We start from the raw sequence: 121896 nt of genomic DNA on the forward strand, positions 1-121896 counted from the left end.
TTAACACATAGTCCCGTAAAAGTTTAAAGCAGGAAAAACTTGTTTGGGGATTTGTTTTGCTGAGTGACTGGTCCCCAAAGAGATTTGACTTTGCTTTTGCAAAGTTCAGCCTGATGTTGTGTGAATTTTTCATAGCTGATCATTTTTAGAACTATTTTTGTTTGTTTAGGTGTTCTAAGAATATGAAGCAGAAACTTCTCGTCTTAGAACAGAGTGGTTACAAATAAGCAGCTTCTCTCAAATGCTGGAAATGTAAAATGCTAAGGTAGAATGATACACTCTTCACCTGCGCTATTTCTGGAGACTTAACAGAATCAAAGTCAGTCCTGACAAAGCAAAAAAAATTATAGGAAGTGGGAGGAAGAAGGAGAATAGAGACCAAACGAGGACAAACTATTTAAAAGGCGGAGGAGTCTCTTCAAAAGCTCACAGCACACTCTTGGTGAGGCTGAGGGGAAACATTTACTTTCGTACATTGCTGGTGTGGATGTGAAATGGTACCACCCTGATAGAGAGGAATTTGGCAATATCTAGCAAAACTACACGTTTATTCTTTTTTTTTTTTTTTTGTGAGGAAGATCAGCCCTGAGCTAACATCCGATGCCAATTCTCCTCTTTTTGCTGAGGAAGACTGGCCCTGGGCTAACATCCGTGCTCATCTTCCTCTACTTTATATGGGACGCCGCCACAGCACGGCCTGACAAGCGGTGCGTCAGTGCACGCCCAGGATCTGAACCTGCGAACCCTCAGGCCACGGGGGTGGAGCCCAAGCACTTAGCTGCTGCACCACCGGGCCAGCCCCGACATGCGTTTATTCTTTGACCAAGCAATCCCAGTTCTAGGAATTTGGGGTGACGATATACTCCAACAATATAAAAATATAAGTGCACAAGGTTATTCATTATGGTATAATTTTAATAGTAAAATATTGGGATCAGTCTAAATGAACAAAATAGGAGACATTGAATAAACTATGGTACATCCATACAATTGACTGCTGTTCAATTATGTTGTTAATTTAAAAAAAACAAGGTGCCAAGGAATATATATATAGTCTGCTACCTTTAGTATGAGAAAAGGGAGATAAGATAAATATGTATGCATCTGCTTATTTTGCAATAACAAGTATAAGAAGGATAAATCAGAAACTGATGAAATTGATTATCTCCTGGTGTTATTGGGAATAGGGTGGAAGAGAACGTGGCTTCTCTGAGTGTGTGTCTATATACGGTTTTGACTTTTGAACCATATTCATATTTACGTATTCAAAGATAAAAAATAAACTAACATGAGTAGCCAAAAAAAACCCTAAAATTGAATGCAAACAGAAAATAATTGAACCTAAGAGTATAGATAACATAAACTCAGAGAAGAAAAGAAGAGCCAATCCAAATACCAGTGGAACACAGTACGGTAACTGTACACTCTGTGGATATAGCTTAAGGACAAAAACAATTGCAAAAATATCTTGAACTTCAGCTTGTAGGAATTGATTGGTGGTGACATCAGTGCACCAATCCTGAAGCTATTTTTTGTGTATTATAGGACTGAGTAAATGAGTAAGTATATTGAAGTTATTGGGAACTAAGATTTTCACTGTGGGAGAAGAGAGATATAAATATGGATTTGACAAATGAGAGAAAGAACCTGTGGTGAGGTATCCATAGAAACTCATTATTTTAAAAAGAATATCTCCTAGCTTAGTCCACACACAGGACCTAGATTCAGTGATATCCCAGCATAAATAAGCACACCTATTGCCCAGAACTTGATTTCTAAATACCATTCTCCACTAAAAGGAACAAGGTCTCCTTGGGGAAATGACTGACACCAGGCCTGGGGCAGGTAAGGTAGAAGGTGAGCCTGGAATTTCTTGCTGTGCCAGAAGTAAGTGAGTGCTCAAAAACTTATGGGAATATATCGAAAGGACACATGAGGCAGCTTAAAATAATTCTCACTGGCCAAATTTGAGACAATATGAGCATAAGAAAGAATATTGAAAATGGATTGTAACACTTGGAACAAAAAAGGATCCATGAGCCCCTGGAGGAAGAAGGAAAGGGAAGCTCTTGTTTACACAAGAATAACAAATAATAAATATGAAATGACAGATTAGAAAAAAATTGTTTTGCAAACAATGATATTGTAAAAATCAATTCAGGCAAGTATTATTTTTAAGGCATTTGAATACATATATAAAACTTCTGGTTTTAGAAAAGATAGATCATACTATATGCAAGGTTTTTTTGTTGTTTCTTGGGGGTCTTTTTTGATCAGGAACCTTATTAATATCTCTGTTGATAGATCAGGTCAACCACATTTGAACCTATTGATTGACAACCAGACATTATGTACCTCCTTGATGTGATACAACAGGAAGTACACAGCATTGTGTATGAAGTATCCTTGCCTAAATAGATGAACCTGAATCTAGAACAGGCCTCTAAATCTAACCATAAGTTTATAGGAAATACCATCCCATACTCATTAAAATGGTAAAACTTGGTAATACCGTCTGACCTTAGCAAGCTGATGAAGACGTGGAACATTGCAAAGTCTCACACTCTGCGGGTAGGAGTGTAAATTGGCCCAGGCAGTTTGAATTTGGTAATACTTAAATGATGGAAAAAATCACCTTCTTTCAGGCAACTATTATTAATGACTGTATTGCTGTTGGGAAACAAGTTATTCATACAGTCTCAAGGTATCACCCTACAGATAACTTATTAGTTACAAATGGGAAAAGGTGCCTTTGCTATGGAGAAATCTGACAGACACCACCTTAAACTAGTGATCAAACTTAACATCACCAACAAATCTTCTCTCTCCTAATATGATGCACTGGGTAGGATACAACATCGTCAATGCAGTATTCTTTTGTATTGAGCAGACCACCCACGGTACGGCTTTGTTGCTTACTTTCCAGGGTTGTTGGTTTTAATCCATTTTGAGGATCATAGACTCCTTATTTTCTTGTCAGCTCAGTGATTCATTTAAGAAGATGATTTTTGTATTTTATTCAATATCTTGGTTGTTTTAACTTGGAGGGTCTTGCAAGCTTTCTAACTCATCATATTGCCAGAAATGGAAGACAGCATGGTTTCTTTTGAAAATGTCTAACTCTATACTTACTTGTGTGTGTCACTTAGATTCATACAGCCCTTTTGCCTAGTAATGTGGTACCATGTGGCAAGGGCTATAAAAAGTGTTTATACCCTTTTATTCAATAATATGACTCGAGAATTTATTCTAGGGAAATAATTTAATAGTAACAAAACACTATTAGCACAAAACATAACAATTTGATTTGGGCAACCAAACACTGGAAACAACCTAAATGTCCATGAGGGAAATCATTTACTATGCAACCACGAAAATGCTCATTACAAAGGCTGTGGTAACGTGGAAGACGGTTCTGATGCTAAATTTTAAAAGTTGAACATAAAATTTGTGTACACTCCAATAGCAACTTCTAGAAAAACATGCACACACAAGAATAAGATGATACACAGAAGATAGTTGTGTTAGATTGGTGGAATTGTGGTTGATTTTGCTGTTTTAAGTTTTTTCTTTAACATTTTGATGTATCATTTTAATTTTAAAATGCGAAAGAATTTGCCACTCATCTTTGCCACTTCAAGGGGAAAAGAGATGTTTAACTCTTCTGTTCTTGCTAGAGTCTTGGCGGTTTCCTCATGTGCAAAATGAGGATACTAATTCCAGTTTCAATGAGATAATATTAAAGAATGTAGCCCAGTAACTGGCATATGGCAGATAGTTAATAAGTGGTTATCAACTTTTTTTTCTCGTACCCAAGCATGGTGGGGCAGGGGGTGGGGAGGAATCAATGCCCGCCTAGAGGTCCAGTGTGGAAGTGGCAGCACCAATCCCTGGGAGAGAAGATCTTGGGAAGGACGGTGGTTCCAGAGCAGACAGGGAGGTGAGAAATCAGGAGCAGACACCTTCATAAGAAACAGCTGTTTGTAACTCCTTCTCACCCAAGGTTCCCCTTTCCACTACACTTTGCTTACCCCTTCATAAATGGAGGCAGAGGAAAGGGAGGCAAGTTTGATCTTAGCTATTCACCATGCTGTTTAATCTGCCTTCAGTCTTTCTTGTCAGTTCAAGCTGGAAGGTAGATCTGAGTTTGTCACTGTTCTGCCACTTACAATGTGACCCTGGGCAAGACACTTGTGTTCTCTGAATGTCAGTTTCTTCATTTGTAAAACTGGAATATTAATCCATACCCTACTTGCCTCTCAAGTGTTTTGTAAGATCTATAACCTAAACATAGGCAAGTTGCTCTTATCGTTATGTGGGTAAAGTTACCGAGATATGATAGCAGAACTGCTTGGTTTCACTCCACTGGTGTGTTCCTGGATTGTTTCTGCGGGAGAGTTGGTCTGATAGGAACTAATCCTTCATAACTGGAAGCCTGAAGCCTCTAAATATATCTGGCCATTGAACAGTATTCTTCTTTGGAAAGGATTTTTGGCTACTTCCTGTGTACTTATTTCCTGTTTTTCTCAGCCATATTCTTTCTATTTCCTTACTTCCTATGTGAAATATTTTCCCTATTGGAATATTCAGTGACCGTTATCAAGTGTCCCCCATATTGTTAAATACAATGTCCCCTGTTGTATTTATAAAAATGAAAATATATTGTTGTTTATTATAAACAATGGTACAGTATAGTAAAAAAGTGCTGGTCTTTGTAGCCTGATAATCAAGGTTAGAATCTCAGATTCTCACTTTTTGCTGAATGGCCTTGAGAAACTCATTTAATCTCCACAAATAATAGGTTTCTTGTTTATAGAACAAAAATAATAACACCTATTTTATTGGCTTACTGTGAGGATAAGAGATAGCTAACATAGCCTGGTCTGGTGTCTGGCACAAAACAGGTGTTCAAAAAATAGGAGCACTAGCATTTTTAAAAATAGGCTTTATTTTTAGAGCGGTTTTAGGTTCACAGGAAAATTGAGCAGAAAGTACAGAGAGTTCCTATATAATTCCTTCCCCCAGCCCATGCATAGCCTCCCCCATTATCCACATCCCCTACCAGAGTGGCACATTTGTTATAGTCAATGAACCTACATTGAAACATCATTATCACCCAAAGTCCATAGTTTACTTTAGGGTTCAGTCTTGGTATTGTACAGTCTATGGATTTGGACAAATTTACAATGATATATATCCACCATTGTAGTATCATATGGAATAGTTTCACTGCCCTAAAAAATCCTCTGTGTTTTGCCTATTTATCGCTCCCTCCTCCAAACCCTGGCAATCACTGATCTTTTTACCGTTTCCACAGTTTTGACTTTTCCAGAACGTCATATAGCTGAAATCATACAGAATATAGCATTTGCAGATGGACTTCTTTCACTTAGTAATATTCATTTAAGTTTCCTTCATGTCTTTTCATGGCTTGATAGCTCATTTCTTTTTAGCACTGAATAATATTCTATTGTCTGGATATATCACAGTTTATTTATCGTTTCACCCACTGAAGGACATCTTGATTGTTTCCAAGTTTTGGCAATTATGAATAAAGCTGCTATAAACATCCATGTGCAGGTTTTTATGTGGACATAAGTTTTCAGTTAATTTGGGTAAATACCAAGGAGTATGATTGCTAGATCATATGGTAAAGGTATATTTAGTTTTGTAAGAAACTGCCAAACTGCCTTCCGAGGTGGCTGTCTCATTTTGCATTCCCACCAGCAATGAATGAGAGTTCCTGTTGCTCCACAACCTCACCAGCATTTGGTGTTGTCAGTGTTTGGATATTACATTTTGATGTAATTTTTCCTAGATTTTCTTTTTCAGGGAAGTAAGATAATAGATAACAGAGAAAGGAAATATAATGACGGTGCTGTCTTTTATTTATGGTCCATCAATTAATGAGATGCTCTGGCCACAATTGGTGTTCTTAACTCTGATCCTTCTCTCACACCTCCACCACCACCCTCCCTGCTGCTGACATGTACAAGAAGGAAAGGAAGTTTTCCTGTATCTCTAGCTTGCACTGGTTGTGCCCTTTTCTGGTTCCCTGAGAGCTGAAGCACGACTTTTGTTTTAATTAAGTGAAATATTGCTCTGCATTGTTATCAAACTGCTTGAAGTGCCACATCTCATGAGCTAAACTGTAAGCTTTGTAGGGCAAAACCTGTATTTATGTATGCTAGTATGACACCATGGCACACCTCATAAGCTCTTGTGTATTGTTACATGAATTTATTTTTTCTGAATTAAAGATATCTCCCACAGTAGTACTTCCACATCATTAATTCCTCATTTCATACCCAGCCCCTAATCTGTGAAAAGTGAATCAGATCCACGTGGGAGTTAGAGATGGGTGGCCGTGCACAACTACTAGGGTTGTCTGAGGGTCTCCTCTGTCATCAGTTCCTTCCTAGGCCTCTTCTCCTTGTGGACAGTGTGTGGCTCAAGAGAAAATTCAATAGGTAAATTTGCTCAATGCACAAATTCTTTATCACCTCTCACAGTACACAAGTGAAATAGGAAAGAGCATTCAGTGCCTTGTAAATGTCTGGTATATAGCATGCATTAAGCAAATGTTGAATAAATGAATAAATCAACGAATGAATCCTTACCTTTAGATAATGTAGTAGGCAGAGTAATGGATCCCCCAAAACGCCCAAACTCTAATCCCCAGAACTTGTGAGTATGTTACATTACATAGCAAAAGGGACTTTGCTGATGTGATTATGGGTATAGACCTTGAGATTGTGAGATTGTCCTGGATTACCACATGGGTCCCATCTAATCACATAAGATCTTAAAAGCAGAAAACCCTTCCTGGCTAGGTTATAAAGAGATTAGACAGAGGAAAAAGAGGAAGAGATTTGAAGTAAAAAAATGTGTTTACCCACTATTGTTGGCTTTGAAGAGGGAGGAAGGGGGCCACAAGCTGAGGGTAACCTTGGGGAACAGCAAAATCCCTTAGCTGACAACAAGCAAGAAAGCAGAACCTTAATCCTAAAACCACTGGATTCTGCCAACAACTCAAATGAACAAAGAAATGGATCTTTCCCTAGAGCCTTCAGACAGGAATGCAGCCCTGCAACATCTTGATCTTAGCTAGGTGAGACCTGTGTCAAACTTCTGACCTACAGAACTTTAAGACAATAAATTTGTGTTGTAAGCTGCTAAATTTGTGGCAATTTATTACTGCAGCAATGGAAAGCTAATACAGAAAGAACCAAGAGAGTGAGCTCTTTCCTGAAAATTTTGCAGATATCTGGGCCTATGCTAGACAAGCTTCTCAGAAGATTAGCTGGTTCTCTACCAATCTATTATGTCCAGTCCTCCAGCCTCACTTTCTTAGGCTCACTGTATGTCCAGTATATCCATAGGAGAGTCAAATCTGGACCCCGAGTAGCTGGGAAGATGGTATTGGAAATGAGTTGTGCTCCAAACAAGAAGACAAGTGGTAGGAGGCCGGCTTCTCTTTCATGTATGTTTCAGGCTTCAGTCTTGTGAGGTTTTCCGCTTTGAGGCTGTCATTGACAGTCACAGTAATCTGATGGAACCTGGATCATAATGAAGGATATAACAGTAATAATGGCTCTGACTTCCAAGGACTCCAATGTCCCATAGCACTAGTTGCACAAAGTCGGCTGGAAATTAGCTTCAATGGGGAATTTCCTGAACATATTCCCTATTGTTATAAAGCTGGGTTGGCTTCCTTACCTATGATTATGCCAAGCAGTCACACCATACAATCTCTAGGGACATGCTATTAGTGATTTCTTTCAACATAAGGAACTTCTTAATAGACATTTATACTAAGAGCAAAAGATTCAATGGCTTTTCCAGCAGAAGTGGAATTGGCTACCCAACAGGAAGGGAAGACAGGAAGAGGGTGAGCTCCAGGAAGCCACTAAGTGGATTGGCACCTGACTGCATTGTACATTTCCTTATTTTACTTCTCAGCACTTCTCAGGGCCTTTATTTCAGAATATCAATTTGATGAGTATTAAGTCTTATCTCTGAGAATTTCATCCAAGGATAATTTGTTCCTTGGACCAGGAAGACCTAGTTTGGGGTCTAGAGTCTTGTGGTTGACATACCTAGGTAAGTGTAGTTAGTAACAACAGTGAGAAATGACTCTCAAATTCTATTGAATGTCCAAAGTACTGACCAGGAACAAGTATGTTCTGACCCATCTCACAAAGAACTTGAAAATTTCCTTCAGAAATCTTAAATGTAGACACTTAGGAACTAAGTCACCAAAGCACAATTATTATTAACTAGACTCTTAGGTGACTTTTAGGGACTATTTTACAAATTATTATAACTGATAGTGGGTCCAAGTCAGCAGACTATGCCATATCTGATTGATTGACAGTGTCCACACTGCTAAAATAAGTTGTTCCATAAATACAGTAGAGTTCATTCTACCCAGACCTAAGGCTGGAGCTCTGCCAAGAATAGGTCTGTGTTTTCCAATCTGCTACAAAATTCAGGGATTTGAGTTCACTGGGCAATTTAGAGCTGCTTACATGTGACCAGCTAGTCTATTTCACTTCTCTATGCCTACCAGCTCTAAAATACCCACTCTTAACTTGACAAAAATACCTCAAATTAGGACATTCTTATGTGAATACTGAGATAGTCATAATTTCTGGTGGATGATGATCTGTCTTCTCTCTTTGAGAGAGAGGAGATAAAATGTGCCAAGCAAAGTGATGGATTTAATGTGGGAATAGGTGAGAGAGAGGAATCTAAGTTGGCTCTCAGTGTCTGGTTTGGGTAGTAAATAGTTATACTAGTTGAGACACAAAATAAAGGAGGATTACTGGTGTGTAGGGGAAGATAATGAGCTCAAGTTTTAACAAGCTGAGTTCCAGGCTGTGGGACATCCAGGTCAATTTACCCAATAGGCAATTGGAAGCACAGCTCTGGAGCATAGGAGAGAAACATAACTTTAAGCTGGTGGGACTGTAAAATGGGACAGACACTCTGGAAAACAGTTTGTCAATTTCTTAAACTAAGCATGTACTTACCATGGAACTCAACAATTGAACTCTTGAGTATTTCTCTCAGAGAAGTGAAAAAAGAAGCCTCTGTTTACACACAAAAAATTGTATATGAATGTTTGTAGGAGCTTTATTCATAAATAACTGGAAACAACAAAATGTCCTTTAGTGGGTAAATGGTCAAGCAAATGTAGTATATCCACTCAAGGGAATACTATTCAGCAAGAAAAAGAAATGAATTGTAGTTGTGAACTACAATTCGATTAATACATGCAACAATGTGGATGATCTCAAAGGAATTAAAGCTGAGTGAAAAAAAAAGCCTTTCTCAAAATGATACATACTGCATGATTTTATTTATATAACATTTTAAAATAACAAAATTATAGAACTAGAGAACGAAATTAGTGGTTGCCTATGATTTGGGATGGAGAGTGGGAAAAGGGTGGGTGTAACTATAAAGGGGTAGCAAAACAGAGCCTTGTGGTTGAAGGATTCTGTATCTGGATTTTGATGGTGGTTACATGAGTCTACATGTGTGACAAAATTGCATAGAACTACACACACACACACAAAAGCATAAAAAACTGGTGAGATCTGAATAAGCTCTGTGTATTGTACCAATGTCAATATCCCAGTTTTGATATTAGACTATAGTCATACAAAATCAGTTGACTTTAAGTAAAGGGTATTAACTTCAATAACGTGGGTGAACTTCATCCAACCAGGCGAACGTCTTAAGAGCAAAAAGTATGGTTTCCCAGAGAGGAAGAAATTCTGCTCAAGACTGTAGCATCAAGTCCTGCCTGAGTTTCCAGTCCACTGGCCTGCTCTACAAATTTCAGACTTTCCAGGTCCCATAATCACGAGTCAATTCCTTAAAATAAATCTCTTTGATACAATGCATGACAATACTGACACAATGCATGATTATGGCAGCTTTATTTGTAATAAACTGGAAACAACCCAAACGTTCATCAATAAGTGAATGCATAACCAAAGTGTAGTTATTCTTAAAATGGAATTCTACACAGCAATAAAAAGGGATAAACTATTGGTACACACAACAACGATGGATCTCAAAACAATAATGTCAAATGAACAAAAAAGAATATATACTGTATTATTCCATTTATATGAAATTCTAGAAAATGAAAACTAATCTATAGTGACAAAAAGCAGAAGAGTTGTTGCCTGGTGGGGGTGGGGGTGGAGTGGGGTTTCAGGATTTGTGAGGAGGGAAAGATGGATTAAAAAGGGAGCACAAGAAAACTATTGGGGGTGATGGATGTGTTAATTATCTTGTTATGGTGTGGTTTCATGGGTGTATACATATGTCAAAGTCACCAAATTGTAGACTTTAAATAAAAATGTTCAGGTTATCATACATCTATTATACTTCATAAAGCTGTTGGAAGTAAGGAAAGAAACCCCTAATTTTAAGGATTTTAGAGTCTTGTTTTGGAATTGATGAAGGACATTGAGACTTGTTGCATATAAAGAATATAGGGAGAGGAGTCCACAAAAGACTCCTATATTGTCTACATTACATACGTATAAGACTACATATTGTCACCTCCCTAACGTGTTGCATCACCACCATTGGCTGCTATTCTTCTCCTCTAAATACTCCTTTCCAAGCCACTCGCCTAATCTAAGTCTTCCCTTCACATCTCATGGGAGACTCCAAACTAGTTTCTTTACCTCCAGTTCCTCCTCCTTTCAATACGTCCTGCATTCTATGACATGATAAATTTTCCTTAAATTGAATTTGCAGCATATTACACGTACAATTAAAGATTTTTCATGTTTTCCCATTGTCTATAGGAAAAAGGCTCTGACTCCTTAGCCTGGGCATCAGAGCTCTCCCTAATCAGACTTCAACCGGATTTCATGGCATTAATTCCACTGTAGTACCGGTCCTGTCCTGTGCCTCTTGCCTAAGTCTTCTCTGCTACTGACTATTTCCGGAGTAGTGTCCTCTCTCCATCTTGGTTACTTAAGTGTATCCAACCTCCAAGGCCATGTTCTTGTCCCACTACCTACAAAGCCTCCTTGACTACTTCAGGTCCACAGTAATTTTTACCTATGCTGAACTCCAGGACATTCTTCTGACTCTGTAATTCACATTTTTTTTTTTTGGCGAGGAAGATTAGCCCTAAGCTAACATCCTTGCCCATCTTCCTTTACTTTATATGGAAAGCTGCCACAGCATGGCTTGACAAGTGGTGCGTCAGTGCTCACCCCGGATTGAACCTCCTGGGACGCCGAAGCGGAGTGCACTAACTTAACCGCTACGCCACCAGGCCGGCCCTGTAATTCACGTTTACTCAAAGACGATCTTGTGATATTCCATGTTGACTTATTTACTTTTAATTTTCATTCAGTAACCAATCCATTCAACAAATTCAACAAATATTTATTAAATGCTGACTCAGAATAAGATTATTGCCTTCAAGTAGATTATAGTCATGTTTGAGATTTTATTTGATAACTGACAAGTAGAAAAATAATTATAACGTAGTAAATTTTGTGATAGGAGAAGTATTAGTTCACAGAGCGGGTAAACAATCGAGTGTGGAAGTTCGGGAAAGACTTATAAGATCAGAGTGAACTTGGATATGTGTTGATACTTGCTTGTTTTATCCTCCTCAGTTGTCTGCCCTGAAGAAAGGAATGGCATTTTTTTTTTAATTTTATTTATTTTTTCCCCCAAAGCCCCAGTAGATAGTTGTATGTCATAGCTGCACTTCCTTCTAGTTGCTGTATGCGGGACGCAGCCTCAGCATGGCCGGAGAAGTGGTGCATTCGTGCCCGGGATCTGAACCCCGGCCGCCAGCAGCTGAGCGCGTGCACTTAACCGCTAAGCCATGGGGCCGGTCCAGGAATGGCATTTACAAGTGACAAATTCCCATTCTCAAGTTCAAGGATATTGCCCAGTTTAAATTAATCAGATGTTTGACTTTGAGTTAGAAATATGCTCACGGGATGTGGAAAGAAGGGAACTCTCATACACTGCTGGTGGGAGTGCAAACTGGTGCAGCCACTATGGAAAACAGTATGGAGATTCCTCAAAAAATCAAGGATAGAACTACCATATGATCCAGCTATTCCACTGTTGGGTATTTATCCAAAGAACTTGAAAACACCAATTTGTAAAGGTACATGCACCCCTGTGTTCATTGCAGCGTTATTCACAATAGCCAAGACTTGGAAGCAACCTAAGTGCCCATCAAGGGATGAATGGATAAAGAAGCTGTGGTATATATACACAATGGAATACTACTCAGCCATAAGAAACGATGAAATCCAGCCATTTGTGACAACATGGATGGACATTGAGGGTATAATGCAAAGTGAAATAAGTCAGAGGGAGAAGTCAAATACCATATGATTTCCTTCATTAAGTAGTAGATAATAACAACAATAAACAAACACATAGAGACAGAGATTGGATTGGTGGTTACCAGAGGGGAAGGGGGGAGGGAGGAGGGTGAAAGGGATAATTCGGTACATGTGTTTGGTGATGGGTTGTAATTAGGATTTTGGTGGTGAACATGATGTAATCTATGCAGAAATAGAAGTACAATGATGTACACCTGAAATTTTTACAATGTTATAAACCAATGTTACTGCAATAAACAAAAAATTAAAAAAAAAAATATGCTCACGAAATTTGGTGATTAGAGACAAATTCCCGAACACGATCACTCCTTAGAAAACATGTGGCAGAGAGCTGAGGGGCCCAAGGGCAGAGGGGTAAGGAACCAAAAGCCATCAGTTTGCATAGGAAACACCTTGCTTAACCCAACCTTTTAAATTTTATTACTATATTAGTCACTACAACTATTTTCTGATTGCTATGGTAATAGACTATTTAAAAGAAGCCTTCATTAAGAATTGCCACACCATTGTCTCAGTCAAAACCACCAACATTTTTCTTGTTATTGACCTTTATGGAAACATGCAATTCCAAGAAAACAAGGAGACCTCTGAACTTTCTAAATAAGGACTCCAAGCTCTCTGGTGTGAACAGGAAGCAGTTTGGCAAGATTACCAACCACCACCACAGAGGAAATAGAGTCCAAGCTAAGACTTAAAAAGTAAGTAGAAATGAGCCAGGCAAAGAGGGATACTGAGGGGGAAGAGCATTCAAGGAAAGAGAACAATATATGCAAAAGTCCAGAAATGGTAAACGGTGGCAGTACAAGGTCACAAGTACAAAGCCAACAAGAGTTCAGAAGGGGTCTGTGTAGTGAAAAAAGGGCTAGATAAGGGCCAGCTTGCACACCCTGTGAAGTACCCTGGACATTATCCTAAATGCAATATGGAGCATTCGATGGGTCTTTCACTCATTCATTCAACAAATATTGATTGAGAACCTCATATGTGCAGGGCACTATTTTAAGCACTAAGGATGTAGCAGTGTAAAGGATAGATAAAGTCCCAGATCTCATGGAGCTGACACTGCAGAGAGGGAGAGGGAGACAGTCAATAAGTAAACATGTACTGAACAAGGTGATTTCAGACAATGATATCTATTGTGAAGAAAATAAAACAAGATTATGGACACTGACGAGGCGAGGGAAGGAAGACTACTTAACTTTGGATGGTTAGAAAAGGTCTCTCTGAGAAGGTGACCATATTTGAGCTGAGATCTGAAGGATACCAAGAAGCTAGGTGAGCAAAGATGTGAGGACAGAAGTTTAGAGTGAATTGTAAGTGCAAATGCCCTGAGGTGAGAGCAAGCTTGGCCTGTTCAAGGAACACAAAGGACAGTGTGGGGGCCGGCCCCATGGCATAGTGATTAAGTTCGATGCGCTCCACTTTGGTGGCCCAGGTATGCAAGTTCAGATCCCAAACGTGGACCTACACCACTCATCAGCCATGCTGTGGTGGCCACTCACATATAAAGTGGAGGAAGGTTGGCACAGATGTTAGTTCAGGGCTAATCTTCCTCAGCAAAAAAAAAAAAAAAAAAAAGGACAATGTGCCTATAGTGTAGTGAGCAAGGAGGGAAAAAATGGGATATGCCGAGGTTGGAATTATAAACGAGGCTGGATAAAATAGCCTCACAGGTCACGATGAGGAAACTAGATGTTATTCCAACAGCATTTGGAAACCATTAGAGGTTTTAAGCTAGAGTGGGAGGTTTGATTTATATTTTTAAAAGATCATTATGGAGAATTAATTACGAAGAGGCAGGAATGAAATAAATTAGGGGCTGTTTAGTAGCCCAGACTAGGATTGGACTAAGATTATAGCAGTGGAAATAAATAAAAGTGGCACATATTGAAGATCTATTTTGGAGGTAGCATTAATACAATTTGTTTATGGCTCATATGTGGGAGTAGGGAAAAGGGAGAAATTAGTAATGATTCCTAGGTTTGCGCCTGAGCAACTGAATGAATGGGCGCTAAGAACTGAGATGAGGAGGTTGGGAAGGAAAATAAGAATCACAAGCTTTGTTTTGCCAAGTTAATTTTGAGAGGCCGATTAGGCAAATGGAGATTTCAGGCAGGCGGTTGCATATGAGTGGAGCTCAGTAGAAAGTTAAGGGACAAAAAAAATAATTTGAGAGTTATTGGCGTATGCATGGTATTTAAAGCCATGGGAGTAGATGAGATACTCAGAGTAGGTGAAGATGAAGAGGCTATGCAGGCCTAGAACTCGGGGTGCATTTAGATGGTTATCAGAGAAACAGGGACTGGCAAAGGAGATTAAGACTGAGCAACCAATGGGATGGGGAGGAAAACCAGGAAGGTGTAGCACTATAGAAGGCAAGAGAAGGGAAAGTTTTAACAAGGCAGTCATTAGCTGCTGGGCAATTGAGTAATATAGGGACACAAAAGTGACCATTGGATTTGGAAATATGGAATGATGAGCACTTTGAGTGGAGTGGTGAGACAGAAGCCCAATTAGAACACATTGAGGAAATAATGAAAAGTGAGGAAATGTAACTTGCAAGTAGAGACAATACTTTGAGACGTTTTACAGTAAAAGGGAACAGAGACATAAGGTCTTAGCATGTATTATCTTTCCATGGGAAATGTAAACAGTGAGAGATGAGGGACAGTATTTTATCCTTTTTATACATCTATACTACCTAGCATACAGCTATGCTGTTAAGTATATTCTCAGTTCTTACTGGCTGAATGACCAGGTGGATGGATGGATGGATGGAGGGATGGATGGATGGATGGATGGATGGATGGATGGATGGATGACTTGTGATTTGCCAAGAAGAGGACATTGCCAACAGAAATAAAGAGACATTGGACAAAGGAAACTTTAGATTTTTGTTAACTTTTATGTCAGTGAAACTTGAAAGTAAGACACTAGAAGATAACTGAAAATTGGATGCAATTGTTTGCTTAGAATTTTAAAATGTGATCATTGATGTTGACATGTTTCTAGCGGAAAATGTTTGGTGGTTCATTGCAATATTTTGCAAAGTTGCTTCCTGTTCAGGATAGAAAGCTTGAAGCCCCATTGAGAAGGTTCCAGGGTTCACCAGTGTCCTTAGGATTAATTTTTTCCAAAACTCTGTCAATAATAAGAAAACCGCTAATCTACTTTACTGGTCTAGACAACGGGAAGACAGTTCTCAAAGATTTGTTTTAAGACACTTTCCATAGCAATCAAACAATTCAGTGACTAACATGGTAAGACAAAGGGTATTAGTGTTTTCTTCTTGGCTTGCTGTACCTTATCTCTCCACCCTTTGTTCCTGAAATTGTCAAATTCATAAACTTACCAAGGGCAGACTAGCCTCTGGAGAATAGCTGTACACTCAGCAAACCTACAATGGACAGATTTATAAGCCATGATGATAGCTGACTAATAGGAAATACCCTGAACTAAAAATGAGAGTTTTTCACTTGCAAATGGGTTCCCTTTCTCAGAGCATCTACTGGGGAAAATGTCATGCAAACAAAATTAATCTTTGGAGTACTTCTCTCCCATTTTTTTGTGTCTTCTCCTTCCGTAGACACCAGAATCACGGTCCCTGGGTCTCACCTCCAGAGAAAGAAAAGTGATTTGATAAAATAATTTATATGAAAGTATTAGTATCCTAATGTAATTGTATTTTCAAAGGGATCCCAAGGGGAGAACACTGTTTAACCCAACAGCAGGCTCTCTACTTCATTTCAAATGCTCTGGGCAAAGGATTGGGAAGTATGCATGAACAGGGCATTCCTTGGTCCCTTCCAATCATACCATCTATGCAGCCACCTCCATCACAGTAAGCCTCCCTATTCTTACTCCTGAATTGGTTTACTAGTGACACCAGATTTTAGATAAAAACTTGCTTTGTAATGCTTCATCTAATATTGGATTGCCACCTTATCTTAAAAAATGCAATGGAAAACCACTCAGGTTGACTTTTAGGGGATTATGGCTCTCTGTTGACAATATTTATTCAACAAACATTTATTGAGCGTCTATTATGTGCATCATGCTAGGGATTGGAACTTAGTAAATGTTTAGTACATATTATTTCATTTAATCGTTGCAACAAACCCATGAGGTCAGTTCTATGATTCCCATTTTACAGATGAAGAAACTGATGCTCAGAACCAGTTAACTAACTGGTTCAAGGTCACTTGGTTACTAAGGTACTGAACTAAGAGTCAACGCATGGTTTCAACCCAAAGCTTTTTCTATTTCTCTGCACTGCTTCTCTAGGTGAGATATGAGATATTCCAGGAAAGAGAAGTGTCATAAAGCTGAGGGAAGACAAATTTTCAAGGAAAGGGAAATGTCCAAAATAAACAGCTTTCCAATTTACCAAAAACTACTAGCTTAAAAGTATAATGGGAAAAATCTCATTTACTTTAATAATTTAAAAAAAAAAGTAGAAGATACATGGGAATAAATTAATTTGTAGAACACGTGAAAAAACTAAAAAACATTAATAAAGGCCTTAAGCAAAAAAACCTGAATAAGTGGGGAGATATGCCATGATACTGGATTAGAATATTTAATATTCTAAGTGTTCAAATTCTCACCAAATTAATCTATTCATTCAATATAACCTCAAACAAAATACCAAAGGAATTGTTTACAAATTGTCAGAATGATTATAAAGTTTACCTGGGAAAAAGAAACATATGAATAGTGAATAACACCCCACCCCATACCCCAAAATAAAAAAAATTTGAAAAGGAAAGACCAAGAAAGTCTTGCCTGCCAGACATAAAATTACATTATAAAAATACACTAATTGAAACAGTTTAACACCAGTGCAGAAATAGGGCAAAGCAATGAAACAGAATAGGAAGTCCCGAAGTATACTTAAGTGTGCATAAAAATTTAAAATATGATAAACATGACATTTCAAATCAGAAATGAAAGGAGAGACCTAGACAGAGTTAAGACAACCAGCTACCGTTGGAGGGGACATGGGAGGATAAAATTAGATTCCTATCTCACATCCTACACTAAAATAAATTCAGATGGATTACATTCAAAACTTTTTTTAAAAAGGAGAAACCATAAAATTCTTCAAGAAAATATGGATTATTAGTCATATAATCTTTTTTATTGAAGTATAGTTGATATACAATATTATATTAGTTTCAGGTGTACAGCATAGTTATTCAACATTTATATACGTTACAAAATGATCACCACAGCAAGTCTAGTTACCGTCACCACACAAAGTTATTACAATATTATTGACTATATTCCCCGTGCTGTACATTACATCCCCATGACTTATTTATTTTATAACTAGAAGTTTGTACCTCTTAATCCTCTTCATCTATTTCACCCATCCACCCACCCTCCTCCCCTCTGGCGACCAACAGTTTGTTCTTTGTATCTATGACTTTGTTTCCGTTTTGTTTTGTTTGTTCATTTGTTTTGTTTTTTACATTCCACATATAAGTGAAATTGTACAGTATTTGTCTTTGTCTGACTTATTTCACTTAGTGTAATACCCTCTAAGTCCATCCATGTTGTTGCAAATGGCAAGACTTCATCTGGGCTGAGTAATATTCCATTGTATATATATACCACTTCTTCTCTATCCATTCCTCTATCAATGAACACTTAGGTTGCTTCCATATATTGGCTATTATAAATAATGCTAAAATGAATGTAGGGGTGCATATATCTCTTTGAATTCATGTTTTCATTTTCTTTGGATAATACCCAAAGTGGAATTGCTGGATTATATGATATAGCTACCGCTTTAATTTTTTTTTTTCCTTATGAGGAAGATTAGCCCTGAGCTAACATCGGATGGCAATTCTCCTCATTTTGCTGAGGAAGATGGGCCCTGTGCTAAGATCTGTGCCCATCTTCCTCTACTTTATATGGGACACCACCACAGCATGGCTTGACAGGTGGTGTGTCGGTGCACACCTGAGACCCGAACCCGAGAACCCCAGGCCGCTGCGGCAGAGCAGGTGCACTTAACCACCAGGCCACCGGGTCTGCCCGCTACCTTTTTAATTTTTTGAGGAACCTCCATACTGTTTTCCATAGTGGCTGCACCAATTTACATTTCCATTAACAATGTACCAGGATTCCCTTTTCTCCACATCCTTGTCAATACTTGTTATGTGTTGTCCTTTTTTTTTTTTTTTTGGTGAAGAAGATTGGCCCTGAGCTAATATCTGTTGCCAATCTTCTTCTTTTTGCTTGAGGAAGATTACCCCTGAGCTAACATCTGTGCCAATCTTCTTCAACTTTTTGTTATGGGATGACACCAAAGCGTGGCTTGATGAGCAGTGCGTAGGTCTGTGCCCAGGATCCGAACTCAGGGCCATGAACCCCAGGCAGACGAATTGGAGCAGGCGAATTTAACAACTACACCACTGGGCGCCCCTTGTTGTCCTTTTGATAATAGCCATTCTGACAGGTGTGAGGTGATATCTCATTGTGGTTTTGATTTGCATTTTCCTGATGGTTAGTGATGTTGAGCATCTTTTCATGTGTCTGTTGGCCATCTGTACGTCGTCTTTGGAAAAATATCTGTTGAGGTCCGCTGCCCATTTTTCAATCAGATAGTTTGTTTTTTGCTATTGAGTTGTATGAGTTCTTTGTATATTTTGGATTTTAATCCATTATCGAATACATCATTTGCAAATATATTCAACCACAGTAGGTTGCCTTTTTGTTTTGTTGATGGTTTCCTTCACTGTGCAAAAGCTTTTTAGTTTGATGTAGACTCATTTGTTTATTTTTGCTTTTGTTGCCTTTGCCTGAGGAGACAGATCCATAAAAGTATTGCTAAGAGCAGTGTCAAAGAGCTGACTGCCTATGTTTTCTTCTGAGAGTTTTAATGGTTTCAGGCCTTACATTTAAGTCTTTAAATACATTTTGAGTTTATTATTGTATATGGTATAAGAAAGTGGTCTAGTTTCATTCTTTTGTGCATAACTGTCCAGTTTTCCCAACACCATTTATTGAAGAGACTTTCTCTTCCCTATTGTATATTCTTGTCCTCTTTGTTTAATTGACCATGTATGTGTGGGTTTACTTTTGGGCTCTCTATTCTGTCCATTGATCTGTGTCTGTTTTTGTACCAGTACCATAATGTTTTAATTACTATAGCTTTGTAGTGTAGTTTGAAGTCAGGCAATATGATATCTTCAGCTTTGTTCTTTCTCAATATTGCTTTGGCTATTCAGGATCTGTTGTGTTTCCACACAAATTTTAGGATTATTAGTTCTAGTTCTGTGAAAAATGCCATTGGTATTTTGATAGGGATTGCATTGAATCTGTAGATTACTTTAGAGAGTATGGAATTTTAACAATATTAATTCTTCCAGTCCATGAGCATGGTATATAGTTCCATTTATTTGTGTCATCTTCAATTTGTTTCTTAAATATCTTATAGTTTTTAGAGCACAAGTCTTTGACCTCCTTGGTTAAATTTATTCCTAGGTATTTTATTCTTTTTGATGCAATTATAAATAGGATTGTTTTCTTAATTTCTCTTTCTGATAGTTCATTATTAGTGTATAGAAATGCAACAGATTTCTGTATATTGATTTTTTTATCTTGCAGCTTTACTGAATTCATTGATTAGTTCTAATATTTTTTGGTGGAGTCTTTAGTGTTTTCTATATATAATATCATGTCATCTGCAAATAGTGACAGTTTTACTTCCTCCTTTCCAATTTGGATGCCTTTTATTTCTTTTTCTTGTCTGACTGCTGTGGCTAGGACTTCTATTACTATGTTGAATAAAAGTGACAAGAGTGGGCATTCCTGTCTAGTTCTTGATCTTGAAGGACAATCTTTCAACTCTGTGTTATTGATCTCTCTTGGCTAAACCCCAAAACTGTTTAAATCTCACTCTCTGCCTACTCTGGGTCTCTACCTCTGCAACTGATCATGGTTGGAGAAAAACCACAAAACCTTGCTCACTGGTCTTTCTTTAAATTCATAGTTATGAGCTTCAAGTAGGCCCTGCATTGTCACCTGCTAATCATGCTACATGTCTCACATTCAATTCATTCGCCTGCTCTCCTAGATGTCTGCTTCATACCATTCCCTCTCTCCTCAGACCTCCAGTATCTCTTCTCCTACCCTCAGTCTTAACTGATGACATTGTTTCCTATTTCACTGAAAAAATGAAAGCCATCAGATGAGAATTTCCTCTAATTCCTACTGCTTTATCTACCCCTATACCATATACTGTGCATTTCCTCTTATTACCTTGGATGCACTGTCTATCTGTGCTTGTATCTAAGGCCAACCCTTCCACATAAGCCTTGAATATAATCCGCTCTTGTCAACTCAAGGCCATTGCTCCAGCAATTCTTTTCCCTTTTTCTTTCTCTTCCATCAAGTTCTTGCTCTCTGTGGAATCAGTCTATCGTCACATAAACATCCTGTGTTTTATTTTTTTCCCCAGCTTAAGAAACCCTTCTCCAGATGCCACTTCAACTTCCATCCAACACTTCATTTCTCTACTCCTCAAACTACAGTACTCTCCCCTTATCCATGGGGGATACATTCCAAGACCCCCAGTTGATGCCTGAAACTGGATAGTACCGAACCCTATATATACTATTTTTTTCCTGTACATACCTACCTATGATAAAGTTTAATTTATAAATCAGGCACAATAAGAGATTAACAACAACTTCTCTTTGGCATATCTGAATTGCCAGCATCACTACTCTTGTACTTTGGGGCCATTATTAAGTGAAATAAATGTCAGTTGAACACAAGCATGCAATACCGTGACAGTCGATCTGATAAACGACGGCTAGTAAGTGACTAACGCGTGGGTAGCGTACACAGTGTGGACAGGTTGGACAAAGGGATGAATCACACACCCCAGGCGGGATGGAACGGAACAGCTCAAGATTTCATCACGCTACTCAGAATGGTGCACAATTAAAACTTACGAAATGTTTATTTCTGGAATTTCCCATTTAATATTTTTGGACTTTGGTTGACCACGGGTAACTGAAACCTCAGAAAGCAAAACCACGGATAAGGGGGAACGACCGTATTTCTACATAATTTCTGTCCCCAGTTTCCCTCCTCTCAATTTCTTTTGAACATACTCCATTTTCGCTTTCGTTCTAATCACACCGCCAAATCTGTTCCTATTAACCTCACCATTGACCTCCACGTTGCTAACTCCAATGGCATTCAACTCACTTGGCCAACCTACAGCATTTGACAGTCAGTGTCTCCCTCCATGCCTGTGTCCACCTCCAGGACATCGCACTCTCCTAGTCCCCTCTTACCTCTCTAGCACACTCTTCCAGTTTCAGGCTCCTCTGCGGATGTGGAGGTGTCTTACATTTTGCTACCTAGTGAATGATGACAGGCAATGTCCACTTAAAATATTAAGTGGCCAGTTCCTTTATAAGGATAAAAGTGATTTCCTTTCCGACATAGGGCATATTTTTATTTCCCATGTGATTCTTCTATGTCATCCTTTATATTCTTGGCTGCTTCCTTTACATTGCTTGATCTACTGTAAAGGAAACAGGACATTTGCATTGGTATAACCAAATATTGCTGGACTTTTGGCTCGAGTTTTAGCTGGACCCACCAAAAGACAATTTCTGTGAAGGACTGAGGAGCCCCCTGGGAGCAGGGTTATTAGAATTAGCAAATATAAATACAGGACATACAGTTTAATTTGAATGTCAGATAAACAACAAATACTTTGTTAGTATAAGTACAACCAATGAAATATTTGTATTTTATCTGACAATTCTGCCTGGGACAGGAATAATCCATCCTCAGGAAAGAGCTTGATTCTGTAGTAAATCCTTAGGTGATGGAAAGGAGCTTTGTTTTCTAATTATGGTGTCTTCTTCCAAGTTTTGTATCCTGCCCAAATTTGTAACGAACTAATAACAAAATCCGGAGGGGGTGAAGGTGGGTGCCTTGATGGAGGGAAGAAAAAAATTTTGAATACACCTGAAAAAGCTTTTGCACTAATAGAATGTAATCCAAAAAAGGGAGCAGCAGTTTCTGTCTGCACTTCATATCAGAACAGCTTTGGCATCTTGGAGCTGTGCCCTGTGGAGAAGGGTGGTGCTTGGGAAGAGATAGCAGGACCAGTGGTGCCCACTGGAAGCACTGTCAGTACCCAACAAGAAGAGTGGGGCCTTAAGGGAAGCAATGGTGCCCAACAAGAGGTCACAGTGCCTGGAAAGGGCAGTGCTTCTTTATTTGACTCAGGATAAAATAACAATAAAGGAACATCATGAAGAATAGGCCAGAATGCCTTTGTTTAGAGTTTGGAAATATCTCTTGAGAAATGACAGTGAAAACAGTGTTTAGATGGTCTACCCTAGGCACAACTGACTACTCTGAGGGTCAAAGACCCAGAGGGTAACAAGGCACAGAATCTACATTGACTGCTCTGTACTCCCCTGGAAATACAGCCAGGACAAGAGAGCCCCACATAAAACAAAAAAATCAACAAAAAAATGACGTTTCTACTTATCAGCTTTTCATATCTCTTAGTGCCTGAGAAAAGAGTCAGTGTTTTCTCTATACATATCAGCTCATATCTTTTGCTAACTTTGGAGCAAGATTTGAGAGTAGGATGGCTGTTTGAGGAGTTTTTCTGTGCCATGGTCAATATTTTGTTATTTCTTGTATTAGAGGACTAGTTTTTTCAAATTTGATTTCTTGCATGTAAATATTAATGATGATAGAAATAATGTCTAATCTGGTGATTCTGAACATTTCCACAAATCAATGAAACCATCCATCAATATTTACCAAACTCCCATTATAGATAAAGCATTAGCCAATACAATAATTTAAGATATGTGGTTCTGACTTTGAAGACATTAAACTTTCCCTGGGAGGGTAATAAGCATTATAAACCATGGGCCACCTATCCTGGTTTTCCCAGAGCAGTCCTGTTTTACACCTGATGTCCTGGGAAAAAATATTAAAACTGCTTCATTTCACTCTCAAGTGTCCCAGTTTGGATAATAAATTATATGGCCATGCTGATTGTAAAGCTTTTTATTTAAGTGGTAAGAGTTACACAGACATATTCTAGAGAAGTTCAGAGAAAAGAGCCAACATAGTGGATCAAAGGGTTAGGATAGGCTTCATGGAGGTAGGGCTTAAGGGAGACCTCAACTGAGGAGTAGAAATGTTCAAATCAAAGAGAAAAAGGGAAAATAGTATGGAGATTCCTCAAAAAATTAAAAATAGAACTCCCACATGATCCAACAATTCTACTTCTGGGTATATACCCAAAGGAAATGAAATCGCTATGTCAAAGAGGTATCTGTACCCCCGTATTCATTGCAGAATTATTTACAATAGCCAAGATATGGAAACAACCTAACTGTCCATCAACAGATGAATGGATAAAGAAAATGTGGTATACAGTATACACACACACACACACACACACACAATGGAATACTATGCAGCCATAAAAAGAAAGGAAATTCTGCCATTTGCGACAGCAATGGATGGACCTTGAGGGCATTATGCTGGGTGAAATAAGTCAGACAGAGAAAGACAAATACTGTATCCTCTCACTTATATGTGGAATAAAAAAAAAGCCTCATAGAAAAAGAGATCAGGGCCGGCCCCGTGGCTTAGCGGTTAAGTGCGCGCGCTCCGCTGCTGGCGGCCCGGGTTCGGATCCCGGGCGCGCACCGATGCACCGCTTCTCCGGCCATGCTGAGGCCGCGTCCCCCATACAGCAACTAGAAGGTTGTGCAGCTATGACATACAACTATCTGCTGGGGCTTTGGGGGGAAAAATAAATAAATAAAATCTTTAAAAAAAAAAAAAAAGAAGAAAAGAAAAAGAGATCAGATTTGTGGTTACCAGAGGCAGGGGGTAGGGGGTGGGAGAATTGCAGGAAGGTAGTCAAAAGGTACAAACTTCCAGGTTTAAGATAAATAAGTACCGGGATGTAACATGCAACATGATGACGATAGTTAACACTACTGTATAGTATATTTAAAAGTTGCTAAGAGAGTCAATCCTAAAAATTCTCATCACAAGAGAATTTTCTTCTTTTGTATTATCTATAAGACATGATGGATGTTAACTAAACTGGTGGCAATCATTTTACAATGTATGTAAGTCAAGTCATCATGCTGTACACCTTAAACTTATACAGTGCTATATGTCAACTATATCTCAAAAAAACTTAAAGAAAAAATAAAAGTAAAAAAAAGAAAGAGCAAGAAAGGAAGCCCAGGTAGTCATACGGGGTGAGAAACTCTTGATAATGAAAGATCGCTTTAGGAGGAATAGTTAGAGACAGGATGGAAATTCTGTTTGGGCTGAATTAAGGAAACTCTTGAATGCAGACTAAGAGATCTGAACTCTATCCTTAAGATTATAGAGAGCTACTGAAAATTTTGGGGTAAAGGAGTGATGTGATAAAACACTGACTCTTTTCTCAGGCACTTAGGCCCTTCCCCAGAAGTCTGTTAGAAGCAGGCTGCCCTTGAAATAATCAGTGGTACCACTGCAAGTTCTTCCCAAAATTTCCCCTGGAAAGTCTTTCACGATGACCCCACTCTTACCACTTCTTTATGAAGACGTCAGAGCCCTCCTTACTATAGACATGGTCCTTACTGACCTGAGGTAACATAAATAAAGACAGAGAGGGTTATGTTGGCAGAGTACTAGAAGATTGTAATAACCTCCTGTGTATCTTATGCCATGGGAGATAAATCAAGAATTAATTTTTTCTTATGTATTAGATAAAAAACTGATACAAATTTTCTTTCTGCATTACAATGAGGTGTCTTATATACCCACTTTGGAGACCATGGTCTTTGAAAATGGGAAGATATTAAGGATTTTAATCAGGGAAGAGATGAGATGGACTTGGTGTGCTATGAAAACTATCATCTGGTGGTATGGGTTGAATGGATTAGCATTGGTCAAATTAGCATTAGCTGAACTGGGGGAATCCTTGATTAGAGAGAGATAAAAAAAGGAAGCAATTAACTAAAAAATGGCAGCAGCAGCACTAGAAATGTTCATTTTAGTCAAATATGGGAAAGAAAAGGAAACGTGAATCAAAAACAGTGGTTTTAAATGAGACTAACGTCACTGATTTATATGAAACGTTAATGTATAATACTACATTTGAAACTCATAACTCAGTGGGAATAAACAGAACGAATATCCAACATTTTATTGAAGAGGAAACTATTAGAGAGATCTCAGTCGTTTGACGAAGGGCATGCTCACAGTTACTAATGGCAAGAGTCAGGTGTAGGACTCAGTTCTGTCCGACTTGTATTCCGGTGGCCTTTCCACCACACCTCACTGCCTGCCGCTTTCTTGGATGCTTATCTTTGCTCAATGCTGCTGGTTCTGAGACGTGCTTAGTGATTAAGAAACAACAGAAAGTCACAACACTATGGTGTGAAGATGCCCGCAAGAAATGTTCAGGCTTGTATGGTTTCTAGCACTTTCCCTGGGAGTTTTATAGATGTACCAGCCCCTCAGTCAGCCCGGGTAAAATAAGAATACAGCCTGAGCCTAAGTTGCACTTCAAATACATCAGAGTCACTTCCTTACAAGAAATAAACAAAGGTCACAGATTGATCATCTTGTGCAGTAAGTGAAATCCAAGGGTTTATGCTCAGAGGTCTGTTATGGACTTAACAGATAGGAAGGGTGGCATTTTCCTTGAATCTTGGGTGTGGGTTTTTAAAAAACTGCACTCTTTAAAAAATTCTTTCTTAATAATACAATTTAAAACTAAAGTACTAAACTCTGTTAGATTATCTTGAAAGAATGACAATTTTTAGAAGTGTCCATAGAACATGTAATTTAGATTGGTAAAATGAAGTTTCGAAGAAATTTAATTGTTGGCAATTTTAACAGGAAAAATATTGAATTTGGAAGCTTTTATCAGGCACTGAGCCAGTTTCACATCTGACTGAAGTCGTGTAGCTCCATGATTTACAGTTTCGCTTCTCATGGTGCCATCCATAGTCCAGCAGCACTGGCATCATCTGAAGCTTGTTAGAAATGCACGCTCCTCCCCACCCCAGCACCTAGGAATGTGCTTGGCAGATAGTAGGTGCTCAATAAATATTCAGTGAATTAATGAATTAACATACTCTCAGAGTTCAGTGCTTTTTCACAGACTAGTCCTGCCCATTAGCACTCAGCTCTCTGTCATTCCAACCCCACTCCTCTATCAATCTGAAGAAAATCCACTTACATTTGAGTCTGAGGTCAAGTGTTATCTCTTCTGAGAAGTCTTCCGTCACTGGCCCAAAGGAATTTCTCCTCTATGTTAGCATCGTCTCATCACTGACTGACATTATTGCTAGTCTCCTGTCACATGTTAATTGTCTGCTTGCATATTCACGTAAGGAAACTAATAATTTCCCCTAATAAAATAAAATCCCTGGCCTTTAGGATTGGCAATGGAGGAAGACTCTAATTATGAAGGGGTGGAGAGAAGTGTTCACTCATGCTCACATTCCTTTTACGAGACGTAGGTTACTCATCTTCAGCCTATGGTCCCCCATAGTCTGCCTCCACTTAGCAGAGGCCATCTCCCCTCAGGACTGTCTCAGCTCTTGAAGTTGAGAGTCAAAAGAAGAGAGGCAAGATTTCCTAGCTGTGTGATCAATCTTCCAACTTCTGCTTCTGTCTGAAAATCTACCAAATTACCACCTGACAATTGATAGTGGGCAATATCCACTCATCTTCTCCTTCCACCTTCTCCCTTACACACCCCATTACAGGCATATGGTCTTACTCTATAGCTCAAAGGGACTACCTATCAGAAACCTGCACAGTATGTGTAACAGTCACACAAGAGGTTCACTAGTTGTGTTACTATTTCCACGCTAGATTGGAAGCTCCCTAAGAGCACAGAATGTATCATTTTACCTATATACCCCATTTTCAGGCTCATTGCCTGACATATGATAGGAAGGGAGGCATTTTCCTTGAATCTTGGGTGTAGGTTTTTAAAAGACTGAACTTGGAAGTTAACTAATTTATTGAATGATTTTTTTTTCAATTGTGACTTATTCCACAAAATTATAAGGTTAAGGATACTGCTACAGGATTGGGATAAATAGGCTGAAAATATAATCATCATCCAAATCAGTACACTTTTGAGAGTGCTAGAATGTTAAAGCAGACAGGACGCTGGGACTGTCTCAAGCAAACCGGGATGTATGGTCACTCTAGGTATAAAGCTAGGCAGTATTGCCCCACAAAGCAAAACTCCAACTGGGATGAATTGTGAGGGGTACAGCAAGGTCACTTTGGCTGCCATCAGCTGCTTCTCCTTTGCCTCTCGCCTTAGTCACATACCCTTGTCCCTCAATTGTCTCCTCTGCCATGAGTCACCAGCAATCCCACCTCCAGGCACTAGTTTAAAAATTCAACTATTGTGCAAATTCCAGGCAACCTCTTGACTCTGTGATTGTGCGGTCTTTTTCCTTGGGCTCTACCATTTTATCTTTCCCAGAACTCTTTCTGCTTCTCTAAATTTTAATTAATATAATTCCATATTTGTCTCTCTATCATTCTTCATTTCTCTCCTCCCCTTCTCAGCCCCCCTCGCTGTTTGTTTGCTTGTTTTCATATATCTCTCTTCTTCTTCTGAGGCTTGAGTCCAAAACTACCAGTTATCTATTGTTCTGTTTCCTGTTAGTTACTCTCTGACCCTTCATAAATTAAATCTGACAAAGTCCCTTGATTAACAAAGGAAATGTACAAGTCACAGTAAAAGGGACACACAGAAGGTGACCAAACTTGGGGATTTGTCTGTTGCTCACAGCACTTCTATAAAGACCCAGGAGAAAGGGGTGTAACTGCACGTGTGTTCAGTTACTATACAACACCAGAGTAAACTTTTCTTACAAGTATTACATTTCCTTAACAGAAATTATTAAGGATGGAAATTGTCTTCTCTACACAAAGTAAATACTTGGTGAATTCTTGTTGGAAGGAGAATGTGTTTGGGCTTTACAGTAGGGCAGAATCCTGTTTGATTTGCAAGTATTAGAGAAAACTCAACATGAAGGGACTGGCAGCTAGGAGGTGGCATCTGGGAGGGGCTCAATTCTTCCTATTACTAAAATACTCCTGAGAGAGAGAAAACTTCGTGTGCATATTTATGTATGACCAAATAGTGGGCTTATCCAGAATGTCTCTTTAGACCAATTATGGGTAAAATAATTGACATTTAGGCTCTGACATTTGGCTTTGTCATTTATTTTTAAACAAAGAGATAAAATTTCTATATGTTAATAACAGATAATAGCAAACTAAAATTACTAGAGACATAAACATCTCTAATGATTTTGACTCTAACTGAGGTTATTTCTCTTTATGCCGAATTACAGGATTATAGGAAACAGGGAAGAAGAGCATCTGAAGTATTTGGGGAGAGTTTACAGAATAAGATCTTTTTCCCATTCTCGGAAAATAAAAATCTGTCACAAAGTTAAGAGAGTGGTGGTTTTTGTTTTTTTTTTTTTCTTCTTGTGAGGAAGATCAGCCCTGAGCTTAACACCCATGCCAATCCTCCTCTTTTTGCTGAGGAAGACTGGCCCTGAGCCAATCCTCCTCCTTTTTTTCCCCAAAGCCCCAGTAGATAGTTGTATGTCATAGCTGCACATCCTTCTAGTTGCTGTATGTGGGATGCCACCTCAGCACGGCCGGACAAGCGCTGCGACAGTGCACACCCGGAACCGAACCTGGGCTGCCAGTAGCAGAGCACGTGCACTTAATCGCTAAGCCATGGGGCCGGCCCCTATAGAGTGGTGGTTTAATGTTTACAAGACAGGCTTGAACACATTTCCCATCAGAGGAACTAAAATTCAGAGCACTAAAAGCATCTGTGCCACCTTCCAAGAAAATGTTTCTCTGAGGTATTTTCCTCAGAAGACAGAATCTTTTTGGTTCTTATTGTAAAAATCCTGGAGAAGATTGAAAACAGCAAAGCAAACAGGAAACAGAGTTCAGTTTGTGGGAAGCTCAGGGAAGAAAAGCAAATCACTGAAAATGTGGCTCCCTCTGAAGATTTTTAAACACAGAGGGTGGAAACGCAATAATAAAAAAGCTGGCATAGAGATTGGTTAATGAGAATGTGGTGTGCCAGTGACCGACTAGGGGTGTTTTGAGTTTCTAGGTTTTATTCTAACATTTCACATAAATTCTCCCCTAAAAAATACCCCCCTACCCTGAACACTCTTTTTCATGCTCTTTAAAAAAAGTTCAGAATGAAGTTTATAGAAATTTACCAGAAGTTATTTAGCCTAGAAGAGCAGAGATCTAGACGAATTTTGAGTTCCAGGACATTTTAGACACACATCAATTTGGACAAGCCTTGACCTTTCTTACCTCAGATTTCCATTAACAGAATGAAGATGACATTTTTTTCTGTTTCTCTCTTTGACTAAATAAATTTCTCAGAGTGGGTGTGTTTGTTGTCAGCACACTCTGAGGTATACTGACTTCTCCTCTATAGCCTCAGATCTGAGTGATGAGCAGGCTGGTTGAATGATCAATGTCCATCATATTGGGACCAAGAGTCGAACCTCACGGGTGGGAACTTGTTGGAGATTGCAGAGTAGGCTGAGAAAATGGCTGGAGTGACACTTGTCCTATTGCTAACTGGGTATGTGAGGAGGTTTACAGAATTGTGCTGCTGTTGCTGCTGTGCAGCCAGGACAGCAAAGAACTTCTAAGACTCCTGGATAGGGCGACAGGGACAGGTTTCAGTTGCCATCTGACCTCAGTGCTCACCTTGATAACCTTCCCTGCAGTGTCCAGTGTGCAGTGGGAGGTCACACGGGAATACTTGCCTCTGTGGCTCTAACTCCCAGTTCAAACATTTCCTTTGAGTTCAGCTGCTGCACAATAAGATAACTAAGACCTTTTTCCATCTCACCTTGCTGGTTGTCCCCAACAGAGAGACTGTAAATCGCCTTGAGGAAAAAAGAAGAAAAGAATCGTCTCCTACAGCCTCCTCTTCCTGTATTTGGTGGGTGTCACATGGTTTTCCTGATATTCATCAGTTTATTGCCCACTTTTCTACATCTTATCCATCGGAAAGTTGAGGGAGTTTGTAGGACCAAGCCACAGTGCCACTAAGAAGAGCTGAGGAGACAAATGGAGCTGAAAACAGCCCTGTTCCACGTGCCCCATCGTGTTCTCTAACACGGGGCTGGAGGACAGAGCGTCTTTGTCTTTGCACAAAGGCACGACACAGTCCAGCAGCAGCACGGCTGAGGCATTTGGGGTTCCATGAGGTTGAGTACGTCTGACTCGACTGCAAAGGCTTAAGATCCATACTGCCAAAGGGAAGCCTTCACATCTACTTTTCCGCCACATCAGTATTCACCACGGAAGAGCCACAGCTTCTCTTCATTACATCTTTGAAGATCATAGCTTTATTGGCCACTTATCCCATTCTGCGAGGCGCAAAATGCCCCACCTTCTTTAGCTATAGTTAGGTTACCCAGCTGTTTGTTATTATTGTAATTTATAAATGGTTTATCTCAAATAGAGTATCAATCCTTCTCCAGAAAAAGCACTCCCCTTTGACAACTTCCTCTATAGATGATGAACTTACTTTTAAGGGTTATCTGACTTCACTTTTAATTCCTCAAGAAGACAGAAATTGGAATTCTGAGAGAATATCTAGTGGTGATAAACGTGCTGTGGCTTCCCCACACCGTCCCTGTTGGCTAGAAGCCGCATCCCTGGGCTGCGATAAAGGATTCTTTTACAGCACAGAGCACCTTTTATGCTGGGCTGCCCAAGTTATGGTGGTGATTTTGAATGTGGAATTTACTGAAAGAAAAGCCTGAATGCCAGCAAGCACACTGCCACCATAACACAGTATGACGAGTTCAGGAAATTCTGGCTGAAGTGGAGGTAAAGACTCAAGTTCATGGCGTCACAGTTTCGTTGTTACTCCTCTTTTTCAAACAGCTCTGTATTAAGCACCTCAATAAAACACTATAAGGGTACTGAAAAGTGAAGACATATTTTCTCCTCCCAGAAAGTTTATTCTCCAGCTGAGCAGCAGACCCCATCTCCCCTGAGGACACTACAGGATGTGTCATTGGCAACTGCATTTGACACAGGGAAGTTGTGTCAGCTCCTGGTCAGCCTAGAGACATTTCCCGCCTCCTTGAGTTTCTGAACGAAGGGCAGAAAGCCATCTGTGGGGCCGTGGAACTGGAACTAAGGGTACGTGTCCTTCTGAGAAATGGGAAGTTTGAAGGAAGGTCACAGCATATACGTGAATGAGTTTTTAGAAACAACTTTACAAGAGGCATCCTTCTTCATCCTTAACCATCTGCAATGCCAAAGCATCCAAAAAGCGGGAGAGCTTAGAAACTGTGAGGTGGAGGTGGGGGGAGGGTGTGTGGAAGGAGAGAACGGGGTTGGCACTAAGCAGTGAAAGGTCTGGAATTTACTTGTTTCTCCAAATTCTGAACTAGGATTTGTAAACTGTAAAGGCACAAACACAATTTTTTAACAAAAGCGAATAAGGCTTACTATTTGATTAAGAAAACAGGATAACTAAATATTATGAGAATTCTTGGAAATAATTCTTTTATACATAGGAACCATGTGGAAGGAACCATGATTAAGTGCTTAATATTAACTATTTTCTTTAAAAGAACTGTTAGGGAGATACTATTATAAACCCTGTGTTACAGATGAGGAAACTGAATTTTAACCCAAAGTATTGGACTCCAAAGCTCATTGTATTAACATATACATGCCTCTTTAAACGACTAAGTCAAACTATTTACATGAGAAAGCATACTATGCATCCTTCTCCTAGATTTGCAGCCATATTTGTATCTCAAGTCTCTTTTGCTGACAGCTATCTTGGGTAGGTGTCCCCATCGGGCTGTTACTCCCAGAATTATGTTCAATGCCCAGAATTCTTTAGTTCCCAGAACTGGGCTTCTGCTTTGACTTCTGTTTTGGCTGCACCCCCTCCCTAAGGGCTGAAATTGTGCCCTGAGCCCTGTGTCTCTTCTACTCCTGGACATGCCTCCTGGATGACACCTCATTGTGAGTCTAATTCATCTTGGACAACTGAGAGGTATGTATTTGTCTCCAAATCATTAATACTGACTATTGTCATGGGACTTGATCCAAAGCTTTGTGTCTCCTCAATTAGCCAACCCAGGTGTCAGGGCCTGTTCTATTTTATCTGGTAGGTGTGTCTGGAATTGTAGCTGTGGTGTTTGCAGTAATGGTACCCTAGGTACAAGCATCTGACTGCTATATGTCTTCTCTGTAGCTACACCTGTGCATTTACCCGATGAGACACAAATTTGATTATAAATGACTTTTTTCATATTATAATTTTATATATATGTATATATGAGATATATACGATTATATACACATTAGGGATTTATGTGTAATATATATATAATTTTTAACAATGTGTGTAAATAAATTTCTTTAACTATGACTTTCACTTCAGATAATAAGAGGGTGCTAAGAGATATTTGTGATGAAAACAGGCATTGGTAAGGTTAAGACCACTGGGGCAAAAAGAGTGAAGCCTTTAAAGAGACTTCAGTTCAGATTCTGGTTCAAAGTGAGGAATATGATTGGGATCAAATTACTTCCTCGAGTCTCAATTTCTTTATCTATAAAATGGAGATAGTAATTATAACCTAATTCAGGGCTGTTAAATGTTAGTATATAAAAAAAAAAAAAGGTTTAACATTTAACTAAAAACAAAAAAATTTAACAATTAACTAAATATATTAAATGTTAGTATATGTAAAGCTCTTCTGCCCTGCATATAGTAAATGCTGAGAACCGTTAGCTATTATGATCATTATTAAAATGGGGAGGATATATACCTCATAGGTTGTAAATATTAAGCAAGATGCCATACAAAGTGCCTAGTTAACAGATGTCCAGTAAATAGCACATTTCAGTGACTGCAAGTTGTACCATTATTTTAGGGACCTCTAAGAAAGAAAAAACTACCCACTATACTATAGTTAGAGATAGGAAGGCAGATCCCAATTTCAGATGTTAAATGTGACAATTTTTGCACTAGAATCAAAAATACTTTTTCTCCCCTTCTTTTTCCTACTATTTAACCAGTGAGGAGTCCATACTCCCCAGAACCTGGAATTCTTCTTTCCTATTCTTTTCCTCCTACCAAGACCCTTGGGTCTCCTACTTACTTGGCTATAAGGGTTCACCACAAGCACTCTAAGTTTTCTGTACCACTTTTACGCTATCAGGATTCCCCTTTATTTCTCCATCTCAATGTGACTTCAACTGCTCAGCATTCTGATTCTTATTATATGAGATAAATGAATATAAAAATAAAACAAAACAAAAACTTCTTCCTAGTTACCTAAGGCCTTCAATCTGATATTTAAGTTCAGTACCATTTAGTGATGCATATGTATGCCCTCAGAATTAACGGCATGGTGATCGCACCAGGCACTTCTGTGAACAGAAAATAACAAAGACTGGGAAGAACTTCAAACTTGAGATAAGGAATGGCAGTTTTTCCTGGGAACAAATTTATGTAATGTCAAGGGTGGCGGAAAGCACAAACAGAATGAAGGTGGAAAACAAAACTTTCTCACAAAATGATTTCCTAGGGAATCTCATCAAATGCTCAGGGACACTATTTTCTCAGTCCCATCTGGCAAGTACAAGTTGATAATACAGCTGGTCTATTATTTGGAAGAAAACTAAACAAACGTCATAATTTCAGAAAAAAATAATAGCAAAGTAGAAATGGAACATTTAAAGCAAGTTTTTGGTGATTATGTTTATTTCATTTAGGACACTCAGTAGACATTAACCGAGGGACTTAAAAGTCATTTCAATTAGGAACCTCTTTAGTCCTTCATCAATTATTTCGAGTGTCCTAGTCTCAAATACATTCCTTTCTTCTACAAACTGCTGAAAGAGATGAATACCTCCACCCACACCAAAATAATGTGCTTTGCTGGCCAAAAGCACCCGTCCATTTTTATCTAACAGTCTACACAATGTTTGGTGCAAAGTACCATAATAATCTGGATTGTAAATGGTTTCTGAGGTGAGAATGAGATCATATTTCTCAAAGAGTTTTTCACTGGTTACTATAAGCTTACAAAACTCAGACCACTCCCCAGAAAAGAATCGGCATTTAGACAGTTCTTGTGCTACTTCTGATTTCCTGCATCTTTTCACATCTGGTTCGTTTACATCATTTTCTTCATCTTCCAAAGTGGAGTTAGCCACGACATTAGGTAAGGTTACTTCGTCAATCACCATACTGTTATAATCTTGAAAATGAATTTCTTTGGCCCCTCCCTTGAATGCAATTATACCCAGCAACCCTGATCCACAGCCAAGATCCAATACTTTTTTCCCAGCAAATTTCACTTTGGCTTTTGTGAAATAAGCCAGGAGGTCAAAGGTACATTCCCAGATTTTTAAGCCTCCTTCATAAACACCTGTAATCAGATCAGAGTGAGAAGAAAAGCTTTTTGAAACTATGTTTTCTCCAGGGAAGTTCTCTTGCAACAAGATGGTTTTCACTACCGATATGTTAACATGCTGGAGACCTGGTAACATTTCTATGACTTTATTTTCTAACACTTTCTTTAAATCTTTAGGCATAGCATGCTCTTTGGCAACTCTCAAGCAAGGCTGTTTTTCATGTGGCTCCAATTTACTTGAACTGTTAGCTGAACTGAGGGAGGTGTCTGTGTCTTGAAAGGGAGGTGCATTTCCCACTGACTTAGGTTCCCACAAATGATCCTGAGACAAGTCAAACTGTTCTCTAGAACATTTTTTGTCTCTATGTTTACCTTTTTGACTTCCTGAGATCAAAGACTCATTTGAGGAATCCAGGGCCAAAGCTCCATCTCTAAGGGGTGTTAATTCACTTTCCAGTTGGTCTTCTATAGCGAAATTAAATTGAAAAGTCATCCTCTCATTCAGTGCACACAATCCTTAAATGCAGAGGAAGATTCTTCAGCTTCTGGATAGAATTGATGACACACACATAAAACTGTCTCAATTATTCAGTTAGTTTTGTTGGGGGTCAATTTCTCTTTAGTTGCTTATACACAGTTACAAATATTTTAGAGATGTTTCCAAAAGACTTTTTAGAGGTCTGCTCTTCTTTCAATTTAGCTCTGAAGAAAAAAAGAAAATTGTTATTAAAAAGCAAAATGACACATTTCACTAAAATGTAATATTAAAAAGCTCTCCCCCTCATACAGCTGTCTTTTCTATAAAAGCTGAGGAGGGAGAGGGAGATAAAGAGATTTGGAAACACACTCTTCAGGGTTCAAAAGCTTGAGAAGAGAATAAACTGTAAAAACAAACAAAAGAACTACAGCAGCAACGACAACAACCAGAAAAAACAGTCCAAAATTCTCAGGCAGGAAATGACAAGCCTAGCTACTTAGCGCCTTTCACTTGTCATGACCCTGCCCAAACATATTTAGCTCTTAACCTGCCAGAATCTCTTCACTTCAGTCTATCGCTGTTTCAAGTAACAGGACTTCAAGATTTTATTTTGGTAAATTAGCATCCCTTTCAGAATATGCACAGGTATGCTGCGGTGTGTGTAAATTCATCCAAATGACCTCACTACAAACATTTAGTGGAGACCAGCAGCCCTAAGTGTATGGGAGTGGGGTAATTTTGCAGTAATTAGTAAAGATTAGTTTGGTGGTAGGGCAAACACAAAATAACGGCACTGAACTGTCTGGAGAGGCCCGTAGAAAGTGGAAGCAACTTTTACTGAGACTCTTCCATCCACTATGCTAGACACTCAATATACACGGTCTGCTTCACTTTGCACAACAATCCCGGCAGGTGGGGTCTTCATTCCCATCACACAGTAAGTACAAAGTAGGGTCACGCAGTTAAGTGGGTAGCAACCCGCCTGTTTCTACCCGACCGCGCCGCGGGGCTTGCAGTCACTACCGGCTGCAAGTTCCAGGTCAAACCCGACCCCAGAGAGGACCCCATGGGACGCAGGATAGCAACTCTGGGGACTTCCGGCCTTCACCTCCCCAAAGCGCCTTAATGCAACATTTACACGACCCAGACCTTAGAATGCTCGCAGCCCAGCGTGTTCCCAACTCACCACGCTGAGAAACCACGACTTACACCAGATCCTCCGGACGTAAAGCGCGCACCAACGAGTCGAGTCCTCCGCGGGCCAGATGAGCCTGGCTTGCTTCCCAGCCTTTTGGGGCCCCGGGCTCACCAAGGAACGCAGCCCGCTCCTCTCTATGGTCTTGGTGCCGGCGGAGAGCTCGCAAGGCCTGCCGGGACGGCGGTAGTTTCCGGTCTCGGCTGTGGCGGGACTGGTGGGAGCTGTGCTCCTTGACGAAAGCATGTCTCAGGAGCGTGCTGTTCCCCTGGAGGAATTAAGGAGCTGGCCGGAGGACCTGTGCCGCCAGGAACTGCCGTCTGTCCTGCCCCGGCTCCTTATATCCTTCATTGTCACTTCCACTCGAGAGGGGTGTGGGACGCGTCTCGAACCTTTCTCCTCGGCCTCGTCACCCCCGCCGCCGGGCCGTGTTGTGTTTCTGCGGCCTGAACCCCACCCCCACCCCCCTTTCTTTGCTGATGAGCGAGATGAATAAGCGCGGGAATGCAGGGCGGGAGAGCACCGTGGGTGCCGAGCCGAAGGCGGGCCTGGCTTTGGAAGGGCTCGCAGAAGTGTTCTGCTCCATGATTTTGGCAGTGGACGTGGCGTTTTCTTCCGTTTCTCTGTGCCTTCTGAATTTTTCTGTACTCTTTACGTGCAGTTAGGTGTAATTGGGTTAGCGGGGGAGGCAAGGACTCAGACCTGAGCTGTATGTAAGGCGAGCTCTGGCCCCCAATAGCTGGATGAGGTAAAGAGAGAGAGATGCTCTGAGCTCTTATCTCTAAAATGGGTGGTGAAGATGAATACCTTCCTCAGATTTGTGAGAATTAAAGGACGTAGTTCTACCTTGGTGCCAAGTCTGTAAAAGATGTTCAGTAAATAAAAATGTTCTTCCTCATCCCCTCTCGGACCTCTTTTCCTTGATTGCTGGTGAGAAGTTGTTGCTCCTGTTTGTAATTGGTTCTCGTCTGCTGCGTTTGAATGACGTAATGCTTCCGTTGTACAGGTGCAGACCATTTTTTTAGTAGTCGCATGCCTTGGTGATTGTCAAGTGTGCTCGGAGTCAGCCCTTCGTGTTAAAAAGTAATTTTTTTTTCACTTTTTTGAGCTCATCTTTAACATAAAACTACACTCAAAAGAAAAAAGGACCTTCACTTGAGAGAGTCTCAACACTGCACAAATAATTTTTTATAGCTAAAGGCAAATAGAAGTATTACCATCACATAGAAGTCATTCACCTGGCATTGGCGAAATCCCGCTTAGGTCCCAAGGCCCTTTCGTAGTAGTTGTCCGGATACAGAATTGCTATCCTCAGGGATTTTGACCTGGGAAACAAATAGCCATCCTCCTACTCAAAAACGTTTGCTAGGTACATAATTTGTACCAGATAGGGTGTTAGGCTTTGGGGAAACAAAGATAAGGAACATGGTTCCTCTTTATCCTCTCAAGGGGGGATTTCTGTAATTGAAAGTCAACATTCCTACTTGGTTTTGCATCTCAAACTTAATATTCAAAAGAACCCAAACCTGCCCCACTTTTCTCCATCTAAATAAATGGTTTCACAAGCCAAAACCTTGAATCCTCTCTCTCGCACACATCCAATAAGTAAGTTCTGTTGTTTCTGACCTCAAACTATATCTTGAATCCATCCACTTATCTCCATCCCCATTGCTAGCAGTCTATTCCAAACCCCCAGCACCTCTCACCTGGACTATTGTTAATAGTTTCCTTGCTTCTACTCATCTCCTCTTATAAACCACTTTCCAAAAAAAAGTTTAGAGTGAAAAATACAGTATCGTGTCATTTCCTTTTTAAACCACTGCCCCATGGCTTATCATATTAGGAATAATCTCCAAATTTACCTTCAGGCTTCCTCAGGATCTAAGCCTTGTCTTTCTCTCCTACCTAGCCCACTACACTATCCACAGATACATGAAGCTCACCTCCCTCAAGGGCTTCATGCTTGCTGATCCGTCAGCCTGGTTCTCCCAGCCTTCTGTACATCTCGTTGTCCAGGTCTCAGCTCAAATTTCACTTCTTCAGCTCTGAGCCCTCAATCTTAGGTAGTTTCCCCCAAACCCAGTCTGCAACAGTTTTATCACATTGCCCCGTTCAGTTTTTTAAAGAGTAGTATCATTAACACAAATTATCTTGTTTACTTAGTTTATTTTTTATTTTTTTGTGAGGAAGATCAGCCTTGAGCTAACATCTGTGCTAATCCTCCTCTTTTTGCTGAGGAAGACTGGCTCTGAGCTAAGGTCTATTGCCAATCCTCCTCCTTTTTTTTTCCCCCAAAGCCCCCGTAGATAGTTGGATGTTGTAGTTGCACATCCTTCTAGTTGCTGTATGTGGGACGCAGCCTCAGCATGGCCGGAGAAGCGGTGCGTAGGTGCGCGCCCAGTATCCGAACCCGGGCTGCCAGTAGCAGAGCACGTGCACTTAACCGCTAAGCCATGGGGCTGGCCCTACTTTATTTTTTGCTTTTCCTCACTACACTGTAAAGTTCATAAAGGCAGGAATTTTAACTGGATTATCTCCAGCACCTGGAGTAGTGCCTGGCACATAGCAATCATTCAGTGAAGGGCTAAAAATATTGTCATGTTTTAAAAATGCCTGGGAGTCTCATCAGACAATTTTTTCAGCTTTTGTCTGTATTTTATCTTCAACACTATTTTCAACACATGAAAGAAAAGTTTCCAATAAATCCCCAGTCCTATCACCCAAACATAATTATTTTCATGTCTTGCATTTTACGTACTACTTTTCAGTCTTTACCTGCATGTCTACGTAATCGTTGTTGGTGCCCTCCAGTTGATTCCAACTCCTAGCAAGCCCGTGTACAGCACAGCAGAACCCTGCCTGGTCTTTTTGCACCATCCTCTCACCTTCTGGCACCCTACCATACAATGCTCCACTGCTATACGTAGAGTCTTCATGGCCAATTTTTTCGGAATTGGGTGGCTAGGTCCTTCTTCCTAGTCTGTCTTAGTCTGGAAGCTCTGCTGAAACCTGTCCACCATGGGTGACCCTGCTCATATTTGAAATAACGGTGACATAGCTTTCAATTACAGCAATAAGCAGCCGCCACAGTGTGACAACTGACAGACGAGTGGTGTGGTTCTGATTTCAATCTCTTATTGATCATTGTTTAAACTTCACAAAGGGTCCTTTTTAAATTTATTGTCAGTAGTGAATATCCTATTGCTGTGATACTAGTATCTTCCTTAATTCCTTTACTCTATGTATCGGCAATCTGACAATTGGATGGAGCATATTCGTAAGTAAAATTATCTTAATCATATGATTTACTTTGATATCATTAAGGTCAGAGTCCCACATATCTCAATACAGTTTCGTATTCCCTTCAAATTTTTATTCTAATTATTGTTGTATTACAGCCTTTGTAACTTCTAGCTACTTAAAATGACCAAATTCCTTCAAATTATGGGTAAAGTTTTAAATTCTATTTTGGATAGTTACCAAAAGTGTTCTGTTTGATAATGTAATAAGCACTTGTAAATTTTTTTTTTTTTTAAAGATTTTATTTATTTTATTTTTTGCCCCAAAGCCCCAGTAGATAGTTGTATGCCATAGCTGCACACCCTTCTAGTTGCTGTATGTGGGACTCGGCCTCAGGATGGACAGAGAAGTGGTGCCTCGATGCGCACCCGGGATCCGAACCTGGGCCGCCAGCATCGCAGCGCGCGCACTTAACCACCAAGCCACAGGGCCGGCCCAGCACTTGTAAATTTTAAGCGTTAGTTTTTAAACTGGTTAGACCTGTATAAAACATAATTTACAATAAACTTCACCCTCTAACATGTTTAGTGTCAATTACAAAATACGTTCTAGGTTATGAACAGCTGTCTGTTTAGGTGATGACAAATTTGTCATTTGGAAAAAGTTGAGTTTCTCATCTTCATTAATCTTACTTCACTTGATTTACTTATTTAGCTAGGAGAAGAAGTAGAAGAGTTAAGACTAGACTGCACAGTTTACTCATATTTTGAGTAACTTATTCTATTTACATTTCACTTGCTTGTGGAATATTATAATTTTGCATCTGCGTTGCCTGTTGGGGTCTAATTTTTTTAAGTAACAATTATTTTTTATCCTGAGTATAAGAGTTATACATATTCATTGTAGAAAATTTGAAACATGCAGAAAAGCAAAAATAATAAAACATCTGTTTATCTGAAATGGTTAAGAATTTGGTATAGAAAATTCTCATCTCGATTCTGTATATTCCTGCTAGCCTATCTATTTTTTCTTTGTATATACATGTTTATATATGTTAAAATTGCTATTATACTCTGTTGGAAGCTTTTTAGTTTAACCTTAAAGTATTGTGACTGTTTTTTCATGGTTTTAAATAATCTCTAATAAATATTTTGCTGATAGCAGATCCTATTCAGTAGATTTACCCATATCCATTAACTGGTTCTCAATCTTCAATTGCTGGATGTGTAGGTTGTTTCTTTTTCTTTTCTTTTCTTTTTTTTTGCTATTATTTCAGATACTTGATAGTTTCCCTATACAGAACATGGCATTTTGAAACTGTTCAAAGCTTTAGATTGGTAGTTTTTACGTATTCTGACATTTGAGAAAGGGCAGTGATCTTTGTTGGGTGACATGACTTAATTTTCCTACAAAATATGTTACTATTTTGCTTTATAGAAATTCTGAAAATTATTGTAGAAATGTTTTTACCTCATATGAACCACCTGACATTGGAACAGACTTTCTTTTCACAAGTGCTGCCAAAGGTATAGTACTATTATTATCTTAATCAATCTACATGTTATAAAGGCTGTTAAAATCTAGCCTCAGTTTTAGATCATTTATTCTTAATCGTGGGTCTTTTTTTCTAATGTATCAAACATATTTGAAATACAAAACGTAGTAAATACAAAAAAAGTAGTAGTAAAAAAAATAGATGTCATGAGAATATGATGGTGTTAGTGCGATCACTAGGTGATTAAAAACTTATATTTTCAGGTAATATGGATCCTTTACTAATTGAATTTACATTATTTGTAGCTAATTTTTTTTGTGTGTGTGAGGAGATCAGCCCTATGCTAACATCTGCCAATCCTCCTCTTTTTTTGTTGAGGAAGACTGGCCCTGGGCTAACATCCGTGCCCATCTTCCTCCACTTTGTACGGGACGCCGCCACAGCATGGCTTGCCAAGCAGTGTGTGGGTGCTGAACCCGCAAACCACGGGTTGCCACAGCCAGCGCGCGCACTTAACCTCCTACGACACCGGGCCGGCCCAGTAGCTAATTTTAAATACTCTTCTATTTTAAAGCTATTCAGTGAAAATTTGGGATGAGTGATGAAGTTAGCTAAGTCCCTTTGTTGTATCTTCTCTGTAGAGTTTATTAATTGTTAAAATTTTTGTTGTCTGGAGAAATGGAGCCAAAATTTATTAAAGAAGTCTTAGAATGAAAAAGGCTGGAATAGTGGTAAAATCAAATAACTAAGAGAAAACATTAAATTCACTGGCTACATTATTACCTTTTAGATGTTTATGGTGTACTTTTTCTCTGAAAATCACAGTCAACTTTTTTTTTAATTGAGGAAACTGAAGGTACTTTCATGCTGAAAGGAAACTTTTTTTTATGATAACATATTTCTTATTGAATGGATTTCTAAGTTTAGCTTTGAAGCAGATAATCATCAGAATTCCTTTTACTCATATTCACTTGATTGTTCTCTGTCTGAAAAGTTTCTTAGAATTTGTTCTTGACCACTAGAAAAAGGTACAGCTATTATATAGATGTAAACAGGGATGTTGAGTGTTAACAAGCCTGTGGGAAACAAGAGCCTCTTGAATCACATTGTGTTGTTGACTGGGTTGTTATTTGTGCCATGTTTAAGTCCTTTAAATTGTTTAGAAAGATCTGAGTATTAAGATCTTACGATGGCGAGCTCTTCACAGACACAAAAGCGTAGTTCTGAGGTCACATACTGACGTACCTCTACCCCAGGAGTGGTATGTTGAGTTGGTCAAAAAGGGGAACTGGTTAGAATACAAGTGAACAGGTAATTCAGCACAAATTCGTTAGCACTACCAGAAAATACCCTTGTAAGTGCCCATAAGAATATTGATGGTTAAGACTGTGATCTTTTATTGTGTAAAGAGTAGCACTTACCTTTGTTACATCACCAAAAAATGAACTTTGAGTGATTTTTTAATGGATGTTATTAAATAGATTCAAGCCGCAGAAATGGAAAACAAATCAATTTCTGTCTGAGGCTTTATTTTTTTTTAAGAAATTGTATTGTAGAAATACTTTATATTTATATATATTTTTTACTTTATTAGCTACAATTGTTAAGCTAGACAATATCCCATGGCTGTTACTACTGCAAAATCAAATCATCTGATTTTTTTCTTTAATGATATGTTTCCTTTTCTAGTGATTTCTATTACTCTTATTTATAACCTGCTTTGTTTTCACAGACTGTCAAGTTATTTGATGACATGATGTATGAGTTAACCAGTCAAGCCAGAGGACTATCAAGCCAAAATTTAGAAATCAAGACCACTCTAAGAAATATTTTACAAGTATGTCAAATATGTTAGGAACGAGGCGGGGGGGTGGGGAGATAAGCTTAAAGAGTGTGAGAATTTTTATACTGATATTAATTATCTATATATTCTTTATGTAATGGCTCAGTGCTGGAATTAAATGTGTGGAATTAAAGATATGAATGCAAAAGTATAAATTCTGAATTTTTTATACGATTTCATGCTGAGTAAACATCTAAACTCATACAAGAAGACAAGTAATCAAGATAGCATGCCCTACCTGTAATTTCAAAGTGTTTGTGTAGAAGGCCTGCCATGTGTTTTGGTGCGTGGGTTAGGATTCCAACTTCTTTTTTTTTTTTTTAACCAAGTATCTAGCCAGTTGTTCCAATATTTGTAGTTCTGATAGACTGAAGTTCTTTGAAAGGAGGAACAGAGTATCCATTTTGTTCACTGCTGTATCCCTAGTACCCAGCATACTATCTGACATCTTTTAAGCGCACAAAAAATATGTTCTGAATGCAACTTCTTTTCTTATTTCCAGACAATGGTGCAGCTCTTAGGAGCTCTTACAGGGTGTGTTCAGCACATCTGTGCCACACAGGAATCCATCGTTCTAGAAAATATTCATAGTCTCCCCTCCTCAGTCATACATGTAATCAAAAGTACATTTGTACATTGTAAGGTGAGTAATGGGTCTAAGTACACTTTAAGTGACCCAGAATCCATGGGCAAAGGGACTGAGTAAACTAGTGTTTGTACATAAGATTTTACATTTTAGCCATATTATTGGAATAGATTTTTCCATAGAATAAAGAGCATGTGTGTAAATATTTTTTTGAGATAAGTGGTTATAAGGAAGTCATAAAAAGTGGGCTTTTGCAATTTTGTTGTTTTTATCCTATTTTCTCTCTGTAAAGAAAGAGTGATACGGATTTGTGTTGTGTCACAGAGATCCTGAAATAATTCTGTCGTGGCATTGGTGGATCAGATGAATTCCTTAATGATTAGGTGCCAATAAAGGGACATTAACCCTTAGTTAGTCTATCTCTGTGTTGCTGAGGCAGCTTTAAATCACAAAAGCTGGCCTAGGGTTTGTGGGCCACAGAAAGTTTTGATATTGCTACTTGTTGGGTGAATGAAAATTGCTAGTTAACTAATGCTTCTCTTTGGTGATAGAGTGCTAAAACGTCATGCACCTGATCTAATGTTCTCTTTTAGTTCTATATTTGCACCATCTTGGAAGTCAGAAATCGTATCTTATACATGCCTGCATCTTTTCAAGGACACTATATATAATAGATGTTCACTAAACATTTGTTTAATGAATGAATATGTGATTCAGTAAAAAGCATTAAATTTTTGAGCTCTGATAGAGTAAGGTAAAGTAACTTTCTTTGGCTCTTGAGCTTTTTATGATTTGCTTTTTCTCTCATTTTTATTTATTTGTGATCAGAATAGTGAATCTGTCTATTCTGGGCATTTACACCTAGTTTCAGACCTTCTCCAGGCTCTTTTCAAGGAAGCCTATTCTCTTCAAAAGCAACTAATGGAACTGCTGGATATGGTTTGCATGGACCCTCTAGTAGATGAGAATGATGATATTTTGAATATGGTAATAGGTGAGTGAAGAAAACTTACTACTTAGTATATGATGTAGATTGACTATAAACTGTATATCAGTTAAATTATTAAATCCAACATTGTTTCTAATGATTCATAGTATCTTATTATGCATAAAAAAATTTAAATCCTACCTGATAAATTTTTAATTTTTTAATTTTAGAATTTGTAAAATTGATATTTGATGCCTTAACATAGATTTGTGTATTCATTTAATGTTCACAGTAGGTAATTTCTCTACAATGATTAACAAAGAAAATTATGCAACTTTATACCCTCTAAAGTAGTCCAGATTCTGAGGCAGTAGTTTTCAGAGTTTTTAAACCATAATTCATAGTAAGAAATGAATTTTGCTTTCTTTCCCAGAACACGTATAATTACATTTGTATGTGTATGTTTGTGAATGTGTTTGTATACACCACATTTATTATACATGAAGTAATACCCATTTTACATGTAATGTACTCTATTTTATTTCATTTTTAAAGAATTGCTGATTGCTGCTTCATTAATTTCATCAGTCACCAGTGGATTATGACCCAGAGTTTGAACAGCAATACTCTAATGTGTAAGGGCAAAGATTGCATTCATAGCTTCAGTGTAAAGAGAGTAAGTTGGTTTTGTGCAGTGTATCAGATACCTTTTGCTCTGTAACAAACCACCCCAAAGTCTAAAACTACTAATTTTATTTATTCATAATTCTGTGAATGCAGTTTAGGCTGTGCTCAGCTGGGACAGCTTTCTCTGCTTCACATGGTGCAGCTGGCTCACTCATGTGTTTGTGGTCAGTGACCTCAGTCACGTCTGGCTGTTGGCATAGGCAGAAATGCTGAGCCAGCCATGTGTAGCACATCAGCCAGTAGGCTGGCCCAGGCTCAGTCACCTGATGGTGGCCTCAGGGTTTCTAAGAGCAGCAAGAGAGGGCAAGCCCCAATATACAAGCACTTTTCAAGTCTCTTCTTGCTTTACGTTTATTATTTCCTGTTGACCAAAGTAAGTCATGTGGCTAAGCCCAGGGTCAGTATGGAAAGGAACGGCCCAAGAGTGTGGACACAGAAAGGGGAGTTATTGTGGCCACTTTACAAATAATCTACCACAGGCAGAGTAGAAGCCTTCCATGAGTACTGTGCAAATTCATTTTAATTCTTCTTGTTAGGTTTTCCTTCCTTAGCAGTTTATTTTGTCATTTTGAATTAGAATATCTATAGAATATTTCATTTATAGTAGGGCACAACTTTAATTTCACTGAACATTTTTAGTTTCATTTAGGTCATAGAGTAGAAGTAAACTTCAAAAGTTAATTTTCCATAATTTATAAAAATCTTAAATCAAAACTCTGACACTTATTTTCAATAATTATTTCGACAGTTTTGGTCAAACTGCATTACCTATTTTAACAAATCACAGTTGTTCAATGGATACTTTTAAATATAGGAGAAACTCACGCCATATGACATTTGAATGTCCTAAGAGTTCTATTATCTTTCTTTGTAGTTATTCATTCATTGTTGGAAATCTGCTCTGTTATTTCCAGTATGGACCATGCATTTCATGCCAATACTTGGAAATTTATAATTAAGTAAGAGTTTTTTGTTTTTCCTTTGTTTTTACTTTTTGTAATTTATTTTCCATATCCAAAATCTTTATTTGTAAGTTTTCTTAGATTGCATTTAAAACATTGTATGGGTGTGAATAATGTTTACTGACACTACTTCTGATAATCCAGATATTGTACGTGTAGCTCCTAAACCAAATTGGGCTTCTTTACTCTGCTGCCTCTAAAATCAAAAAAAAGTTCTGCCTCATTAGCTAGCACTTCTGAAATAATGGGCCATGGGGCCTTAACCACTTGCCTACTGCTACTGTAGTTTAAGTGACTAACAAGTGTCCTATTTCCAGGCTTAGATAGGTTAATAATTATAATTAGAGCTGAATATAATCCCTTCATTATATGCTTTTGAGTTCTTCAAGTTTAATTCCATTTAAAAAGTAATTTTAACGAGCATTATGGAGCGTTACTAGGGAGAATGCCCACAGGGTTCATCACATTCTTGGGAGTGGGAGGAGATATAGTTGAGAAGTAAAAATGCTTAAGAACCTCTACTTTATACACATGCATAAAACATTAAAGGTCAGTGTGGTACTTTCAGGTCTCAGGTGCTTTTCTTGCACCACCAGGTCGTTAAGTTGCCAACAAGTAATAGTGCCGGGTTAAAAGTGTCAACTCAGAGCCAAACCACATATGCTTGAATCCATTCTGAAATCACCCCCTCCGCCTGAGCCCTTGGGCAATTTGGTTAACTTCTCTGAACCTTAGTTTGCTCATCTGAAAATGGGAGGAATAACCATAGCACCTTCCTGGTGGGGTTATATCAAGAATTAACTGAGTTTATCAATGTGAAATGCTTAGAACTCGGCATGGCCCATAGTGAGTGCTCAGTGAATTAGCCACATCACCATCATCATCACTGAATATCTTCCACTCTTGCCCTTTTCCATTTTCAGCATTCAGACTGATCTTTTAAAAGTGTAAATCAGACCACATCACTCTACTGCTTAAAATCCATCCCATGTTACTAACAGTAACAACCTAATCCTGTCTGGCCCCTGCCTTCTTCACCAGCCCATCTCTGCTGCTCTCTCCCTGCTCTTAGTTCCTCAAACATGCCAAACTCTCCTGTCCTGGAGCCTTTTTTTAGCTTTTCCCTCTGCTCCTCTCCCCTACTCTACTCCTTGCTAACTCCTGCTTTTCCGTCAGTTCTCAACTCAAGTGTTACATCTTCATGGTAGCATTCTTTGATATCCTCATCCTAAGAATAAATTAGATTAGATTTCTCTATTGTAGCACCGTGGACTTTTCCAGCTTAGCATTTATCACAACCGTAATTAATTATTTATTCTTGCAATTATTTAACGTTCTCTCTTGTGCTAGACCAGAAGTTCCATGCAGACAGGGCAGAGACTGTGTCTTTTCATTCACTTCTCTATCCCCAGGACCTAGCAGAGTGCCTGGCACGTAGTAAGAGTTCCACTAGTATTTTGTAAGGAGAAGTAAAAAATTAGCAACTTACTTAAATTAGCAGGCTGGCTTCAGGCTGGCTTCAGAGGTAAAGTCAGCACATCTTAATTATGCCATGTCTAGTACTATATATGATGCATTGTGATTTTTTACATGTTCCTTTAAGTCATATTTTTGTGGTTCTAAGTTACTCAATGTGTTACTTGTAGTGATTGTATTCTTTTCTTTTTCTTCATTTAGGCAGAGCCTTAAGCACCAGTCAGTTATAAAGAGTCAACTGAAACACAAAGATATAATTACTAGCTTGTGTGAAGACGTTCTTTTCTCCTTCCATTCTTGTTTACAGTTAGCTGAGCAGATGGCACATTCAGATACACAGGTAAAACATGGTCTAACAACACTTGAGACAGTAGCTCTTTTTTCCTTTGGCAGTTACTAAAATCTCATTTGAGTCTATGGATCACTTTACCTAAAAGGGTTTTAATTTGTTTTGTTTTTGTTTTTTCAATCTGTGGGATTATTTACAGCCCATAGTTACTTTTCACCCAGAACATTGCATTAGACTTCTGTCTTCTATCATTCCCTTAAGAGTCTGCTTGTCCCCCCCTTTTACATACTAACTAGTTGATCACGGCATTCTCCTCAGAATCCTTTCATTCTTTTCTACCCTAGGACAAAAATCTAATTCCTTAGTCCTGTATTTATTTAAGATTGTCTTGATATAGCCACAATCAATCTTACCTTCACCAATCCAGCAACCTGTGGTGATGTGATATACAACTCTGTTGTATGTGTATGTATGTATCAGTCTTCTAAAATTGGTATATACTTAACATTTATTTTAATTTCAGAAAGTTATAGTATTGAATTTATGAAACAGATTGTATCTAAAAGTTTGTAATACACTTATTGGGAATTATAGTTCATTTTCCTATAACAATGTATACATAGTGCCTTTTGTTCTCAGACTAGCCCTTTAAATTTTATTTAACTCACAATAGCCCTAAATTATAGGATTAATAGTACTCAGGACCCAACAGTTAAATGTAGTGATTTCAATGGGAAAATGAGTTAAATATTTCTTCCTGGAATAACATTTACGTGCCTTCCTGTTGTAGACCTGTAAGCTGATACAGGCAATTCCTTTGTACCTATGCTCTTCCCTGCCCAGCAGCTGTCGGGGCGGATGTGTAAGGATTCATCCCATTCCTAAGCACTGGGCACAGCTCCTGGGGTAGGGATAACCTGGAAAGTCAGACCCTAGAGGAGGGTGGAAGTTTGAAAAGGAGTTCTGACGTTGGTAAGAAGGAAGTGAGGAGTAGCTTAGGAAGGGGCTAACCTTTTCCTTCATGCTTCTCTTCGTTTTCTCTTTTCTGTCCTCCCCTTACATCCTTCTTTCTTTTTCCCTTTTCTTTTCCATCCCCGCTTCCTTCGTGTACACTTTCTGATTCCCCTCATGTTGCTAACAGGAGGAGGCGTTTGGTTGGGTATCCTGTGTCAATGGCAGGAGGATTGTTCCCCTCTTCACCTTTATCCTATACATCCATATCCTCAACCCCAAACTCCTCTTTTCCCAATTGCCTTCTTGCTTATCTTGACTCCATAGACTCCCAAGCTAGTGCTTGGACACTAAGTTTAGACAGAGATTCTTGGGCAGGAGCAAGATGGGGAAAGCCCAGGCAATAGTATAGTCTATAGTGGAAGAAAAAAGAGAAGTCCTTAAGGGTGCCTGACCAGGGTGGCTATTTGTACATAAAGTGTGTAAGTTCAGCTTATATAAACTGCTTGTATATGAAACTCAGAGAATTTAAATTGCGAACTTTCCTAACTGTCCAATCAAATTTTCAAGTTTTTCCTTGCTTGTGAAAATTTGAGACTGATAAATGTGACTAGCACGACTGACTGTCCTTTGCCTGAAATGGAGCCTTGAGATGGTCCATATAGTTTCTCCATTCTTAACTCTAAATTCTGATCAGCAGTGCCCTCTGCCGTTCACTATTGATATTTATTATGAATCAAGCTATTATATAAAGTCTTCGCAGTTTTTTCACCTTGTTTTCGAGAACATCAAAATAAAACCACTAGGTTTAATAGGTAATATGGTATTTATGGAAGCATATAGATATATCAGTTCCCTGATATAACCCAGTATTAGGTTCCTGGGGCTGTGGTAACAAATGATCACAAACTGGGTGGCTTAAAACAACAGAAACTTATTCTCACTGTTTTAAAGGATAGAAGTCTGAAATGTGTCAGTAAGACCACATCCTCTCTAAGTCCCTAGGGGAGAGTCTGCTCCAAGCCTTTCTCTTAGTTCGTGGTGTTGCTGGCATTCCTTGTCTTGTAGCTGTGTAACTCCAGGCTCTGACTCCGTCATCACGTGGTGTTCTCTCCCTGTGTCTTCACCTCAGCTTCATGCAAGGACGTCAGTCATATTGGATTAAGGGCACATCCTACTCTGGTATCACCTCATCTTAACTAATTACATCTGCAATGACCCTGTTTCCAAATAAAGTCACATTCTGAGGTACTGGGGGTTAGGGCTTCAACATATATTTTTAGGGGACACAGTTCAACCCCTAATAGCCCCTAAAATTGACCTTTATTCTCTATGAGACTTAAATATGGTTTCAAAAAGAGAATATTGTATTAGACTTTTTAATATGTAGTGTTTTAGCCACCAATGATTTAGTTTTTCTGTGAAGATAGCGAAATTTATTTGCAAGGCTCTTAGATATAAATTTAATTTCCACTGTAATTCCTACTTTTGTTTATATAATGCTTATAGAAATTTGTATTCAGAAAATAGACATATACTTTATTTAAATCCATTGCCTCCGTTTAGATTTATTGCCTGCTACATTTAGATTTTATCAGTATTTTCTTATTTTATTTAAGAAAGGAAGAGTGGATACTCAGTATTTTGAAACATTAGAAAATGGTCTTCCTTGCTTATGTCCCCAGTCTTCTTTGTTGGCATTGGGGTGCAAGCTTTCTGTTTTAAACTGCTGGGTAAACCAAGATGGGACAGTGTTGTGTTGTACACTTGCTTTTTGAAAATGTCAAAATAAAGGCTCTAGATTTCATTAGTATGCTATTTAGTAATGAAGTGAAAGTGGAGCTTTCAACCAAATCTTGTACCATTTCCCTTTGAATTTAAGGCAAACATGGTAAGTTGTGTGTCACCATTCATTCGTTTAACAAGTATTTCCAAGTGCTTATTCTATGCCAGAAAATGTACCAGGTGCTAAGTTAGTCACGTTTTCTGCCCTCAACAACTTCTAGTCTAGGTCAGGAGACAAATAAGCAGGGCAATATAGAACAGTATGATCTTTGGAGAACTGGGGGTTGACTCATGGGAGTAAAGAAGGAAGCCAACTGTGAAGTCAGGGAAAGTTTCTTGCGATATGACATCTAAGCTGAATAAAATTTCTTATTGAGTATATTATAAGGTCAGTGTAGATTCATCTTTAATCCCTGTACTTTTAAAATTCCATAGCACTGTATAAGAGAGTTCATGTTCATAATTATCAAAGAAAGGTGAATTTTCATCTAACCTATTTCTGCTGAGGAAAATTGACTGTATCCAAATAATTTTATTAAAGGTCAAAATGAAAGATCTTATTCAGTTAGTGGATCATCCAATTCCATTTTGATTGGTTTAATTAAGGTCTTGCTGTATTGTAGGAAAGAAATTGAACATAGTCAATTAACATTAAAGTTAAGATATGTTATCTCATATGAAATGATTCTTAAAATTAAAGACAATAATGTATCTATTTGACTTAATTTTATGGTACTAATTTAAAGCTCTTTGGATTATAGGATATGTTACACATTTGAGTGACATAACAACCAATATTTATTGAGCTAAGTTGTGTGTCAGACACTATTTAAACCTCATCATAACCTTAGTATAAACCATATTGCAGCCTCATAGAGAGGTTTCATAAATTTCCCACGATCACATAGTATTTGTGGTGGGGCCAGGATTTCAGTCCAGGTGATGACCCCACAGTCGTCTACCTCCCACTGTCTTATCAATTTACAAATGTAACACATACTCAGAAAACTCACACATATTACACAAATATCTAACATGGAAAGTGAAATCCTACTTTCATTTGCTAGACAGAACCACAGGTAAGGTTTTGATTTATTTTGGGGGGATTAGGGAGCAAATATTAACAAACACATTTTAAAATAATAATAAGATTATATTATACATACTGTTTTATAGCTTGATTTTTACTTACTAATCTATCTCAGGGCTTTCTGTGTCCATGAAGGTATATCCACCCGATTCTTTTTAAGACTCTATACTGTTAGAGTTTATGGATATACTTTGAATTTATTTAACCATTCTCCAGTTGATGGATACTTGGTTCATTTCAAGTTTCACTATATAAAAAAATGTTGCGTTGTATACCTGTACTAGTATTTCTATAGGATGTATTTCCAGAAGTAGAACTGCTACTGGGTCAAGGAGTTTTAACAGTTTAGCTTATAATAATAATGCAAAGGGTGTATTATTTCATGCTCCCACGAATGGTAAAAGAAAGTGCTCATTACCTCCCTTACTCATCAACTCTGAGATATTGTCTATCTTTTTAATCTTTGCTAATCAAATAGCCCTCTCTGCCCTGCTCAAAAGATATGTAATTAGGTTGTGATTTGGATTTTTTCCAATATTAGTTTTTGGGCAATTTGTATTTTCTTTTCTGTGAACTGCCTTCTCATGTCTTTTACCTGTTTTCTTTTATATGTCATTCTTTAGATTTTATTTATTTATTTATTTTTCCCCCCAAAGCCCCAGTAGATAGTTGTATGTCATAGCTGCACATCCTTCTAGTTGCTGCATGTGGGACGCAGCCTCAGCATGGCCGGAGAAGCGGTGGGTCGGTGCGCGCCCGGGATCCGAACCCGGGCCGCCAGCAGCGGAGCGCGCGCTCTTAACCGCTAAGCCACGGGGCTGGCCCTATATGTCATTCTTTTATTGGCTTGTAAGACCTTTTTATTTTGACCATCTGCTGATCCCCATGTAGCAAAGAACAATAAGGTATTTAAACTTCTTTCACTTTCAGATCGACCAAGAATGATCTCCTCTTCTACTGCTATGTATGAAGGTTTCTTTTCAGTAATGTAGAGTTTAGTTTTTGAAATATCTGTGTCGTCATTCAGTGTTTATTTGTATTGCTCCTAACAACAATTCAGAAAAGAATTATGTTTTCTTGGAAAATTTTTATACTCTAAGTGTTTATTAAGAGATCTTTTTAGAAAATATTGTCTCATTTACAAGCTTAGCTAATTTCATATTCTTTTCTTATTTATTATGCTTTCTTATTTCCTTTTTTGGAACAGGATAGTGCTGACTACAGATTATTTCAGAAAACAGTCAAGTTGTGTCGTTTCTTTGCTAACTCCCTTTTGCACTATGCTAAGGTAAGGCTTATTTTTTATAATGTGTAAATGTGAAATCTATAGTAAATTATCCTGTTTTTGTCAATCCTGCCAAGAAGAATCTTTTAAAGTTATTTTGTCAAGGGTATATTTTGTAGGGTTTTTTTTTTTTGGTTTAATATTGTTAATTGTTAAATATTGAGCATCTGTTACATCATTTAAGTTGCTACCATCATCATTGTTATTATTTTTATTCAGTTCTCTGAAAAGATTATTTCTGTAAGCATAAATAAAATTATTTCTATAAGCACAAATCAATTTTCATAAGATAATTCAATTTGCCTTTAAATACTGTTTATAAATTATTTCTACCATATTTCTAAATTAGGTTGTTAAAGTTTAAATGTTCAAACCTTTAAAACTGTATAATAATTTTAAGAAGAGCTGCATATTTGGGAGTCATCAGGATAGCAGTGATAGTTGAAGATATATGAAGAGAATAGAGAAGTTGTCAAGGCAGATTATTTGGAGAGAAGAGCAGAGAATGCTTACAGCAGCCAGTGAAAGAAACATCATTGTAATAGATATTGGTGATTTTTTAAAAAAAACTGTTGTCCATGTTGAATTTGTTTTTGACCTTCCTCATTTTTGAGGAAGAGATAAGGATCTCCATGACTGTTTATTATAGTTAGAATTCCATGGCACATTGCCATCCTATTTGATGTGCTGCCCGAGTTGGTGCTTCTTGGCAACTGCCACTTATGACCATAGTTGGCTGCTCCGGCACTGGGTTCCCTGCAGCTTGCAGGAGTGTATTTCATTGGCAGAGGTACATGGTGGGAGGGTCCTGGCAACAGTGGCTCTTATGGGTAGTTACCCATCTGATATTTCCTTGGTATGGAGAAGGCAAAATTGCCCCTAATTATACCATTTTAAATCAATTCTTTTCTATCAGGGAAATTTTAAACTTTTTAAAATTAATCATCAGCTTTTTTTCTATATCCTATAATACAATAAAAATTATTTCTTTACTTTCTAAAAGATAGCCTAACCATAATGGAGCAGTCACAACTGTACTTGAATCCCAGCCTTGTTGGTTTTTAGCTCTCTGACTTGATCAAATTACTAGATCCCTTAGCTTCAGCTTTCTGTTCTTTGAAATGGGGATAATAATATGTCATAGGATTTTTGAGAGGACTAAAATTAAATAAGTAATGTACATAAAGTCACTTGCTACCTGTCTGCCAAGCACTTGGTAGGTGCTTAGAAATGATGGCTGTTAATGGTGGTTGTGGTGATCATTGTAATAGTGAAGAATGTTAGGTGCTTACCCTCATCATCCTTTTTATTCTCATGGAAGAACTTTTTTTTTTAATGTGGCACATCCACAGGATTTTATTTTGTTTTGCGCGCCTTTGTGAGAGGGTATGTATTAGAAAAACACGTTGTATACAAAGAATGAAGAGTGTTATTTTATTTTAGGAATTTCTCCCTTTCCTCTCTGATTCTTGCTGTACATTACACCAGCTTTATCTTCAGATACACAGGTAAGAAGAATGCCATATGATTATTAAAATGTAACAGTGACATTTGAACTATGCAAAGCTTAAGGGTATATCATTTTAAAATAAAATATCAGAGTAATTTTTCTTAATGTTTTAGTAAATTTTTATCTGCTTAAAATAATTAGTTGGAAGCTTTTAAAGAGTAGATTCCATGTGAGTTTTACTTATCTCTGTATTCTTAACTAGTACCTTATACTAGTGATGAATAATTGGTATGGTGCTAGTGATGAATAATTGGTATGGTGAAAATACCAAAGGCAAAAAAAAAGAGGTTATATATACATTTATGTGTGTGTGTGTGTGTGTATGTGTGTGTGTGTGTGTGTGTGTGTGTGTGTGTATATATATATTTTTTTTTTTTTTTTTTTTTTTTTGCTGAGGAAGATTGGCCCTGGGCTAACATCCTTGCCCATCTTCCTCTACTGTATATGGGACGCCGCCTTAGCATGGCTTAACAAGTGGTGCGTCAGTCCACGCCTGGGATCCAAACCTGTGAACCCCAGGCCACCAAAGCGGAGCGCATGAACTTAACTGCTGTGCCACCGGGCCAGCCCATTGGCATATTGTTTTTCATATTTGTTAACTTTTATTTTATTTCTGTGAGATTTAAGTTGAGTAGTAGTTAACTCCATCTCAGAAAACAAATGCATTACCAAAAAGTGTCATAATTTAGATAGGGGCTAAGTGATGTCTGAAATTGACAATTACCTCAGAAGAGCCCACAATTTTACACTAAAATAATCTGTCAACTCATTTATCCAGCAGTCCTCTTTAGTCTCCTAGACAACTTTTTCATACCTCTGCCTCTTCAAACTTCTGTCTCCAACATCTTCTCCCCATTTCTCACTGTCAATTAATGTCCTTGCTTTGTATGTCACTGAGAAAAATGGAAGCAGTCGGAAGACAGCTGCCATATACTCCCTCCAACGTCAACTATTCTGCCTTTATCTAGGCCTGTATGTTCCCTTGTTCCCGTGTTGAACTGTCCGTGCACCTGCCTATGGCCAGCCTCTCCATCTGTGCACTGGATTTCATCCTCTCTCACATGCTCAGGGACCTCGCTCTAGCAGTTGTTCCCTTTCCCCCTTGCATCGTCCATCTTCCCTTTCTGCTGGGTCTTTCTCATGAGGATACCAACATGCCGTAATTTTTCCCGTCTTAAGAAGAATACAAAACAAACCAGATCTCTCAGCTCTACATCCTCCTCCAAACACTTTCCCATTTTTCTGCCTCTGTTTACAACACTCTTAGAACTAAGTTGTCCAAACCACTATCTCTACTTTCTTTCTTGAAGCTATTCCAGTCAGACTTTCCATTCCACCACTTCACCACAACAGCTCTTGTCAGTGTCGTCAGTGACCTCCACGTTTGCGGCATCCAGTGGTCAATTTTAGACCTCGTCTTATGTAACCTGTCAGCAGTGCTTTACCCTTTCTTTTGAACTCTTTCTTCTGTTGGCTTCCAAGATACCTCTGTCTCTCGGTTCTCTTCTGATCTCACTGGCTGCTCCTTCTGAGCCTCCTCAGCAGGTTCCTTCTCTTCTCCCCACTTTAAGTTGGATGTGCCCCAGCACTCAGTCCTCAAGCCTTTTCTCCTTCTATGGTCATTTAGTCTCAAGACTTTAAATTTATGTCTCTCCTCTTTAATGTCTAACTGCCAATCGGGACATCTGCACTTAAAATGACCCAAACCAAACTCTTGATTCCTACCCATTCCATCCCCACCCTCCACAAAATCTGCTCCTCTTGTAGCTTCCTCATTTCCTTTTAAGTGGCAGCTTCGTTCTTCAAATTGATCAGGCCAAAAAACCTTGCTGTCATCTTCAGTGTTTTTCTCTTGCTCTCATACCACACATCTAGTCCATTAGCAAATTCTGTCAGTATCACCTTCAGTATAAATATATGTATTCACTATGTGTGTACAGAATCCAACCACTTCTCACCACCCGAACTGCTACCATCTGATCCCATCCACTATTATTTTCTTGCCTGGATTTTTGCAAAAGAGCATCCTCCCCACTGTCTTTGCTTACACTCTTGCCTTGCTCTAGTCTGTTCTCTGTACAGTAGCCAAAGTGAGTGATAAAACATAAGTTAGATACATGACTTCTGTGCAAACCCTCAAATGACTCATTTTCAAACAATTCAATAGAATTTCCTGTCCACCTTACCTTGTTTTATTTTTTCTCTATAGCACTTATTAACATCTGCTATATTATGTATTTACCTGCTCACTTGTTTGTTAACCGCCCCCTTCATTAAAATGTACACTCTATAAAGGCAGTGACTGTATATTCTCTTTACTACTATATCACCCACTCCTGGAAAGGCACAAAACATGTGCATAGGCACTTAATAAACATTTGTCAAATAAATTAATTTAAAATACCTCTTTTGATTGAAAAACAAATACTTGCTTTGATGCTCAGTAGCTGTAGTTCAAGTCGATGGAGTATCATTACCTACATTTTATTTATGTACAGTCACGCCTCGTTTAATGACGGGGATACATTCTGAGAAATGCGTCATTAGGTGATTTCCTCATTGTGTGAACATCGTAGAGTGTACTTAGACAAACCTAGATGGTATAGCCTACTACACATCTAGGCTACATGGTACTAATCTTATGGGACCACCGTTGTATATGCAGTCCATTGTTGACCAAAACATTGTTATGCGGTGTTTGTTATACGGTGTATGACTCTATGTCTTACTGTACTTATAATTTAATCCTCACAACTCTGAATCAATGTCACAAGTGAAGAAACTGAGGCTCAGTGAGGTCAAATGAAACAACCAAAGTCACGTAACTAATAATTGACAGACTGGTGCTTTCTCCATCACATTACAAAGACTTCAAGTGGTTATCTTAGGTCCATCCTTTTAAATGCTTTTCTCCCTCTAGACAGGGTTTTTTCGTGTCCTATCAAATTTGCCACAATTAAAATAACATGGCAAAAAAATATTGAATACGTATTTTATTTCACGTAGGTTTTGATTGAAGTTTAGTTTAAACCCCACTTACTGAGACATTTGCCATGAAAGTCTTTGCCTCTTCCTTCAGTGTTACTATTCAGTTTAGTTCTTGTAAAGCTCTTGCTTCTGAGAAACTGAGCATTAACTCATAGTAAATTCAGCATTCTACCTATTTTAAAACAACTTTTAATAGAAGTAATTAGGCCAGAATTTATCAGAAATATCTTTTTATGTATGTTTTTACTAGTTATTTGAGTCATATTTTTACAGTATTTATTAAGGGTATCATTGTCAAGATGGTATTAAAATGTATCAAAACAATACTAAATTTTTCTCTAAGATTATAAACTTTTAATTTTATAGAATTATAGCCATGTTATTTAGTTCAGAGGTCTTCATACAGTTATGGTGTCGATTCAGTACTTTGAATTTTGTTTTATAAAACGCATGCTACTTATTTTTTTATGTATTTCCACTGCTAGAAGAACGTCAGTTTGCAGTACTTACCTAAAATTACCTAAAATTAGAAGAAAGCTATTAATCAAGGAACTTTTTTGCCTCCCTTTCCAGCAAGTTTCCTCCAAGCCTGTATGCCGCCAGGATTTCTAAAGCACAGCAGGAAGAAATGGCCAGTACTTTCCTAGTCACCCTGGATCCCCTCATCTCTCAGCTTCTCACATTCCAACCTTTCCTGCAAGTGGTTTTGGACAGTAAATTAGGTAAATTTCAAAAGAGATTTAATGTTAAATCATCTCTTATTAATTATGATATGTTAGAGATAGGGTTATTTTCCCTTACATACTCGTTCATTTTTAAGTTTTAAAATTGTATTTAAAATTCTTTCTGCTTTTTTTCTTGAAACATATTTCTCATTTAAAAAAATTATGCCTCTAATTTCTTTGTATATCACAATCAGATTTCTGCTGAAAATATGTAGAGTATGTTTTTACCAATTTGTTATAACTTAATTAATGTGTTTTGATTACCTGTAAGAGCTGCCATGTGAGCTACAGTTCCCACAGTGTCTGCTGCTGGTTGTCATCATGGATAAGCTGCCTGCTCAGCCTGAGGATGTGCAGACCCTGTGGTGCACAGAGAGCCAGGTCTCAGAAACCACAACCAGGTAGCAAACGTGGTGGTGTTTATATCCAATCATATTATGGATGGTTTAAATGCCCTATTGTTTGGAATGATCTAGAAATTAAATTTTTTGTTATGTCACATGTTCTAGTTAATATGTGATCCAGATCTCATATATATTGCTACTTTATAAAAATAGATAAATAGACATAAATCTACGACAGATGCTAAAAATATTTTAATTTTCTTCAGTTTTTAGAAGGTACTGCCTAATATTCAGTGTTATGAACATTTAGTGTAATAGAGTAGATGTAGTTAGTACATTTACAAATAAGCTCTGATGAATAGAATGCTAGAAACTATACGTTACCTCCTGGGAAATTTCACTTGGATTCATCTTCCTTGCCAATACCAGGCCCTAGTTTCTTATTCCCTGGATTATTGCTATGCTCTAGTTTTTCACCCTTTCCTTTAGCCCATTCTGTGCACTACCATGTTAGTCTCCCTAAAGCCCAGATCTGCTTCCTGTTCTCCTGCTCAAAAAACTAAAGCGTAATGTCCAGACTCCTCAGCTTTGCATATTAAAGCCCATCCCATTCTGTCACCATCTTCTACTTTTGCTCCTCAGCCTTTCAACTCATTTTCTACACACACACTTGACTTCTGTCAGACTGGTTATTCGTGTCTACCTTTTCACTCATGCTGTGTCTTCTTTACCTATTTATATTTTGCCCATTTTTAATTTGTTATTTAAATCTTCTATGAATATTTCTTAAACCATTTCAATCTTAAAATGACCCCTCCCTATCTGAACTATAATACCTATTTTCTATTTTATATATGATGTCTAATTTAGCTATTTAAATTTCAAGTTCCTTGATGAATTTTGTCTTTGACTTTGTATAGTTCAGTACTAAGTAAATAGTTGGTAAATGATAAAAAAAAAAGTACAGGAAAATTCTTCTCCTTTAAGGAATTTCTCTAGCAGTGACTATATTTTATTTGTATGGATACATAGTCACACATATTGGAAACTGTTGTTGATACATACCTCTTGAGACATTTTGCTTTGCTAAAATAACCCTATGTATGTCATATTATTAATATACCTGCTAATTATTAACTATTAATCATGTTAGGTTCAATGTTCTCAATTCCCCTGCAGGGTATCTCTACTCAGAGCCATTTTCTCCAGTTTTGAGCAGTGTTCTGGTGAGCTCTCTCTACCCGTCCATTTACAAGGAGTAAGGAGTCAAGGGCAAGCCGAGGTTGCTGTCACCTTGTATCAGCATGTGTGTGTTCATCTGTGTGCATTTATTGCTTCCTTTCATCCCTCACTGTTTCCCGAACTGGTAAGTTTGTTACTTGCTGGTCTAAGTGAGATTACCCTTTTGCTTTCTTTTTATTGAAATCATGATTCATATACAGAAGAAAGTGGGAATAGTTAATGTGTATTCTTTTTGAATGTCTTTCTCTCAGCTTGTGCATTTTGCTCTTTAATTCATTTGTGTCCTAGGAAATGGTAATCATAGAGTCCCATAGTATTCGGATGTAATGTTTAGTTAAAATATTTGAGAAGACATTTTGGGTGGGAAGGTATGGAAAGACAGTGTGAGAAGAGGAAAAATATGTAGGATTTTACCTAATTCAGTTTCATAAAGAAAAGAAGTAATAATAATAATAATAAGTAATACTATGTAGTACCAAGTCTCCTATAGATCCTATAGATCTTATAATATAGATTTTTTTTAATGGAATTGGATTAGAAGAGATGTTGAGAATATTCTAGGAAAAAAATTCTTAGAATTTACATAAAGATCATTTAAGATATTATACAATGGGTAATATCTGACACATATTAAATATTGTAAATTCAAATAGGCAGAAGCAAAAGTGTAGGCATATATGTTGTATATATTGTTTTAAAGATTTCAGGCTACTTAGAGATTCTTTGTGGATCCTAGTGATTGAGTTACCACAGTTAAAACCATTTTTGAATCTCCGTAGCCCAGCACAATGCTTAATATACAGTAGGTGTTCAATAAATGTTGAGGGAATGGCAGCATAGGTTCTTTTCAGATACTAGAAAGTAGAGCTTTCCCATTGAGGATCTGTTGTTATTTGGATTGTGAAAGTGTTTTGTTGTTTTGAGAAATATAATATTAATAATAATTTGTCATTAACTTGCTGTTTTTCGTTAGGATGCTGCTCTGTTGAATGCTGTGCTCAGTGCCAATATGATCACCTCTTTGTTAGCTATGGATGCATGGTGCTTCCTTGCTCGGTACAGCATACTTACTTTTTTGGTTTTTGGATTGATGTATTGTAGTGACCAACAGTAAATGATTTTATACTTGTAAGTTTATAGAAACATTCTGTCTCAATAATCTTTTAATAGTCTCCCAAAATGGTTTGATTTCATGTCATAGCACTAAATTAGGAACCGGGTTCCCTCTTTCATTTCTTTGGTTCAAGTCAATAGGTAACCATTGCTTAAGTAGTTGTGTATATTGTGATATTCCTTGGCCATGGAGATAACTGCAGTTTAGAATATTTAGTGCTTTATGGAAGTTCATCGCCTTGCTTTTGTGAATAATTGTATAAAGATTGCCTTCTCTTTATATCCCAGATATGGGTCTGCTGAACTCTGTGCACACCATGTCACCATCGTGGCTCATCTGGTGAGTAGAATTACAAGCCCTGAAACACCCACTTTCCATGCACTTCTTTTGGGGATGTGATTACCTTAAAGACTGTGAATATCAGGGCCGGCCCCGTGGCTTAGCGGTTAAGTGCGCGTGCTCCGCTGCTGGCGGCCTGGGTTCAGAACCCCGGGCGCGCACCAACGCACCGCTTCTCTGGCCATGCTGAGGCTGCGTCCCACATACATCAACTAGAAGGATGTGCAGCTATGACATACAACTATCTACTAGGGCTTTGGGGGGAAAAAAATAAATAAATATAATCTTTAAAAGAAAAAAAAAAGAATGTGAATATCAAAAGGAGAAATAGCATGGTAGCTAAATTGTTTTGACAGTTTCTTTCGCTGCATTAATGCTGATGCTATTGAGAATGATGTACTAGAAACAGTGTAAAACCAGGAAATTGTCTCATATTTTCAAAATTTTATGGAGTTCCATTAATTCTTCTGGGAAAGAAAGACAAGGTTGAGAATAAATTTAAAGTTGAAGGGCCGGCCCTGTGGCTTAGCGGTTAGGTGCGCGCGCTCTGCTGCTGGCAGCCCAGGTTTGGATCCCGGGCGTGCACCGACGGACCGCTTGTCTGGCCATGCTGAGGCCGCGTCCCACATACAGCAACTAGAAGGATGTGCAACTATGACATACAACTATCTACTGGGGCTTTGGGGAGGAAAAGGGAAAAAAAGGAGGAGGATTGGCAATAGATGTTAGCTCAGGGCCGGTCTTCCTCAGCAAAAAGAGGAGGATTGGCGTGGATGTTGGCTCAGGGCTGATCTTCCTCACAAAAAAAAATAATAATAATAAAGTTGAATGCAAAGTAGAAAATAAGAAAAGAGCTAGTTGTAGCATTGGTGAGCAAGAGTTTTCTCTCTCTTTAATGTGACTCAGACAAGCTGACTCTTATTTTGTCATATCTCTTTTAGTCAGGATGATTTGAGAGGGACTGAACGTGATAGCAATCAATGCCTTTTGGGAAAAGAAGTAATGCTTTCTGAATGGGGACAAGGAGAAAATGATTTAATCATGATTTATTTTAATCTTTTCAATGTTGATTTTTTTTTTCCTTTAAATTCTGAGATTTTGATATGTTCCATTTAAGATGGTCATGACCTGTTTGTTGTTTTGTTTTTTGTTCCTGGCCTTTGATCAAGGTCTTATGTGGGTCCATGTGTCTTTTGTGTCTTCTTATTGTGTCATATATTGCTTGGTTTACCTTTTAAGGATGTTGTAGACTAAATCCAGTGAGGTGTATAATAACCTGAATAGCTGACATCTATGTCTCCACAGCTAATGGTCTGGAGCGCTTACCCACTTTACTAAATCCTTAACACATCTTGCACAAAACAGATAAAGAGTGATTTGTATGTTATATGTATTATGTCTCCTTTAAATAAAAGCTTTCCTTTGAATAAAGCTCTCCTAGTACATTATGATAGGAATTGATTTCTAGAAGATTGAGTTTATAAAATCTTTTGGTGAAGCTTCCATCTTTATTGTTATATCCAGCTCTGCACTATTGTGCTTAGATCTTAAAAAATTCCATGAATTGTCTTTTAGTAGGATAATTGACGTATCAATTTATTATCAAAATAGTAATTAGAAATAGACATAGAAATTCCAAAGTGTTGTTTTTAAATATAGTGTCAAAATTGTTTTCTCATTATAAAAGCTATGATTTTAAGTCACTCACTCTCTCCTCTCTCTCCTGTCTTTTCCCAGATAAAATCTTGCCCTGGAGAATGTCATCAGCTCACCAACCTATCAGTGCTATTGAGGCGTCTGTTCTTCTTCATGGCCCCACCCCAGCAGGCAAGGATCTTTGTCACTGTCTTCGAACAGCTGCTGAGAATTGGATTCAGACTCTTTTGAAGGCTTTTTTTTTCCTCCTATTTATTCTACATTTAAATGTTGACATGATATGAGCATAAATTTTTAATATATTGATTGCTTTGCTGATTGCTTTTAGATGGATTTAGATTTTGATGTTGTTGAAGAAAAACCAGAGCTACACAGTAGTTAAAGTGGTAAAAACAGATTTTATTCAGGAACTGTTATGATAGAGGAAAAGAGACCTCAGTGAAGAACTGGGCTCAATTCTGAATACAGCATAGACTGGTGGGGATTTATAGTCAAGGAGCAAGGTGTAGGTTAATGGATACAGATTACTAAGAGGTGTGGGGGTGATGCTGGCTACACTGACTTGACAAGATTGTTGCTGAACACAGACCAGGGTGATCAGATACCAAGGGTGAGGGACTCTTTCTAAATTGACTTACCAGGGTTCTTGCTAAAACTGGATGATTCAGGTCCAACAAGGATGGCCCAAAGTCGAAGGCTAGTTGAGAAGAGGGCTTAGAAGAGCCTGACTTCAGTTTGATCTCAGAGAGGATCTTTGTCAGTGTCTTTGCTGCAGGTTTAGGTAATCATTCTAATTCTGTCTTCCTGAAATATCTTTCCCCTTATTTTTCATACATTTAAGATACTTGAAATGAAATGGTTCTACATTCGCTGCACCTTTTAACTTATTTTGAAGAGCTAGATATGATTTATGCCCTTACTGATGTCTCTTGTTCTTTTCTTTTTTTTTTTTTATAATTTTAGTTATTTATTTATTTATTTATTTATTTTTTTCCCCAAAAGCCCCAGTAGATAGTTGTATGGCATAGCTGCACATCCTTCTAGTTGCTGTATGTGGCACACAGCCTCAGCATGGCCGGAGAAGCGGTGCGTCAGTTTGCACTTAGGCTCTGAACCCGGGCCGCCAGCAGCGGAGCACACGCACTTAACCACTAAGCCACGGGGCCGGCCCTCTTGTTTTTCTTTTTAACAGTAAATAATTTGAAGTTTTAGGGGAAAATTGAAAGTATGATGAGCCTTAGTTGTTTGCTGCTGTGAGGAAAACAAACTCTGCCGTGATAGAGGAGATTCTCCAGTCACAGTAACCTGTGGAGCCCAGTGCAGTCCCCTGGACTGGTCACTGGAGCTCCTTTTTAAAAAATACAGCTTCCTGGACCTTAACCTGTGAATGGAGTGGGGATGGAGTGGTAGCTATGAAGTGAGGATCTGTAATATGTTTTTGTTATTATTGTTGTTAAATTCCTATCTGATTCTGACATGGATACAAGATTAGGAACCACTAGGTTAGTGAAGGGGGTTACAGGCCTTGGTTGGAATCCTGGCTTACTATGACCTGGGGTAAGTCATCCATTTTGGACCTCAGTTTCCCTGTCTGCAAAGTGGCTGATATGTGTAACTATTTTGAAAAATTTTGTAAGGACTTAGAGATAATATATGCAAAACACTTAGCATATTGTCAGGCTTAGAGTAGTGCTCAGTAAATGCTAGGAGTTACTTCTGACTTGAGTATTTGCCCCAAGTCCATGTCTGCTTTCCTGCCTTAGAGAGGTTGGCCAGGCACCAGAGAACCACACCAACCACCTAGCCCTCTTCCTTGCAGGTGTCTCTAAGGCCAGAAGCCCACCTGTTAGCCCTCTAGAAAATATGTGAGGGCTGCTTTTCTTCCCTCCAAAACTCCACAAGAGTGGTCAGCTCTAGGTCTCTTTGAATTTTAATACTTTTTACTCCCCTGTCAAAGGTCTGCCCCTGGTTCCTGGTACATTATTTTTCATAGAGGCCTTGTTAACTGAGAGGCCCTTCCTAAAGAAATGGAATTGGGGAGGGAAAGGGTCCTTTTAACCTCAATTCTCTCATTTATATATAAAATAGGAATAAAATTATCCCTTTCCTAAGGTGGTTGTGAAATTTTAACTTTTAGAATAATACCACTCAGAATGAATTAGCTCTAAATGAGGTCTAGAAGCTTTGTTAACAACTAAAGAAGATAGACTCTAGTTTATGTTTAGAAATGTCTTACGTCCTTCTGAGTTTTCTAAAATTTTCCAGATAATTGAGGCTATCAGATATGTACGTTATAGATAAATGAGGGGTTACTTTTAATTTTTTCCTTCAGTTATCAGATTACTGATTTCCTCCTATGGTCAAGTTACTGTGCTAAAATTTAAAATTAAGGGACACAGCTGAATTTGATTCCCTGTTCTGAGAGTCCTTGTGAGACACTCAGATGGCTGTTGGAGACTCGAGATACAGAGTCTAGATATGCATCAAGTGAGCATCTAACAAGTGTTAGTTCTTCTGCCATGCCCAGCTCTTTTTCCTTTTCCCGTAAGACATGATCCCTACTCTTGAAGGATGGAGGGAACTGACATTTTTTGAGACTATACTATGGACCAGGCTTTATACTGGGCACTTTAATTCTTTTAGTCCTTACATCAGCCTTGTGGGATAGATGATGATATGTCCATTTTATAGGAAAAGAAATAGTAACTCAGGGAGATTAGAGAATTTCCCCAAACTCACTTGTAAGAAACTGCTGAGCTGGGATTCAGACCAGATCTCTCTACTCCAAAATCTGGGCTTTTCCACTAATCCAGTATTCTTTTTTGACTGTTCTTCATGCAGCAATTTCAGGGGCCTCCTCTGTTTGTGGGGTGTTGACTCTGCCTCCTTACCCCTTTAACCATAGGAAATCTGCTTTTATTGTTTAGATGTATAAAGCTTGCTCATAAATTAATTTTTAATAGTGTTTTATTGCTTAAAATAAAAAACTTGGAAACCACTGCACTATGTCATGACGTCTCGAGGAACATATAATCTAGTAGAAATTATAAATTTATAAAAATACTCATAATAAAAGGTGGTATGTGATGAGTGCCAAAACTGAGGCACAAATCAGGTTTTGTTGGGTGTTCATAGCTTAGACGATCATTTCTGGGAGGTGCCATGTGGGAACAGGTAGGATATGGGGAAGCTGTTGGAGCTGGTGGCCTTTGAGATGCAAACTGAAGGATGGTGACAATGGAAGGGAGGTGGCGGGAACAAGAGCAGAGGTGAGAAAGCACAGGCTGGAGAGAAAAGCGGGAGGGGAAAGCAGGGAAGCTGGAAATAATTATTCAATTTATTTGCATACAAGATGTATCTTTTCAAATAGTGAAATAAAAGGGCCGGCCCCTTTTATTAGCGGTTTAATAGCGGTTAAGTGTGCGCGCTCCGCTGCTGGCGGCCTGGGTTCGGATGCCGGGCGTGCACTGACGCACTGCTTCTCTGGCCATGCTGAGGCCGCGTCCCACATACAGCAACTAGAAGGATGTGCAGCTGTGACATACAACTATCCACTGGGGCTTTGGGGGGAAAAAATAAATAAATAAAAATCTTTAAATAGTGAAATAAAAACCCAGATTTTGTATCAGTACTGCGGTATTAACATAAATGAAAATAGTTAATCCCAGTACAGTGATGTTTTACTTAAAAAAAGAAAGGTGTCTGTGGTAATTTTGAGGAAAATGCCAGTATATAGAGAGATTAAAATACATTTACTGTTTCAATATGGAGAGTAATTATTGAGTATCCTATTATTTCTTTTAGTGTGTAACTGTTAATAGTATTCCTGTTTTATAGAAACAAGCAAAAGTACAAGGAGGTTACCTAACTGAGTGGAAAGGATTTAATATGCTTGATTTAAGCACACTGGTAGTTGTGCTTGTTTGTGCTTTTCATGTAAAGTAAAAGTTACTAGATTTATTTGCATTTTAAGCCCACTGGTGTATTTTTTCTCCTCAATTTTAAGCAGGGAAGTCATAATTCTCTGAATTATTCCCTTATATTTCACTTCTTGTAAACTATTGTCGTTACTAGCAGTTTTAAATCTTTAAAATTGTGTTGAGACCAGGGTTTTCAAACTCAGAATAGTAAATAAATCACTCTTTCTATGTAACAAATTTTGGCAACACCTACCCTTTTATATTGTCCAAGGCATTATTATTCATAGTTTCTATTTTGGGAGGGGAACTAGTTCACTCACTCATTGGACTTGATTATAAAGAAAGATCACGTTTGAACTGATGTTTATCAGTTGGCACAATTCTTGTGGCTTTCCTGATGCTGTCTGGTTTCATGACTAAAGCTGCTTATTATAACAGTCACAGCTCATCGAGGGATCCATTTTTCTGGCTTTAGCAGCTGTTGCAAAAGATAGCCACATGATTTCTCCCTTGTTTTGACAGCTATTTTCTGCAAACAAAATAAAATTCAAATAAAAATATAGTACATAACATAGGAAAGTTTCTTTGTCAAATTTAGTATAGTGGGTTTTTTTTTTGTTTTTGATGTAGGAAAAATTTTCATTCAACAAGTAGATTTTGGATATTGTAAATTGAATTCTTCTTCTTAAGAAATTACATTAATATACTTCCTAGTTGGATTATACTTAATTTAGTAATTAAGTGCACCATTGTTTTTGGTATTTTTCCACCAGAAACTAATTCAACCTTTTAACTTTTTTTTTTTTTTAGAACTTGTCCATTTTTATCTAGTCTGTTGACACCTCATTTTAACAAAACAGTACTGTCTTTTGTTAACCTGGCAAGCACTTTGGATTGTTATTTCAGTGGTAGAATGCATTTGCCAACCACGCTGTTCTGAACTGGTGGCTTATATTTGTGAAATGGATTTTGTATGTTGTCTAAAGTAGAGCTGAGCCAGCTAGCCCACTGGAGAACTGAACCTGTGGCCTTTGCTTCTATAAGTCCTCTACTGCATTCAGCAGGCCACAAAGGTTGGCTGAATCAATCTCTGATTGGCATATTTTGGAATGTTACTTTTGACTTAACTGTACAAGGTGATGAGTACACAAATTCTTATGAAAATAATAGATTTATTGGGTAGAGACGTGATAAAATAGCTGACATGACTAATAAGGAAATACATTATTTAACATTTCTTAATGCATTAATATTGTGTTCCATTTAAACTGTGTTTTTCATTTTGGAAACAAATGCAACAACAACAACAATAATAATGCGTGTTCATTTAAGTTACCTTGGTCTTACTCTGGTACCTTGTGATATTACTATTCAATTAAAAACTTTTGAAAATATTAAATATGGAAGCTAGTACTTAGCTTTTGCGTATCTCTTCATCAGACTGCCTTATGTTACTTTTGTTTCTTTAACAATTTATTTCAGGTGGAATTTATCCAGAAATTTTCCCCAAAAGAAGCAGAAAATCTGCCCCTGTGGCAGTGTATTTCCTTCCGGGCATTACCTGCTGAGCTGAGGAAACAAACTGCACATGAGGTTACCAGAGTGGGCACCGCACAGTGTAAGAAGTGGCTGAGCGGCACACACACTTTGGGAGAACTTGAATCTCTGGTAAGGTGATGATTTTGCTTGATTTGATTCATTTGGTAGCTGTTTATTGAGTGCTGTTTTAGGTACTGCAGGTGGGTTGTTAATAAGATGGACACAGTCTCTGGCCTCAGGTTAGAACCCAGCAAGGTCTTCAGATTTCTACCTTGTAAAAGGGTCTATGAGAAACTTTGTATTATCTTGATGGATGTAAATTATATTGGGGGAGGTGGTTGTAGCTCAAAACAGGTTGGAACAACATGAAAGACATTATGAAAAACTGCATTTGTAGTCTTTTTGCTGACACATCTCTGGATTAGGCAGACATGATTCTTCTATTTGACAAAATACAACCCTCATTTTATACAGACCTACTCTGCCCCTTTACTTACCTTTCTATTTAGAATGCTTCCTTTTAAAATAATGGGATAAAAAAGATATTTATCTGTAAGAAGTAAAAAATATGGTTTTTAAAAATATATTGACTGAATATAGTACATATAGTTGAATTTTCCAGCTTAATGTTCATTTGCTCATTCATTCATTCAACAAACATATTTTGAATGCTCTCGTGTACCAAGCTCTGGTCTAGGCATTGGCGATATATCAGGGAACAAATCAAACAGAAATGCCTCCCCTCCTGGACTTAACATTCTAGCTGAGCTGTGGACAGTGAAATAAGTAATAAATATATCTATATCTGTATCTATATATGTCTCTCTCAGTTTGTGATAAGTGGAGAAAAATCAGGCAAGGATGGGGACAGGGCATTCAAGGGGTTGGGGTCCTATTTGCAATTTTAGGTTCAGGGTGTTCTCAGGGCTTGCTTTTCCATATGAGTGTAAATGTTCTGATACTCTGTTAAAGAATGGCACTTGACTGTAATTATCAAGATAATTTAAAACATTTACATATATCCAAAGGAAATATAAATTTTTATGTACCTTTATTTTGGGGAAACTATTAAATACCTGGTTAGGAGTAGGTTAAATTGTTCAGGTTTTGCATTTATTGTGCACTAAATTCTATAGTAAAGACAAAAAATTTTTTGTATTAGGTAAAATAAAAGCACCTATTTTCTAAAATTGAGTGAATCTTTGCTCTGTGACCAAAACTTTAGTTCGGCAGGTCATTTAACATGTTTATTTGTAAAAGGAAACAGGTAAATCTTAGAGAGCTGTATGGTAATAACATCAAATTAAGTGTGGTTGTTGAAGTATAATGGATTGTTACTGATCTTTACATTCTCATATGGCCTTCGCTTTACTTTCACCACCAACCAACCCCATTCCTGGCCAGTCAGAGAGAGAGATTTGATATACAGAATCCAGAAAAGATTGTTTTCAGTTTCAAATTCTAGATAGTGTATTTCTTAAGTACTATATTTGCTTATTGAATGCAGTGTTGCTGAGGAACTTGAAAGATTAATTATAAAACAACGGCAACAAGAAAAATCTAGTAACTTAAAAAGATTGCTAGGTGCATAATGTGAAAAAAATAGAATTTTTCGTTGATGAATATTATAAATTAGCTCAATCATACTATTTGTATCAAACCTATTTTTTAAAATGTAATGCTGTTTCCATTTTGTTTTAATTTTCAACCTAAAAGGAAAAAAGATTTGTTTATTTAGAAAAATGAAGCAAATGTTTCTGAGTATAAGGAAAACTAGTTTTAATAAAATATATTTGTATTAAAGAAATAGCTGAAAAGATGGCTTTGAGTCTTAGGAATATAATTCTGCATGAGTTTTTATGAAGAGTTGTTAGTAACTCTGTGTAACTGGGCTCCAGCTCCTCTAGACTAGGATCTAAACGCGGGTCCTTTCCCTGTCTCACCTTTAGATCGCAGCGCTCTCTGCGTTGCTCGCTGTGTGTAGTTCTGCCAGTGAAGCTCTGGATACTGGACAACAAACTGCAGTTGTGGAAGTTGGGAGTCAGCTTTGGGCTTTTTTAAATGTTAAACTGGTAAGGAAAGCAACTGATCATTTCCCTGAAGAACAAATAAAATATTGAAAAAAGAGTAGTACTGAAATTTCCCAGTAGAGTAAAATGTATCTAATTTGTTTAGTGCTTGGTAGAACCTGTAATTGGAACTTTCCCTTGCAGCCAGTTCTTTTTTTAAGAGTGTGTTGGAATTATGTTAGTAAAACTAGAACCTAGTAAAGCGACAGTGAAGTCCAGCTAACTATTTTCATGACCAGTTGGACCCTATTTAAAAAAAAAAATCTCTTCCCCTGTTGTTTCTCTTTTCTTGTGGGTTAGTGTAGCCTGTTTCTGTGATTCTAGGGTCTTTTATAAAATCTTTTGGGCAATGGAGAGTGATCTGGCTTAAAGGTGGGAGGGGCACGTGGATGGATGTGGCTAATTTGTATTCCTCTTCCCCAGAAAAGCCAGAAAGCCAAGTGATGATTGGGCTAGAATTAAAATGATATGTGTTCCACAGATTATTGTAGTTTAAAAATGATGTTTAAAAATCGAAATATGATGATTGTTATCTTTGACTAAGTAGAAATAAATGTGTGACCTCTGGTTGTCCCAGCCAGTGGAAGCTGAAGGCAACATTCACACTTTGGGGAAATAATAGAAATGGTTTTGCAGATGTTTTATCATTAAAGTTTATGGATGGTCAGATTTCCCTACTGCAGTATTTTGACTTCAACAAGTTCTTTCCCCTGATCCTCACAATTCGTTCAATAAATATTCATTGAGGATGTCTCTGCTGGCGATACAGCTTACTGTGTCACGATAGAAACAATTATGGAGAAGAGAAATAGAATTGTAAGAAGACTAAGGAATGTACAAGCTTTTCAGTGGCAGACAAAAGTAATTAGATCCCCATCCAAGGTAAATCTGGGTTTGAATCATGGCTCTGCTTTTTCCTAGCCATGTGATCTTAAACAAATTATTTAACCTCTCTGTCCCTTTTTCCTATTAGTAAAGTGAGGGTAATAATAATTTCAAAGAGTTATAAGGTATAAGTGAGGTAATAAATAGAAGCACTTAGCGTACTGCCTGGTATATAATAAGTGCTAGTTAAAAAGTTGCTATTCTCATGTGATTGAAAATTTTCACCAAAATTACTTTGTGTTTCTTATTTAAGGTAATAGGTCAACCTTATGTTCAACAGACACTCAACCTTTTACTTCCACTGTTGGGATTTTTCATTCAAACTCTAGATCCCCAGCTGATACAGCAGGTAAGAATAGGGAGCAAGTTGATACTTTGTTTGCTGAGGGCTTGTTAAATTGGGATGACTGGTTAGTGGTTGTATACATGAAGAACTCGGCATTAACAAATATTTACTAATTAGATATATTTTTTAATTACTATATGTGTAACATGGATTACTAAATTATACAGAATGAGAATACAGTAGAATAACTGACTCAAAGTTTTTGTTGATCCTGAAGGTTCTAATTTCTTTTTTGAAAAATTTAAATACTGATAATTTTGATATGATTGTGCCTACCTTTAAAAAACCCAAATAACTAAAGTTCTAAAAATTCAACATAAGTAAATTGTTCATTTAGGCCTTGCTTTCCTTATAGAAGACTTTATCTCAGCGTTCCTTTAAATCAGGGGTTAGCCAACTATGGCCTCCTTCCTGTTTTCAGGACAAGAGCTAAGGATGATTTTTACAATTTTTAAAGGTTTGTAAAATAATAAACAAATAAGCAACAGGGAACATGTAGCCTTCAAAGCCTTAAATATTTACCATCTGGCCCTTTACAGAAAGGTTGCCAATCCCTGCTTTAAATAATGAACTTCTCTCACTAGAATTTAAAATATAAAATCCTTTTTAAAGATTTGAAAGAAGAGCGCTGGTATATAGTTTTTCAGGAACACTTCTTTTTTACAGTGGTTGGTAGGATGAATGCTGTTAATAACTGACACAGTTATGTGATAGCGTTATGCAAATCTCACCATGAAGCGAGGCTTTGCAGAGTGCTCGTCTGCTGCAGGTCTTTTCTCCCCACATGTCCATGAAAATCTGAGCCATTATTGTCTCTACAAAATACTTGTTTTCCTTTATAACTGTTCTTTGGTCTTTGCCTCTGTAGGTAGTAACTCTGCAGACCTCACTCCTTAGATTAGAGCCCCCTGACCACGTTTGTTTGGCAGTGCTCGATTTTGTGTGTTCTCTAGGAAAACTTTTTATACCTCAAGCTATCCAGGTAATACTCTCTTAATTCTGTTCCCGGGTTAAAATCTCTGTAAGAATTACTACTGACTAAGGGATTTTTAGGCTTTTAATTGCTGGAATTCTGTGGAGAGAGGGTGACTTTGTCAAAACAGAACTCATTTTCAGTTACTTTCTTTGAGAAAAATATATGTTGACATACAAGTCATTTCTGGAGTTGGCTGTAGTCTAAGATTCTTGTCCCAGTTGGGCTCTAGCACACAGTGTTCCTGAGGAAGGAAAACGTATCTTATGTCGTCTAGGGAACAGTGTATAATGAGGAACTTGGGTAATTTATCAGACTTATTCTCTTGGTTCTCTATCCATGAAAGGGAGCTCGTTTGCAACATTTTCAAAAATAGTCTTAAAAAACAAAGTACATATAGTTGACAGATATGTATTTACAAAGTTGTACTGTAAATGCCTGGCAGTACACTTCTACTGAATTTTACGACATATCTCACACGGGAAGACCCTCCTCCTAAATTGAGTTTTGCATTCCTTATTACTATGGTCAAAACCCAACAATTCTAGATAGCTGACTTTTTTTTTCATCTCCATGGGAGAGACTATAACAAGAGCTCACTGATGAGAACTTTTTTATGTAATTAGAGCAAAAACATGATGGACGTTCTCTCAGTACATGTTGATTAAAATCTTTGAAACTAAAAATGTTAACTGGTTAGTTTCTAAAGGGCTCTCTTACTTGTTCACAGGTAAACAATACCATACCATTTGTTTGTATCATGTAAGGTTATGTCTCATGAGATAGATATGGATGTTGATAGCTTCTTTACAACCCTCTGGATAAAAGTATCCAAAGATACTTGCATTTGAGCTATCTTCTTTTTAGCATAAGATAAATGTATTCCAAAATGCTGCTTCATTAGTGCAGAGTTACAGACCCTGATGGGCCCAGAAGTTGTGGAACAAATGTTTTATTAGCACAGATTACCTTATATAGTCCCAGGAATATATATATTCCCAGGAGTGAAGTTAAAGCCTGAAGAGATTTTGGGGATTCATCAGCATATAAGAGGCATTTAAAGCTATGAGATGAGATTGATTCATTTATTCATTCAAGAAAAAATTGAGTTCTTGCTATCTGTCAGGCGCTATGAATCACTGGGGATTCAATAGTGAACGAAAGTAATAAATACCCACCCTCAGCCTGTTGAGAGGCAGCAGACTAATAAAGTGGTGATATATATAGTGTATTAAATGGTGGTGAGTGCTATGGAGAGAAAGAAAGGAAGAAGGGGAAGAGAGAAGGTGTATGTGGGGGTACAGTTTTCAATGGGATATAGACAGTGGAGACCTCACCAAGGTGACATGTGAGTAAAAACCTGAAGCTGAGAGCAAGCCACGCAGGCATCTGGGGAAAGCGCCTACTGAGCAAGGGAAATAGTAGGTCAAAGCCTGTGAGGTGAGAGCATGCCTGATATATCGAGGGAAGCCAGTATAGCTAACACAGAGGTGGTGGGGCTTTGCAGGCCAGTGTAAGGACTTTGGGTTTTACTTTGAGGGAAATGGGAAGCTACTGGAAGGATCTGAGCAAAGGAGGGCCATGACTTAACCTTTGTTTTAATATGGGTTCACCGAGACAGAATTAGGGAAACTTGACATTAGGAATAGCAAATGTACTCTCCTGACGTTTTCCTTTATTTAATAAGATTTCTCTTTTTAGGACAAAATTCTGCCCAACCTGTCTTCTATGTTTGCCTTACTGCTAACTGACAGAAATTGGCTACTAGAACAACATACCTTGGAGGCGTTTACTCAGTTTGCTGAGGTAAATTATGAGACCCATCTATCATGACCTCCAAAACATTTTAACATTTCAGATATTCCAGAACATTCCAAAAACATTTACTGAGTTGCTTTTGTATCTTAGTCGTAAAATTTTCTGCTAGAGGAGATATTACTAATCATCTATGTTACAGGCTTTAAAATAAAAATGAGGCATAGAGAAATGAAGTGTGGGTTGTAACAATCAGAACAAGCATTCAAACCGGGTCTAGTGACGCAGGCACTGTCTTCCAGATGGTGTTTTTGGGTTGAACGATAATACATTTCATCTCAAACTATCATAGGGGTTAGTTAGGTTGACAAACACAGGCCTGTTAGTTTGGTTCTATGGAGAAGGCAGTGCTGGCATGGGTTGCTCCTTTACTCCTGTCCGTCGCTGTGCAGTCATGCCTTTGGTCATAAGGGGCCCAGAGACATTAGGATGACTGAGCAGAAGTAATTAAAGCTTACAACTCTATACTTACGCAAGTTAATACTGTATTATCCTAAGGCACCCTGAAAGAACTATGAGCTTACCTTCTTTTGAGTATCCTCTGGCACTGTTTTCTTTTGAAATGCATTTTTGATTAAGGTAGCTCTTAAAACTCATGTATTTGTCTTTGCAAGTTGTTGAAATATTAAAATTGGTCTTGTTTCTCAATCTTTTAATAGGGAACAAATCATGAAGAGATAGTTCCACAATGTCTCAGTTCTGAAGAAACTAAGAACAAAGTTGTATCCTTTCTGGAGAAGGTATTTTATTTATATAGAATCAAAGTCGTAGTGTCACTTACTTTTTGAAATTGTTTTATTGTAACCAAGCTGAATATCTTCTTAGCTTAAATTTTTCACAGTGCTCAGCACAGTGGTGACACATTGTTGTCACTCTGCCTGTAGTTGGTGATACCATAGCATTGATAGCTCAGGCAGGGAGATAACTGACAAGGATCCCTAAACTGTTACTAATCGTAATTGGACACACATGAAGAACAGCAGGCCTGAGGGGCTCATGCTCATTACTGTAACTTAGATATGATTTAGGCAAGGCTTTTGTGCACTGACAGAGACCAAGACCTACTTTTCCAAACTGTGACATTTTTAAAGCTGCTATTACAGTTAAACCAACCTGTTGAATCATATGGCTCCCACATTTGTGAGTGTTATGATGTAAGTTAAGGGTTAATTGAAGCACTAACAGAACAGTTAAACTGCAAATTTAGAACACCAGGAGAAGGTGAATTATGCTTCATTTGTTTTTTATAATATGCCCATTAAATTGGGCTATGTGTATTTTATCTTATATGTTATATATTTGGATTTGAGTATGTGTGTGTACATGTTGCTTTCCCCAATTTCTCACCCTTTACACTACAGGTTAGCAGACTATCATTTTTTCCTGGAAAGAAGACACTACAGCTTTTCTGTAGGGAAGGAGAACACTGAAATTTCATCTAAATTACACTAAGAGGATACATTTACAGATGAGTCCCACTTCCAAAATTTGCCTAGTTCACAGGCTAAGCCAGAAGAGTTGAACACTCAGCACTTAACACACACACACACACTGGCCTTTTCATCTTCTGACTACTAGTAGAGTGCTTAACATGTTGATGTTTACTTGGTTTTTCATGCTCTCTGGCAGACTGGGTTTGTAGATGAAACTGCAGCTGCCAGAGTGGAGCGTGTGAAAAAGGAAAAAGGTATTTTCTGGGAACCCTTTGCTAAAGTGACTGTAGAAGAAGCAAAGTGGTCATCTTCACAGGTATGCACTGCTTTTCAGTATGGGTCAAGCTTTAATGAGAGAAATTCTGGCCATATTACTGATAAAAGGAAAACAGAAATGAGTATGGTTCTTGGCCTCACTAAATATCAAAGTAACCAAATAGATCTAGACATGTAAAATTCTCCTGCTTTATGGTAGGTGCTCTTTTAAAAATCACATTTCTTCTTCCTGAAAGGTTATCAACACATAGAACAGAGGTGGGACTACAAAAAAATAAAGTTTTAAACATCATACTAAATATACTCTTTCAATATAATTTTCAATTATTTGTAGTAACCTTTGGAAGAGTTATGTATTTGTACCGGTAATGCTACAAATGCAGGAGTTTCTGAACCACAGAAGGAAACTAATGAACTTACCTTCCAAAATGTTTAGTTGGATTTCTTGCCTCATTTATCAAACCAGCCTAATAATTTTTGGCAGTGTGTAGAAATCATATCTGCCTATTAAAAGGCAGAAATAGGACACAACTAAGGATATTCAAAATATTGTTTTGAGCACTGATAGTGTATTTGGAATAGTAATCCGTAAGAGGAACAATGTTCTGGTAAGCTTTAGTTACAACTCTTGTAAAAAGAAAACAAGTTTAAGTATCTGTTAATAACTTGTTTTCAAGATATGTAACTTGTATGCCTGAAATATATAAAGTTAAATATATCCGTAGTGTAAACAAGCCCTTAAGAATTTATGACTTTCCTTAGAAGACAGTGATTATAAAGGATGTCTTGGCCCCAACCTTTCCTCCCCTCTCCTAGTACAGTGATGTTAGAAAGCTTGACAGTTTATTGAACTGGCTCCAAAAGCATCTGAAAGACCACAGCTCTTATTATAAACGTAGCATTAAAAATAAAACTGGAAGCATTTAGAAAATTCATACTGGGGGCTTTTCTGTAAGGACAGGTTATATGTCTAAGGAATACTCAATGGAAATGACTGGACAAGGCAGCACTTCTCATTTCCTTGGACAATAATGGTGCAGCACCTTGAATCACTGATAAACCAAAAATGCCTTCACATATGTTTTCAGATGATTGTGGGGGTGTGAACCAATGACAAGAATAAAATTTGCACATAAACCTTTTTTACAGTTTTAGAATTTGTTCTAATAAGCTTTACTCTAGTCCAGAAGGAAGTTCTTTTTTGGGGTAGGTATCACAGCATTACTGACATGTTTTTCTCCAGCCTTATGCAAAAAGAGCCCGTCACGAGCTCCCCCTGGAAGAAGAGTACAGGTCAGCAGTGCAGGCAGCAACGGGGGCCCTGGAGACAGTTGAGTTACTGCTCCAGAAGTCTCCTGCTCCAGACTGGCTTCTGATGAAAATGGAAACACTCCAGGAAAGGATTGATAAGCTGAAACGTCGTGTACTCGAGGGTGAAACTTGAATGGACTGGGCCATATTATCACTAAATAAAATTAGATATGATTTTTTGTCATCCTACAATATGTCTTTCTTGTAAATGAAAATATGATGTAATTATGTCTGTACCTTTTCTAACACATAAAACAACTTTTGTAAGTTGAATCTAGTGAAAATAGTCTTTATTGGACATTCAGAGAACAGGACTGTGGAGGATATTTCTCATTAAGAACTTTGGTACAACGTAATACATGTGGAACAGTGAGTAACTGCCCCGGTGCCCACAGGGCCACTCACTGGGACAGCACAACTGTCAAATAAATAAGCTGCCTAAGGAAAACTTACCATTTAAAATCATTTATATACTTTACAGCTAAAATTCTTTCAGTAGTTTGTATTTCATAATAGAGCCTACTCTTCTGTTAAAGAAATGGCACAAAATTAAGCTAATCAGCTTGAATTTTTGTATTTATTTTCTTTACTTCTGGAATTGTCCTAGAAAAAAGCAGTAAATTCAACCTTTCCACAGCTTGCTCTTCACAGAAGCTGGCCCTAGTCCAGTGCACTCAGGCTCTTCCTCTGAGAAGCCAGTCCTGGAGCGTCCGCATTGTGCGGGCTTTCAGCCAGCACTCGAGGGCTCATGCTGCAGTTGGCACAGACTGGAAAAAGAGCTCCTGGTATGGGAAAACAGGATGCGTTTAGGTTTTCTTGTCTGCAGAGCCCACTTGTGAGGTATTAGTTTGATTTGTTTTAAAGGAATCCTTTTCCCTAAAGTTTAACTCATACCCGTCGTCACCAGTTATCATCTTCCCAGTTCAGCTCCCCGGCTTCTCCCCAGCCTTCAGACTCTCCCTGCAACGAGATAAAGCAAACCAAGGGTAACCGCCGAAACAAAGCATATCCAAATTGAAAGATCAGGAATTCAAAAGGGGCCTAACACTTATCTTTTGATGCCACAATACATTTCCTTGTGCTAAGTAAAATAACTTACTATAACAGGAAGCTGAAAAGTAGGATTACTTTGGTTCCAGTATTACAAAACCACAGCATTGGAAATAACTTTCCAAGGACAATATAATCCAATAAAATCAGTCTGTGACAACATATTCTTGGTTTAATCCCTTTTCCAAATAAAAAGGTTATTATTGTAACAAGTGGCCCAGGAAACCCCAGGCATTGCTATACTTTTCTGGGGAAGAAGAGATATTTATAAGAACTGATTTGACACTTCACTTGATCATTTTAACCAATGGTGCACACTGGTCTTTTCCCTCACTGGGAAAACAGCAAGGTGTTTGTTATAAATGGGACAGTACAACTGGCACCTATGAGGGAAATCCTTAAACTGGTAGCACAATAATCCTCACCTCAGTAATTTCTGCTGCAGCAAATTTTGAGGAAAACTGCATCATTGGTGAGACATCATCCTTGTTAGGAACCATCATGTCTGTCCTCAGTTCAGGTAACAGAAGAAGAGCAGCTGAAGGCTTAATTTCTGGGATCATATCAGCAAACCAGTCCAACTCAGGATCCTTTACTGGCTTCTTTTTTACTTGAATGGTAAACTCCTCTCCTAAACCAAGTTCTGATGGAAGCTTAAGGTGCCTTTCTTGTGACAACACTTTTAGTGGCTTGGTTTGGTCTGGGTCATCCCCACTTTGTGCAAGAATGGTTTTTTGGGGTAGGCTTGATTTCAAAGGCTTGGACTCTTCAGTGAGTGGAAGCAAAGCAGGAATGGCCTTTTGCTCCCCTGAGGTAACAGGTCTTGCAGCAGTAATTCCACCTCCTGGGTTTAGTTCAGAATCTAAGCTGCTGGGCTCAAAGTCATCCCAAGTCTCCTCCTCCACATTCAGGTTAGAGGGTGGGGACTTGGCAGCATCATAGGGGGTTGTAGGACAAATCTGGATGTTGACAGTTTTGTTTTCAGGCTCCTCAGGCTCACTCCAGTCAGGCCAGTCCTCAGACTTTTTAGAACTTGACGGGAAGTTTTCACCGTCTCCTGAGGTATTTTTCACATCTGAGATTCCATTCATGGGAAATTTAATAGGCTGAGAAAATTGATCACCTGTGGGGATATATACAAGAATTATTCTCATAAATTGTTGGTTAAGAGCAAGCAATATATTTAGGAGAGGTTAACACTAAAGAAACGTATAGAAATTATTTCTTGGAAATGTCCATCTACACTAAACTACAAAAGAGAAATCCCAACGGAACATAACTCAAAAAATGTGATGTAAGTTATCCAAATACTTAGATTGTAATTTGATGGAAGCATACCAAGCAACAGCTAACTGGAGTATGGCGTCCTTTACTAAATATTCAAACATATTAGCATAATTATCTGTAAACAAATATAGAAATGTTCTAAGCCAGGCAGTGTTACCCTTGAGATGTTAATTATGTATACCCTGAAGAAGGGTGTATGCACGCAAATAAGTTTGCCCAACCCAACATGTCCTCATTGTAAACAGATTTCCTCAAGTGCAGTCAAGGCACCAAAGTCCTGCGCAATGCAGTGACTCTGCTACTAACATTCCCCCAAACTTATTTAACCACAGAACTTTTTTCATGGCACACCTATTAACATCTTCCAGAACTGTCATTCTTTGATAAAATTTGGAAAATGCTGCATTAAGGCATCGAAAGTCTCAAAGGAAAGTATCAGGTGCAAAAAAGAATTCAAGTAATGTCAACCTGCTCTTCTTACCAGTTATGAAGAAAAGGCAGGGATATACCCTACAGTCCAGGGAAAGAAGGTGACTCCAGCTGCCCACATAAGAGAAATGAACCTCAATACTCCCAAAGTGCCCTTAATTTTCAGAAGTTAAACTTATTACTCAGGAAAACATTCATCCAAGCAGTGGGAAAACTATATAAATTTAATATTTCCACCTGTCTGTAAAAGAATATTGTAGTAATCCCACTGTATGTGCTTCTTGCTGTTGATGGGCATGTTGCCAGAAAAGAAACATTTAGGGAATATGCTAGAGAAGGAGTTGTGCGAGACTGGTGAGATCTGACTGCTAGCTGCAGACGACATGCATGGGAGAATCGGAAGATGAGTAAAAACTCAAACAAATGAGAGGGGACAGTAGATTGCTGCTTCTTCTATCACGTGTTTGGTGGGAAGTGGAAATATTTAACGCAGATAAAAGGTCAAGTGACAGAGAGAGCATCTTCAAATATCTGAAGAAACATACCTGTTATGGAATGGACTGCCTGCCCTACAGGTGTTTAAGGACAGGCTGAGTGTCAGCACGGTGTGGAATTGGAAAGGATTCCAGCATTAGGTGGAGTTGCATTAGACCGATAGGTAACCCCTAGAATACCTAGTTATAACAGTTAACAGCCTTTAAAAACATTTTGGTGGTGATTTAAAACCGTAATTGATTCTACTTACTTTCCTTTTAAGAATAAAAGTCTAAGAGTACCCAGCACACCAATGTGAATGTACTCAATACCACAAAACTACACCTAAAAATGGTTAAATGGTAAATTTTATGTTATGGACATTTAACTTCCAACTGGAAGAAACTGTTTCAAGAAAACGTTGTCTTTAACAGTTTACCAGGAAGTTCATACTTAAGAGTGGCCACTGGTCAAAAGGATTCTAGCAAAATTTTGGCGGAATACTTCCTCTGCCTTAAAAAAGCAAGACGGAGGGGAAGGGCCGGAGTGAGTCATCACAAGAGGCCACATCCCCCTCTTTACCCCCCGCCCTCCAAGGCCTGACCTCTACAAGCCCTCCACCCTCCTGCTTACTTCTGCCACTATCCTCCCTGCTGAAGTCCTAATTTTCTTACTCAATGTCCCCTTCTCTAAATTGTCTTACCCAACTCGCTCTCACACAGACTTATTTATTATTTCCCTTAGGTACACTTTTCATAAACCTCAATATTAGCCGTTATTCTTAAGTCTGACCATGCAGCTAAACTGCAAAAGAACAGAAGGGGGAAAAAAGTCTACGAGTACCTCCTTTATACATGCCCCTTCCCCAGCAGTCCCCCACGTCCTTCAGAAGGGCCACTCTTAATTATAAACGGGGAATGCAGGCTACCACCAGGGCTCACAAGCCATCCTGGATGAAGAGCCTCCCTTGGTGAGTCAGTGGGACTAGACCTCTGATCTGTCTTCCTAGAAAGTCTTCAGGAAAATCTATTTTAATAAAAATTCATCTGCTACTGCTGCTTTGGTGCCTTTTTGGTTTCTTATTAGGATTACAGAGTAATCCAGGTGGATACTATATAAAATATCTAGAACTAGATTTCTCAACTCCATCCAATAAATAAAACAGATGTTAAGAGTGTGGACTTTTGCTAATTCAACAGGCAAAGCTGCCCCCAAAGACTGACCCCCAAGCCTTATCTCAAAACTATGCATACCCCCGCCTCCCCCCAAAATTCCTCTGGTACGAAATATAAATAAATCTCTCATTTGCTGCTTGCTGTACTCTGCTAAAAGGAATACTGATAACACACAGAACTCACTCAATTTGGTATGTGCATTTCATGGTTGAAGAGGTGGCAGCTTCTACATCACCCTATTCAAGCTCCTTGGAGCCACAGTGACACTGATCTCATTAGCACCAAGGAAGAGTTGAACTCTCTTCAAAACTTCAGGAAGGGGCCGGCCCCGTGGCTGAGTGGTTAAGTGCGCACGCTCTGCTACGGGCGGCCCAGGTTCGGATCCCGGGCGCACACCGACGCACCGCTTCTCCAGCCATGCTGAGGCCGCGTCCCACATACAGCAACTAGAAGGATGTGCAACTACGACATACAACTATCTACTGGGGCTTTGGGGAGAAAAAGGGAAAAAAAGGAGGAGGATTGGCAATAGATGTTAGCTCAGGGCCAGTCTTCCTCAGCTAAAAGAGGAGGATTGGCATGGATGTTAGCTCAGGGCTGATCTTCCTCACCAAAAAAAAAAAAAAAACACTTCAGGAAGCCAGTGTTGCTTTAAAAATTCTCTTGGCATAAAAATCAGAGAAAAGTCTACCTCATAGTTCTTTTCTACTAATAACTGTTTCCATGCTATCTATTCATTATCAATGAGAAATGAATTAGAGATCCAGAGTTTCATAACAAGGTCATCGACCTATTCATGGTTACACAGGAGCAAAGCAGCAATGACACTGTTGATACAAAATGCCTATAAAGACCAGAAATTATTGCTACCTCCCACATAACATCCAATGGGAACATATCAGAAATAAGGATTTCTTGAAGTATCTAAAAATCAACAGTTTTTCACCTAATAGGCCAACAAAATCAAAAGACCCTAAAAACATTCAGTGTTGTTAAGAACTGCTACAAACTTTTTGGAAACTGACAATATCAAAATTTAAAATATATTCTTTGACCCAGTAAATCGACTTCTGGGACTTTATCCTATAGCAATAAAAGCCAACATACATAAAGATACATGTATAAGGATATCTTCTGCAGCACTGTAGTGGTTAAAAATCCAGAAATGGATGCAATATCCACTAATAGGAAAATCACTGAATGAATTATATTCAGTGAAATATTAGGCAGCTGTCAAAAAAGGTGAGCTAGATTTCTATGTATTGACCTGGAGGCCAGTTCCTGATAAGCTGCTACACAAAAAAATCAAGTTGTAGAATTGTGCATAGTATTTTCTCGTTTTTTCTTAAATCCTATATATGTGTGTGTAAACATATCTTTGTGTCTTTTTTGTGAGCTTAAGAAAAGGGATGAAAGGATTCCCACTTAACTATTAAAAGTTGGTTACCTTACACCCCCCAGAAGGAGCTGGGAGATGGAAATTAACTTTTTTGTTATAATTCTCTGTATCATTTGACTGAATACAACTCACCTGCATTACTTGTATAATGTTAATACTAGATTATAAGTTAAAACAATGACGACAACAATTGAAAAGCTAGACCTTTTGATCATTCTTACCTTCTGGAGAAAGGTCAAGAGTTTTAGTAAAACTTGGGGCAGTGCGTTTGAAGATCTTGGTTCTTTCTCCTCCCACAACCACCTCTGGTCCAAGTAGAGAGACCAGCACTGCTAGGCTGTGAAGAGTAATTGCCACAATGGAATCACTGGTATCACGCAGGCCCAGTAACACCTAGGAGCGAATCGGGTAGTAAGTGTAGACAACCACATGGCCTTTTTCTCCCCCTGTAAACAAGCAGTTGGGCTGCAATCAGACTGTGCTTGCTCAGATAAACATCATATCTTAGATACATGTTCTAGGTCAGTAGCTCTCAAACTATCTGTGGTCAAGGACGATATTTTCCCCTCCCAATCCATCACAGACTGATACTATAAAAAATACAATAAAAACAAAATTAAATAGACAAATAGATTGGAAATAACATAAAATTACGCTTAAAATGCTATGAACAGTTTTAGATTTGTCCATGATGCCTGTCAGCTCCCGCCTCTGACCCAAGGCTGCCTAATCCTCCCAAGAGCTCAACTCTTTTAAGCCTTCAGCACCCAGTATTCCAGGCTGTCTCCCTCCTGAGTACTAACCAGGCCTGACCCTGCTTAGCGTCTGAGGTCAGATGAGATGAGCATGTTCAGGGTGTTATGGCCGTAGATGATTTTCCTATCAAATTCTTGGAGAATCTAAATACTCCAATCAAAAGATATAGAGTGGCTGAATGGATAAAAATTCAAGACTCATCTATATGCTGCCTACAAGAGACTCACTTCAGGTGTAAGGCCACACACAGACTGAAAGTGAAGGGATGGAAGAAAATACTACACGCAAATGGAGACCGAGAAAGAGAAAGTCGAGGTACCTATACTCACACCAGACAAAACAGACTCTAAAACAAAGACTGTAATAAGAGAAAGAAGGCATTACATAATGATAAAGGTCAATCCAACAAGAGGATATAACATTTATAAATATTTATGCACCCAACATAGGAGCACCTAAATAATAAATCAAATATTAACAGACCTAAAGGGTAAAACAGACAGCAACACAATAGTAGTAGCAAACTTTAATACCCCATTTCATCAGTGGATAGATCATCCAGACAGAAAATCAATAAGGAAACATATGCCTTAATTGACACATTAGTCCAGATAGACTTAACAGATATATACAGAACATTCCATCCAAAAGCAACAGAATACACATTTTTCTCAAGCGCACATGGAACGTTCTCTGGGACAGATCATATGTTAGGCCACAGAACAAGTCTTAATTTTAAGAAGACTGAAATCATATCAAGCATCTTTTCCAACCACAATGGTATGAAACTAGAAATGAATTATAAGAAGAAAACTGGAAAATTCGCAAATACGTGGAGATTAAACAACATGCTACTGAACAACCAATGAGTCAAAGAAGAAATAAAGGAGAAAGCAAAAAATACCTTGAGACAAATGAAAATGGAAATATACCAAAACTTATGGGATGTAGCAAAAGCGGTTCTGTGAGGGAAGTTACTAGGGATAAACGTCCACCTCAAGAAATAAGAAAAATCTCAGATAAACTAATTTTACACCTCAGGGAACTAGAAAAAAGAACAAATGAAGCCCCAAGTTAGTAGAAGGAAGGAAATAAAAATCAGAGCAGAAATAAATGAAATAGAGACCAAAAAGACAATAGGAAAAATATCAAACTAAGAACTGGTTCTTTGAAAAAAATAAACTAAATTGATAAACCTTTAGCTAGACTCACCAAGAAAAAAGGAGAGAGAACTCAAATAAATAAAATCAGAAATGAAAGAGAAGACAACTGATACCACAGAAATACATAAGAGATCACTATGAACAATTATACACTAATAAATTGAACAACATAGAAGAAATGGATAAATGCCTAGAAACCTAGAACATACCAAGACTGAATCATGAAGAAACAGAAAATTTGAACAGGCCTACTTCTAGTAAGGAGATTGAATCAGTAATCAAAAACCTCCCAACAAACAAAAGTCCAGACCAGACGGCTTCACTGGTGAATTCTACCAAACATTCAAAGAAGAATTAACACCAATCCTTCTCAAACTCTTCCAAAAAATAGAAGAGGAGGAAACTCATTTCATGAGGCCAGCATTACCCTGATACCAAAACCAGACAGGGATGCCACAAGAAAAGAAAATTATACATCAATATCCCTGATGAACATAGATGCAAAAATCCTCAACAAAATATTAGCAAACAGAATTCAACAACACGTTAAAGGTTCATACACCATGATCAAGTGGGATTTATTCCAGGGATGCACGGATGGTTCAACATCCTCAAGTCAATCAACATAATACACCACATTAACCAAGTGAAGGATAAAAATCACACGATCATCTCAATAAATGCAGAAAAAGCATCTGACAAAATTCAACATCCATTTATGATAAAAACTCAACAAAGTAGGTATAGAGGGAATGTACCTCAACATAATAAAGGCCATATGTGACAAGCCCACAGCTAAGACCATACTCAGTGGTGAAAAACTGAAAGCTTTTCTCCTAAGATCAAGAACAATACAAGGATGCTCACTCTTGCCACTTTTATTCAACATAGTATTGAAAGTCCTAGCCAGAGGAGATAGGCAAGAAAAAGAAATAAAAGGCATCCAAATCAGAAAGGAAGAAGTGAAACTGTCACTATGTGCAGATGACATAGTATTATATATAGAAAACCCTAAAGACTCCACCAAAAAACTGTTAGAACTAATAAATTCAGTGAAGTTGCAGGACGCAAAATTGATATACAAAAATCTGCTGCATTTCTATACCCTAATAATAAAATATCAGAAAGAGAAATTAAGAAAACAATCCCTTTTACAATTGCATCAAAAAGAATAAAATAGCTAGGAATAAATTTAACCAAGGAGGTGAAAGACCTGTAGTCTAAAAACTATAAGACAATGATGAAAGAAATTGAAGACAACACAAATAAATGCAAAGATATACCATGCTCATGGATTGGAAGAATTAGTATTGTTAAAATGTCCACAGTACCCAAAACAATCTATAGATTCAAGGCATGTATCCATGCCCTTGTACAAACCCATTCCACAGTGAACCTGGGCTGACTTTTGTGACTCACTTTAACCAAGAGAACATGACAGATGTGACACTGTCAGTTCCCAACCTATGCCTTAAGAAGGCAGTTTTGGCACGTCTGGTAGCCCTGGGCAGCTATGTAAGAAGTCCACCCACCCTACTAGAGAAATCAAGTGGAGATGTCACACGGGGGGATAGAGGCCCTTAGACAACCTGAGACTTCATGGACAGGCCCAGCTGTCCCAAGGTCCCAGCTAAGCACAGCCTTTCAGCCGTCCCCTCCGAGGTGCCAAGCAGCTATTTTGCATGTGTTGGCCCCGATGGGGCACCAGATAACTGTTGCCTCAGCTGACACCACGTGGAGCAATAGAACCCCCAGGCTGAACCCAGTCAATCCAACGAGTTGTGATAAAAATACAATGATTATCATTTTAAGGCACCACGTTTTGGGGTGGTTTATTATACAGCAGCAGATAACAAACATCGATCTTTCCCACCTACTAGCTCCTTGAAAGCAGGGAGTGTGTTACATATCTCTATGGCCCCAGTACCTAAGCACAAGACCTGGCATAAAACCAGGCCTTATAAACAATCTTTAAATAAATTAATCTCAAAGGAAAATAATTCAAACGATTATTTGAAAGATACCATGTGGCTGACAAAATCTTTTAAAACCTCATACTGAGTTGAATAATGTCTCCCAAAAGTTCATGTCCACCCAGAATGTGACCTTAAAATGAGGTCATACTGGTTAGAGTGGACCCTAAATCCAATGACCGGCATCCTTATTAAAAGGCCACATGAAGACAGAAGACACAGGAGCTACCAGAAGCTAGGAAAAAGGCAAGGAAGGATTTTCCCCTAGAGCCTTCAGAGGGAGCATGGTCCTGCTGACACCTTGATTTCAGACTTCTGGCCTCCAGAACTGTGAGAGAATAGATGTCTATTGTTTTCACTCACACAGTGTGTGGTAATTTTTTATATTAGTCACAAGAAACCAAGACAAACCTGGAGCCCTTGAGTGGATGAATCATAACAAGGGTCCCTGGTGGCTGATAAACAGGCTGAAAACCACTGATATGAATAATCTCACGTTCCTCTCAGCTAAAATTTGATTATTTTATAGTAATTTAATTATGGATACTTACAGTTTATGTTCACAAAGCATTCCACAAATGATTCTTGTTCATTTTCCCCAAAGAATTAGCAAACAGAATGATAGTTTTTCTCAGGTTAAGACCAAATATGTTAGTTTAATTGATTTGCCTATGTGAATGGAATGTAAATGCAATTTTAATCTCAGCCCTTTGTATTCCAGTTGGCTTTTAAACCGAACTGCTGCCTCTAGGCCTTCTAAGCTATTACCTTAATACTCCAGAATGCTCTTCTTCCTCACAGCCCCCCAAACACCAGCACCTACTTTGCCCACCACTTTCCTCGCCTTTCTGTGGACGGCTCTGTCACCACCCGACCGCCAACTGTCTCTGACCTGTGGCAAGATGACTTTCTTCAGCTGCTCCTGAGTGAAGTGCTCCACGTAGGCCTCGAGGTGGGACAGCAGCACCAACCGCACATGTTCCTCGTGAACCTCAAACAGCTGGAGCAGCACGGGGATCACCCGCGACTGGAACAGGGCTGGTGAGAGCAGGCAAGGGGTTTCTCCCTGCGCATGGTCTACCCCGCATCAGAGGTGGTTACAGATGAAAAAACAAGTTGTCACTTCAGTGAAAGGAGCTAAGCACAATTCATAAACTGAGCCCAGAACTCCACACACATTCCAAGTATTTTTCTGACTTCTTATGCCCCAAACCAAAGGGAAGCTCTTTTGTTGACCCAAAATTACTCAAGGCTTAATTATCTTAAGTACACTATACCTTGTAGTACTGTTTTTGAAATACTATATCATACTTAATATATTACAAAGAAAGCTTATATATTTTAATGAAATCCTGAATCAATAACTTCCTATACTAAATGTATAAAATGCTTAATCAGTGAGGAATTTCGCATACTAGATTAGGTTGATATTGTTGTTGCAATTTTATCTGCAAAACCGAGAGGTGTTAAATGCTACAACAGGACTTGGTGCTGGATGGTCGTCTCTTCCTAGGCGTTATGGTAGTAGTTATCAAACAGAGACTTGCATCAGAATAATTTGGGGACCTTAAAAAAAAATATATATATATATATATACACCCCTATACCCCTGCCCTTGCTCTGTCCCCGAACTAGTGGATCAGGCATAAGGCAAATTTTTAAGAAGCTCCCCAGGAGATTCAGAAATACACCCTCATCTTGGATCTCCTGAGTAATAGGATGGAAGAGCTATAAAGAAAAATTCATGGCTAAAGGGAATGACAAAGTAGAGAGATTAGGAAATTCTATGTTGTAACATAGTTACCTGTAATGCTGCTTTGTTGAATTGAGATCGTTTAAGAAAATAAATTCTGAAAGCAGGATTCTACTGAACTCAAAATTCTATAGAATTTTACTACTGCTAACACATCTAACCCAATGTGTTACCATCCATAGTGCTTATGAGGTTATAAAGTTTCAAAGAAATAACCTCATTTCACTCAGAAAAAAAATGAAGCTCCAAGAAGTAAAGTGATCTCAGTGCTTTTCAATTTTTCCACTGAAAGTAGAAAATAAAAGGGTTGCTCTTGCGAAGTCGGGAGGCACAGGCCTGCATGATTCACTGCAAATGCACACGTCCTTTGAAGATATATGTCTTGTCTTAAAGCTTCATATGTATTTCATAGACTAGTCCTACATATGTGTGTGTGTATGTGTATATATGTGTGTTTTTGATATACTACTTAGTGCAGTGAGCCTGACTCTCCAGGAAGATGGTCCATATTTATCCTGTGGGCTTTGGTACCCAGGTATGAGTCAAAGTTATCACATCAGGGGCCAATAACTGTTCTCCATTTTTGGAACCATACATTAACTACACCATGCAGTAATCTCACTCTGCTCAAATATGGACTAATAGTCCCCAACTCCTTAATTACCAATAATGCTTTGGAAAAAAACTCACCTTTTTTGGGGCCAAGCAGATGAGGAAGAAAACTCTTCACAGCTACTGGCTCTGCAAATACCAACTGATTGAGCAGGAGAGGCACCAACCGTGAAGCTATCAACTCCTCTGACAGGCAGCTGACCCTGTCCAGCAGAAACCTGGGGGCAAAGAAGGGAAGCGTGGGAGACTGGTCGGGACACCGTGTCAATGTACTTGTGCAGTTTAGACACATCTGGCCTCTCTCCCACTTCCACCAAAGTGATAGGAAGCTAGGGAAGGTGAACATGTTGGTCCCCAGGTATTTAAGAAAAATGCAGAAGGCGTGAGGCGAGGCAGCTAGTCAGCACACACACTATCTCCAATCCAAGCTAGAAAATGTTTCAACAAATTGCCCTTTATTAATAGCAGAGGTGTCCTCCTTCTTCCTTTAATAAGCCAGAGGCTTTCTAGTCAATAAAAGGTACTTTCTTCACATTTAAAAGATGTAGGATATTAGATCATCTAAAGTTTTCACAGTAAACAAAATACAGGCTTTTGTTACTAAACTTATTAAATTAAAACAACATATATAAAAACACTGTTAAGAAACGTGTAGATATTAGGTATTAGTAGTAATAATATCCCACTACACAATCACCGTTGGCAGATAATCTTTATTAGGAAATAGGTCCCATCATGCATCATCTCCTTCAAGCCCCTAGGCCACTACTGACAAACAGGTCTACATCCATACTTATTCCTATCTCCTTTCCTGGTACCAAGGGTGAGGGCCTTCCCTATCTAAGGCCACCCCATCTAGCCACTGCCCCAACATCTCCTTCTCTTCCAGGACCATCACCGACAATCCCCCCAACACGGCTGGGCTTCAAATGCTCCCTCCACTCGCTCCGTTCCCTCCTCCTACAAACATACTCACATCTCTTGCGTCCTTAAAAATGTCCTTCCCTTGACTCCATTTCCTTCTTTAGCAATGCTAAGTTCTCTCCTCTCTGAACTTTTCAGGTTTTACCCAATGTCTACTTTCTCACCTTCCATCACTTCTCAGTTCCCTGCACTCTGACTCACTCTGCTGAAACAGCTCTTTCTAAGACAAGGCTACCAGTGCTGCCCTGAGTGCCAAGGGAGCAGGCATGTGTGGATTCTTCTGACCTTTCTAAAATTCCCTACTCCGTTGGGAGTACCAGCCTTCCTGGCTCTCTCTGAATCTCCTCTAACCGTCGCTTCTTTGTCTCATTCATCAGCCACTCCCTCCCCACCAGCCCCCTTACGAGGCTGGGTACCCCCGAGTTATAATTTAGACCCACTGTCCTTCTCATGCTCCCCACTTTCTCTGGGAAAACGTCAACATCTACAGGCTGAGGAACCCTAATATTCACCTCGAGCTCATCAGCTTACACTTCTCTGCTGAGTTTCAGACCCACGTGGCCAAACACCCAGGTACATCTCTACCTAAAGTTCCACAGACACTTCCAGCTAACACTTCTCTGCTGAGTTTCAGACCCACGTGGCCAAACACCCAGGTACATCTCTACCTAAAGTTCCACAGACACTTCCAGCTAACACATTGAACACCCAATTCATGATTTTCCCTGCACATTAGGTCCTCTCCTCCAGCATTCTCTAATTCATTTGCTGATAATCACTAAGGCTTGCTAATTTTATCTTTTAAATCTTTCTTATCTCAGTGTCCTTCAGTGTACCATCAATGCCTTTATGTGCGTCCTCACATTTACTGCCCTGACTACTACGGTCTATTAACCAATCCAAGTCTGACATGAGTTAAGCCTGTGCCCTCCACAGACAACAGACTAACCCATCTTTACAGGGAGATTTACCCATTTCACTGCCTGCTTTCACTCCTTCAGTGGCTTCAGTGCCTGAAGTTCACTGCTTAAATAATGTCAGTACTCCTCACCACCACGTACAAGGGTGCCCACCTCTCACTAGTCCTTGTCTTGGAATTTGCCCTCCAACAGGACACTGCTGTGTGTCGTTCCACACAAAAGACACACTGTGTCCTGCCTTTGTGCATTCGTTCGTGTTGCCCCTCTGCCTAGAATGCTGCCTCTCACTACCTTCTCCCTGTCCTGTGTACTCAGGACACCCTGCAAGCTCTACCACTGTTGAAGGGTTATCAGTCTGTGTCCCTCACCAGAACCATCCATCCCAGGGCCCAGCAGAAAGCCTGACACAGAGGAAATGTTCAGCAAACTTTGTTAAAGAGGCCAAATGTCTGACCATCCTCTCTAGAATACCTGAAGTGATTACATGGTCTTAATCCAAGTCACTGAATTTTAAGGTGTTAACTTTCTGAACTTACTTGAAGAATTCAGTTTTTTCCTCTTCACTCTTCAATGTTAAACTTTTCAAGAAATTCACAACTTCTAGAAAATCATTCCTAAATGCCAAAAACAAAAATAACATGCAGGACAAGAGATTAGAGAAGACATGTTAAAGATTGAAGTCATAATCACAGACCATACTATAAAAATATTCAGCAAAGAGCATTCTCTTATGCCATTTAGAAGATTCTATTATAACTTAGTAGCTTTTGAGACAAATACTATGGAACATTAGGGAATCTAATATTTTAAGAATATCAAAGAGATCTGTGAAGAGGATACATGCTCACACACAAACACGTGCACACACAAATGCTAACTAACTTTGTGGTTTTAATAATCATCGTAATCATCCAAATTTTTTTTTTTTTGATGAGGAAGATCAGCCCTGAGCTAACATCCGGTGCCAATCCTCCTCTTTTTACTGAGAAAGATTGGCCCTGGGCTAACATCCGTGCCCATCTTCTTCTACTTTATATGGGAGGCCGCCACAGCATGGCTTGACAAGTGGTGCATCGGTCCATGCCCGGATCCGAACCTATGAACCGCAGGCCGCTGAAGCAGAGCGCACGCACTTAACCGCTACGCCACCGGGCCCTCATCCAAATTTTTTATTGTAATAGGATGTGGTTAAATGAAATATCCTGGAGAAAGAAATGGTACTACCATCACAAAATAGTTGTTGATTCTCAAGTCTCCTTTGGTGAAGTAAAAACTATTAAAGAGAGTTGGGAAAAGAGGAATTGCTTGTACAAGTCACAGGAATCTTCTCATTTCTCCTGTTGTAGGTTGTTTGGTCATTCTTTCAGCCAGGCAGGGGAGAGTGGTGGGAGTGGTCACTTTCCTGCAGCGCAGCCAGAAAGTCACGAAGGCTGCGGACGGCTCAGCTCCAAGGGAGCGCCGCTCACGTCCTACTCTATGGGAGAGTTGCCCCTGGGAAGGACGCTTTGGAACGCAGCCTCCACCTCCTTACACAGCAGCCCTCATAAGCCCGGCTAACCACCTGGTCTCCACATTTTATATTTACACCTGTTTCCCTCCGGCTTAGTAGAGGAGAAAAAGCACCAACATCATAACTGAAGTCTAATCAAACTGGTTCAGCTGCCTCAGCAAGAGATGCTGGCCTGGTTCCTTCTGTCTCTGGCTGGGTTTTCTCCTCCTAGGTAACACTCTGATTTCGGGAAGGGGATGCTGGTGTGTGTTTTTGGCTTTCTTCTCCCCTCTGTTTAAAATACAATTCTTACTAAAGAACTCTTATCACACACCGTGATTAGAGAATCTACTTACTGTAAAGGATGATTATTCTTTGTAGAGACTTTCTATCAAAGTAAGTAAACTATTACTATGAATCATCCAAAGGACACAGAAATATCTTGGTTAAGAGACTCTTGTAAGGGAAAGGTTTTGAACAGTTTCTTTGAAACACAAATGACAAAATCCTAATAACTACAATGAAACCATCCCCTCTGCTTTGTTTAATAATAACAACCCCCCGAGTCCTACCCTAGAGGCAATTTCTCCTCCCTCCAGGGATAATATTAGCTCTCCCTTCACTCTGGTTTTTCTCAGGCTCTCCGACTGCAAACACATCAAGATTTTTAGTTTCAAAACTGACATAAGACTGATTTTGCTAATAAAAGTCATGAATGTGGAATTAACCTTTGCAGAAGTTCTGCGGTCGTGGAAATAAAAAAATGAAGGACACATAATTAAAATTAACCTTGAAAAGAGGTTGAAAACCATCTCTGAATCCACCGGTAGCATTCACAGTGATATGGTGCCCCTTCCTCTACACTGACTTCTTGGCTCTTCCATCATATCACTAGACAAAAAACAATCTTCTGCCTAAAGAAAAATAAGCTCATTTCCCCCACCAACAAAAAAGAAGTCAACAATAACAAACTCATATCAATAATACAATGGCAGCAGAAAGGAGAGGCCATGTTCATTAAGTTTCTCCATTAACATACAAGTGTCAACCACTGGACACAGCTTGGCTTCTTCACAATCAGAAGCCTTAAGGAACCTGGCTATAAATTCTAACCCATGCCTTCATGACAAAGATTTCTAAAACTCTAAGGATAGGAATCTGAGAGGCAACCCAACTTCTCCCTCTATTTTCTCATGTGGATAATTCAATCTCTCCTAATAATTAACAACAACAACAACAACACAAAAGGGACTGTATATTTGGTCCTCCAAAAGCCACCATTGGAGTGCAATGTACAAGAGAACAGGCTGGCAGCAGTGGGAAGCAGCCGGCATGTCATCCTAGGTGCCCTCACCTGAAGAAGTCATGGGACAGTAGGGTGCAGAGCGCTGGCCGACATTTTGGAAGGGGATTCAGCAAAGTTGAGTGCAAGGTCTGTTGGAAGCTGGAGAGAACATCCGCTGAAACTGAAATCCAGAGCGACAGTTAGTTTCCAGTGCCTTCTCCCTCTTTTCAGGACCGCTATAGCTGGAGACTGACGAGAGCAAAAACCAACCTGGAAAAGCCCAAACAAACAAAGCCCTGGCTGTTGCTCAACAGCGTCCTACTTGCCTTAAGCCAAACTCCTTGGCAGGTGTAGAAAACGGTCCTGCCAACACCTCCAACCCCACCCCACCGGCCTCCCCTTCTATCCCTCTCATTTCCTGATCAGTTTAACGCAACTCAGGCCTAAAAGAGAAGGTTTAAAAAGTGGCAGGTTCAAGGGTCTTTTCAACCAGGCTTCCTCATCCACACAACACAGAAAGTTATTTGAATGACTATATTTTCAATTCTCCCAAGGATGGTTCATAGTTGCCACCATTCTAGACACAGTGGAAAGCAGTGAGTCCATTACCCATAGGGGATGCCTTAGGGCCTTAGGATTCTCAAGTGTTTAGGCTGGGACAGTTTAGAGCCGACAGCTAACTGGTGCTTAGAACTTCAGAATGCTGTATAGCCTGGTAGAAGAAACTGCATGAGAACCACACAAAGGTTCAGCACTGCGAGATACACAAGCCAGGAAGGGGCCTAATGTGACATGGACCCCAGTACTTAACGAATGGACAACTGAGGGCCGGGAGTGGTTGGAGGAGACTGAAGCAGGCTGCTGAGCATGCCGTGAGAGAACTCGGAGGAGAAAAAGAAAATGCGTTCAGTAGCTTGGGCTTTAAAGGGGCAACAAATGAAAAAAGTAATGTGTGGGGCCGGCCCCATGGCTTAGCGGTTAAGTGCGTGTGCTCTGCTACTGGCGGCCTGGGTTCCGATGCCAGGCGCGCACCGACGCACCGCTTCTCCAGCCATGCTGAGGCCACGTCCCACATATAGCAACTAGAAGGATGTGCAACTATGACATACAACTACCTACTGGGGCTTTGGGGAAAAAGGGAGGAAGATTGGCAATAGATGTTAGCTCAGAGCCGGTCTTCCTCAGCACAAAGAGGAGGATTAGCATAGATGTTAGCTCAGGGCTGATCTTCCTCACAAAAAAAAACAAGAAAAAAAGAAAAAAACAAACAAAAAAGAAAAAAGTAATGTGTAAATTACATCAAGAAGAAAAAATCAAAAGGACTTTGAAAGAATAAAGAAAAGTTAAGCTTGATTTAGAAATTAATAAAAATGCTTGAACCTTATTCTATTCTTCAGGTTATTAGACATAAATCAATAACAGCACTCATTTACTTATTGGCTGGCTCAATAAGGAATAGCATCTTTAGACCATAAATACCAATACCAATTAATAAGATAATAATAAGATACCGATAGCCATAGTTCAAAGTGTTTTCTACTTAAAATTCTTTTAACTATGCAAAGTAAAGAAACCTACAGCTTCTTTCCTCACTGCCATTAAGATCTGCCCTAAACAAGTTACTTGGTAAGCAGTAGGTTCCTTACTAGGATCAGACTGCAGTCCTCTGAATCCACACAGAACGGGCCATGGATGGTTTTCCTACTTATTCTGTGGATGCAGTAGTAACTCCGACTCACCCTTTTCACTTAAGATTGTGAGCAAACTTTCCACCAACGTCCCAAATGAATAGGCATCCCGGGCATGTCCATGTGACTCTGGCAGAGTTGTGAATTCTGGAGACTAAAAGTAGTAAAGACCATTAAAACCAGAGGATCTGCCTTATTAACCATTTCTAATGTTCTCTGAAGCACTTTCTCCCATTTTTGTATTTATTATACCAGGCTAACTACATAGTACCACACACTGATTTTATAGACTCTTAAAACTATTAGTGAATAGAATTTATCAAAAATTTTAAGATATCAAAGGTAAAAAGAAAAAAAAAAGGTTAGAATATGATATACGTCTGTGGTTTTCAAAAATATTTTTGACTGCAACCCAGAGTAAAAAATGTATTATTTACTATTATCAGTATACACACATATGTATAAATACACACATAAAGGAAACAAAGTTTCATGAAACAATACTTAGCCTTACTACCTAAGATAATCAATGATATTTTCTATTTTATTTTATTTTTTTCTCAAAATGCTGGTCAGGAGCCCTAAATTTAAAACCCACAAATGATCAGTTTGATAAAAACTAGAATATACACATAGTACTGATTTGGATAAATCTGATTTACTTCAAGTCTTAGGTCTATACTTGTAAGTTTACAGTTGGGTTTGTATTTCCTGTAAAGCACACTAAATATGTCTTTGGGGATAAATGTTTATAGTTATAAGAACAAGTTTAGAGGGAGCAACTGCTTTCAAATTTTTTAGTAAATATAATCTTTTTTTCCCCAAAGAATAACTACTAGTCCTTCTATTTCCTCTATGTGAGCCGCCATCACAGCGTAGCTACTCACAGACGAGTGGTGTGGTTCCATGCCCGGGAACCAAACCCAGGCTGACATAGCGGACGGAGCACATCGAACTTTAACTACTAGGTCATCAGGGATGGCTCAAATATAATCTTTCTTTACCAGCACCATAATATTAATAATCACTCTTCTACACATCTTGGAATCCTAACTAATGGCAGACAGGCAGATGAATGGCTTGGGTGTAGCACAGGAAAGGGTTGGGGTGTTGCTTCTCCATCCCTTTCGGCTTCTAGCAAAGTACAAAGATTTACCATGAAATGGGTATGAAGCACCAACCCCATTCACAATGAGGTATCTTTACACAATATCATAGGTGTCTATAACACCAAAAATGTAAGCTGAGTGTCAAGAAAAAGGCTCCCTGCCATGGTGATAAGATTAATCTCAGAAGCCTTTAAGGTCAAGGAATCATGAGGTGTCTATAACTTAGCAAAGAAAGAGGTGGGCAGAGGAAAGTTTTCTAAGTTTCACATTTAGGTACACTAAGAAGCCTTTGTTACAAGTGAAGTGTATCATCTTACCATCTCTTCAGGGGGGACAGACGCTGGGTCTCTTACTGACTGAATACTCCTCAGAAACTAGACAGGGAAATAAATTAAGGAAAATAATTCACACATACGCTTGTGAACCAACCTCTTCCACCAAGTTACAGACGAAACAAGCAATGGAAACAGCAGCAATGAAACCTTCAAACCAATGCCACACATTAAATACACAAATTAAAAATCTTCCTGATAACAAATGTAAATACAGTACCTGACACAGCACAAGACTTAAGAGAATAAATTTTAGTTCCCTTTCGTCTCCACTTTAGATGGGTTAACAGACACCCTCTGCTGTTCAGAGACATCTCTGTATCTGACTGCCTTATACGCAAATTAAGAGTACTTCTTTCTCATCCTGCATAGACATTAACAAATAAAAGGCTTTTCTAGCATAGAACATGTCTATCGTTAGTCTTCTCCCTGAATCAAGTCAACCTTAAGGCTTGCTGAGATATACAACTTGAGGACCTTGTAAGCTACAGAGACAAAACCAACATCCACAGAACAAGTCCATTCATTCACTGATTCCAGGATTATTTTTCAAGAGCTCACATGTCCCAAACACCATTTAGGGCACTAGGAATACAAAATGAAGGCAATAAATGCCCTGCCCCCAGCCAGGTACCACGACCTAAAATGTGAAGTAAGAACTTCAGTAGCATGTGCTGAGTGCCGTGGAGGCACAGAAGGAGCCACTAATTTTGTTGGGTAGGGAAAGCCCGGGGGAAGGCTTCGCAAAGAGGAGACTTAGCTAGATCTTAGACTTCAGCTTCATCTTACATTGTCCAGAGAGCCCAGGGGAAGAAAGGCCTCCCAGCCACAGAAGGGCACACAAAGGAAGGAGGTGAAGGAGTACCGCACGTCCGAGAACACAGCTGAGCTGCACGGAGCAGGACAGAGAACATAGCTCAACAGCTTTGAGTGTAAATGAAGCCGAAGGTGAGCTGGGGAAGAGACTGCGAAGGGCCTTATATGCCATGGGAAAGAATGCAGAACATATCCTGCAGAAAGGACTACATGCAGTTATACTACGCAGATGTAAGGTGAATCCTGAGAAGACAGTGATCAACAGGGGCAGAAACAAGCAGAGGAGCGTCTTCGTGGTGGAAGTCGCATTTGCACTGAGCAAGAGCTCCTGCAGGTGCACATTCACCAAGGCCCACGTTGGGGAGCCGCACACACGCAAACAGGGAAGTCAGGCTGGGCCAGGAAGTCAGTCAGCCACCACTCCAGTCGGGATATTATGATGGGAGTGGTTTTTCTTTTTTAAAGAAAAAGTAAGCCTAGTGGCAACATGCAAAATGGTGAAAACAAGAAACAAAACAGAGAATAGAAAGGTTCCTCAGCCTAGGATGGAAATTTGTAGATCTCTGTCAGGCTTAATTATAAGAAGTACCATAGGGAGTAACAACACTGCCCAGTAGGAGGAGTTAAGATGCACAGGTCCTATTTCCAGCTGTTAGGACATAACGAATGACTCTGTACAACTTAGACGATTATTCAATGAACTCTTCCTGAGTACCTAATATGTGCCAGGCACTATTTTGGGGGGAGACATAAAGATAAATGTAAGAGACTATCACACCCTCAAGCTCAACCATGGGTAAAGAAGACAGACACATAAAGGTAATTTCAACATTAAACATTAAGTGGTACAATTAAGTACAGGGCACTACAGCAGCAGAGAGGAGGGGGATTTAATTAAAAATTTGACCAAGCCATTTTGCCTCTCTCAGTCTCAGGCTCCTCAGCTATAAAACGAGGAGAATAGAATAAATGATCCCTAGTGCCCTTCTGAAGAATAAAATCCTACAATTCTATGAATATGAGCATTGACAAAAAAGTCAAGTCTCCACATCTAAGATCACCCTAACATGGAAGGGCAGTCCCCAGGTGAGACCCACATAGCAAAATGCTCTCGAATTCTGAATAACAAAGAGGACCCACACCTGGCTTACCTCTGGTGTCGCCTGAGGAACTGCACAGACTGTCTCCATTCCCCCCAGCTTCCAGTGCCCATCTTCACTCACAAACACAGACGACAAGCAGACATTGTTGTGTGTTAGGTGTCCCTGGAAAAAAAGAACAGGAAGAAGACTGCCAATCCAATTTTTAAAGTAGAAGTTTTAAAAAACTAAACACTAATCACCAAAAAAAGATCATGGCAAGTCTTCCCACCTTTGGCATAATAAATGGAATTGCAACTTTAAGGAATAACAAATTGAATGAGACTGCTTAAGCATTATGAGGTTAGAAAAAAAGGAAAAATACAATGGAAGGCTTCTGTTATCTCCCCCTGCCTGGTGAGGGAGGGCAACAATGACACGAAAGCCACTGCACATCCCCATCTCCATGGGAGTCGGGAGATACAAGTGGCCTTACACATAAATGTATAGGTCTTTATAACCTATATTGTTTGCTTCCAATGCCTTTGGAGGTAAAGTTTATCTTTGCTCCCATAGGTTACTGTATTAATTTTCTCCTCTAAATTCTTTCTCACCTACATTCTATCACGAACCCAGATCCACTTCACCTGAAATCTTGTCAGTAGGCATTTAAAAAATTCTGCCTGAAGTAGAGGAAAATGGAATGATAAGGACCACCAGAAATATCCCACAGACAACAGAAGAACCAAATTTAAAACTATAGAAAACAGTACAGTCAAATAAGAGGGAATAAAATGAGAAGAGGGTTGAAGTATATGTTTTTTTCCCCAAACCAGAAATCATTCCAGTAGACAAGTGCATTTTAAAGATTCTACCCAGTAGATCAAATATGTACATACTTTTATATAAAATACTCTAAGATATATATATTTTAAAGGGAGATTTAGAATAGTATGTATGGTATGTTTCCATTTGAGAAAAAATAAAGGAGAATAAGCATACAGATATTTGCTTCATATGCACAAAGAACATCCCTGGACTAATACACTGATCACCATGGCTGCCTCTGCAGAGAAGTGGGGCCCTGGATTCAAGGAGGGGACAAGGACTGACTCTTCCCTATATGCACTCTCATACTATTCAAAATTTTTACCACATGCATGCACTTTCTCCAACAAAGAAAATATTCCTCCACAGTGTAGCATTAATAATAATTCTTATGTGAATCTTAGATATACTTTTAAGAGATGATAAATCCAGAGTGATATTTGGAGAGTCTGTCTCCCATTAACAGAAAATTAAAAAAAAAAACATACATTAAGATGAGTCAAATGCAAATGTTTCTAAACTGTGACTGGTACTTTTTAATCTTAGGGGGCTGCCAAAGGCCTTAATACTTCAGAATGTAAATTCCAGTAAGAAACAGTAGCTCAATAATACTGTCAAGAAATAGACCAGGGGTAAACATAGGAACTACCGCTTTATCCCCTTTATCCCCACAGTGCTCAGGGGCTGACTCGCACTGCTGACACACACTCAAACAGGAAGGGGTGTGTAAAACTCTGCCTCTTTCTAAGAAATGGTCATTTCTTTCTCCAAAATCTAAAATGGAACAAAACTCCTGAAAACAAATAGGAACTTCGGTCCACAGCAGCACTGATATTAAACCTTTATCTCTGACTTCATAACAAATACCAGCTGTAGCTAATTTTAGGTAAAGACTTATTCAAAACTAGAGGGAGGCTACAGTAAACTGAAATAAAGTTCTATAAATAACTGCCCGGGGACGGAGAACCCGTTGCCCATCCAACAAACCGTCTGTCTGTCTGTCGCACCTCTTGTGCCTTCCAGTGTGCTACCTTCCTCAGGAAGCTCTCTAATGAGGATAGGTAACTTATGATTTCTCTACATGCCATGATTTACAAGCACCACCCCACACACCAACTCCGGTCCACATCAAAGCCCGTGACGCAGACTGTGTCCAGGTAACTTACTCTGTCATGAAGGAAGATAAGAGCCAGCAATACGTCATAGATCCCAGCACAGACCTCTGCAGAAGACAGTGTCTCCAGAGCCACTTCCAGAGGCTGTACTCGCTCAGTGACAAGATGAATGCCATCTGCTTCCACAGTGCAAGATAAAAATCTGAGCAAGCAAGGGTGACGAAGTGTCTTCAAGTGCTTTAAAAATACAAACAGAAGCGTTGATAAAGTTAATGAATCAAAACCAAATTATAGTTCCATATATATGGTGGTAAAAGTCAGAAAATGTATACTTGCATTCACGGTCCTTTCCAGCTCCCTACCTTCCCCACCCACTCCTCAAATTTCAAATAAGGCAAAGGAGAATCTAGGACTTGTTCTGACTTGATTCAATTTACCAACATTTAAATAACTCTGCAGAGAGTTCCAGTTCCACTACGGCAGTGTAAGCCCCCGAGGGGCCCAGACGTCCCAATGATTACTACTATAAACTCTGAACCAAGTGCCAAAAACAACTACCTGAGAATTCTGAAAAGTAAACAGAAGCACACAAATTACGGAGGGGAGTCAAGATGTGGAGAAGAGACACCCATGGGGGTGAGTTTCCTGGTTTAGGGACTGTCCTGTCTCACAGCTGTGCACTGAAGGCAGGCCCCAGTCACAAAGCAGGGTAGCATAGGTGGCTAAAACTCTGAGAGAAACTCTGCCATCTTTCTGACCAGAAGAATCACAGAAAGGAACCAAGGCAGGCCTGAGTATGAGAAGGCTATCCCAGAGGGGAGAGAGCTGGAGAAGGAGATGCCCTAGTTATCTGCATACCCACACAGGTCTCAGACTAACCCTTGAAGCAAGCATGCACGGGATAAACCCAAACCAGCGTAGGAAAATTTTGAAAAATGAACCAAAGTTTGAACTATCATACACAGGAAGGGTAAGGGGAAAGTAGTTCAAAAACTTGAGGCCTGAATCTAGGGGGATTGATTGCCTGCTAAATCAAAAACATCCACATTCTCTGAGGACTTTTAACAGAACCAAGAGTCTATACAACATGAGAGTCAAAATGTCCAGGACACAATCCACAGTTACTCAACAACCACGAAAATGTGATCAATTCTTAATGAGAAAGACAACCAACCAATTCTAATCCCAAGATGGCCCTAGAACTATCAGAAAGAATTTAAATCAGTTATTATAACCATTCTCCTAGAGATAAATGAGAACAGTTATGAAATAAGTGGAAAGATAGAAGTTCTCAGCAGAGAAGTGAATGTTATATAAAAGAACTAAATGAAAATTTTAGAAATGAAAAAATATTGGAAATAAGAAACTCAATGGATGGACTCTAACAGAATGAAGATCACAGAGGGAAGAGTCAGTGAACATGAAGATGCTGACCAACCTGAAGAACAAAGAGAAAAAGTATTTTTATAGAAATGATCAGAGACTCAGGAACCTGCATGACAATAACATAAGGTCTAATGTATATAACTGGAGTCCCCAAAAAGAGAGAAGAAAAGAATTGGGGCATAAAAAATGTGATGGCTGAAAACTTCTTAAATTTGGCCAAATACTTAAGTTTATAGATTTACAAAGTTCAGTGAACACCAAAGGTTAAATCAATGAAAACCACACTGAGATACATTATCATCCAACTGCCGAAAATCAAAGATAAGTAAAAAACCTTGGAAGCAGCTCAAGAAAAATCCCACATTACGTGGAGAGGAATGACAACCTGAAGGATACAGATTTCTCATCAGAAAACACGGAGGCCAAAGACACAGGGGAACAACATCTCTGCAGTGCTGAAAGAAAAAAATGATCAACCTGAGCTCTGTATCTAGCAAAGATATTCTTCAGGAAAGAAAGCAAAATAAGTGTATTTTTGATCATGGAAAACAGGAAAGTTACTGAAAGCAGACCAGCTCTGTAAAAAATGCTAAAGGAAGTTCTTCAAGCTGAAGAGGAAATGATACCAAAGGAAAACATGGATCTTCAGGAATGGAGGAAGAACATCAGAAATGGTAAATATTAGGATAAATATGAAGGCTACATTTTTACCTCTTAAGTTATTTAAAATATATACGACCATTTAAAGCAAATATCCTCACATCGCCCGGTGAAGTTCTGAGTGTGTGTGACGTATATGTGTGTGTGTGATATATACACAGGACAGCTGGTATACATGTAACAGGACAGCAGGGATGGGGGCCGGAGACACTCAGATGATTCCAAGGCTTCTACATTTTGTGTGACGTGGTACAACATTAACCACACGTAGACTATTAAACACTAGTTATGTATACTGAAATCCTTAGAGCAACCATTTAAAAAATATAAAGAAATATAGCCAAAATATCAAGATACATTAAAATGGAATACTAAAAAATATTAAATTAACCCAAAAGAAGAAAAGGGGGAACAGAAGAACAAAAACCAGGAGATAATGAAAATAATAAAAATGGAACCATATTAACAATTACATTAAATGTTAATTATCTAAATGCTCCAATTAACAGTGGATAAAAAAGCGGAGCCAGAGGCCGGCCCTGTGGCATAGTGGTTAAGTGCGCATGCTCCACTGCTGGTGGCCTGGGGTTCCCTGGTTCGGATCCCGGGCGCGCACCGAGGCACCGCTTGTCAGGCCATGCTGTGGTGGCGTCCCATATAAAGTAGAGAAGAAGATGGGCACGGATGTTAGCTCAGGGCCAGGCTTCCTCAGCAAAAAAAGAGGAGGATTGGCAGATGTTGGCTCAGGGCCGATCTTCCTCACAAAAAAAAAAAAAAAAAGAGTGTATACGCCTATAAAAGACATACTTTAAAAATAAAGACAGAGCTGGGTAATTGGATAGAAAGTAAAAGGACAGAAAAGGATTACCATGAAAACAGTAGGCATAAGAATGCTGGAGTGGATCTATTTCTATCATCAGACAAAATACACTTCAAGAGAAAGAGTATTGCCAGAGTTAAAAAGGGATATTTCTTAAAGAACAAAAGGGACAATTCATTAAAAAGACATAACAACTATGGATAAAGAAATTATGGTGTACACACGTACACACACACACACACACACACACACACACGGAGTATTATTCAGCCATAAAAAAGAACGAAATCTTGCCATTTGCTACAACATGGATGAAACTGTTAACATAATGTCATGAGTGAAATAAGTCAGAGAAAGACAAATACCATATGATCTCTCTTACATGTGGAATCTAAAAGAAATAAAATAAAATAAAAAACCAAGCTCATAGATAAAGAGAACAGATTGGTTGTTGCCAGAGGCAGGGGGTAAGGGGGTAGAGAAATGGGTGAACTGTTTTTGTTATTTTTTTTCAGTTTAAATAAATTTTTAAAAATACAAAAAAAAGACATACAGTTATAAATGTGTATGTGCCAAAGAGCAGAGCCTCAAAATACACATGAAGTAAAAATTGGCAAAATGAAACAGGGAAACAGACAATTCCACAATCACATTTGGAGATTTTAAAACTCCTCTCTCAACAATCAATAGAACTGGCAAAAAAGAAAAAAAAGTAAAAACAGAGACCAACTACCTTGCTCAAACTGACATTCAGAACACACTACAGCCAACGACTGCAAAACACACCTTCATAAGCGCACTTGCAATAGTCACAGAAACAGACTTTATGCCAGCCCTAAAACAACTTTGAATGGATTAACACCTTAGCCTGACCCTAGGGCAGGGTAAACATTTTAATTTTGTTGATCTTGTTTTCTTACTTTTTACCTTTTTACTTGTCAAGCATTTAATCCCCTTGAAAATATTTAACCATCTTTAAAACGTTTATCTTTTTATTATCTAGAAAAGTGATCATCAAATGTTTTTGTTCACACACTTCACACCAGTAAAAATGTTAGATAAGCAGCCTATATGTAATATATATTATATGTATATATAACATATATATTTTTGTGTATATATATATATAAATAAAATACATATACTATAAAACACCCACAAAATAGAAGGTACCGAGAAAAGGGATTAAAAGTAAATTTAAATAGACATTCTCGATATTTTTTCCCACAAACTGCAATGAATCATGTTGCACAATCCCTAGGGTATGGATATCCCACTTTAGAAATCCCTTGTATGGAGTATTCTACCCTTACGCACACCTTTTTTCTTTGTCCTGTTTTCTAAGCAGACAGAGAGTACACCCAGATGGATGACAAATATAAGACAATTTTGTGTCTGAAGATGGGAGGTTAAATCTGTGGGGTTTCTTTCCTTCCCTGGTTGGTTTTGTATTAGCCCTATCAGATCCAGGTTTTCCAATCTCCGCCCATGCTGCATACCCCAAAAAATTTGACCTGAGTAACTTAGGAGATCCATAGTCTAAAATTCCCAACCCAGATAAATAAACTTATTATTTATTTACAGCAAAACTTAAAATGCTAGAATGCTTGTTTTCCAGAAAACTGTTTTCTACAGCTATAGTTTGCTGGTTCTAGAAAAAGTAAAATTACAGTTTTTCTAGAGGAAATTACATGACCCTAAACCTCTAGGGTCTCCCCTGTACAGTCCACTGGACATTGGGAAGCCTTGTAAACCAATCACCGAACCAGGAGGAGACTGACGGAAGATTTGGTTTGGAGAATAACCCCCAATATAACATGAGGTTTCATTTTCACAAATAAGCACTTAGTATGGAATGTTCCAAAACACTTTCTTGGAAGAATATGGGATAGTATAAGAGCCCATAACCCAGCATTGGTACACGTTTTATATCAGTCACCTCAAACATATCTATTAAACTTCTCCCAGGTAAGATCATAGGAGAATCTTATGAGTAGATCGATTTGTCCAATTTCTTTCCTTTTCTTCTAATAATCTCAAATTTTGCCAACTCTGGGAATAGCCCCAATAGGGTTTTTTGTTTATTCTTAAGAAGGCAGATGTTACCTGCCCCTGGGTTACTCTAATAAACAAAAAATAGTTAAGAAAATTTAACTAGCAATTATGAACTATTAATTTGTATATCTGCCTTTAAAACAATCCATGCATACACATATAAATACAGCAAAGACCGGATGAGCCACGAATTGTGCTAGCAGGTTGGCTGAATGAGTGTGGTTAATTGGAGAGAACTTCTTACAAGTGTCTTTTGAGCTACGGTTTCTGAGTAAAACTATAGAGGCTCTTTCATATTTTCATTTTAAGAACCATTTCAAATAATTTGCAAGCCAACCATGAAATACTTCCCTTGTGCCTGTTTAGGGAAAAGTCTTCATTCAGCTTTTATGTCTTAGGGCTCTAACTGTTTTCATTTGGTTTATGTACCTTCTTTTATTCTCCTTCTAGTACTCAGGGCAGAGTAGTCAGTCAGAAGGAATGCTTCTGGTTCAGTGCTGGCATGGAAATATAGAGTCAATAAATGGTAACCTGATTAAGAAATGAAATAATAAGTTCCATTTTCACTTCTGCTTATTTTTTAACCCTACATGCCCAGCAAAATTCTTGGTCCAAAGCGACTTCTTGTTTGTTTAATGAAGGAGGAAAGGAAGGAATAACTCACTGCATGACTCTGAACAAGACACTTAGCAAGAACCCTATTTGTCACTCCCTTCTGGCACACACAATGTTATGCATAAATTATACTTTTATTGTTCAATATAAGCAGTACTAGAAAACTTATCAATATTCATACTTATCTATGCCCATATAGATTTACATTTATGTAATGCCCATATACATTTAGTGAGAGCCTATTCTTGAATATAAACTATTCCTATTTTTCAGGAATCAGTTAGGACTCAGCTATCTGGAGAATTAATTCAAGCCTTAGGGGCTTAACTTTTCATTACCGTTCTACCTCTGATTTGCTATTTCACTTTGAAAACTACACAAAGTAGTAGTTCTGAACTATAGCTCAAATTCACTTGCAAGTTTTTAGACAGGGAGAAAGTTGTAATTTCACTCTGTTAAAGAAATACAACAAAATAACCAAGATGCCTAAACTAGAGAGCAAGAATTTTCCAAGAAAAATAATCTTCCTTCTTCCCCTAAGATGCAAATCTGAGACAAAGATGGAAGTACATTCTGTCTTTAAATGTCCACTGCCTGGAGGTTAGATCATACACTAGGAATGAAAAGCAGAAAGGAAAAGGGATGAAGAATCCCATGTTGGAAACCCTGTACTTGAGGTAGTAGTGGAACATCCAGGTGCAGATATTCAATAGGCAGGTAGAAATAGAGACCTGGAGCTCCGACAGAGGCTTCCACAGACGTTTAGTTTGGGGTAGAAGGCTGCACGGTTATAAGCACTAAAGGGGAAAGGACGAGAACATGTAGTCTGAACACTGGTGGGATCTGGGCAAGGGCCAGCTCCATCTGGTGGCCCTACCATACCTGAGGGACAGGGGAATACCTCTGAAGAGTGGATAATGCTCAGGAGCCTTCTAAGAGAACCTGATTTTGATCATGAGAGGAAAGAAATCATTTTTTAAAAAGTTAACAATGTAGGGAAATTGTTTCACTGGAATAATGGTTGTAAACAGCAGAGAAAAGGGCTAAGAGTGAGAGGGAACAAAAAGATGTCAATCTAAGGAAGAGAGCAGTAAAGCATTCCCCAAATGGAATGCAAGCTCCTCGGAGCACAGCAATCATCTCTTCCATTCCTTTCCCATCCCACACCACGTGGCTTCTCAAATACGCTAACCGGCCCTCCCACGAAGCAGCCTGAATCCATCACAGAGAAGAGCACTTGTAGAGCATCTGTATACTTATTCCTAGAGCCCAATGTGGTCACCTGGTATCAAGACATTCAGGAATCGTTCAACGAGCTTGTACTTACCAGGGAGCCCTAACTAAGCATTTAGATTATAGCAAACACAGTAACCAAATTCTGACTTAGGATTTATCATTCCTTATAGCCTATTGGTTAGACATGAGTCATAATCACCAGTGAGAAAATTATACTGTTACAGCCAATGAATTCAAGATAAAGTGAGAAGTTCTGATGGACTTGAAGTATTTCTGATATTGTTTTGTGACCAAAGGTTATACTTGCAATTCATCGTACTTCAGAGGTCTAACAGTGTACTGTGATTGTTATTTTTTATTTATAGCAGTAGAGGAAGAGTATAATTGCTACCTAAACTCCTTATTATTTTGCTGCCATTTCAAATTTCTCAGATTCATGTCTCAGGTATTCAAAGGCACAAGATGGCCTGAAAAACACAACAGATAAGTATATGAACTACTTGAAAAGACTCAGTCATGGCTTAGAAGGGTATGTACAGACACTAAGGGGGAAAAAATCTTCCCTCTCAAGTTTTGCAATTCCTACAGAAGTCTTCAAACATTTAGAGTAGAACTTTGTTTTTTTTCCTTTGAAAACCTTATGATCTGGGTATTCAACCTTTTTGGTACATATACCATAAAGAGGAATATAATTTTTAAAAATCTTATGGTTTCCAAAAAAAAACCTAAGAAAGACCATAAATCTCTAGTACTTCACTAGTAATAGTCGCTCGAAATTATTATTTAAAAAATGTGCTATCTTACTAGATGAGAATAATACAAAGCATGTCAGATATTAACTGTACATAAGAATAAGACAGTGAGGCAAGGCATTTTATCTTTCCCAAAATCACAATAAAAAATTATTAATAATTCCTAGACGGGATGGAAAAGAAACAAAACACATGGTCTTACCAAAAAGCAATGAAATTACTTAGCAATGAAACAGCCAGCTATACTTTTTACTACAATACATTAATGGAAAATGCATCCTGAGAGGAACATTTTCCTTAGGAATCATAACTGTTAACTTCATGCCTGATCAAGACATAACATCAAATAATGAACTGGTGTGACAAATAAAATGCTGAAATGATATTACTAATATTATATATTATAATCCTTTATAGTCATTAAAAGAGGTAAAAACCATTTAAACAGACCTATGAAATGGATACCAATGTTTCATACTTGTTGATGTATGAAGTGACTCAAGGTGATACAGAACACAACTCAACAAAGTAAAGATATCAAGTCAATCTGAAAACAGCATGCCTGCCAGAGCAAACATGAAGAGTTAACTAATACAACTATACTTGCCTTGTTAGAGCCTTCCCCAAATCATCTGAACAGATGAGTACCCAAGGAAATGGCTAGCTATCTCAGGAAATATAAACTAATGCCTTTACTCCCCTAATTTGAAAAGACACTCAGGGTTGTTTTACTGAATTATGTTCCAAGGTAGAATCATTTTTTCCAGTTAAGAGACCAGGTTCCCCTGACACTGCTTCTGATAGCATGCTAATCCCCGGGTACCCTCTGCCCAGAGCAGCAGTTAGAAGGTGCAGGCTAGGAGGACCCTTTTCCTAAGGAGGAAACTGAAGCCTCCAGAAGTCAATGATCTATCTAAGGTCCCGCAGCAACAGACTAGAGCCCAGGTACAACATTCTTTCTGGGGTATCTGGTCCAATATTCCAGTTTAACATTCCTTCTGGGGGCATCGCAATGCCTCGGGGGGGAAAAAAAAAGAGTAGTTACAGTTCCTAAAGAGTTTTACTTCCAGGTCCATCATCAATACGCTAATTAATATGCTGTCAATACTTATAGCATTTTTGCTAAGCTAGATTAACTCTCTTTATCTTATATTTGCCATGTAAAATCACCTCCCAAACTTCCTCATTAAAAAATCAAATATGATTATAAAAGCTATCACACTGAGTTTTATGAAGCTTTTTGGCTACACCTATGGTACCTGACCATGTCAGCAAGTTGGAGATATTCCCACAAAGTAAAGACAACTATGATTTTAAAAGACATGAATAAAAATACTATTCTGTATGACCTACCTCCTTTGAGCTTTATTCATTTCATATTTTTTAATAGAAAACAAGATAGTAACAAGTACTAACTATTAAGTAGTCGCCTATTACGGTACCTTAGCAGCCTTATTAACCTTGTCTTCGTTTTCTCTCTTATACACAAAAACTGAAGCAAATTTGCCATCTTGCAGCACAGCGGGATAAACAGCAAGTCCGGAGGGTAAGGTGAACGGTGGCTCTTTCAGCGTATAGCTCTTCAGAGCACTGTTCTCTGCTCCCATCCCTTATGCAGTGGGCAGGGCTGCAGCTCCTCCTCAAAGCCAAGGAGACCTGAAAGAAAGCAGAAATACTTTCAAACATTCTCTATGTGCAGCATGAGCCAGAGATAGCCAAGTATCCAGACACAGCCACTCAAACTTACCAGTTTCTACAATCCTCATACACTAGGCCATCTGACCATAAAAGTGGCAAACGCTCAGCAAGTTACCAGCAATGCTTGTCAATTAACCAACAGCTCTAGAGAAAATGCACTTAACCAAGTAGTTACACGCAGTTACTGTCCCTCCCAACCCCCACCACACATAGAACTTTCAGAGAGGAAAGGCAATCAAAAATAGAATAAGATCATTCATGCCCTAACCCACTCACATATCCTGCCTCTCAGAGGAAAATGTTGCAAAACCTGATTATTCAAAAATGATAAAACTTCTGCGTCTAAAATAACTTAAAGTTATAAAGGAAAACAATACAAATTGGAGAATATTTCTAACAATGATAAAAAACATGTTAACAAATGGAGAGCTCAGATAAACCAAGTAAAACACGAAAACACCAAAGGAATAACAGGAAAGGAAACAGACAATCCACTGAATACAAACGACAATAAGTGTAAGAAAAAGCGCGCCCTCACTGCTCTTCAAAGTTCTCTAAGTAAAAAGGAAAACCGCAAAACTGTTTGATCTCAAACGCACACATACACGAGATTCTAGAAAATGCAAACTACTCTATAATGACAGAAACTAAATCAATGGTTGCCTGGGGTGGGGACCCAGCTGGAGGGACCAGGGGAGAGGAAAGCATTGCAAAGAGGTATAAGGAAACTTTGGGGGGAATGGATACATTCATTGTCTTGATTATGATGAGTATGGTGATGGGTGATTACAAATATCAAAACTTATGAAACTGTACACTTCAAATATGATCAGTTTATTGTATGTCAATTATACCTCAATAAAGTTTTAAAATTTATATTATATATCTATGTACGTATGTGTATACATATATATACACACACATATACACATACATACATACACAGACACACACAGACTTGAAAAATACACTAAAGTATTAACAGAGGTTTGCTGTGGGGTGTCAGATCATGGGTAATTCACATACGTGCAGACACAGACATCTGCCCGCACCTCCCAAATCATCCACAATAAGAACATATCTTTCTTTACAACAGGGATACAAACTCGCATGGTTACAACAGGCAATGCACAGCCATCCAGCACATTGGTAGAGCAGCAAAGCACCTACTGTGTGTGCACAGGCACCTACTATGAGAGGGCTTGCACTCTGAAGGGAGCAGCCATCACCAAGTCCCAACAGGGACTGCAGTTCCAGAGTTGCCAGATCATGTCAGTTATCATAAGGAGCCAAGAGCCTGAATATTTATATGGAAATTTCCATTTTTTCCAATATTGGCTCATTTTTTTAAACCTGTATAGGCCAAACAAGCTATGTCTGGAAAATTTGTGGCAGTCAGCCTTCAGCTCTGGCTTTACCATAATTTAAAAAATAAAAAGAGTTCTTACTAACTCTGGCAACGTGGCAAGCAAGTTGCCAGTTCTAAACAACACAGCCAAAAGTTCTACGTAAACCTTTAACAACTTCAGTTCTAAATGTGCATCCTTAGGATAAATACAAACCCAATAATCCTTATACACAGACTCTCTACTTGGATATTTTTTCCACTTTGGTGAAGTTCTGCACATTTCTTGTGTTATCAGAGTACGTAATGCTGCTCAAGACACATACCTAAGACGGTGAATTTCAAGAGCCTACAGACCCACACACATCATTATATAAGGAACACCACACATACAAGAGCTAAAGCCATCTAAAATTAAAGTTCTTCCACATCCAAAAATGTTTCTGAGGATAAGAACTAAGTTGGCTTTGTATCAAATCCACTGAGCTCCTACCCACCTAGCAATTTCTCTTTCCTAAGGACGATAGAAAAATAAAAAATAAAAAAAAAACAATATTAAAAATGCCAAATCTCAACTATATATAATATTCACCTTTCTATTGGGACCACAGATAAAAGTAGTGCTTATGCAGGATCATGGAGAAAAACATCTATTGTTAGTTCCCCTATTCTGGAGACGGTGTGGGGGCTGCCTAGCCTGGGACAACAACCCCCACCCCTTCCCACTGAGGAGGGAGGGTCAGGTTCAGAATGCACATCTTGCGCCTCTCTTCTTGGGCATAGTTAACGGGTCAGATGCCTACCCGGGCCAAAAGGCAATCAATTCACGCGTTAGCCATCTCTAGGACCCACGGCCTGGATGAAGAGCTAGACTGGCCAGATCGTTGTCTGCCCCAGGACTCTGAATGAACAAGAGATATTTTTGTCTATTAGCAGCACAGCCGAAGGTAAAGATGCCATGAGGTACAGTCAGGGCTACAGCAAGCCAAAGCCATGGAGAAGCAGCAACTTGGCGGGCACAGAAGCAGCCGGCTGGCAGCAGGGGAAGGCAAAGCAAACACTGGGAGAGCAGCTTAGTCAGAGTTATAGGGGCACATGACCACCCTCCATCTCGAGGCTAGAGGAAGCCCAGCGTCAAACCCATTTCCTCACGGCCTCACTGACACGCTTACCATCAGGAGCAGCCCGAGGACACCTGAGTTAGCTTGGATGTGTCCATGGTCTTTGAAACCAGTTGCCATTTCATAAGCAGACAACTCTACTTCTCTTTAACTCTCCCTGTCTGCAAAACCAGTCAGACCAGAGGAATGAGCTAGAGAAGTATGACTTGGAAAGTGTATATCTGAAACTAGTCTAACTTCCTTCTCTCTCTCAGCCACAAATCATAGCTTTCCAAAAGCAACACATAAGGAACTGCAAGAAAATGAAAATCCTCTTGGCAGAAAACCATGCTGCTGATTTAGTTTTAATATTAGTTCCCCAAAGAGATAAGATGGTCCCCAGGATTCAGAGGCGGTGCTCTGGCTGAATGAACAGCAGTCAGCAGAGGTACAGCAACGGACATTTAATTTACTCAGTCATTTCTAAATAGTAAAATACTTCCTTATGGGAATACTGGGCCTTACAACATCTACTAACCTTCAATTTAATATTATAAATTCCACTACAAGATAATTAACAGTTTAGGGTTATGAAAGCTTTAGGAAGAGGTTAAAACTGGTAATTTTTCTTAGCAGTGTGTGTTTTGGGTCTAAAATCCTAAGAAATATCACCTAAAAATTAAAAAGGAATGACTCCCCCTCTTGAGAGAACTCGAGAGAAAGGATGCTATTTTGTTGTTTTGAAAGCATGATTAATGCTGACAGAAGTCTACTCATACCAGCAGTGTGACGTTTCCAGACCAGCAGGGTTATATCCTATGTCCAGTGCAAACTTGATGAAGGAGAAATAAAAAGATATGCTGTTGACTGCAATTTGATAATGTCTTAAAAGCAGTTAATTCTTGATTCATTTCACACAGCTGTATCCTAAGAGGCACAAAAACCGTTGATATAAACAGCACTTTAAAAATGATATTCAGGGCCGGCCCCGTGGCTTAGCAGTTAAGCGCGCGCTCCACTGCTGGCGGCCCAGGTTCAGATCCTGGGCACGCACCGACGCACCGCTTCTCCAGCCATGCTGAGGCCGCGACCCACATACAGCAACTAGAAGGATGTGCAACTGTGACATACAACTATCTACTGGGGCTTTGGGGAAAAAAAAAAGGAGGAGGATTGGCAATAGATGTTAGCTCAGAGCCGGTCTTCCTTGGCAAAAAGAGGAGGATTAGCACGGTTAGCTCAGGGCTGATCTTCCTCACAAAATAAATAAATAAATAAATAAATAAAATAAAAATGATATTTAGCTAAAATGGACTTAATGAAATGTTAAGACTGATAAACAATACACTTGGACTTCCAAAATGCTCTCTTTCTTGTTTTGAACAGGGAAAGGGAAAACACAAAATCTTTTGGCTTTGAAATAAAGTCACAAGACGGTAGAAAAGGATATTCTAATATTGTGATATTAGCATGGGCATTTTGCAGAATTTACCATCTCCACTCTTTATAATATATTGCTGAGTAGGCGGTTTCTGATTCAAATAACATCATGTCTCCTTCAAAATTTGTTCACCTATCTTCACCCTGTTGCTTCCTTGGGCAGCACATCAAGACTCTGGGCCACCTGTGGATTATGTAAGACCTTGTCTGGGTCACTGGGCAACTCATACACATGACTAAGAAATCTGCGTCTCCCGAGGAACTCTCTCTCCCTCTGTTCTTTGCACAGCAATTAATTGAGATGATCTTGGTCCTGGATGCCTTAGCTTGGAAGTCCGAAAGATAATGGCTTGCTTCCACTGAGTTCCAAGGACACTCTGTATTGATTGATACTTCGTTATCTGGCGATAACATTACTCTGGGCCCTTTGCTTTGATCTGTTTCAGGTATATATTCCCTGTATTGAACTCAGTCCAACATTGCTAGCTAACCAGCAATACATAATGAGGCCTTTATGGACCAAAAGAACTAAGTATGATTTCAGCTAAGAGATGAGATGTTCTGTGGATATGCACACGGGTCCTTAAAAACAGGAGTTAACAGTGATTGCAAAATTCAGGACTGGACTGTGAGTATTCACGTGGTTTCCTAAATATGATCTTCTGAGAAATGTTTCATTTTTATTCTAAATAAAAAGCACTTCGCAAAGACAGGACCCAACAGGGCCTATGGGGACCGGGCAGTGGTCTCGGATCAAGAGTGAAGGCGGCTTCCCAGGGCGGGCGCGACCTCAGGCTCCGGCACGGCGGCCCCCGGCACCGTCCCGCCCCGCCGCGCACCCTCGCCCGCCCCGGGAGCGGGGTGCTGGGGGCCGGCCGCGACCCCGGGGGCGCAGAGGGGCGGGGCGGCGCTCCGCTTCGCTGGCCCCTCACCTTCCACGCCTGCCCCGAGGCCCGGCTCCGCCGCTTCCTTCGACAGCTCGGGCCGCCAGCGCCGCCCCGGGCGGGGGTCGCCCGCGAAGCCCAGATTAGAAGGGCGCCGGGAAATCGACACGGGGAGGCTGCGCAGAGGCGGAAAGCAGAGCTCAACCGGCCGCGGCGCCGCGCCGCGCTCGCCCCCGCGCGGGCCCCAAGCGCGGCCCCGCGAGCCGGGCGCGGCCCCCTCCCCGCGGCGCAGGGCTCCCTGTTACCTGCGGCAGGGCGGCGGGGAGGCGGCCGAGGGTCTTGGCTCCGGTCCCCTCTTCGCCCCCCGTTGACACCAACCGCCCTCGCCTCCCCCGTGAGGATCTGGCCACTACACTCACAATCTTCTGAGGGCTGGTCCCTCCGACACCATAGAGACGGGTCCGGAAACCGGACAGAACGCCAGCCTTCAGCCCTCCGACGCCACCTCTGAGGCGAACGAACCCGGAACCGAGCTAGAGCGGCCGCCCAGGTGATCCTCAGGCCGGTGCCATCTTGAGTGTGAGCGCCGGAGCCGACCTCGCGTTTTGCTTACTGCTCTTAGCAGCCTAGTTGGTCTGTGAACATGTCCCCTCCCTTGGCCTTCGAGTTGAAGGCGCAGGTTTGTCTTGATTTTAATTTTTAGGCTTTTCTTCCACAGTTTTGATTTCCGCCCGAATCTAAAATGGCCTCCGGTCGCCTCTAACAAACAGTAAAGGGGCGGGGCGGGGAAAAGGAGGACTGTGTGGAAATGGGCGAGGATTTTTAGGAGAGTGACGTTGCTCACCCGCGCAGCCTTGATTGGCTGCGCTGCGTGGGCCGAAGTCGTGCGGAAGGGCGGCTGAAGCTGGGGCAGGTCGTGGTGATTCCGGTTTAACTCTCTGAGAGGGAGAAAGTCTGAAGTTACACTGGATTCGGCAAAGGGTCAAACTGGGGCTGTTAATGTTAATAGTACCTATTATTAATATTAATGGTTTGTATTTAATAGGTGTTGTGAGAATAAAGTGAATATCCGTAATAGTTTTAAAACTACATGATTCAAAGTAAACACACTATTCTTACCATCATCACCACTGCTCCTTACTGCTTCTACAGTCTCAGTTGACAGCTGATCTAAATCTTTTGATCATCTGAAACTTTTAGGTTCTTTCTGGTTGATAACAGTAGCTGAAAGGGTTTAAGATGGATAAGGACTCCCGAATTTCTTCACTAGGTTAAATAAAAGCAAATATCAGACCGAATTTTGTCCCTTATTCAGAAATGTATTAAATATATATTAGGAGGCAGGCACAAATAGTATTTAATCCCTACTATTAGCTTGATGAAGGCCGAGCTCTCTGTCCTAGGTCAGCTCTGTCCTATAGAAAAAATTCGAGCCACATACATATCTGTAATTTTAAATTTTCTACTAGCTGCATTAAAAACAGTAAAAAGAATGAGGTGAAGTTAATTTTAATAACACAGTATATCCAGAAGATTGTCATTTAAACATGCACTCAATATAAACATCAATGAGATATTTTACATTTTTTGTACTGTCATCAAAATCTGATCAGCATTTTTTACAATTTGGACTAGCCATATTTTAATGCTCGATAGTCACATATGGATAGTGACTACCGTATTGGAGAGTGCAGTTCTAGGCGGTCTGACCATCACCTTGGACTACCAAGTTGACAAGCAGAAGTACAGTGCTGCTGAGGCACGATTCTGTTACCGCAGTCAGCATCAGCATCTGGCAACCAGAAATCTTCCAGACCAGTGATAGAGCCAGGACCATTAGGGATGAAGCCTCAGATGGCATCTCCAAAGGCTGAGGACTCCTTGAATTTTTAGACCCTGTTTATTCAGGAGTAGAGAGCATTTTCTAAAGTATTTTAAATAGTTCATCTATCTTGAATTCTTTTGAGAGCCCAACTCTAGAATTCATCATGATAATAAACTGTTATTTTTGCCAATAAAAACCCATTTCTGACACTCACTCTTATAATCAGCAAAGCATCTGGTGTCATCAGAGATCAAGGTGGTTAAAGTATTTGTAGTGCCATCTTTGGAATGTGGCCTTTCTAGTATGATGCTAGCTAACTACCTTGGGAATGTGGATTCCTGATTACTAGAATGCTAGCTGCTTCTAGGCCATAGTTTCAACCAGTTAACACACACGGAATATCACCGTATCCATGCTGAAATAACTTAAAATCAACCACAGACATCATGGCAGCCATGTTGTTGTAAAGAATATTGGCCTGCTTTGTAAACTGTAAACACTATACAAATGTTATAGAACTTATAACCTCTTGTTACAGACCATGTTTATTCCACAGGCATTTAACACACACCTTTTGTGTGTCTTGTACTGTGCTGACCACTAAGAAGAGAAGGAAGAAGACACAATCATTGCAGAAAAGTGGGTTCTAGGGGCCTAAATAAAGCTTTTCATTTTTTTTTAAGTGATTGAGGATGTGCGAGTAGCTTAGCGCTGGGAATGTTATTTTAGTGTTGCAAAGTGCCCTGCCCCACCACCAACATATAAGTTTCAAGCTACTGTGTGTGAAGCTGGATATGAGCTAAATGACTCTACACTTTCCTGGTTACTCTAAGGCTTCCCTGAAATTCGCTCCTTGTTTATTTAGTCAGCAAATACTTTATAAATTCTCACTGTGTGCCAGCCTCTGCTCTAGAGACTGGGGAAACATTGGCAAACAAAACAAGATCAGGGCCGGCTCCGTGGCTTGGCGGTTAAGTGCGCGCGCTCTGATGCTGGCGGCCTGGGTTCGGATCCCGGGAGCGCCCCGAGGCACCACTTCTCCGTCCAACGTGAGGCCGAGTCCCACGTACAGCAACTAGAAGGATGTGAACCTATGACATACAACTGTCTGCTGGGGCTTTGGGGGGAAAAAACTGAATAAATAAAATCTTAAAAAAAAAAAAAAAAAACAAGATCAATTCCCTGCTCTCACAGACCTCATATCTTAGGAGATGAGGGTGAGGGGAGAGATAGATAATAAGCATATAAATGAACAAAGATAAGTTCAGATAATGGTAAATTCTGTGAAAAAATAAAACAAGGTAATGTAGTAATAATTGCAGCTAACAGATGTTAAGTACTTACCATCTGTTAGATACTTCATATGTGTTAATTCATTTAAGCCATACATCAACCCCATTTTACACATGAGGAAACTGATGCACAGAGAGGTTAGGTAAGTTGACCAAAGTCACACAGCTGGTAATGGATAGAGTAGTTTGCCTACAGATTTCATGTTCTTAACCACAGTACCATACTGCCACCCTAATGTAATAGAGAGCTACAGGGGAAGGGAGGAGACAGGAGAGGAAAAGGAGTTAGATGGGCCTTCAAAGGGGGCCTCTTTGAAAAAGTGATATTTGATCTGAACACTGAATGACAAGAAGGAGTCAGTTACGGGAGGACCTATGGGCAAACCATTCCTGGCACAGGGAACAGCAACCAAAAAGGTCCCAAGGTAGGAACTAGCTTGGCATGTTTAAGGAGCAGCAGGAGGGCCATTGTGGCTCGAGTACAGTCAGTGAAGGAGAGAGTGGTTCAGGAGAGGCCACTGAGACAGGTTGGGGCTTGAAGGTCATGGGAAGGCGTTTGGAGCCACTGAGGATTTTAAGGAAGAGAGTAACATCTAGTCTAGAGTTTTAAAAACTCACGCTGGCTATTAGTGGAGAATGGATCATAAAGCAGGGAGAAGGAGAACAGGGAGACAAGTTAGGAGACGTCAGCAATAGCTTTATGCAGGGAATAATTACAACATGGGCTAGGGGAGAAGGAGTAAAGATGGATTTAAGTGGCCAGAAATATATTTTGAGATGGAGTGCCATGGACTGAATTGTGTGCCGTCCCCAGACCCCAACGGCCCTTGCCAAATTCATATGTTAATGCCCTAGCCCCATTTTGAGATGGGCCTTTGGGAAATAAGTCAGGTTAGATGAGGTCATGAGGGGGGGACCCTCATGATACAACTAGTGCCCTTATAAGAAGAGACACCGGAGAGCTTGCTTGCTCTCTGTCGTGTGAGGGCGGAGTGAGAAGGCAGTCATCTCCAAGCCAGGAAGAGAGCTCTCACCAGAAGGGTGAGGGTATAAATGTCTACTGTTGAAGCCACCCAGTCTGTGGCATTTGTTTTGGCAGCCTAAGCCCACTAAGACAGAGAGTTAGTCGTATTGCTGATAAGAGGAGGTGAAGTGAGGAGTCAGGGTTGCCGCCTTGGGTTTTGACTTGAGCAACTGGGAGCATGGTGAAACCACACACGTTTGCAGAACCTGTGAAACATCCAAGTATAGCTACAAAAGTCTGAAGCTCACTGGAGAGGTCTGGTCAGGAGTTAAAAATTGGGGAATCAGGGTCTCATCAGGCTGTAAATATCCTGATATCCTGTGCGCTTCAGCTGTATCATTGACACGGAGATGAACAACTACAGCACAACCCAGTATCTGAATAAATGAACTTTAGAGGTTACCTCTGTGGGAGATCAAGATTTGGCCACCCTGAAATATATCTCTTTACCTTGATTGTTTTCTCTGACAGACATTTGACCTCCCCCACTAACTGCCTAAAGAATTTGACATAGTAATTCCTTCCTGGAACAGATCTTCTATCTGATGGCTGTAATAGAATGTAAAATAGATGTTACAATAGGAAAGGCACCAACAAGCCCATCTTATCAGAAGTTCTGTCTCTCTGGCCACATTCTCTGGATGGCCCTGCGAGGAGTTGCCAGACAAACATTTACATTTATAAGGGAAATCTCCCTTATAAAGGTATCTTGCTCTTTGTATTGGGACAGGGGGGATGACCTCATTTCTAGAAACTTATCAATGTGGAAGGTGAGGCCTTAAATCTGCATAATAACCTTACTCTTGTTTACTGTGCTTTAGTGGTAATCTCCTGTAACTGACTCCCCCCACCCCCAACATCCTCCTTTGTCGTTGGCTAAATATGGTATTTAAGACGAGAATTTCTGCTATTGTGTTGAGAAACGTAGTGTCCCTGCTTTCTCCCATGTATACATGTTATTAAACTTGGTATTATTTTCTCCTGCTAACCTGTCTTGTTAATTATTTGGCCAGCCATAAGAACCTTAAGGGAAAGGGCAGAGGGGAATTTCTCCCTCTTCCCCCACACCTCCTGTCTGTGTAAGATTCTTTTTCCATTATTCAGTGATGTGCTGGTAAATGTTTAACAGCTTATAAAGTTTATTGATATGAAGGATATATAGCACACAATTTACGGATATAATAATAAAATATATAATATTCTTTATTGTAAATTCCACATAGCCAATTGATTCTCACAGTATACTTTCATTGATATTTGCCATACTCTTATACCCACAGCTGACCTATGGTTGCAGTTGGTGAACAACTGTAGTTCTGACATGAATGTTGGTTACTGTTTTCATTTATGTTAACAGTTAAGATGAAAATGAAACAACAAAGACTTTGGTTGGAATTTCATTCATTCGTCAATGATATGAGTTAACTTCTATGCCGAATCTGATAATAGTTTTTGAATAGTAGAAGAATATTTCCTTAATTTTTTGAGCTATCACAATGTAACAGCTGCAGTCAATATGCACTTTTAAGTTTAATTTGCATTAACATTTCCTCATCACTTTATTAACTCTAGACAATCAATAAAACATTAAACAAAGCCCTGATTTGCAGCATTTGCTGATTTCTGTAGTGTGAATAGTCCCACTGTGGCCAACTTCAAGATACCAGTGTGACATCACTGAATGCAGAATTGGGAAGAGATGTGCTCCACCATTATACAGTATTTCCACTGATGGTGCTCAGGGCAAGCTACCCCAGGAAGCACCAGTCTGGTATGTGGATTATTTTGAGCTGAAGACAATAAGGACTCAGAGAACTCAGGAAGAATATTTGAGTTTCCCCTCCCAAACTGCCTAAAGAATTTAAAACAAAAGATCTGTTTCAGGAAGGAGTTATTATCATGCCGGCTATAAAGATAATGTAGGATAGAGGTTACAATAGAAAAGGCACCAACAAGCCCATCATATTGGAAGTTCTGTCTTTCTGGCCACATGCTCTGGATGGCCCTGCGAGGAGTTACCAGACAATCATTTACAAGGGAAGTCTCCATTTGTAAAGGTATCTCCCTCTCTGTATTGGGAAGAGGGGGGATGACCTCATTTCTAGAGACTTATCAATGTGGAAGGTGAGGCCTTAAAACTGCATAATAAACCTTACTCTTGTTTACAGTGCTTTAGTGATAATCTCCTGTAACTGACACCCCCCACCCCCAACATCCTCCTTGTCTTTGGTTGGACATGGTATTTAAGACGAGAATTTCTGCTATTGTGTTGAGAAAACGCAGTGTCCCTGCTTTCTCCCATGTATACATGTTATTAAACTTGGTATTATTTTCTCCTGTTAACCTGTCTTGTTAATTATTTGGCCAGCCATAGAACCTTAAGGAAAAGGGCAGAGGGAGATTCCCCCT

At 39.1% G+C, this 121896-nt stretch overlaps 3 protein-coding genes across 14 annotated transcripts; 1 reads left to right on the forward strand and 2 right to left on the reverse strand.

Annotated features, from left to right (window-relative positions):
• Nucleotides 1–33249: 33249 nt before the first annotated feature.
• METTL18 (methyltransferase 18, RPL3 N3(tau)-histidine) lies at nucleotides 33250–36825 on the reverse strand. Of its 3 annotated transcripts, none has more exons than XM_087437855.1 (2): nucleotides 36612–36825; nucleotides 33250–35626 (listed from the first exon to the last, which is right to left on the reverse strand). In XM_087437855.1, exon 2 carries the CDS (start codon nucleotides 35415–35417, stop codon nucleotides 34296–34298), a length of 1122 nt encoding a protein of 373 aa, XP_087293981.1. In that variant the 5' UTR covers nucleotides 35418–35626; nucleotides 36612–36825; the 3' UTR covers nucleotides 33250–34295. The 3 variants fall into 3 exon arrangements, with proteins under 3 accessions (XP_087293981.1, XP_087293982.1, XP_004425114.1); XM_087437856.1 differs by having other exon boundaries at nucleotides 36589–36825; XM_004425057.3 differs by having other exon boundaries at nucleotides 36552–36825.
• FIRRM (FIGNL1 interacting regulator of recombination and mitosis) lies at nucleotides 36773–77972 on the forward strand. 7 transcript variants are annotated; one of them, XM_014783441.2, is made up of 24 exons: nucleotides 36773–36937; nucleotides 39835–39874; nucleotides 41275–41363; nucleotides 43065–43169; nucleotides 43678–43818; nucleotides 44590–44755; nucleotides 46251–46335; nucleotides 48016–48154; nucleotides 53137–53217; nucleotides 54658–54722; nucleotides 58286–58434; nucleotides 58709–58838; nucleotides 59961–60147; nucleotides 60997–61079; nucleotides 61425–61476; nucleotides 63214–63303; nucleotides 68535–68720; nucleotides 70541–70663; nucleotides 71799–71894; nucleotides 72760–72873; nucleotides 74566–74670; nucleotides 75339–75419; nucleotides 76309–76428; nucleotides 77632–77972. In XM_014783441.2, exons 1-24 carry the CDS (start codon nucleotides 36842–36844, stop codon nucleotides 77830–77832), a joined length of 2724 nt encoding a protein of 907 aa, XP_014638927.2. In that variant the 5' UTR covers nucleotides 36773–36841; the 3' UTR covers nucleotides 77833–77972. The 7 variants fall into 7 exon arrangements, 6 of the variants coding, with proteins under 6 accessions (XP_014638927.2, XP_087293961.1, XP_087293954.1 ...); XM_087437821.1 differs by lacking the exons at nucleotides 36773–36937; nucleotides 41275–41363 and having other exon boundaries at nucleotides 39837–39874; XM_087437824.1 differs by lacking the exons at nucleotides 36773–36937; nucleotides 39835–39874; nucleotides 41275–41363; ... (1 more) ...; nucleotides 43678–43818; nucleotides 44590–44755 and adding an exon at nucleotides 45313–45365.
• Nucleotides 77973–115890, reverse strand: SCYL3 (SCY1 like pseudokinase 3). 4 transcript variants are annotated; one of them, XM_087437848.1, is made up of 13 exons: nucleotides 115766–115890; nucleotides 110322–110535; nucleotides 101407–101592; nucleotides 99485–99598; nucleotides 97503–97559; nucleotides 96128–96230; nucleotides 94458–94569; nucleotides 92151–92228; nucleotides 89849–89988; nucleotides 88298–88482; nucleotides 83735–83906; nucleotides 79175–79872; nucleotides 77973–78659 (listed from the first exon to the last, which is right to left on the reverse strand). In XM_087437848.1, exons 2-13 carry the CDS (start codon nucleotides 110484–110486, stop codon nucleotides 78600–78602), a joined length of 2070 nt encoding a protein of 689 aa, XP_087293974.1. In that variant the 5' UTR covers nucleotides 110487–110535; nucleotides 115766–115890; the 3' UTR covers nucleotides 77973–78599. The 4 variants fall into 4 exon arrangements, with proteins under 4 accessions (XP_087293974.1, XP_004425113.1, XP_087293977.1 ...); XM_004425056.3 differs by lacking the exon at nucleotides 115766–115890 and adding an exon at nucleotides 115652–115739; XM_087437851.1 differs by lacking the exon at nucleotides 115766–115890 and adding an exon at nucleotides 115395–115416.
• Nucleotides 115891–121896: the final 6006 nt, after the last annotated feature.

The sequence above is a fragment of the Ceratotherium simum genome, chromosome 2 (genome assembly GCF_057802395.1).
Source record: "Ceratotherium simum simum isolate JZ-2026a chromosome 2, ASM5780239v1, whole genome shotgun sequence".
In the NCBI taxonomy this organism is placed as follows: Eukaryota; Metazoa; Chordata; class Mammalia; order Perissodactyla; family Rhinocerotidae; genus Ceratotherium; species Ceratotherium simum.

What these genes read in the sequence shown, in the direction of transcription:
- METTL18 (XM_087437855.1), bottom strand. Translation starts at nt 35,417, where the DNA reads ATGACTTTTCAATTTAATTTCGCTATAGAAGACCAACTGGAAAGTGAA.
- FIRRM (XM_014783441.2), top strand. Translation starts at nt 36,842, where the DNA reads ATGTCTCAGGAGCGTGCTGTTCCCCTGGAGGAATTAAGGAGCTGGCCG. An exon ending in GTCTCAGAAACCACAACCAG is followed by an intron (nt 58,839 to 59,960) that starts GTAGCAAACGTG and finishes ATTCCCCTGCAG; the next exon opens with GGTATCTCTACTCAGAGCCA. An exon ending in TTATACCTCAAGCTATCCAG is followed by an intron (nt 72,874 to 74,565) that starts GTAATACTCTCT and finishes TTCTCTTTTTAG; the next exon opens with GACAAAATTCTGCCCAACCT.
- SCYL3 (XM_087437848.1), bottom strand. Translation starts at nt 110,486, where the DNA reads ATGGGAGCAGAGAACAGTGCTCTGAAGAGCTATACGCTGAAAGAGCCA. An exon ending in TTCCTCAGGCGACACCAGAG is followed by an intron (nt 97,560 to 99,484) that starts GTAAGCCAGGTG and finishes TTCCCTGTCTAG; the next exon opens with TTTCTGAGGAGTATTCAGTC. An exon ending in CTGCAGCAGAAATTACTGAG is followed by an intron (nt 78,660 to 79,174) that starts GTGAGGATTATT and finishes ATCTCGTTGCAG; the next exon opens with GGAGAGTCTGAAGGCTGGGG.